Here is a 128,771-nt window from a genome sequence, read left to right on the forward strand (position 1 = left end):
GGGGCGACTCCATGATAATTCAAATTTTATATGTTAATTTTATGCAGCCCCGCCCCCCCCCCCCCCCCCTGCCCCCTGGTGTTACGTGCCTGCATTTTAAATGATTAAATATTGAATGTTAAAGTCAAGTTACAAGGTACGAGGTAAGAAATCATTGTAATGTAAACAAGGCTCGAGTCTTATGTTAAACATTTGATGTTTAATATAATTAAACAAAACATATAATGTAGAGAATTACCATTTCTTAAAGAAAATGACTTGTAAAAAACAATTTAAACTAATTCAATATCTTCATAAATACTATTATCAACAAAAGAAAGTTATATTTTATTGAAACTTACACCAATACAACACATTAATATGTAAACAATGAGAATACTTGAGCATTGTTTACAAAACAAACAATAATGAACTATGTTTCTTGCTTATAACTTGATATTTGACTTTCAAATTTTGACATAGCATTATTAACTTCTATATTTATCATTATAAACATTGAAAATGGAAAAATAAAATTTGAAAATTTAAAATCGAATAGTGTCTAAGTCCCTTTAATATACTACAGTATATATAGGCCCGACGCTTCAGTCTACTCAGTCTGTTGGAAACCTTTATTATAAGTATTAACTTTAAACAAATGCACATCTATATATACATTAACTTTTCATTTGGTAAATTCTTTAAATATTTTACTCACATTATAATGAGACAGAAGTGTCTACTCAATCTTGATTTTAAATTATACTGCAGTAACGTTAAATGGTAATAATAAACAATATACTAAGTACGACGATTTCCATTTTACTTTGGGGCTATGGGATACTTAATTCAACATTACTGATAGGAGCTAACAATTTTTCTCTTGTTCAAAAATTCATTGAATCAGCATTAAATGGGGCATGGTCACGATTTTAGTCAAATTCTATTTTTCTGTTTTTTTATTTACGATGCTTTAGGAATGCATTTCCAATGACCAAATGAAATTGGAGAGTCAGTAGTGAAGTTATAAGCAAGATACAGGGCTCGCAATTATTTGTCATGTAAACAAGGCCCGTGCCCTGTTTTTGTTTACATTAGTTCAATATACCGGTAAAAGTTCTTTTTCTAGCTGATTTTTCCGTCTTCTTGTTCATTTTAAGCATAAATAAACAGATTTTTACGTTTACCACATTCATTTTCGGTCTAAAACTTGAGTTTTCACTTCAACGTTCAAAATGTAAACAAAAGCTTTGTTTACATAGCAACGGTAACTCGCTTATAACTCAACATATGACACTTAAATTTTGGTTCCTTAATAAAAATGCCTTAAAAACATTAAAATCGGGAAAATAATTTTTGACCAAAATCGTGACCATGCCCCTTTAAATGATTCCTATAGGTATTAATAGCTGTGTTTTATCAGTGTGTAAAAAGTATATACATGTATTTTTTTAAAATACATAACAACCACAGTGGCGTCATATTCCAAATAGGCTAAAAGGCTATGCACAGCCTACAAGTCATTTTATCAAGGTGTATAATATATATAAGTATATATCAGTATTCATGCTGTAATTCATCTTGATTACTGGACAAAATATGCTGGTTATAATGATACTGCTAAAGCTATACATGTAATTTGCCACTTGGTACGGCGATATTAATTTCTGAATAATGGGAACATAAATTGATATGTAAACATTAAATTTATCACAGCCACTGGGCAAGTAACAAGATGGCTCTCTTTAAAGCAAAATATTCAAATAAGAATTTTCCTAAAGGACGATTTCCCCCCTTTTTTGTTGTACTACAAGAATATATATATATTTAAACAATAAAATATGTAATTTTTTCCTGCAATGATCGCTACATTCATAACCCGCATGAATCATCAAAGAAAGCATTTTATTGTTTATATTAACATCTCTCTTTAAACTAATTAATAAATTGAATATGAAAAATAAGTAAAAATCACTAAATTACTGTTAACGTACATGTGTATAAGTACGTTAGCTAGAAGAAACAGCCAAATCGTCTCCTGTGAGACTTTGAGTCTGACATCATCATGATTACTTCGTGCAGTCCGTGATATTTTGTAGGTCGCTGAGGGTTTAGACCAATCGATAAACAGGGCGTGTCAACTTCAGACATGTCAAAATCTTCTCAGTTTCAGCCGTTGTAGATTTCGACCAATCGATAAACGGGGCATGTATATTTCAGTCTGGCTGTTTCTAGAGAGTTATGAATGAACTATAAGTTTTCGTAAGAAATAGAGGGAATAATACTCGGTAGATGTAAATATACTTATATAATTTCAGGGTTCAATTTTTTAACGGGGGGGGGGGGGGGGGGCTTCCGTACCAACCTCATCTCCCTTCGCCGCTTTCGCCTTAGGTGAATCGCCGATTTGCATCAGCCTACACAGGAACAGAAGACGTCAGCAATGATTTGTCATGAAATAATTACAAAATATGTTTCCAGTCCTACATTGATATACTGTTCAACAATGAGTTAAAGACATTAGTCATCAAAATAAAAATTTTAAAAAAAAGTTAATAAATTGATAAAATTTAATTAACAATTCACTTAACAGATTTAAAAAATGTTTTTTATTTAATGAATTGAAAGTGTTTGAAATAAATAAATAATAGTGCAAATAATTGAAGTAATCCCTCGTTATATCATTCTTTTATTAAAGGAAACTGTGGTCATTTAAAAACAGAATATAGTTCTCCTATAATTAATTTCTTTTGGTCTCTCCCTCCACTTTAATGTGCACCGCCAGCATTCGGGGGGGGGGGGGGGGGGGCTTTTCAATGTAATAGACAGTAATTAAGACTGTCTGAAATTTACATAAAGAAAATTGAATTTTGAAGGAGTTAAAATTCTAAATTAGGGAAAAATAGATTTAAGTACTATGCACTACCCTCTCTCGGATAAGTATGCCCCCTTTCAAAGCTACGTGTCTGCAATTAATTTAATGTTGTATAAAATATCATAATAATGAAATATATAGGAGATATATTTTTTATTATGAGAAGTTGGAAATATAACGTCAGGTGCCTGTGATTGTGTCTAATAATTTTATAAATGAGTCCTCAGAAAATAGTATGTGTATTGCTTTCTGCAATTTTTCCTAAATAATTTTCATTGAGAATTAAGCTTGCTTTATATTTCAAAACATTTCTTCAGCATTTTAAACAAATTGAACAGATCTATATAACATTACATTTTCAATATTTCATGTATGCCATGTCTGAATTTGATCATGGACATTTTTTTCTGCCCTTCACTGAAGGGCAAAAAGAGTTTCATTATCATGCATACATGTATGCATTTTCTTCTTGCAATGATGGCTTCGGTCTCTCAATTTTTGTCTCCACACTTTTTTTTAATTTATATTTTTTTTATTACTTATTTAATTTTTTTACTGAAATAATTAAATTTTTACATTACAAGTTACATTTACAAGTTATATATATTTTTTACCTACAACAGCTAAGAAAAAAAACCCCACCCCATCCCATTTGTTGCCTAAAGTTATAAATGACCCGAAGAAATGCGATATGTATAAACTTGAAAATTCTCCACTAACTTGCTTTTATGATAATTCACAAAAATTCATAAAATTAATTTTCTAACAAAGATTTTTTGGGGGTAAAATCTGAGACACCCAACCTGTGCCACTGGTTGTTGACTGTTTGTCGATCCCAGTACGGCATACTTGTGCAGGGATTTGGGGTTGGAGTTTGGGTAGTGAAGCTGGTGGTTAGTGGTGAGGTTACTGACTAATTCATTTTGGTTTCATATGCAGCCTAGTACAGTTTGCAATTTTTGAAATACTTTGCATCCTTCCCCAATCAAGAGAAAGTTGTACACATGTCAAGAAGAAACTAAACTGGCAATTGTTCAATGCTCAATATTGACGCGTTGCATTCTTGCTTCTATGAAAATTGGAATGGGATCCAAATCAAAATCTTTTCTGAATTATTTTCTTTTTTTTCTTCTTAAAAAAATGCAACCAATACAATATAATAATCTGCCTTGTATAATACACTAACACGTTAGTTTAAGTTTGGTCACAAGGACTTGGAGTGCTATTCAGGTGTACATACATTTTTCATTAGATTAACCGTTATGACCCCACAGAGTCATGAGCTCATAGTTCACCAGTACTCTTAATACTTATGAAGTCTAAAACACCCCCTCAAACAACCCTGTCTGATGAATTGATCGGAAGAACTAATAGCCATGATAAAAGAGGTTAATCACGTGACGAGACAATTAACCAAAACAGATAGACGGACAAACAAAAAACCGTGCTTGTTGGTACTCTTATTGAGTCTGTGTGAAACAGGTCCTAATTCATCGCGTACAATATCTAGAATATATCTAGTCTAAAACAAATTCTTATTATAATACATCGTTTTTGTGAATGAGTTCACTCTGGTCTAGCCACTGTCTAGACAAGATGTATTAATCGTCGTTGCGTACAAATTCCGTTCAAATCGATGTTTACGCTCATTATCACAGCACCAACTTTCTAAGAGACGTGTACTATCTTTATCACATCAATATTGAGGTTTGAGTTATTTGGATTTTGTTGTTATTACACAGAATATTTTGGCATTTTGTCTGAATAGTATTTTTTTTTCGACAAATATATGGTTGGGGAAAAAACCGCGTTAACGTTACAAAAGACAAAGCGGGGACTCTGCTCTCGATGTCCTGCAAATTACATTACATATAGACACATACAATGTACTTTTTTTTTAATTAAACTACATTTGTTCTCAGTACACGGAAAAGAGGAGGGGATGTTTACTTCTGTAACAGTGAAAACTTATCCTGAACAAGCATATGGATTCGACATTAATTCATTTCCTGTCATAAAGTACATATTTATATTTTTCTGTATCGCTACACATACTGTATTCATTTATATCGAGGACTGTCCTTTACATCTAATGGGGACAATATGTATAATGACTGTCCCTTACATCTAATGGGGACAATATGTACGAGGACTGTCCCTTACATCTGGTGGGGACAATATGTACGAGGACTGTCCCTTACATCTAATGGGGACAATATGTACGAGGACTGTCCCTTACATCTAATGGGGACAATATGTACGAGGACTGCCCTTTACATCTGGTGGGGACAATATGTACGAGGACTGTCCTTTACATCTGGTGGGGACAATATGCACAGTCCGATTAATTGAAAACAAGGCATGTTTAAGATTGGTACAAGTTTAAATCTTAAATATATGGTTCAAAGCATGTTATGATAAACTGAATTTAATTTGTACACACAGTTAAGATTTTGTATAATATAAGTACTCAAAGTCATATAATAAAACTCATACCGTATATACTGGCCTTAAAAGATAACCCAGACTCCAACCATTGGATCAAGGTAACCAAATTCTGAGTCTGGCGCATATTTTTCCGTCAGTTACCTTGTCTAGTGTATGGAAATATACAGCATTGTAGATAAACAAAAACTTGTCAAAAGCGATCAAGTATGTGTCAACGGAAAGTGACTTAAAAAACGGACGACAGTATTAAAAAAAAGTAAAGGATGCATTTATACTGTCCATATCAACAGAACCACAGGTGACAACATGACGTAATAACGAGATTCCACATGTATCTAAAAAATTCATACTATCTATTAATGTTAAAACCCTCCTTTAACCGATCAATTAAGGCAACATTGGAGAGCTTGTTTGTTTCCATATCACGTTGTCATTTATTGAAAATGGCGCAAAATATTGAACATTATTAACTATATACATCAAAAGTGGCTGGAATAACTGAAGAAAAAATGAAGAACTATAAAACAAAAGAGGTCTTCCAACCACAAAAATGCTATAACTAAAATTAACATATAATACAAAAACGAATTGCAATGGAAACAAAATTGGTGCATGAAAAGTCCTTATCTTTTTAATCCTTTTGATTTTGAAGAAAACAATATGACAATGCATCGGTTAAACCAAATAACAAGCATTAGAGTGCGTTTTATATAAAATGCAACATTTCCCACTGGACATATTAACAAGTTATTAGAAACCCAGTAAATATGTGTAGTATGCATGGAATGCAATCCTTTGGAACATTTTAGCCATACAGTCCAAAATCTCGCTCATGTAGTGTTACACAAATGATTTTTCAGTTCAAAGAAAATTAAAAATAATATCTTTTCAATCTATTTCACGGAAATGCATTTTTGCAGTCAATCTTCTAGATATGCCAAACAAGGACTCTTAAAAGTGCTTTTTTCGCATATAATTTCATTAACGCTTACCAAACCCACGCGATTTAACCTATTTATGTTCTAATGTGTTGCACTCAAACGAACATAAATTATTGACAATAATAACAAGCACGTGTTTTAGTGAAAGAAGTGCTAATCTGCCTACATTTATTAAAACGTACATCTACATAGTCCCTTACTTTACTTCTCTCTGCAATAAAGAAAAATACACATTAATTATTCAGACAGAAGTAAAACATCGATTTTTATATATAGTCCTTTTGCAATCTGTTTTGTATACTTGCCACAAAACTTAGGTGGGGTGGGCGCGGAAAGCGTTTCAAATGCGGCAAAGAATGGCCGAGCGAAACTTGTTATGGATACCTAAACTACAGGTTGTTTATTTAAATTGTAACCAATTGCTATGACTTTAGATATATCAGCAAAATATAGACACGTGTTCGTATAGCTAATTATTTCATAAACACGGGTTTCTATAGAAGGTAATGTGATACTGGGGCCATATAACTTCCCCCCCCCCCTTAAAATAAGTCCTTATAGAGAAACACTTTTGCAAAACCTGTTCATTTGAAAGCATGGTAAAGTTGGCCAAAGCTAGTACGCATGACGTGCATGCATGTGTAGCACGGGTTACTATGGTGAACAAGTCATAGTCATTGGTTCGCAAGGCATCGAGGATCTATTTCTTTTTAAGGTAACATGGCCAATTTTATGGAAAGAGCTCAACTTCATAATTCAGCAATGAAATAGACAAACGGATAGACAAAAGGTGTGCTTAATTAAAATCGAGTGTCAATTATAAATCTGAAAACTGCAAAATTGACGTATGTGCAAGTGTCCGCTAAACTAAATTGAGGTTAGAGTTATAATGGAAGCAAGAAAGAACGAAAAAAAAAATCACTACTGAAATTGAACTAAGCATCCCGTTACTTTCGAGAAGACGTGGCCAACTTCCCTATTACCTCGGAACAAGACATTTATAAAAATGTTCATAGGTTCGCTTAAATCAAAATTAATAATCCCCACAGTCCGCAACAAGTCTACAAGCTGGTTTATTTTTTTCCCCGTTGACTGCCGGATTTCTGCAGACTGATTAGAGGAATCGTCGTGGGGCCAAACTCATCCATCGCTTGCCGACAGACAGAGGGTCTGCGTGCACAAAAGAATTTATAATAAATTCGTAACTTTTTTTCAATTTCATTAAATGACCCTTCTTGCACAAAATTTACACTGGAACATTTATCATAAATGATATAAACCTCTGTTGGTATATTTTGATAATACATGTATATAAGTGATTTTTTTGTACATGTAGCTGATAAATAATTAGAATTTATGAATTTGGCCGTAAGTCGTAAGTTCATTTGTAAATGAAACGCGGCATTTGGATAATATATGTACAGCCAATAAAGGGCTTAACGACGAATGACTTTCGACGCAGCCTTCTTGATTCCAATTCAAAATATTGCAACGTAAAAACAAACAAGGATTAAGACATTTTTTTCTCTCCAGCAATGATTTACATTTACCTGTTTTCTTGTATTCAGGATATCTATTTAATTATAGTTTAATTACCTCGACTACTATAGTCTGTCCTAAGTTATTGCTTCCATCACTTTTTGATGATTTTTAATAAAAATACACATACCCGTGAACGAAATACAGTTGAAATCGATAAAAGGGAATATGTCCAAGATATCTTCATTGAACAATTGTCATTTTTCACTTGTGTGAACGAAAACAAATTTCTTACGGAAATTTATAATGGGAAATGATTACATCCGGAAGTACTTTGGATACCTCGCGCAATTTTTCAACGTTATTATCCGGGCTTATTAATGGCTGATGCAATGCAAACCCCCCGTAGACTTTCTATCTTTGGATGTGTATTGAAACCTGAAGCAATAGAGGGGGCGTTTCTAAACAGATAATCTTGACATTTTTCATATTAGTGGATGAACGTAGTTCTAGCAAAAATGTATTTATTATTATCGAAATATCAAGCAAAAATTGGTGGAAGCAAAAACTGGGGACAGAGTATTGTAATCAAAATTTGAAATAATACAAAGACACAAATTTATTTACTAGAGACAATGACTGAGTATTCATTCAATAACCTATGTCCAGCCGTGTTGGGTTGACATATGGAACTAATTAAATTGACGAAGATCAAAGCCTCTGAAAGATACATATACGGGAAGTCGTCCATTGCTAAACGCAGCCGAGATCAGAACTTCCCTAGAATATAGCCGCGATATTTCCGAGTCTTAGTGAGTTCACCCCTACGCACCGTCTAGCCGATATCCCGACAATTACATCATTCCTACACTAAACATCATCAAGGGCATTCAAGTTCTGTACATGCATATGCGTATGTGGATATAAAAAATTAATACAATATATGTATAGTGTTTGTGATTTGTACGTCTCAAAAATCTATAAAACCGTATGTACAGGTATCTGTAGATACAAGTAAGGATCCTTCAGCACAAGTACCAAAAAGGGACGTTTTTAATTGGACGTTGTATTATGATATTTTGATAACCTGGTATTTTGATCCTTCATTGTAAATCCTTCGATGTCATCACTTTAAAATTACGAGTAAATAATTGAGAGAAACGACTGGCATAATTACGGACTTACCCCGCCCAATCCTGTTCCAAGATTATTGAGTATTTTGGTAAACCCACTACCGGCATTTTACATGAAGCTTGCAGTTGGTGTAAGAGTCGAGGAAGTTTTCACTTTCCTATATATAATTGTCTTAAAAAGGCGATTCAATTGATTACACCTGGCGTGCGTAAGCTTGAAGAGGGGATTGAATGAAATGTCCACCAATCTTATCTTTTCCATGCTATATGTACACCTACCAACCCGGAACACCCGCCCAAATCATCGAATCATATGAAAACTGAAATCAGTAAACAACAAACGGGAAAAAATACATACATGCGGATATATAAATCCACTCCAATAGATAATTTTTTTTTTATTCAAACTTTCATGTACAAGTTATTCACATCTTCTTATATATTTAGTTTACAGTGCATACACATCACATATTCACTTCATTTGAGATTTAGAATATAAGTCTAATATAGACACAGTCACATACCGAAGATAAAAAAGCACATGTACAGACAAGTGTATACACCGACAGACAGACATATATATGCACAAACAATCTCGAAAATTTGCTTTTATCACCCATGAAAGTTTGAGTATTTTTAGTTATGAGGTGGGGGGGGGGGGGTGTGAAAGAGGGTGGAGAAAGAGAGGGGAACACTATCAAAAACTCATACATATGCAAGAGGATACATAAAAGTAGACTTAAAAAGTATCAAAAACTCATACATATGCAAGGGGATACATAAAAGTAGACTTATATTTTTTGCCATTATTTGCTTACAATTTCCTTGCAGCTATTATAAACACATTTTATAACAAATCGCAAATAGTTTGCCAATACTTTTCATATTCAGCAAATTTACAATTCTTCAACAACAGTAGTTTCTCAATATGTATTCTATCAGTGATAGTTCGTTTTAACATGAGCGTCGAGAGGTTTGGGACATTCTTATTTTTACTGGCAGAAATAAATTGTTTTACTGTAAGAATCAATATGTTTTGAAGTCTATACATATTTCTGTTTTTGAATTTACCAAAAAGTATAGTTTTTTTTTATCAAATGTCATTAAAAAATTAAACTTGCTTCTTAACCATTCTTCAAAGTAGAGCCATATTTCTTTGACATGAAAACAGTCCACAAATAAATGTTCTATAGTTTCTATATCTTGATTACAGAAAGAGCAGGCTGGCGAATCAATAATATTGAGTTTGAAAAGGTACTCATTTGTTGGAAAATGTAAAATCTGGAATTGCAACCATTGAAATTTGGATTCTTTCGAGGTTTTAAATGGGAGTTCAAAAATATTATTCAATTCTATTTCTGTATAAGCAAATCCACTTTCTGTCGACTTGTTTACTGAACGAATTGATTCTTTTTTGTTATCGATGAGTACATAACACATATCCTTACACCCTTTGCTTTGTTTGTAAAAAATGCTGAGAGAATTTGGAATAAATGGTCCATATTCTACCTTATTATTATTTAAGGCTTTTAATCTTTCAAAAACTGCTCCTTTCAAACTTCTATATTCTAGAAAATTGGTCTTAACATTTGAGTTTTCAAGAGTTTCAAGGCTTACAAAATTGCTTTCTTCTGTCATCAAATCTTTAATAAATTTATAAACACAGTTGAAATAATTCTTAATAAAAATTGATGAGTTATTAATTTTAATATTAGGATTAAACCATATATGTTCATTAAGTACTTTTATGTCATTTTGGCTACAGGACATAACAATTTTAACCCAATCTAATAAAACTTCTTTCCAAAACTTGTTACTTATCTTATTGCTAATATTGATAATAAAGTCTGAACCTTTTTCCCATAGGGTTTCTATTTTTAATCCTAATTCTGATTCAAAAAGTTTTACCCACTTTGTATTAGAGTGGATAAGTCTTCTTATCCATGTAGATTTCAATGCACAAACAAATTCCATATAGTCTATCATTTTTAATCCCCCATATCTGTAATCTTGAATTATAATGTTTTTCTTTACCTTATGGACCTTGCCTCCCCATAAAAAAATGTAAATTTCTCTCTCAAACTGTTGAAGGTATTCTACACTAGGTTTTGGTATAGTTAGGATTAAGTGGTTAAGTTTTGGTATTATCAGAGTTTTAATCACAATCAATCTTCCAACTGTTGTAAGATTTCTTAATTTCCATTGCTTTATCAAACGGGTTACTTCCAAAATTTTTTATGGGTAATTTAGTTCTACCATTTCATTCAAATTAACAGAAAATTTAACACCGAGTAGATCAAAAGTGGGATTGTTCCAATCAAGCTTCCATCGCGAGTGGTGAAAAACTTCTTTTGAATCTATCCAATAGATAATTTGATTTGAAGCATGATTTAACGGCTTTTTTAAAAAAAAAAAAAGGACGTTCAATGCACGATAAAATTTAAAATAAAGAGAAAAAGTATACATGCTGCCAAATAAGACAAATATTTCTAACGAGACTGACTTTATCTGGGAATAATGCAAGTCAAGAGTTAGAAGAACAGCAATCGTTGTTCTTTACTCTGGCCCAAATATTGTTCCACACAGTCCCCATTTTCTTGGTGCATGAAGTATAAACAAAATAGAGCAATTTTGTGTAAATTACTCCCACCGAGTAAAGACACAATGAAATTGACATTTACGTAACTGAAGCGCAGCTGTGGTACATCGGCAAGTGAACACTTTATATATTTTGCAACGAAGAACGGTTTTCCTGTTTTACAGAGATATCATATTTTAATATATTAAAAATGAAATAATTTGACCCAATCCTCAGCCTTTTTCTGACCTAGACCGGCAATGGAATGAATTAACTTAGAAAAAAATATGGCTCTATTACAATTTCATGCTATTCGGAAGAATAATTTCAAAGTTGTTTTCTATTTGATATCTTTGAATTACGTTTAGAAAACAAAACTTAAATTTACCGCTTATCTAGAACACATAAAAGTTAATAAATTATTGGCATTTTGATTCTTGAGAAGATTTTTCAAACATCCAAAGCTATTTTCAGTTTCTATTACTCAGTAATCATCTCCCCATCATTTACCTTCTTCTAAAAATGCCCAGTGCTGGTTTTATTGTAATTGGTCCAGTGATTCTGTAGAAGAAAGTTAAAACGTGAAAAGTTTAAAACAACGTTGACAGACAACGGACAAGAAGCGCTCTTGATTATTTGGCTCTGGCCTTTGGGCTAAAAAACTTAGACGAACTCGCTTTTGCGCTCAGTCTTATTTTTACACTATATCTTCCTTTTATAAAGGTGAAACTTAGAGATCAAAAGTGAGCTTGTTATCGTTTTATTGCCACACAGGGACAGGTGTGCTTAAATGAGGCGAGTGATCACAATAAGCACCACACATGGTTAATCAATGATGCGATGCAAAAAATATTATACGGGTCATTATTTAATTTTCTAGCTTTTTTAATTTTAGCTGAAAATGTTTATTTTTTCGGTTACCATAAACAAAACGTAAACTATTTGTTTAATATCCTTTTTAAATGATGAAACTGAAGGTATTGATATTATGATAATATCAAATGGATAGTTGTTCCCCTGTTTTACAGTTGAAGGTAAAATTAACCTATTCATATGGACAGCTGGTTTAATTTCATGTATAGATTATCTCGTCTAATTGATATGAGGTGTGTGTCAATTAAAAAAACTCCTGTAAATTCTATTTAAAATAAACAAACAACAACAAGGGTTAATAAAACTTTCCTTCAACTGCATACTAGTATATGAACTTAAGACCTAATTCATAATATACGACAGAATATTCTAAACAAGTTATTTAAAGTTGTATTCTAGAGTGCGTTGGAAAATACGCCATTGTTATGTGTATTTCAATTTGCAGTAGGATTACAACGTAAAACTAGGTCCCTCACCTTTGATTTTAAAGGACAAATTTTGACTATGTTCAAGTATTAAGCATTGTTTTTGATATTATTTTACATGTTATATGTAAGTTGTATATATGATAAAGTTTTTCGTCATTTTTTAGTAAATGGCCAAGTTTTAATTCATTATTTTAAAATAAAATAAAGCAGAAACATTCAGAGAGAAGAGTTAACAAAAAAGGAGTTCTTTAGTAAATGTTCAGATCTGTAGTGTTTCATTGCTAATGCACTCATAAAATTTTCTCTTGCCACACACGAAACATCACGATTTCATAGATGTCGTTCAAGGCCACTATCTAATTTCTTCATAGATATTTCAACAAAATTGTTGTTTTGTCTAACTTTTTTTTCTATTGCAAATGTATGTTAATACAAAATATACGAAAGCTCTTATACGACTTGTAAAAAGACATTGTCCATCATATTTCTCTTTTTTCTCATCTATCCCTCAACCCTTATATAAGTCGCAGACCTCTGATCGAAGTAATCTCACCTGCGTCGACGTATACCTCACATCGCCTTGTTACACGGTCGCGATGAAATAATCAAATTTTACGCATTTATTCAAAACAAGGAGAAATGTAACAGCAGATATACAGGTAAATTCATTCCATTCAAACAGAAGATGCACATAAAACAAGGAATAAAACGCAAGGTTTACAACAATGTAAGATATACTATACCTCTACTACATTTTAAGTTTCATGTGTGAATCGGTCGCAACGAAATCAAAAGAGTTTATATACATGAACTCAATTTATGAGTCATGTTCAGGTTTAAATATAATTTGAATATTATTGGTTACAAATGTCAATTCCAATTACTAAACAAAATATAAAAAAAAAAACCCATATCGATTAGACTTATGGTTAAACCAAATTCGTTAAGTAAATCTTTTTTTAAAAACATATATCATTAACTTTTAAGCAGCAGCAACATTTTGCTAATCATGTTGTTTGTCAGACGATCACGTCCCCAAAGTAAGACTTTTATTAATAAATATCATCTAAACTAAACCATTTTATCCAATATTTCGCGCATTTTAATAAATCCTGCATATAAAGAAAAAAGGCGAGGTTTTCCATGTTTTACTCACGTATATAGTTAGTCGAGTCTACAGGCGAGAACAGTTTTTACTTTCAAATGGTAAAGCATTCGACTTGTAAATACCATCTAAGATACCCGATTAAAAGTTTTCAAGTCTGCATTTTGGAACTTTGTCCTTCTGACATTTTAATTTGTGCAATGAAAATATGCATAAAGTATTAAAAATTGATTTTTTTATTGCTAAAATTAAAATATGCCAGAAGAACAATTATATGATTACAAATGTAGACTCATTTAGAGTTCTTAATTTCATTTCCATTTTCTTAAAAATAAAGATACAATATCGGGTCACAGCGTTTAAAAGTATGAAAGGTAAGCATTGTCTTTTTAAAAACTGTGCTTATTTAAGTTATTGCCATCTTTTTTATAGAGCTACCCAAGCAGTTTGGATAATGATTGCAAGATTCCATGGATATTCAGGTACTGTACTTGCAACAGTCAACTGTACTTTTTGTTACATTTCATTTTTTGCCAAAGTACAACCACCCCATACACAGACACGCATTATTATACATGAATTTGTCATATAGAAGTTGAAACCATTTTAGATAATTTGTTTCTGCACAAATTGAATCAAGTTGTTTGAATACTAGTAAGCCTAGTTTTTATATGCATTGTTTACTATTCTCACCAGTAAACACCGACTTAATATTGTCTTGGAAAATTGCCATTAAACATGTTCACAAAACAATAATCTTTGATGATTTTTTTCTTTACTCCTAAACCATCGGAAAATAATTCTAGATATTAAATACATGTGCGATTAAATAAAAGAGCATAATTGTGCAATATAATCTATAACACTGTAGATGTGTCACAAAATATACAACATACACATACACAACATACAACAAATATACAACAACATACACAATGCTGAATTTTTATCCATATACGCTTAAGGATACTAATAAGTTTCTATAAGTAAAAACAGCCCTTAGAATGACATAGTACGCGACCAGTTTTGTATTTGTAAAACATTATTATGAAAATGGTTATACCGGTAATAGATATATTTAAACACAGTTCTTTCCATATTTTTGCTTACACATCAGAAAAATGACATTGGTTTATAATTACTTTAAATTGACAAGTCATTTCTCTTATTAACAGAGGTAAACATCAGCAGTTTTCCAGCTATCAGGAAGTTTGTTTTCAGAAAGAGACTTGAATAAAACCAGACAAAATGTTTTGCAAACACAAAACCTCGATATTGACATTTTGTGACAGCTATATTAAGTTGAAGAATAGACAAATTGACAATTATTTCCTGTTCCTCGATAATAATTTTTTCCAATTTAGTGTTTTCACATAAAGAATTCATTGAAATGAAAATATGTAAAAAGCAATGTATCGTATGCTGGATCCTGTGGTTAGTGGGCTGTACCTCTTGATAATGTCCGAACAGTACACACACGGGTATAGCATATGTAAAAACTACAGTTATTTTCAAGTGATTTTAAAGCCTTTTACACACAAAGTCATATTACATATCAACTGCTACTGGTGCAATATCCTTCATTTAATTGTTAGAAATTCTTCACTCTCTTATGACGAAAGATCATTGTATCTGAAACGTCATTCGAGTAGGCATCTACCTAACGATTGTGCCATTTTCTTAATATAAAGCTTTTAAGGAGGCATATTTGGTTGTTGTTTTAGTTTGTTTGTATTTTTGGGGGGGGGGGGTTGTCTGGGTTTTTTAAAATAAAACTACAATATCAAAACTCTTTATTTACAAACCAGATGTAATATGCGAAGTTTTAAGAAAATCTACCATTTGGTTCTTTTTAGGGACATCTCAAAATACAGGAACATTTTCTATGGGAATATATACGAAATTATTTTTTGCACTATTAAGAAGCAGATTTAAAACATAATACAATAGCGATTTTCCTCAAATGGTTATATGTGCTTAGTGATATCGTTTCTACCTTGTATGTAAAAGATACTAAATTTTACCATCTGGTTTTAAATAGAGTCATCTCAAAATATCAAAATACACCAAATTTTGCTATATATTTGTAGTATTACAAATGTATATTGGTACAATAGAGTTACCAGTACAAGAAAAATAACCCTGCGAATAGCATAATTCGGTGTGTAGAGTTTCGAATGCGTACATTTTGCTTTGTTTTTTTCTTATCAAAATTATTCCACGTTGTATGTCGTCGTTGTTGTCGTAAACTTTTCACAATTTCATCATATTCTCCAAAATCACAGGGTCAATTTTAGCCAAACTTGTAACAAAGCATCATTTGGTGAAGAGGAGTCAAGTTTGTTCAAATTAAGGACCAAGTCCTCTTTAAAAGAGAAATAATTTAGAATATTTGAAACTTTGTCGGTATTTTTCATAAATCTTCTCGAAAAGCTATGGCCACAAAAGTAGTGTAGGAGCATCGACTGATATTGTAGATTCAAGTTTGTTTACAACATGATCCCCTAGGGCATGATGTGGCCACGAAGGAAGAGGTCAAAATGTTACATTGGAATGTATAAAAAAAACTGCTCACTTATTAACAACTTCTTCTTAAAAACCAGAATAGCTAAAACTTATATGGAAGCATCCTGAAGTATTGTACATTCAAATTTGTTCAAATCAGGATCTCCGGGGATTACATGGGGACAAAATGGGGGTGCAAGTGGTCCATTTTTTTAATAAAGGAATTTTATAGAGAAACAGTTTTAAAATTCTTCCTCTCAAAAATCAATTGGTCAGAAAAGCAGAAACTTGTATCAAAGCATTTTCAAGTATTGTAGATGTTCGAATCATGATTCCCAATGGGTAGGGTTGAGCTACAATGGGTTTGGAAAGGTTAGGGGGGAGGGGGTAAATGGGGAATTTTTATATTAGAATAAACGTAGAACAAAAGAAAAGCTGTCAATGTGACAGCAAACCGGGTTTTCTTTTGTATGAACAGTATTCAAAATCCATTTGTCAACCCTGAAATGATAAACACAACCCATCCAGAGAAATGGGGTACCCTATATGCAATAATCTGCTTGAAAAGACTAAATTCAACAGCTGGTATAGTGGTATTTTTTTTTCAAAAATTATCAAAAAATCAAAATCCAAGTAATATGCACAGCCCTTCACCGGCAAAACAACATTTTCCTGTCTTGAAAACGGTAGGAGGAGTTAACCGTACAATAAGGGTACTCTTTTGGCAGCCGCCAGCCCACCTACCCGTCCGTCATTTTCATCATTCCAATAACCGGATTTTTCCTTCGAAAACCCCGGTTAAAAACTTTTAAGTTGTCTAGATATTTGTATTTAATACTCCAAAGACTGCCCAAAAGCTTTGGCAAAGCTCACGAACCTAACAATTTAACGGAAAAATCTTTTTAAAATTGAGTTTTTCTTTAAAATTTTAAACATTTTTTAATCTATATCTTGTTTATTGTGTTCAATTGCATAAATAGTATCGAAACAATTTTGTAAATGAATAAATACGATGTATTTTACCAGATTGCACAAAAACATGCGCATTGAAAACTCAGTCAGCCACCTAAATGTAAAATCTATTTTATATCTAAATAGGGGCCAGGTCACGCATAGTCAATTATTTTCTTTTTATTTCCATACATGAATACATCTATTAAAAAACATTAGCGGCTTATGTTAATTTTTTTTCTATAAAAATCGCAGCCTACAAAGCCCGCATGAATCACTGAAGAAAGCATTATATTGTTTATATTGACATCTTTCAGCAAATTAATGAATCGATCGTAAAAAGTAAGTAAAAGTATATTGTTTATGCTTATCAGTACGTTAGATGAAAGAAATATAGCCAAGTCGTCTTATATGGTAATTTGAGTCGGATATCATCATGTTCTTTTTCGTGCAGTCTGCAACTATCTTAGGTTGCTGAAGGTTTCGAACGATCGATAAACTGGTAAGAAATGGATCGTGTAGATTTTAGTCCTGTCATTTTTTAGAGCTATAAATCACAATCGGTGTTCTTAAAAATAGAGGAGAAAATACTCCTTGGATGTTGACATATGTTTATAGATGAATAGGATCCATTCACGAATACCTTATAATATTAACATTTTCCTTATTTTTCAGCTTTTTACCAGGAAACAGTTCTCGATCTTATTTTTAAATTTTCTATTGCAAAGCCAAATAAATAGGGGTTTTAAAAATTCTATGGTAAGCATTTTGATTTTTGATTTTGATTTAGATAAAGAAATCGACGATTAAAATTTCTGTTTAGTAACCAACAATAAACAATATGAAAATAATCATTTCTCAAAAGTTTAAAAACGACAAAAGGAAAACCTGAATTATTTACATATCTCACAAAACGCCCTCAAATAAGCTTTAAAATGCATTTTTTTCTATTATCATGGCAACTGGACCACATAGCCACGATCTAATTGTGTTAAGCTATCTTAATAATTAAATAACTAGTACATTATGATCGGTAAATTATGAATTGCAATTCTAGCAAAGAAATAAATTGAAACCACCCTCTTTTTACATGTGTAATATCCCAACGTTTATCTTACATTTGTTTTTCTTTTCTACTATTTTGGCAGAAATTTGCTGAATCCTATATTTGAAAAAAAAGAGAATATTTGAAATGCATCGCATCATGAAATAAATGCTTTCCATCTCAGGTTCCCGGAAACATGATGTACTCACTCCACTGTATCCAAGTCTGTCCTCTCACACAGTCGCTACAAACTTTGTGCTGGCTGATCTGGCATTCTACATAGAATAGTATCGTCCATATACAGTAAAAGGCTACATACATACCATTGTCACAATTTCATTAGAAAAGAATGTACCTTGGTTAAAACGCAAACAAGAGACTGATATAAAATGTTTTCTATATATATGTAGTGTGATTCAAAACAATAAAGTATATACATGTAACGTTTATTTAAATAAGTTAAAAAGATATTTACAGAACTAATACGAAATTACCATTGTTGTTTCTTGATTTTTTTTATATGGTGATTAAATAATAAATGGAACTTTGTGTTATGTCAAACGTTGGGTCTGAAATGCCTATACATCTAGTACAACATTTAACAGGATCCTATCACAGTTGTCAATGTTGAAATGTTGGATGAACAATTTCTTTTACCGTCAAAATTGCAATTATACTTTCACGTTACGCTTGCAGTAAGGCCATTCTTCACACACATTCGTCTTGTCTTTCGGTATCAGAAGTTGGTGTGTCTTTAAGACCTTTACAAACATATCTTTATTATTTATAATTAGAAGATAGTTAAGGGCGTACATTTGGGCTACACAGGAAGCAAATGCGATCTGTGGATAGATGTGAGGTACTATCAGTGTGCCATAAGAAGGGTATGCTGCAATATGCTTTTGTTGTCACAACCCATGGTGTTAATTTCATTACTACGGTAATGTTATATATTTTATATACAAATAATTCAAAAGAAAAAATGTCGAAACGGATAAAATTTCACTTGTTCAAAGGTAGCGCACATGAAGAGCATTAAGGGTAAAACTACATCCATTTGATGAATAAGCTTCCAGAACAAGATTGAAATATATATAATTGACTGAAAATTTGACAAAGAAGATGGGTGAATAAGGCATGTAAACTGCCCATATGTGGATAGAGATAATATACAATAAAATTAAAATATGAACAAATCTCATAGTTTCTTTCTAAGTTATTGAAAACAATGTATATTTACCAAAATATCGATTTATAACCTTTAAATGTGTTAAATATTTAGAATAGGTTGATTTAAACTGGCGTATGCGTGTCAAAACCTCCAAATAGTGTCATTTTTAGAACTTCAATGCCTTTTCTTTTATAGAGTGAGTCTGGGCTCCATAATTTTGTCATAGTCTATATAAGGTTTAAAGGAAATCAAACCGATATCAATCAACAAAAACTAGGAGAGATGACCCACTATACTTGTCATTTTGTATCCCAACATTCAACTTTTTAGAGAAATACAACAAGTTCGTAAATTCGTGGTTGAAGTTGCATTTAGCATTTCACAAAGAAGTATGTTGTGACTGAAATGGCTCAGTGGTTAGAGCACCAAACATTAGGTTACATTATAGGCTAGGGTTTTCAGGTTGTGGGTTCGATACCACCAAAAATTTTTAATTTTTTTTTTCTTATCGTTTGTTAAAATATTCAAAACTGAATATAGTTAGAAATATTGCTTTTGTAAACTTAAAATATAACATCATCTAGTATATTTGGTCGGAAAAAATTAATTTGAAATTGTACTTTATGATAAAACTAAATAGGCATTTGCGCTATCTTGTTCCCCCATCTTCTTTTATTAAGGACTTTTTCGTCAAATGTTATTATTTCCAAAAGGATTCATAAATAAGCTAATTGCTTAAATACATTGTTAACTCTTACATCACACCTTTGATTTAATTGACTTACTAGTACTCAAATTGAAGTTTTACCCTATGATATGTCTCTTGTATTTTAGTGCTAATTTTTATTGTTTTCAATTCTTAATTGTAATGTATTATACATCATTGTCATGAGTCAGGAATTAGGTTTCGGAATGTTCCGATGTAATTTTTGGATTTCCAAAATTCACCCCACAGACCTAAAGTTCAAGCAAGGGATGTTTGTGAAACACTTATGCCCCTCCCTTGGAGACCTCTTCGAAGAAAATGAACGGAAATGCAAGTAATTGGAATTTTTCTAAGTCAAAAGGGCATAACTTTGTAAAAAATTGCTCGATCGTACCCAAAATCAAAGTTGATCTAGATATTCTTATAATATATCATAATACCCCAAATTTCATTTCAGTATGTGCAACCTCTGCTAAGAAATTGAACGGAAACTGTTGGTGGACCGACTGGACGACAGACGGACAGTAGAAAAGCAATATGCCCTCCCCTCTTCAAAAAGGGGGGGGGGGCATAATAAAGTGCCTTTTTCGATCTAGAGCAATATACTCTTATTGTCGTTGGACATACAGAAACACCCTATTTTCCCCAATGGTTTATACCAAATATATATTTAGTGCATATGCCAGCGTGGAACTTTTCGGGCTACTTGAGATCTTTGCTTCCGTGACGGGTCTTGATCGTGCAAACTCCTTATTCAGACACTGGACCTAAATGTCATTCAGAAAATACAGAATGGACAAATCTGGTAACCATGACAAACACTTACACGTAAACAGTCATATTATTTATATTCATAAAATTGTTAAACAGCGTCTCCAGAACTTACTCAGTAACCTTTGTAGGTCATTTTGGAGAAAAAAAACCCGGATGAAATGCTTATTATAACATTAATCAATACAAGTTTGCAAAATAACAAATTGTAACTCTTGTGAAAAATGTTTTAAAGAGATTTCTCTATACAGTTATGTAACTTGAGCAATTTTAATTTTACACTTAATTCAAATCATATTAATTGCAAAGGAGAATCACAAATTGTTTTCTCCCAATATATTCGCACATGCAAATATTTAAATTTGCACAAACCTAGTACACTGTTCCACAATTGTTATTGTTATTTACATGTTTAAATTAAGCATCTTCAATAATATACAAGGGCCATTTTGGCAGACAAGTATGTTACAAATTGTAATATTGAAGTTCTTGATAATGAAGTTTTGTATAAAATATTACTATCTAAAGTTTTATTTCCATTGATTACGAATTGTACTTGATAGAATGTACTCCTATATTGAATACTGAATTTGCATTCCTTTTAGCGCTTTATTACTGATCAGAGCGTCGCAATTTGATAACTTTAACAAGGGTTTTCCATAAAAGTAAAGATACATTGTTCCATTGCTCTACAAAAAAGATTTTTCTCATAACATTTTCCTTATTTGTATTTTGATTCCCTCCATAAGGAGTAATAGTTTGAACAATTTATTTACACTTTACAAATTTTATCATTTTACAATGCATAGGTTTTCCTGCGAACTCGCTAGAAACCCAAAACATTTATAAAAAAAGTTATCATCAGGTTAAAAATGATGTGGCTCATTTAAATAAAATTGATTTCACTTTACCTAACAATTATTTTTCGCCAAGTTTGGCTGGAATTATCCCGTGGTCTATAGAGAAGAAAGTCAAAATGTGGATAGTTTACGTGATCAGAAAAAACATACCAGAATAATTGGTTCAGTGAGCTTAAAATTAAAGCTAAATTGTCTTCTCGAGCTGTATGTTACGTTAAATTCGAACCTCTCTACAACTGCGTCCCTTTCAGATCCCAAAGGTTTATAGTACAAATCTGATATTAAGCTTGTTTCAACAAAAATCATACAAACTGTCTCATCATTTCATTTATAAGAAAAGGACACTGGCGTACATGGCGTTATTAATCCCCAACTTGGAGCAATAAAAAAGAAGTATTTTCAAATGTTGCTAATATATTGTTTTTGGGTACATTGTTTATAGTCAATAACGTACTTTCATTCTGTTAAAACAAGAGGTTTATGTTACCAAATTAAGCCACACGACGTTTTATGTCTCAATATTGACCATTTATTGTGCTGCTAAATTGCAAAATTTTGGTATGAAAGTACTCATACTTTTATTAAAAGGATACCTTTCATTCTTTTTCATTATCGACTGTGGAGTCTAGACCCATTATGGGTCAAAATTCGTAGTTTTCACAAAAACTTGTAACTTTATCTAAAATTGTCAAGTCATAAAAGTTATATACCGGTATTCACACAATTTTTCAACGTAGCTCAGTTTTATAGGCGGAGGGTTGTAGAAATTACCTTTCAGCTGAGAGGGTGTTCGAATCATGGTTGGCGTTTTCTTTTTAATTTTTGTGCTCTCACTTCCTTTTAGGTAAATAAACCACATTTCAAATTTTTCATACAGTATAATTTTTACGAAGTACTTCGTGCTTAAAACTCTTCGGATAACGACCAAATTACATGCTAATGTTCTTGCCCAGTCCAAACAATAGCGCTAGTAGTCAGATATTGTTTGAGATCAAGTAATGTTAAAAAATAAACATAGAAATGAAGGTATGTAGAAAGTAAAAATATAAATGTATTTTTGTTGATGATCAAATATTATACATGTACTGATACATAACTTCTAATGTATAATTCATCAATTAGAGATGTACATAAGTCGTTTGAATATCCTAGGTGCAAGGGATTTGGCAGGCATTGTATGAACTTTTTAAAAGTATTTTCTCTTTTTGTGATGAACTTTGAGCCTCAATCACAGTCTTTTTGACCGCATCTTATGGTTTAAACAACCTTGAACCTATCAGGTATAGGTTATCTAAAATTGATTTAATTGGCCATTTGGTTCTTGAGAAAAAAATTTATGAATAACCATTCCTTTTTTTGTGAGAATATTTTTTAATAGCAAACCGTAATTTTATCTATTAATTTCATTTTATCTAATAATTTCATTTGATTTTGCCTGACTGTCCTTTAGCTCTTTACTCAAGGCTGCTTTGTCCCAAGTTTAGTGAAATTGCCTTGGATGTTTAAGAGAAATAGGCTAGCACGTGTAAAAACCAAATAAAAGCAGAATTTTTTTCACATCACTAATAAGGTGTTGAAAGATAAATATGTTGGACACAGAATGATAGAAACACAAAATAATAAGACCATAATCCACTTAGGTTTTCATCCAACACTCATCAGTTACCGGAATTTTTATGTTAGACAAAGACAAACAAACGAAACAAGACTCAATCATCTATGTAAATTATTTTCTTACAGTCATCTACTATTTTAAAAGTGTTTTACTTTTGGTCAATTGCATTTGCTACAGGAATCAGCACTAGGAAGACTTTGAGACATATATTCGGTAACGTCATATGTACAAAAGCAGTGATAAAACGTAAGAATAGCGGTCTCGGATTTATCAAGAATTCTTTTGAAAATACGATTTAGTGCTCAAGTTGGCAAGAAAAGCGTCAAGAACACCCCAGAGAATGGTAGTGTGACGATATGCAGACTTTCCATTTATACCTCTATTTTGACTTGTCCTAACCTTGTAAAAGAGAAAATCTCGTCCTAGAATTTTTCTGCAACGTGGATTTTATACAACATCGATTATCGTACAGGTGTCATTTTGACAATAACAAAGTGTTATTGCTTCGCAGAAAATACGTTTCCTATCTTGGAGACATCTCTCCAGGTGCTGGATCTGTCACCACCTAAATATGCCAAACGAGATTTTCTGGTAATCTTGTACGTCTGTGCAGCAAAAGGACAACAGGCTAGACTATCTGTTTCTATTGAATGAGCAATAATGTAGGAAAGATTACTCAAAATCATCAAAAGTGAGTAACCACCAATATAAAACAACAGAAGTTGTAAAGAGCTGTATAATTTTCTGAATTTTTAATTAATGTATGGAAAAAATAACTAAGAAAACTCTGCAGAGGCCAAAATCATATATTGTTACTATTATGTGGTGCTTTCTAGATAAACAAATTAAGACCCCCCCCCCCCCAAAAAAAAATAAATAAAAATTTGGTAATGCTATAAGCTTTTACTAATTAAAATTATTTTCTACTAAAATTACAAAAAATATCATGGTTTTTAAATTTCTGTTTGCCATATTTTTATAGGAAAAGCCGTTGAGAAGCCATAATTGGAGCAAAATTAATTGAATTATTGTCGTCCTGTACAAAAATTGATCTGCTATATATTCCTTAGAAGAGAAATCTTTCTTCTGCCAAAAGAATGTTTTTTCGAGTCTTATTTATCATAAAAGTTTAAACTATACGCAGACTTATCATACCAGCAGGTTTTTGCAGCAAAATAAAATTCTAAATAATACAGCTCATATTGCTTTAAACGATAAGGAAATTCAATTATTGATAAGTACTAATTCAATCATTGATAAGTACTAAATAAGTTTGACTCATATTGTGTCGTTGATCAGCTTTTTCCCCTGGACAGTAACACAGACTGCTAAGTAAGAGTACAAAACCTTCTATTTGATGTGGGATGCCTCCTGCAGATGCTGGGTCTATAAGTCACGACAATGTAGGTGGACTGTCTGACACGTGGTCGTGAAGTGTCTCTCTACACAAAAGACGGACCGATCCTCTCAACGTTCACTGCAACGTTTCAGTATACAGATCTAAGTATCAATCTAGATCAAGGCATCGGTCATAGCTTTGAAATGTTACCAGTTCTAAATCAATGTTGTAACACTACAGAGGGACGGATCTAGGATTTGAATTTAGAGGGGCTCCAGTTGTGGGCAGCGAGTCTGGGGCCGTATTGAGGCCCCAAGTGGGTCCAGGGCAAAGATCTGGTGGAGGCCCAAAGGCCGAAGCCCCCGAAAGCTCCTGGATATTAGACATTATGTAGAGTAAAAATGAAGTTTTTGAAGACTTTTGTGATATGTTTTCTCGTGATTATAATAAAATTACAAATTTTTAAAGGTTTGTAGATTCAAGGCCTTTAGTACGTAATCCAGATGGAAGCATTTGCTTTGCAGAAATATGAGAAAGATTTCCTATTATTTTGTTTTTAAGGTGGCTCACTACACCTTGAAATATTTTCTCAAATCAGCAGAAAATCACTTAATTAAGATTGATATCATAATGGATGAGAAGTATTTTAGTCCAATATGCAAAAAAATGTGCAATTTTGAATGAAAAATTACATTTTCAAAAATTAAATTCAGTAAACATGAACAAAAGCTCCATGTGGATTCGAACTCATGATCTGCGGTTCAGAAGCCCAATACTTTAACCACTGAGCTACAACGTTATACAACCCAATCGAACGATAAAAACAGTTTGACAAAACGTTTAAATCGCCATCTTGTGACGTAGTGTCTTAAAAAGTATAAGTCTAGGTGTAGTGAGGTACCTTAAAAAAATAAGTTTCATGGGATGATGTAAATGAAGTTTAAAAAAAAAAGATTATAGTGTCAGCTTGTATTATAAAAAACATGTAAGAGTCGTTAAAACACTAGCTAGTATAGCTAATTACTCGAAGCTGGTTGATTGGTCACATTTGAACTCACGGGGAGCGTGCCTAAAATTGGGTTTTCTATACGTTACACCAATAACCCACGGGTTTTCTTCGTTGAAATCAGTCTAGTGTAGAGAAATCACAAGAGTTTCCAAAAAAGTTAATAATCAAGGCTCACAAATAGCTTTTTTTCTTTGCCAGAAGGAGTATTACTGAGTATTTATTTTGACAATTTTAAGGGAGAGGGTGCCGGGTGCGCGCCCTTCCCCACTTAAATCCACCACTGTAAGTTCAAGTTCATTTATTTTCACTCATAACATATAATGTTACATGAGGTGCAGAAGAATTTTATACAAAAGTATAAGAAAAGCAGGATTTACAAAAAGAAACAGAATAAAGTAAACAATGAATTTGTTATAGTTGTTACGTAGGATGACCGACTAAATCAAATATTTTTCTAATTAAAGTACACATTTTCATAAGTATTACATGATTTGAAGATGACATAAGTGTTCTAAATTTTAAGATGTTTGGGTTTTTAAGATAATAATTACTAAACAATTTTTTTTCTTACATGTGACAGTGCACTACATTCTAAAACATAATGAAATTCATCGCCAATTTGATTGGCTTCACATAAGCCGCATATATGTAAAGGTATAAAAAAACCCACGTGTACACAGAAGTTTCGTAGATTTTAAGTACATAATTTATTAATTGCAACCATTTGAAATTACCTTTTTTCACAATATAACATAACTAATAATTAGCCAAAACTCATGCAGTACAGTTCTAAACCATGTCCAATGATAATGAATTATGTCTAGTTTGTGTCCAGATCAACAGTCTAATGAATAAGACACTTTGTCCAATGATGAGGAATCCTTCGAACAAATCAAAGGAATATGTAGCTTCATCAAGCCTTTGGCAGAAAAGTTTCGTGGTGAATTCCGGTCAAAACGTCATAAACATTCGATGTTTTCAGTTTGACACCCAAACTGATTATCTGCAGTACACAAACGTTTCCAATAAAAAGACCGTTTAACTTTATATTCATGGAGCTTTTATAAATACATGTTTGGCAGAGCCAAGACACCAACATCATCACCAGCCCTAAAGGTTTGAGAAAAATGGTGAACACTAAACGAATAATTATGTTGCTGCATGTTCTAGATGCTGAAACCACACACATTTAGGTCAATGCAGGCATAATGAATATTACTACTAAGGCTTCCAGGGTATCAAATGTGTCATAAGTAGATTTATCTGCTACGATTATGATTTGGAACTCTTTTGTTTGTAAAATTGCAGTACAAAAAGATCGTATGACTTTTAAAAGGCGGAGAAATCATTATTCTTACTGACGGAAGAAAAAAAAATGAAATTTGGGTGATATAACATGTTTTCTGAAATTAAAAAAGTCATTTTTTTTTAATATATATTTGACTCAAAAGGTTTTTTTTAATCAAAAAGGGTTATTTTAAAAACAACAATCCACTCTTATATTTAATTTTAACATTCTGTTTTCCCTTAAAACACAACGATGTAAACAATGGCGCAAAATTTATTTCTCCATCATTTCAGTAAAATAAAAAAAAAAAATTAAAATACGTCAAATAGAAGCATTACAAAATGCCCCATCCCCTCACTTAAATAAACAATACTTTAAATCAAAATGTAACAATCACAAAAGTTTGACTATAAGCACCAAAATTAAAAGTAAAATAGTTTCATTCTATACAATGAGAAATCAAAGTACTGAAGTACTAATGGGGGTTGATTTTATCGATTTTGACATATTTTAAAATCAACGATATGTAATTTTGCATGGCAAGTAGTCTCTTACCTGTATTTGATTTACGTTCAACCAGACGCTTGGCTGTCTACGTAAATCTCCGACCTGTAGAGAGACTTTCTGCTTGTCGGAGATTTACGGAGACAGAAACAAGACTATATTGAACTCCGGTGTGGGAAAACATACTACTAAAAGATATTCAAATTGTTCCACCATTTAAAATCTGACTATTTTAAGGTATTTACAAAATAAGTTTAATTCAAAAACAATGCTTCTGATTACATTACATCGAATTTAACGATTATTTTCAAGTGCTAAGTCTTGTCAGCGGTGACGATTTGTACTAAGGTCCCGGTTTTCCAGAGTAACTGCATAGAAGAGTTGATTAAAATCAACTCCCAAAAATGGCTACAAAAATGTAATATGCTGAAAAAATTGCTATATAAAGATCACTGCTATCTCAAAAAAAATTAATATATGATTTTTAGTGTTATTCAGTTAAACTGAAATATCCTAACCACACAAACTTTTGACTTAGTGGTAAGTATTTTTGATCCAACATTTTAGGCTCAAAACACTGTATTGCAAGAATTACTGAAGGAAACGAATAATTAAATGAACAAAAATATTGTGTACCACATATGTTGAATATCACTAACAAGCTCTGATTTATATACGGATGGGAACGTACTGGGGGTCGTTGGCAACAATTGAGATCTGATAAAGCGACAGTTTAAGAGAGTTTATTTTTGTGTCACGTAAAAGTGTTCATCTTCTGGAAGGAATTTTTACTGGTCTCAATCATTCAAATAACCAAAGTCAGACAGTATTTTCAGGTGATTGTTTCAATATAAATCGATCTCCATCTCACAATCTGGAAAATTGTTAAGTTTGTTATGACTAAAACTTTTAATGTGGCAATTCTTAAAACCTTTTGTAGAAATTCTGACATTTTGAAACATATAAAATACAAAATGCTGCTAATATAATGGTACGTTTGAAACTCCTCTTTAGATCATTATAGTCTTAAACAAAAACTTTTCAAACAGTCAAGGAATTTCATTTTGCATGAATAAATGACAAGACTGGAAAGCCTGTAAAAGCGATTTCTGGATCCTACCAACACTCCATAGGCGGGCACCTGTTGGTGTGACGTCGTCGATGGCAACACCCACTCTAGTCCAGAAACCAGAACCTGTGAAAATATTCACAAGTTATGGTCTCAGGGAGAGAGGAAGTGAAAGATCCAAGTCACACATCTCTTGCAGCCATACTTTCATGTAAAAATCACTATATATATATATATGCGAGTTTATTAAGGAAAAGGCAGATGATAGAATGAGGAAATCAACAGTCACAGACAATGGAAAATAAGGACAAAACAGGAAAGCTTAGTGAGACTAAACAAGCCCCTGATAACTTCTAGCTGAATAGAGAATTGATATCCTTCAGAACCTGAATCATAACCCTATTTTATGGCAGTTGATACGTAGTTAAACATTAGTTAGGCATGAATTTCTGTAAGGAATCTATGCATTCAAACCAAGATATAAACTGTGCAAAGAAACAGCATAAACTGGTGGTGAATGATTCTGTCTGAAAAAGAAGAGTATACTTCTATTGAGCTATTTCTTTGGAAACGATAAAAACCTGAGTCCTAATGCTGCTCCGCATAAGCAATCTTTTGACAGACAGACAGATAAATGTAAGAGAACAGATGGACTGATTGATTACCTCTAGGTTCTATTACTTGAAGCTTTACTTGGAGAAAATCATACGTCTCATGAACTGACGTAATATACTGTATTTTGCAATTCATCCATTTCTCAGGAGCTCTCCCCCACATTTATATATATAAAAAACAAAACAAAACAAAACAAAGAAACAAACAAAAACCAGATAAAGATATTGATATATCTGTATTTATCAAAATGCTCCAGTCTTGGTTTCTTTAAATGTGATCCACATTGTTGTAAAAACTGTCAATTTCAGGAGGTAGGTGGTAGGGTAATGGTACGTGTGTCACCTTTATATCTCAGAAACTAAAATAAAGCATGTACAAATTATGAGCTAGACCCTCACAATGACAAAGACTGGCAGGTAGATATATGGTAAACTAACATGAGAGACTAAATCCTCTGACAACACATTAACTGCAAAGCTCAGTTGCAAAGCTTTCATTTTCAGCTACTCATGTGGAAGTTTTGCTAAGGTACATGTACTGTGGAATCATTAGATTTCGCGGTGGCTCAATTTTCGTGGAATTCGTGGGTACCTCTCATCCACGAATTAACATCCTCCACGAATTAATAAATTAGGGCAATAAAGTCATATTTTCTCTGTAGGTTTAAAAGAATACACGAAATTACGTCCCCACGATCCTGTAAAATTTAAGCAATCCACGAAAATTGGCCCCCACGAAATTTAATGATTCCACAGTATGTGGTGGAATGGAATCCTCCAGAGAAAGAGAGAGAGAGAGAGGGGGGGGGGTTCACAGAGCAATAAAAACTTATGGGGTTTGTAGAATTTTTGCGCACAATAACGAAGTACTATCATTAAACAAATGCAATTTAATATTTATTAGGTCAATGAAATAATTGGGCCCACCTGCTTATTTATTTCTAACAATTACGAAACAGATTACATTGCTGCTTTCCAATGCATAGTGCATTTATTTGATGACCTTTATTATAACAGCATTACCTTCATCCAGCCAGGTGACAATATGAAGTACTACACTAGACCTTGCACTCCTGCAGACTAAGGTTTCAACACTCTCTTTCATCACAACAATTGTCACAGCATCACCAGAGTTACCTCTAATTGTATCCTAAGCTATTGTCTTTGTGGAACAATATACATCTGATGTGAAACAGCATTACATGACAAAAGTCAGTCCATAAGTACTGCTGAGTATAGGTTATGCAAGTACATGTAAATAAATGTTAACTAAAGATGTTACAACATATTATTGCAGATAACTGGGGAAAATATGTTTTCCTCAGTATGAAATAGCAATCAGCTTAGTGTTTAATACATTGATGCCTGTCCCTCCTAGAATCCTTTACATATCCTGTTATAGACCTGGCGATAACACCCACTCAACGTAAACACATGTTGTCTATCTGAAAAAATAAGTACAATACATACTCATAGCAAGCTAGGTTCAATATGTTGGTGATATCAGCCTTCAGTATTTTATAGCTGTAAAACAAGTGGTTCTACTGGAATTCCAATGTTGATTTAAGACCATGACACAAATGGAGACCTTTATGTCATTTTTGTTCAAAATGTGTACCACCTAACACTAATGAAGAGCACTGGTTGGTTAAGATAAAAAGTTATCATAAGTATATGTACTGATGGTCAAAAAAAATAAAATAAACAGACACATTTTAATGGTCATACACATGGGGAAAAGCATAACATTTTCAAAGTACAAAATAATGGATTGTTTGTGAATTACAGATTAGGTCTGTTATTCTAAACCAGACTATATAGTTTTTTTTAAATTGTCTTAATTTTTCATTGGGGAAAAATCTATCAGGTAAGTCTAACAGTTTCAGGAAATCCCTCATTAGCTGAACCTCAAGGTGCCTCAATCAATTCTTGCTGAGCTAAGTCTAGACAAAGTGATAATATCTAGGTCATCAAACTCTAACCACAACTTCAGGCATGCAATATTACAAAGTGGTAACACGTGTGCCTTTTGAAATAGTTTCTCTTTGTTAATATATTGCCAATCAATATACCTGGATACACAAAACTTTAAATATCAACCATTTTTACGATTTGCACTACCAGTTTATTGCACAAACGTCCATATAATTAGTCATCGCTGTATATACATTCTTCCTAAATATCATTCCAGAACTTCATTGCCGATTACAAAGAGATTGCACACTGATACTACAAAGAATGCTACATGCTTGAACTGGTAGAGATCAAAGATCAAGGTCAACTACAACCCTTTAAAAAAAAAAAATAACTTTAATAGAACAAAATCTTTCTTGGATAAAAATTATGAAACAATTTTTTTTTTTTAAACGAAACAGGAAATGGAAAAAAAAACTAACAGAAGATATCCACATATTAAAGTTGTGCAAAAAAATTCTGTCATGCCATTTTAAACAACAAAGCTAGGTCTTGCTTTTCATATATCTCTCTCTATCGATCACTAGTCAATAATATTTACCTCTCTGTACTCAAGAGAAGTCTCATACTTCACTTCAATTAGTGCCATATCAACAAGTGAGATTTTTGTAGATGAGAAAAGAAGCAGCGGAAATTTTCAATTCCACACAGCAGACATTGTTTAGCCACTATTATCCTCACTTGACATTTTTTGAGTCTAGACTGTAAAGGAGATAAGTAGGAAATAGACAGCCATTCTGAACGCCCTTGTCCCAAGAGACCGCCCAATGACCTGATACAGCTAGCTTCTGTATTCAGCTTTACTCCCTACATCTGGATACTGTGTGATGCTCACCAGTGCTCACTATTAAAATTGACCACGTACCACTCCACAGTAATTTTTTCTGTCACTAAACCTTTTTTGTTCATGAGCAAATATTTTTATATGATATAGACTGCTGATAAATGCAGAAACATGGGATGCTGTCTGATTTGCCGGTTTCAATGTACAGATACCCTACAAATTCGTATTTATTCTCAGGATTCTACCAACAGCTAATGACACACATTTACAATATGACTGCAACCATCACCCCCTTAGGTAAAACTCTCACAAGTAACACAATATCTATAGAAAACCATGCATCCATCAGCTGATCACAAACCCTTGAATTTACAAAAATGGAATAATCTTGGAACCTAATTAACAAATGAGTATGACTCTTTTACGTTCAGAATTTGCGTCCACTTGCTAACCAAGACCATGCAATCTGCTGATTGAATGGATCAACAGAAAAGTCTTCTCAAGTATATGAATTATTGGCTCAGAGATCGAGTTTCATGCTGATGCTTTGCAAGACGTGAATGGCTGGTATACTGGACCCTAACAATAACATTTTGTTTCCTCCATTTACTTCCTCATTTTTTGGGGGGTGTTTTGTGTTCATTATTTGTGGGTTTTGTTCAAAAATATGAACATTTCTGTAACATCATTACCTTATTGTGTGAATTTATATATACTTACTTGATCATTTAAAGTGTTTCAGTCTACATGGAGTGCAGACAGCATATTTTGTTCGGTATCTGGATAATTAATACATAACTTGGACAGGATCATACCATCAAGTGTTCAAATACACCTCATATACCAAGCTCACCAATACACCAAAATGACAGAAATCTAAACTATTGCCAAATGCAATATCATCCAATCTCTAAATCTGAACCAGACATAAATACTCTGTCTACCTTTTACCAAGTTATATTCCTGATTCTGCATTTATTTTCTTCATTAAGCCGCTTTTCCTAAATAAGGTCAATAAAAGGAAATATTTGTGTTGTATTATAACCCAAGAATCACTGTACATACCATATGAAAGTATACAAGTACATGTACACCAAAATCATAAACAATTTTTAATTCAGCACACCAAGTGCAAAAAAAAATCCTCTAACTAGAGACGCAGTTTCCACAACAGGCAGTAATCAAGTCTACATTTATTCCCTGGATACAAAGCTGACCCAATTTGTCTTTTATTTAATTTGCCTCACAAAAATGTAACATACAGATACCATTTCAAATTGATAACTTGCCTTTACATACCTGGTTTGAAAAAAATTCCTGTCCTTTTATACAGTAACAGCTCCACCACACTCCTAATCTCTCGCTCTACTGACATATATTTCTAATAATAGCAACTCCCAATAAACCACAGTCTGGGCATACCTAGTATATTCTCAATTACAGGGTTATTAACTCCTCAGATGCGAGTTCACCTCAGGTGAAACTAACAACGGAAAAAGTCAGCTAGCCCAACTAAACAGAATTTCTTCCTGCAAGATGTCTTTTCCTCAAGTGAATTTTAACTTCAGTTTAAATTTTTGCTATTATTAATGAGGGAGGAGAAAGATAAAATTAAAGGAAGGAAATAAGATAGGGAGAACCAGATTTTTTTCTTCCTAAAATATATAGATGCTAAATTGACACTTAAAAAAGCAAATCACTTTCTACTTATATAATAAAAAAAAAAGATGAAAATTGAAAAATTGATAGTTTTTCTTATAAGCACAATATCTCAAAACCACTTGGTGTCTACAATTCCGGTGCTGAATGTCCCATTATTTATCAATTCTATATTGACAAAATTTAGAGGAAAACAACTTATCTTGCATCATATAAAAGATTAAAAAAATGTCATACATTAAAAACTTTATGACTATTTCAAGATAGAAATAAGTGTAACTGAAAGAAATCATTATCAAAAAAATATTACAAAATGAAATGGTTAAATGAAGCCCCCCACCCCCCAATAAAAATAATTTAAAAAATATAATCTTAAATTGTAGACAAATAACTTACCCTAAGGGAGAAGCTGAAAATCCACAATTTCATCCTTATCAGTAAGCAGACAATATGCACAGTGCATTCTGCATCTAGTGCAGCAGAACTGCTGCAGATTCTCTGTCGTCTGCTAGGGAGTGTTTATTATTTTTGGCACCTTCAACAAATCTCTCCCATCAGTGTTCTTCTTGGGATAAAAAATTGATTTTTCATGTAATTGACTTAGAGTCTAGACAGTATAGTTACTGCACCATCAGTCAGGATTCAAGCGCCTGACAAACACAGACAAATTGAAGGAATTTTTAGAGGCAAAATTATTTATTGTCCAAATTAAACTTCTGGTTACAATTTCTTGGAATTTTAACTTCATTATTTCAGCCATTATTTCTAGATCACTTGTAAAAACTCTCTCATAATCTAATATCAAGTGAGGTGTACTAGATGGTGAAGAACAAAGTCTGGTTGGTAATTTCATCATATGACGAGGAACCCTGATGGAAATCAAAATAAAAAACTGAGAAATATTCCAAGGTAAGCCTCATTTCATTTGTACTTTCTTCTGTAAGAGAGTGTAAGTAAATTTACTCACCTATTAGTCTTCTAAACAAGAGAATACATATCACTTATTACACAAGACAATTCCTCTATTTCATCATGGTAGCAAGCCACTAAGCTCAAAGCCGACTGACTGCTTCCCCAGACAATAACATTTTTACCGACAGTGTGCAAGTACAACATGTGCATTCCTTCAGTATTTGCCCAAGACATTCCTAGCCTGTAGGAACTAGTTGCCAACAATTACATAAAGGATGCATGCACAACACTGTAGCTTACAGAGAAAATATTTGCAGTCTGTCAATGCCACTTTTTATTCCTTAAAAAATCTTCAGATATTTAACAACCCAAGCAGCCAGTCTGGCATTTGCTATCTTGAAAGTTGGTGCAATAGAAAACACTTTTCACAAACTATGCCCATGATTCTTCCAAGAAATTCATCCATTAGGATTGAGAAGTTATATATTTACCACACTTTTAATCTTTTTTGGATACAAAATGCAACCTTAACCTTAAAGTGCCTAGACCATTTCACTTTGAATATTAACCAACATTTGTCTTTTATTTTGTGGCTTTGATTGCAAAGTTTTACAATTTAACAGCAGAACGTTGAGAATCCAACTTATCTGCCTTAGTAATATACTTAAGGAATAACATTCCATGCAATAATTGGTTAGTTAGGAAGACGGTCATGCAATTAATTCAATCACAGTATTTATGATATCAAATAGGCTATATTTCTAAATGTTTAAAGAAATTGTTCAATTATGTTTTATCATAACATCTAAATGTGTCATCCTCCGTATCCATTTATTCAATGAAGTTATTAATTAGGAAATAATATAAAATATTACTTTGATGTTTTTTTTTATTTTGACTAATATGTTAGTATGCAAATGGATATATAAAAGAATTGGACATCAGGCAGTGCCTATATAACTTTCCTCCCAATGGATATTATCTTTGTTCTAGTTGCAAACGTGCAATGTGTATTCCAATATACAAAGAAGGATAACTCTGTCATCTTAATTTCTGTTTGTTGTAGTGCTAGAGTTCATTTATCATTTACAGTCTTTAATATGTATCAATAATGTGTCATTTTATCAACCGATTTTGGAGTCTTTTTATTAATAAGTACCTATACTTTACATGAAGACTGCACATCTTAAAATGCTAGTCTTAGACATGATATAGTGATAGGAAGACTGATCGATATAATCTTAATATATGTCTTTTGAGTGATTTTTTATTTCTACATGTATTCTGAACTTTCTTCTTTTGAGATTGTTCAATATTAAATTTAAAAAGATCTACATCTTCTGTTATTCTAATGCAGCTTGATCTATCTTAATTATTTATACCTGAATCTGAAATATTTTGTGCCAGACTTGGTTCAATGGCCAATAAAGCTAATTAAGACTGGTAAGTTCAAAGTAAATCAAAGAAAATAAAAAAGAACACAATCTTATAAGTAAAGGACATCACTAAGCACATCACCCATTCAGTGACGAATGAGGTCAAGGCAACCCTTCATTAACTACACCACACTTAGATAGAGCATCTTATATTTCATGACTTGAAAGATGAATACATGATCATTAAATGTATTTGACTGATGACAACTCTGTGTTACTATACTCACCTTCACGAGTCTGCATTAGATGCCTGCAATTTGTTGTCACACATGCCACAAGGAAAGCTAGCAAGTTGTATAGTTCTCCATAAAATGTGTTGTAATTCTCAACTATACAACCTACTACCTCAACTCGAGACCATGTACATATAGCTTGCAGAAGTACAGTACTGCAGCATTCCTGTAAACGAAGCCCTCTCAATCAAATTCTCACGTAGATCAATGGATAATGCAGACATGAGTATTGGGGGTTGGAAGTGAGGATGTTAATTGGCAAATTATTGCTCATTAGGTAGTCTTCAACATTTTAATTGCTTTTTACTTTCATTCAAGAGAAAGTGTCATGAAGAGAGAAGAACAAAACCCACACTCTGTATTAACAGAAGTCACATTATCATTTGTAAAAAAGTGGTCAGAATTGCACAAGGTGATTCCATCAGATGACACAAATCTACTTAGCATCATATGAACTACTTGAATAAATGCCTATCAGATATTGTCACTGCCTGTTGTGGATCAGGTGAGCTAAATATGACTACTCACTGTGATAAAACACTGATTTGTTGTCTGATTTTTAGGAGATCAGGTAAAATTGGATATCACTGATTGTCTATGATAAGGTGAACTAGATATCACTGGTTGCTGCTTGCTTGTCATTGATCAGGTGAACTAGATATCACTATTTGGCTGTGTGATCAGGTGAGCTATATAGCACTGCTTAACTGCATGCTTGGTAGACACCTGTAGATCTGGGTTTTTGTCTGGCTTGTTGACTACTGCAGAGACGACACAGACCCCTAGATCTGAGCTTGAGAATTGCCCACACAAGTTCGGATCTACGGGTTCCTGTTGCCCTGCCTGATGACTGGCACACTTGAAGACCATTAATAAAACAGTCATTATAATTATCACAACTATCTTACCTGAATTCTGTGTATTCTTCCCATTGACCAATAATTTCACATCCTCTTCAGGCTAAAAACAAACAGAAAAATTTAAGGTAACATTTCAATTCCTTATATTTAGTAAAATGTTACTATTGCTCCAACTTTTCATCTTAAATTTGCCATTTCAACTAGATTGCTCTTTGATGTCATGCTTTTGTGAAATGTATATCAATAAATTAATAATATATTTGATGCACTGGTATATTGATCCATTAAAAAAAATCAATAATTAATCAATGACTGCGAAATTATAAGAGAAGACAATCAAGCTAATTGTGGTGAGATTTATGCAATGTCAAACAGTCCCATATTCAGTGAACTTCACCAAAACAAATTAAAAAAAACCCCATTTAGTTACATTCTGGCTGGGCAGGAACATATAACACCAATTCCAAATATAATCGATGGAATGCCCACAAAGATTAAAAACATAATCATTATACTTATTGAAGGTCAATCACTACTTTCTATGAATGGACTTGTGTAGGTCAAGGAGGAATGTAAGAACTAGTAAATCCATATAGAGACCCAGGGTGACCTCCATGATTAATACCCACAAATGTAAGGTCTCTATAATGGATTTCATTTTACTATGTGTTCACTATGGAAGCCTTTGAAAATTATCAGACACTTTGCTGATTTATAGAAAAAATGGTGTTAATCCTTCTAAGTGAAGAGTTGATGGTATTGCACCTTTAGAGATTCTGTCTGGCATTACACCAGAGAACCCCACGGACATGATGTGTCAACAGCTGCAGTTTTATGACAATGCTGTCTGATTACAATGAATAAAAATAAGTAACACTCAGTCTGGCATTCTACAAATAACATCTTGGATCTCCTTCAATCTGACCCCATAAAAGTGGCCTGTGATCATAAAAAAAAATGAAACTGATTTCAAAGAAACTCTGCATTATCAATAACTGTGATGTCTGGGTAAGATATTTCTGAATCAACACTGCACTCATTCTTAAGATAACATTCTGCCAGAAGATACTGTCATCTCTCTTAAAATGCTACTGCTGCTCCATTGCTCACCACGAAACCAATCAAAGTTTTACAAAACATAATGGCTTTCCCTGAGTGGTACTTTATGTAATTATAATAAAGTTTACAGAGGAAGTAAAAAAACAACAACATGCTATGGTGACAGTCCTTTCATTCACAACTGGTATTTGTCGGAGTGTGAGTGATAGACTTCCAATGAAATGTTCTCTGTAGAGTCCAATGACCCAAAAAAAGGTGTTAAGTTTGCACAGAATTCAGTTTATCAAGCAGTTTTCCTGCAATTCATTTGTAAAATCAATAAATTTAAATACCCAGTCTAGACAGAGATTGCAAGATTAAACATGATTACTAGAGGTTTGAACTGAGATACCCAACAGGCCTACTTCTACAAACTCTTCAGAGAGGAAACAATGTACTAATTCCTGACGAGACTTCTCTGTGGATATCTTAGAAAGTTTAAAATCTTAAATTCCAAATCACTGACCACAATCCACACTTATTTATAGCAGAATTATGGGTAACATCCTTTATTGGAGGAAAACATATAAAATGAAACTTTTCATGAAGCTCCGGCCCCAACTGTTCAACATGTAGTCAATATAGCTGCCTGGTATAGTAGGGACCGAAAGCCTGCTTGTAAGGAGTGCTCTGCATAGGCAATGACCGTCTTCTCGTTCCTTCCCATAAAACATACACAGTTCAGTGGCCAAGTTGATCCACTGATACTTATTCTGTCTCAGAGGGTCATAAGTAATGGCTGCTATCATCTAAAATAATCAAGTGCAAGCCAAGGAGATGTCTAGACCATTGCAACAGATGGTCAATTTACCCTGTGATAATTTCATTTTTGCAATTAAATGACATTTCATCATGATTGAAAGGTTCCAATATAACCATAATTAACATAACGCGGTTGAACCTATTGGCTATTGAATAGTTTATTGTTAATTCATCCACCAAAATGAAATTCATAAACCAAATATATTAATATTTCAATAACAAAATCAACCACCAAAAACTATAAAGGCCCTCTGATTTGTCACTGTACAGAAACTATCAATTTAATAATAAAAATGACTGCTTCCTGTCTGAAAGGCCAAAAAAATTAAGCAGTTGGTTTTGATATATATTTGCAGCCTTATTAGATAAAATAATCAATGTGACATTTCCATTGCTATGAAAACTCCAATAAAAATGACTTTTTAAAATTAATATCTTTTGAAAGAATGTTCACTTTGCAAGCAAACGAAACTTTTTCAAATGAATTCCAGTTTGTTTCAGACTGATCCTAATACACATTTAACTTGATTATAATTTACCACCTATTTCAAACAGAGAAAACCCAGAAGTGATCAGGTGAGCTAAAAGATATCAACTTTGTGAATAACATTAATGCTGTCTAGACAATAAAATTGATCGCAACATGACACATAGAAAAAAATGAGGATAGTAACACTAAAAAGGTAGCAACAGGATGAATACTCTGATGACAGCGTGACCTAATCAATACACCAAAACTCGTCTGACCATTATGGGTCTTCCGCGTGTGATCAAGATACTTATTGATATTACTGGTACTGTATTCTCTGAAATCTTGCAATGACTCCAAGCTCTCTGTCAGCAGAATTAATTCTGGTGAATTCCATTAGTCTCGGTTTCCAAATTACAAAACTGATCTTACCATTTATACCATCTGTGAAGTTTTGGAATTCGAAAGTCAGACAAAAAGCAATTCATTTGATCTGTCCAAGAAAGACAACCCTGTCTATGCTTATAGAATGCAATGCATTATCTACAGAAAGGATGCAACTCTGTAACAAAAAATATGTTCCCCGAGTTCCAAATCGAGTGTTATTTATAAAAATTACTCAGTATTCTCTGGTAATGAATATTGCTTAGTAGTTAAAATATTAAACAACTTTTGAATATGATGTGGATTATTACAGGTTTTTGTGGACTCGCTCGTGTGATATTTTAGGATTGGATTAAAAATTGTTTTAGCACAATTGTTTACACACTATATTTATTATATACCCATCAATTTTCCTTCTTTGATACTGTTAATTTTACAGAATGTGATATGATTTTCCACTGATCACCAGACTGTGATTTTCAGAATCCAAATCACCTCTCTCTGAAACTAATGATGTAGTACACAATAAATGATGTTAGCTTTTCATAGCCAGTTTAAATAGAGGGTTTTTTTTTTAAACAAGTAAACACATAATTTATTCAAAATAATTTATTTTTTACCTAAATTTTTAATGGGAGGGCATATACACTGTAATAAATTTAACATCATAACACTAACTTGATCCAAAGAGCCAGATCATGTCTCGTTGCCAGGCGTGGATTATCAGACCAAACTCAAGGCTTCGCTTCTCATTTGATCTGATGATCCGCACCTGGCAACAAGACGTAATCCGATCCTTACTGTTAATATGACTATATTAATTATACTTCCACTGAGAAACAAAAGGTCTACAACCTGCTCCAATCATTTTCTTTAAATAATCTCAGAAGACAGTATTCCATCTTAAATATCGTATAAATATCATATGATATCACATATATGTACACAGTAAGTTTGGGTAAAAGTCAATCTAGTTTGACTAGGTTTTATCATAATACATGTATACTTATACTAGGATGAGATATTGCACTTAATTATATTGTGTGGTTATCTGACTTAACTACAAAGCAATAAGTAGCTTCAAAAGCAGCTGCCTTGAAATTATCCATTTAATAACAATACAGACCATATAATTAGACGGCAAGACCAAATATCAATGTTCCACCTGTATTTTGAGACTAGAACTCCCACTTAACCCAAAAATACACGAGTCCATCTTTCTATGAATTTCATTTTCCAGTGTACACCACACTATTTACCATAGATTTAGCTCCAACAAGATCATTTTGCACTTCATCCCAGCTTGCACAAATTGATTTCAAAATTCAATCCCATCCATAACTATCATTAATTGGTTTCAAGTTCTTTACACTAAGATAGATGGAGAAAGAATATGTTCAACAGAATCATAGATAACATACAGTTAAACCTCCGATTCTCAAACTCTATGAAACCAAGAAACAACTTTGAGATATCAAAGTATTCCAGATATAGAGGTTAAATAGTGGAGATGGGTCATATAGACAATACATGGCTGCTTGCCTAATCCAATCATGTTTTATGCATGTACCAGGATGTGTAAATTACATAAAGCTTAAAATATTTTTGCATATCCTCTGTATCCAGGATATTGAGGTTTGAATGTATCATAGATAATTGCGACATAATACTTCTGTGATATTCTTTAAATGTATCCCCGATTTAGTATTGCGCAATATATGGCATGGCATGTTTTTTATTCTAATGTGCAAATTAATTTCAGATTCAAGAAATGCCATGGACACCCTATAAGGTATCATCAAGAGCAACTCAAGATACTTAATTAATTAGATCAATGATCATAAAATCATGATAAACACATGTCAAAAAGAAGAGCTTTTGAACAAAGAATTAACGCTTTGAATAATCATGATATGAAAACAATCATCAATATCATATCAAATTCTTTGTATGTTTATAACCAAATTTTATGGCAGTGTCCAAATTTAATTTAATTACTTAAGGTCTGAAGATGACTGTTTTAACTTAGGGTCAGTTGACCTTGTATGGCACATGTGCAAAGAATGCACAATAGCAAATTCGTACACTAGCTATCATCCCTTATTAAAAGAGGGAAGGGCTCTCTATTTTAGCCAGCTAACATCTTTACTCTCTAGTGTCACCAATGTTCTACAAGATTAAAAAGCCTTCAGTGTCCACCCGATTCCTTCCCCTCAAAACAATTGTTGTAATGTCTCTCACCTACAGTATAAAAAATCCTTCATCGAAATGGAGATTTTTTTCCTACGCATTTTGCTTTAAATTCTACTGACTACACTGGCTATTCAGACCTTATTTACAAGCTTCTTAGTGATAACGATATAGCCGACATATTGAATATTTCTTGAAGGCAGATTTGGAAACTCATTCACGATATCCAGGAGGTCTATAGACTCAAACGTTCTACTCACTATGATTAGCCATTCTTTGAGGCGATTACTAATGGCCTGATCACAAGAAGTTGTAGTCAAACCTAAACCTTTTCTAAATGCTCAAACATTTTAATGTTCAGTCAAGCATTTCAACTATTTGTCTGTGAAGGTGGTATGGGACACCTCCATCATGTAACGTACTTCCTATCGAAATAAACAATAAATTCAAGCTTAATTTTATAAATGTTTCCTTTTACGAATTTGCTACCTAACAGCATAGCGCAATAGGTTAAAGTGTTAACTAAGAATCTGTACATCATGAGTGTGAATTCCGCTGGGGCTTTCATAATTCTACACTTTCTAAAAATATTCAAAACATGTTTTTTGTCAAATATTGTGAAAATTGAAAATTATAATACAGTGAAAGTATTTTGATTGTAATGGATTTTTATCCACATCAATATTGACAATATTAGTCAATAAATTCCAGATTTTCATGAAGAAAGAATTGAATCACACTAATTAGATGTTATTTTCCCTTCCTTAAAATCATATATGTATCAATTCAAATTACAAGTTCCAATTTGACTTTCATGAAAAACAACAATAAAATCAAGAACAATATATGTTGAGATTATATATGGTTGTCATTAATATAATTTCTCTCTTATTCTATAAGAGAAAATATTGATCGACCCAATTAAGATCTACCCTTGACATGTAAAGCTTCTTCTAGCTTTGCCCAGCCTCATTCACAAAGAAGAATCTCAATAGAAAATAAATCTTACAGTCCTGAATGTGTAGCAGGTGTTACTTAGAAATTCTTAGCAAACAAAGAAGTTTTCTTGAGGACAATGAACTGTTACCAATATCGCAACCAAACAAGGCTTTCTTTGTTAAGGGTGTGTGCATGGTTGTTGTGTAATTTACGAGCCATGCAAGAGTCTGAGGAACATTTTGTCCGCAGCAAGGGTTAATCAAATGCAACATAATCGCTGCAACAAAGAAATCTCAGAAGTTCCATAAAAATCAATCTGAAGACAGCTCAGTACCTGTGCTTCTGTTCTTCCATCAAGTCTTATGACATATAAACAGTCAATTTTGCAAAAACTGCACGAGACCCAAACATACTTTTATGAAATGGAATATATATAACTATAACATGAATGCCATCATCAGATAGCTATAACTAAGTCCTTGTGCTCCCTAAAAGACATTCAGAGCTAATTCCTAAGGGAACTTAAATCTCCCCCCCCCCAAAAAAAAATCATTTCAATTTTTTCTCAGTCATGAGAATAGATTAAAGATAAATGTATGTTTTGAACATGGCAGTGATCATGCAATATTCTGAGAGTAAGTCACTGTGGTTTTTAGATTTAAATGACCTATAAAAATTAGTTTTTATCAAAATGATAATGCTCAGCAAGTCTGTATAATGAAATTGTGTCTGACAGTCACAAAACCATGTTAAAAAAAATCAGTAATTAAGCAAGAAAAAATGTGATGCCTTGCATTATAATTTATTGTACAGACCTATCCAGTATGGAGGTTTTTTTTGTCTTTAGGAGGTTTCACTTAAAAAAACCCACACCTGACACCCCAAACTCCAGGTTCTGATGAGACTAAAATCAAAGTATTGAAACTACTTACACAAAAGACTCACTGATTTTGTTCTAACATAATGATTATCTGTTTATAAAAGACTTCACAAAAATTGACTCGGTAATTCAAGAATATTCTTTTTTGATTTATAGTTCTATCAAATATTTAAAATTTAATTTTCTAAGCCTTTATCCATGATGATAAAGCCTTTGTTAAAAGTTGTTATAAACTCTATGTGTAGTATACAATACAATAATGATTTAAATTGGGTACGTTGATATTCGTTCCTCATACATTCACTTGACTTAGTGTCAAAGGGATGTCACTGACATTAAAAAAGATGTTTCAATGCATAGAATGTCAATTATAACATTACCAGTCTAGACAAAAATTAGTAAAACACATTAATATTGATAAGCAATATCCCAAATGGGTATTGAATGCCCCTTGAGCATTTATTGATAGAATCGATTTTAATCAACAAATTGCTGGGACTTTTAAGGTTGGTTTTTTTTTCACAGTTCATGTTATAGAGAGTCTAGACTTGCAAAATCAAATACCATAGGTGTTATTCACATTCACAATAGATAAGATAATTTTATAAAGTATTGAAATAATTTCTTTGATACACCAGGATCTTTGAAAATACATAATCACACTTAATTTTATCAAGTAATTAACTCAAGGAAACTGAGACATTAAACTTAAAAACATAAACAATATCAAAAACATATCAAGCACAGAAGTTTTTGGTCAATTTCATGTTCCATAATCAAATTACGATACAAAAAAGTTTAAAATAAGGTCAAAGTCCCAGAGATACTGGGTCAGTATGTAAATAGCTCCCTAGTGGTTACTCCTTCTATAGCTTGTCAATTCAAAATCATTTGGGAAATTAGATAAGAGTTCTGCAGTTCTTTCAGACACTTAATGGCTAAGATATATATGAAAGCTGGTACCCAAAATGTGTAAAACATTAGAAATTGAGTGGCAACTCATTTCAAATTGTTTTGAAATTTAATGGTCAATGTTGTTCTTACTAAGGATAAAGATATGTACATAAGTTATTTGATTGTTTATGAATCCTCTATACCAGGTATATAAATATCTATTACTGTAAAACTATATAAGTAGCTTACTGCTTGACACAGCATAGATCTACAAGTTGTCACAGATGGGCACTTTGTCAAAAAATATACCTTAATTCTCCATCAGTTAAACCCTTTGCTGACTATACTGAAACAGCTCTAATTTTTGGGCGAGCTCTGCAAGCATTATATTCTGCTTTACATGGACAGAGCATACATTTTGTACTTTTATTAATGCTTCTGTATTTTTAATTTCTTTCCTTAGTTTCTCTTCATTTATTTTGGGGGGAACAGAGTATGGAGTACATTTTTGTAATGTTTCTCTGGTATATTATAATATTGTACTATATAATTATGTAATGTTTTTCTTTGCTATATATTGGTCAAAATCAGTTTTTGAGTCCCACCTGAGCATGGTTACAAATATTATTTTTAATGCTAAAAAAAGCAATTGTGGACCCATGGTTTACAAGCTTTACTAAACCAAAATTTATCATTTTGCTACATATTTGGTTTTTTTTTCCTCCTTCTTCCCCTAGATTATGAAATGGTAAAATTACAACTTAACAAGACCCTCTTGAAATTCAGGACTTTGATTCAAGAAAGTAATAGAAACACATACCAAGTTAATTTACTTTTATCCAGTTATTCAAAGGAAGCCATTTAATCCAAATATCAAAAAAGTAAAATTAAGTTTTATGAACTTTGTATGAAACAAAACTTAAAAATGTATTCTACTGAATATGCATTACAAATGACCTAGTAATTTTCATACACTCCGGTTAAAATTGGGAAATGCAGGTAATGTTTGAACTGTGACAACTCTATCAAAACTCAGATTTGAAATAACAATCAATAGTACTGTGTATTTTGACAGCTTTCAAGATGTAAAAATATTGATGGGATCAATATGTAAGCCACTCTAGGTTGAAGTAAGTAGTTGCTATATATAATGACTGTCAGCACAATAAGCATTTTTTTTCAACCTTATCAAGATTGTGTAGCAGACGATAGGTATATAGAAAGCCCTGGTCTACCATGACCCAGACAGTATTCAAATGCTTCAGGAGGCACAACCAAAGGTGTTTAAATGCCTTGCCAACTCATATATCATTCAGTCCAATGCACACATACACACACATACACATATGAAAGTTAATTCTTTTTTAATATTTGTTCTTTCTTTTTTCGTGTGATGACAGCTGAAGATGCAACTTATCATATTCATTATTTTCTGATTTTAAATAAATATATATATGATTCAATGCATAAGTTACATTTAAAAAAAAAAAAATGTGTTCAGACTTTTTAAGTACCTCCACCAAAAAAAATCTACATATATCTGGTCATAATGATGTGTCCAATGATATCATCCCATCAAATGTTCTCTAAACACTGATTTTTTTCAATATATACCTTCTAAAACCCCATAATTTGCAGGCCGGGACATAAATTGATCTACATAATCTTTTTTTGGTATCTGCCTACAAAACAACATTTTATTGGGTTTTTTAACACAACTATTAAAAAAACGTTATATGCCACAAGTCAGTTTGACCCAAGAAGAACATTCACTCGATCCTCTTGTCACCTTCCAATGAGCACAATTTCCTGAACTAATCTATTCATAAAAAGTGACTACTTATGTTATTATTTCAAAGTTATACTCTTACAAATGATATGCTCCTATCAGAATCATGTTCCAAAATCCTGTGACATTTGGGGACTTTACCAGAAGTTTTGCTCTAGAAAAAGTATTTCCTTTTGGAAATAGATAAAGCTAACTCATGAAATCCATTACAAGGTTCCAAAAATAATTCAGGGTGACACTTCATACTCAGACACAAACAAGCAAATCTCTCAAGTGCACAATGCATTTCCCCATGATTTATTCACTGAAATCATTTCCATAAAATAAGCAAATTCTGATATAGTCTTGACATATTTATCAGAAAGTGGGTGAATTGTTTCAAGGTCTCTGTTTAATTGTATCCTTAGAAAACTTCATCAACACTTCAGAATGTAAAATTCCTGCATGACTATTTATATACATGCTTACTCTACAGAAAGCAGTATATGCTGTTCATTGTACAGAGCAGCCCTTTGTTTTTTATCAATCCCGGGCCTATCTAAAAGGATAAAATTCTGATTTCCCCATTTTTCATCAAATGAGTCTCTTTGCTGAGCAGAAACTGGGATGTATATAAGTTAACTGCATTTTTTGCTATAGGGATACTTTGTTAAATTCACTTTCCTCATTCATTTTTTAAATGAAAAAATTCTTCTCAACTTAATTATTCCAAGAATTTAGGGTTGATGAGTCCTCGGATTTTTGGTACAAGTCATGTTATTAACATTATGAAATTAGGAAAACTCTTTGATCTCCGTCGCACTCCGACTATAAAAACTAACACAGTGTATGAATTGAGCTCAGCTTAACGAAACTTTCTTAACCTTTCCAAATGCTACGAGTCTTTTACCTATCAGAATAGGTGTACCACATAAAACATGACCGCTATGGTTAAAAGGGCGCCAAAATGATGAGAACCCCACCTGAGGCCCCTGAGAGCAATCTATTACACTGTAATGTGTGGAAATCCATTGAGTAAAGCCTAGTGTACAATAAGTAGCCTAGCCATTATACAAACACCAGACTGGTCAGTCTGAGGTCAGGCCACCAAGTTTATACAGAATGTCTGAGGTGGCAGACAGGGGGGTCAAATTAGGTGAATTACGATCAAATTTCACCACAGGTCTTCATTGCTGAAGTCATTTAGAGATGTATATATATTCCTGCCATATGTGTGAGATGTGATATTTACTCTGTTCTAATATCTATCACACACTAAGCTAAGATTATAATACACACATCAAACTCCCTACACTCTAATACACACAGCTCCAAGCATGGCGTTACACTAAGTCCTTGTCCGGAAGACATTTTCCCCGTACATTCACGGAACATACTTAAAAATTATGTTTTTATGTAAACGATACGTCAAGTATTTTCTTCCATAAACTTACATCATTCCAAGACCAAAAATATACTCACTGTTACAATGGTTCGCGTGTGATATGTCAGCATTTTTAATGATGCCCCCAAAAACATTCCACATATAATTATCCGTGAATTCACAGTATGGGAGGGTAGGAATTCTTGGCGTACCAAACATCCACCCAAAATCCACGACATAAAACTCATCCACAGCCCCGGCTCTATTCTTAACTATCATGAAACAATCTGTCTCGATCACACATATCCTTCTTCTGTGTTTTCACAATTAACACATGCTCCGGTATCATTAATGAATGTTCTGACAATAAGACAGCAGCATCCATTCAATTCATCATTGTACAGTACACTCAGTCGGAATATGATTTGTTAAACATGTGAGAGCTAGCTTATTACTTCACCGGTTCATCAAGGTCAGGCAAACGCCAAGTTTAAATTCAGATTACATAGCATCCTGGGTAAAGCGGGGATTTGAAAAAAGGTAAACTACAGATGTAGTTGAAATTCAGACAGTTAACCCCTCTTTCACACAAATACACAGGGCACAATGCCAGACACCTGGCAAATCATTTCACAAATGGGTAGACGTATTAATCTTTAAAATGTTCAACTTTTTAAAAAAAAATTTAAAAATATTTTTAAAAAGGCTTAGATCAGTTTCTAACAATACATTTATTTAACAATTCTGACATACTTATCTAAGATATGCATATTCTACACACTCAGCAAAATATGCTGCACAGTTATTAGTTTCCCCATACAAAAGATTTTAGAGCTTATCAAAATCGATACAGCTGAAGATTTTAAAAGTTTAAACTTACCAGCTTAGTTTCAACAAAAAAGAAAAAAGAAAAGAAAAACTAAACCTCCCTGAACCTCATAGGAGAGGCTTAATCCTTCCACTGAGTCGGACACAGACAGTTTTTTTTATTGGGTCTCACACAAAAACAACCCAAGCACAGTTCAAAAGGTACCTCTCTCATGAGGTGAGCAATTACACCAATACACTTGTGTAAAAAATCAATTCTGTCTGCTAAAACAGTAAATAAAACAAACAAATATGAATAATCACTGGTCTGTCTACAGTGTGTCAAGCCACACCGTGACCTAAATACAAGTTAATTTTAACATCTTATTTGCATATCTATGCTGTTCTAGTCTTTTGTTGAAAAAAAAAATTAATTGTTATGTGTCACAGGACAAAACGCAGAGATGTCTACAATGTCCACGTACAGTGAGAAAGTTTTAAAAATAATATTGGAAAATTTTCAACACACCCATTTTATTTAAACCCCAACACAACATAAAGAAATAATAGACGCTCTGCATAGTTACGCACACAGACTGATTAAAATTTATTGCCTTTTGGCATGGGACGGGACCTGGTGTGACCTCACCTAATGACCTCGCCATGATAATGATGTCTGAAATGGTACTTATCAACAGGGGCACTAAATAGGGGGACAAGCAGGAACTCAATTCCTGGATGCTCGGGTACCAGCTATTGACCACTACTCTTAATTACTGCAAAAGGAAGAATTTCAGTATAGATTTAGCTCAATCAACCAGATGACTGACAACAGAGCCTTTTCATACCCTGAATGTGGAGTGATGACAATAATGACAATTCATCAACAAGAGAACAGACCATGACCACCATCCATTGATCAGTCAGTCAGCAGCAGAAGGGCCTAGCTTCTGTGTTTCTTTGGGATCAATGTCTAGGATACAGTTTTTTGTTTGTTTGTTTGTTTGTGATGGTCAGACTAGTTTGAAATTTTGGCACCAGATACCTCATTTAGTAGAGCACCTTACTAGAGATTCAGAGGGTCCAGGTTCAAATACGGTCTCGTCCGTCATTATTTCTTCTATCCTGTTAAATTTGGTGCTGTGACCAACATGTTGGAACTGGCTGGGGTGATCTTTGAAGTTTAAGATCATTTAAGGGGGAGAAATGTGATGGTCTGACCAGAGCAAATATCCGTGCCAGATAACTCAGTTGGTAGAGCACCTGAATAGAGATTCAGGGGGCCCGGGTTCAAATCCAGGTCTGGTCCGTCATTATTTCTCCCATCACGTTACATTTGTCATGAAGTTTATGCCACCTATGAACATACTAATGTTCCTTTTTTAAACAATGGAAAGAATCTTTATCAATTTCTTTTACCTGTTTTCCTTCTATATCATTTTGAATTACTTAATAAGTATGATATTTCTAAGTTCTATGTTTATGATCAAGTTCAACAAAATTTGAACAACTAAACATTACACAAGTATATCTTAAGGAATTTTGTTATAAATGTAATTCCCTTGTCACAATGAATTCAGCAGGTACTTCCAACATAAACTAAGTAAAAGTGAGCAGGCTGCAAGTATGCACATCTATTATTCTGTCTCTACATCAAGAGGCCCACAGGCCGTAACTGTCACCTGAATACCATAGCCCATACACAGAGTTGTCCAAGAATCTCATATATGCTTTAATTAAGCTTCACTCTGGAGTAAAAAAAATCTAAAACATGGTAATGACCCTCCCTCCTTCTCCTACACGAAAACTTGCAACAAGGACTATGAAATTTACAATTTTTGTGAAAAACTTTAAACTAATGAGAGAATGACCAGATATTGGAAAGGTGCAATACTCTAATGATATTAATGATGGCTATAATATACATGTTTACTTATAAACACTACCCACCATTTAAATTTTTAAAAAATGGTAGATTGCCTTATTTTAATTCTTACTTAATTTGCATTTAATCTTATGCAGAATGTCTTAAGAACAAAATTTAGCAATTTAGCTCTTCTCAGAATTTTTGACACCCCCCTCCCCCCCCCCCCCCCCAAAAAAAACAAAAAAACAAACCCCAAAACAAAACAGAAACTGAACTCGTGTATAAATACATGCACTGAGGAGAGTATAAAATTTTTGTTCATTTGAAATTTTCTTTTCAGTCTATGTTTTGTGATCAACTTCTGGCAATTCTATGACTTAAAAAGTCTAATTGCACAGTTTATACTTCAATTATGATAACAGAAAGCATTAACTTTGTGTCTTACAGAACTGAGAGCATATATCAAGATTTATATACTGTGACTAAATCTTAGTTGAAACTTAAGCTCCTTTATTTTCTAACCATACCACCAATAACTTGTGTTCTTCTTTGACTTACATGTAAGCACTGTTAAGGCCTCTCTTGACTTCATTTTATAAGTCATTGTATACAGCTAAGATTTTCTATGATTTTCACCAACAATCTAAGTACTTTCCTATTTTTCTGATCCACTGCAAGACTTTATCTATAGTCTGTCCTAAAATATTTATGTTTTTGACGATTTTTGACCAAAATACACATACCTGTGAAAGCAAGATTTCTGACGATTAGTCTAGCCCCCCCCCCCTTTCAATTTTCTTCCGACGCCACTGTGTTTTCTGATTTGTAAATTATATGCTTTGTTTTGCCTCTCCTCTAATTTGTAACTTAATAAATAAGCCACTGTATAACCTTTCCTGACTTATAAACAACACAATAGAATGTCTTGCAAAATAGTGAAAGCCATTGTAAGACATTCCCTGTCTTGCAACCAACTCTATGGTAACCCATGCAAGATCAATCCTTTCTTCCTGCAACTTATATAGCCAGAGATTGAAGCTAGTTACAAGAATTGCAGTGCTATATGTATAAAAGAGTTAGATATAAGAGGGCTGTTTTGAAATTATTGAGACATTTACTCTTACTCCCTTGGAAAAAAAGATAGACCATTGAAATTTCACCAGAAAATAAACCTGGATACTTTTTATTAGTGTGAAAATTTTGAAGTTAATGACATCATTTGTTCATTCCTGGTAAGCTTACAAAACTTACATGTTTCTTCTTACAAACAAACAGAAAACATGAACTATTCTTAATTTTTCATCTTTCCTTTTTATTTTAAAATGACAAAATGCAGTTATATATTCTCTCCATTCTTGATTTTTTGTGAAAATAATCAAGTTATTTCTTCTCAAAAGTGAAACTTCTCTTACATTCATTCTGTATAATTATATCTTGAAACTGTTGAAATCAGTGTGTAAAAAGTAGTTTTAATTCTAGCTGAGCAATCAGTAAATAAAACCCGATTAACTCAGAAGCTTTTCACCACTTCCAATCATAAAGTTTTTGTTTAAACAATTGCTTGGCCAAAAAAGGTCTTTTTCCGAGATAACCATCAATTTACTACCAATTTGATGTATATTCGCTGCGCCTCCTTGACATCAGATTTCAGCTTGGTAAATATTTTGTACTCTCTCCGTGTTTCAACTTGAACACTAGTAAAACTAGTGTAAAACTAGATATGGATTTAGTGTTTTGTAAGTGTATTACTGCATTTCTATTCTCTAGATTTAAGTTTTTAAAGTTGCATATCAAATTGGATATTAAATAAAATTGTAATATTACAAGAAAATTCTGTAATGATTTCATTTGAATTTAATTAGTTTAATTAAAACTAAAGGTACTGTGAGCAAGCTCACAAATGATAATTAACCCCCCCCCCCCCCATCCCTGCTAAGAAAATATAATATCTCAAGTATTTCTTTACTGGAATGAAATGGATGTACCAATTTATGTTCTTATAGTGACCTTGAACGTGCAAAAATGACCAAAACTCAAAGTCTTAACATATTTCTAGGTCATATGCAATCTGTGAAGTAGGAAACTTCTTATCAATATTACAAGATACAGCCTAAACAGGAATAGTGCATTTTTAGTGACAATGACCTTGAACTTTCAAACATGATCTATATGTTTAAAATCATGAAAATCCTCATGCCATAAGCAATCTTTGTGTGATGCAAGAACTTCCCATGTTTCTCCATAAGAAAGATATAGAACAGACATGAATTATGCGCTTTTCCTTCCAGTGACCTTGAACTTGTCCTAATGACCTTGGCTTAAGATCATAACACAGCCTCAGTTCATAATTTAGCAATCTTTGCAGGAATAGGAATTTCCAATTTTCTCCATAAGAAAGATATAGACCGGACACAAATTATGCACTTTTCCTTCCAGGGACCTTAAACTTGCACATATGACCTTGGGTCAAAATCATGACATAGCCTAAGGTCACATATGGAACGGACATGATTGCAGGCACAGACAGAAGGGGAGGCGGACAATATGATGCGGACAATGTGATTCCTATATTAATATCCTTTCTTTCCCATGCTCTTCTCAGAATATATACAACTGCAGAAATACTGGTTACTTGTCTTCATTTATTTTACCATCATAATTATTTAATAATTTTAATGAGTTAATGTCCATCAATTGATACAAAAGGAGATTAGAATAATCACTGTCAATTGATGACTTGTTATTTAACTGCTTAGATGACGCTTCATCCTGGGTAAATTATTTCATATCATTTAGTAAAATAGGATGTGTGTAATCACTTTGCTATATATGTGAATTGACAATAAATATAAATAATTGAAAGCTATGTTTAAAAGTTATTTAATATTGCTGTGTTAATATTCATAAATATTTATTTAATATAAAAATTGATATTGCTACGCGATATAAGTATCTGCAGTTTATAAATCAAATATACATGTAATTTTGTTTTCTGGTACCCATGCAGGTATGAATTTAAGTTCTCCTAAAGATATTGTACCTTAAAATTAGGCTATTAATGGGGACTACATCTTCTTCAGTGTACCACTTTTCCTCAGCATTACCAGGCAAAGTTTAATGGGCCAGTTGATAAAGGGAAATAAATTATTAAATATTCTAAAAACTTAAAATAAGAAATTTTTTCCTCCGGGTAGTAATTTTTTCCTGGATGATCAGGACAGGGGAAAAAATATATAATTTGCTTGAAGATGACCTTAGTTTAATTCAATAACTACATATTTGTCTATTAATATCTATTTCAAACTTGCATACATGCAGTGACCATGAACTCTCTCTGACTTTCCTTCTCTCTTCAGCAAGCAATAGTTGTTACAAACACCTGTAAGAGTTAATCCCCTTGACTTTTAGACTCTCCAGCCAAACAAAGAAAATGGCAGCCATTATGGACAATGTCCACTGCATGGGAAGCAAATTCAAGTCTATTCAGCAGTAGACCTTTGGTTGGAAAAAAAAATAGGAGAGTTGTTTTATCAAACCCTGAAGGTAATATCTACATTCTTCAATGAAAATGCTGTATGCAGCTTGCAAAGGATTTAATGTTAGCTTTTATTGTGATATGTCTTATTTTCCCCTTTGGCTAATATAAAGGTCACTTTATTGAATGAAGTTGTTTGACTGCATGAATAAATATTTTTTTTATGTTTTCAATTTTTTAATCATCACCCTAATACTCTGAAAGATAAATAAATATATATATATATATACTCAAATGTTTTTTTCTACAGCAGTGGTGGATGAAAATAACAGATTGATAAAAGTTTGAAAATTGAAATATTAAGCTAATATTTTCTCTCACATTTTTTAATGATAATTAAAAAATGTAGTCCATATTTTTAATTTATCATTGAAAAAATACCTTTTTTTCCTCAAAATTGCATTACGCTAAAATTATAAAGGATAGAAATAGCGACGTTTGAGAGTTAATATCATGTTTATAATGAACAGACGTGCCTTCATTTATGGCTTTACATGGACACAGAGATTCCGGATAAGCATATGGGATCTTCTTGAGCAATTTAACAAGGTATGGTTTTTAACTGTTAATTGTTGGAAAATCAATTATCTGAATGATAAAACAAAAATTGCCTATTTATTTGTGCTAAATGTTTACAATATGCTCTTGCACTGAGATACATTACGAAATTTTGTGTGCAAGTGCATCTATGAAAAGAGAAAATAACTGCATGTGCAAACGCACCCTGTCACAAGAAAACCTGATTCTGATCATATATTTGGTACGGTTTGAAATTTATTTTGACAATTTACATTATATATATGCTGCGCAGGCGCAATCTGACCAGCTCATATCTGCGCAATCGCGGCGCCTCCAGACACAGAATGAGATCCCCAAATTTTCAATCCGCCAAACCATTCCTAACTTTGTTAAATAATGTGAAAGTTTCGTAAGCCAAATTAATTTTTGAAGAAAAAATCAATTTAACTTACATTCATATCAAAATCAAAGTCTGCAGGTATCCATACTTGTCACAATTTTTCCGCAAGTAATTAAAAAGAGACTGTACCAATCAATCTCATTACTTACCATGGTTTTTTTCAGGTTATGATCAAGTTCCAATCAAAATGCACAAGCAGCCAATGGAATTTATGGTCAAGGAGCAAGTAATCACTGAACATGCAGTAATTTATTTTAGAGTTATTCCCCTTTATACAGTAATGGAAAATAGATTCAATACTTACATTTCTTCTCTCTGCAGAAAACAAGTGCTCTCTCTGCAAGATAATAGAAAAAGATATAATATTTTTCATTTCACTGGTCACGTAGCTGCGGTTTTCAAATTATGAAATAATTTTCCTTTTTCAGACCAAAGTGAGATAATTTTTCTGAGACACAGGAAAGGTCAAGAAAATTATTTCCAGACACGGAGGAAATTTTCCTTGATGTTATTCATCTTTCCCATCTTCAACCGAAAGAGCGAAATGCGAAGGTTAGTTCACTCTGAAGAAATGCGAACTTAGTATAGAATGCAAGGGTATTACAAGGAAAGAAAGGAGGAGGGTCAGACTAAACACATCTACATCCACGAAAACCATGCCGGCCCAGCCAACGTTGGCGCATGCGCTTGTCCCTTGCTAAATCTTGCAGACCCCAAATGAAAAAAGTTACGAGACATACATCATAAAATAATTCTGAAAAATACTGCATTGCATTTATTTTGGAGTTCTTGATAAAGGAATATGAAATACCAAATTACAGATGGTTTTCTCAACGTCGCCATCCTCTTCAAATTTTGATCAATCATATTAGAAAGAAAAAAGGAATGGTGAAAACCTAAAATAATCATTCAAGAAAGTATAATTTTCTTCATTACATACAAAAAAAAGATAACCTTATGGATAATCTAAAATCGTTTCACAGATATAGACCTATATTAACAATCATGGCGGTCGGTAATGCCGACCACTGCGCAAGCGCGTACATCGTGAATTTCTTTTGGTGTCCCCACATTCCATTTTAAAATTTAAAACAGTATATACTATGCAATATATCTGATATAAAACAAAAATCTTATAAATACCTCCCCCGCAAAAAATGATTAATATCACATTGTAAATGTAGGAAAGTGATTTGATTTCTAAAGCAAAATGAAAAAAATCTCCTTCCGTTAGTATAAATTCTTCTGACATTATCTTTTAAGATTCATTCACTGATATTTATAGTGAAACGTTATAGTAAAAATATATTTAGCTATAATCAATAATTAGAAATATTTATAACAACAAAATTTGCTGAGACTTAAAAAGTTTTGTAACAGAAGTGCGCACGCGCCACGTTCGTGTTCATGAAGTTGGTAGCCCCAGTCTGACCATGGTGCGGCGATATTAAAATCATGTTTAATGTATGGCAGAGTTTTAAAATATTTGATGGAATTATTTTTTTTTTTGGAAATTATGAAAACTAACCTTTGATATAGAAATACACTGTCCACTAATGATGTTTAATTATCATGCCTTTTTAAACAAATGAGGCACCCTAACATGTGAACTGCATGGCTTCAACTATGGCGCATGCGTCGGCTTAAATTTTCTGTGTCACATTCTCCTTAAAAAATCCTCTAGATGGATATAAGCACCTTTTACTTCTACATCTATGTTAATTTCTTTTTGAATGTCGAAAACAGTTTTGACTTATTTTGTACATGCGCAGTGCACCACCGACATAAGTTATGCACAATGCTGGTCAAAGAAAACTGTGCATAAGATATATCTCTATGACCTTCGACTTATATTTAGCTGAAGTCTCTGTTTGTTATTATTTAATGATTTAATAAACATATTTCATTTGTATGATTTGCAAAAGTAAAACAATCCCAATTGAAACTTTTTTACTTATCAAAAAGAACAAGTCAGGAGAAACATGAGGTACGCCATCCGCCATCTTGTTCATTAAAAGCCCAATACCTGACTAAATTTTCATTATATGGATTACGGATGAGAGACATTACAAAAAGTTACCTTGTTTACAGATAAATGTTTACTTAATCCTGTCTATCATCCATCAGCTGGTATTATCCTGAGAGACAACGCTACAACCAGAACCTGACTTTCACTGCATCCAACATGGCGACCCACATACTACACACAAGGTAGACCTTCAGGCGGGAAGAATAAATATGCGCCAAAATTATGAATACTATAACTGACCTTCTTCACTCCAAACACATCTCTCGTTGGTGCTTTATTGCAGATACTTTAAATGTATAACAATGAAACCAGGTGCCACTTGTGCTTAAAAGTGCACCTTTTGCACAATTTATGCACTGACGCCCTCCAGGGTCACATTGGATTCAATTTTAAAATTAAACTTTTATCTTAAGAAGTTGACATCGGCTGTTACTGCAAAGTATTCCTTGAAATGTATGTCCCAGTATATGGCTCATCAGTTTTCATTCATAGTTTAACACCTGTGCAAGTAGATCAATTTTTAATACTTTTTTTTCCATTCCAGATCATCAATGTCCATTCCAGACAGTCTATTTAGAGCTTGTCTTTAATCAACCTTGAACTCCAACAACTGACAAATGCTTGTCTGACCTACAAAAGTTAGTCTCAGTAGAAAATGTCCAACGATTACATACAAGTAGGTGGTTATATTACATCCAGACACAACAAATATGCTACACAGTGGGCTAAGCACTCCATGCTTCACATCCTTCTGAGTTCAAACAAGCTGCATGTTCACAGACTACACATCAAGCGCCAGTATGTATGGTCTTTAGGAATACAGAATGGTAAAAAAAAATGGCGGTCTAGCACGTCACGCCCTGCAATCACAACTCACTGTGAATGGTCTCGTACATAAGCGCTGGAAAAGCAAAGGTAGAACCCCACCTCAGATTCACAAAAATGGCGCTTTTCGGAAACGGATGTCTTCATTTATAGATGCCATGCAAACAATTCACGAAAATCTCCCTCGAATTCTTCGTGCGCATGCGTTGCATAGAAAATATCCCTGTACCACTCACATTTTTTCCTCTTATTTGTCTAAAATCAGATTTGAACATTTCAAAAGATTTCGTACCAAGCTTTCTTTTTTGAAATCTTAAGTTGAAAGTATATGTCACAAAGCCTTAAAGTTACGCCATTTTGAAATATTCAAATGGGGGAAGTACACGTTGCCATGCTTGATTTAAGAATTCACTACTTATTATGTCTACTATGCCTTTTTTATCACTAGCTAGAGCACAACTGATCTAGAGTCTAAAATAAGACGACACCCATACATAGACACAAAAGAGCCGACAACCACTCTAGTGGATAAGACGCCATACTATACAAAGCATAAGCACATTTTATCACCATCAGTCATGATCTACACAAAATTAGCTTATTTCTCTCATTTCAAATTAAACAAGATTACAACTTTGCTGAATTATTATCTCTACATAAACCACTTTACAAATTGTTAACAAATATTACCACCTGACTCCACAATCAACAGAAAATACACCATTTCTTCTAATAATTAATGCTACCGGTCTAATGGCGTTTCCAAAGGGAGCTTACTCATGCTGTCCTAGACAGAGAATTCAAATATTAGCTGGCTGTCTGAAAACAGTGGGCCACTTGGTGTATGCTATACTGCAGGGTCACAATGAATACTGATGTCACAGTTGTTTGTGAATTCTCTTGTCTGGGATGTATTCAAAATAGGAGGAGGGGCTTAACTGGAGAGTGCTTCTGCACAGGGCTCCTAAAAAACAATTACTGAATGCTTTTTAATGACACTGATGAACTACTGTTTAAATATTCAAATTCAAGAATATTCTACATTAAGTGCAGATGCATCTTAGATTTTTCTCTCTCTGAATATAGACAACAGTGGAGAATCTTTCAACAGATAGGTTGTACACAGAATAAATGCAATCATTCTTTTAAAAAATCTTTCTAGCTCAGCAAGATATTTAAAGAAGGGAACATGTAATACAAAGCCTTTTAAACTTCTCTCAATTTGATTGGATATTGCTTAATAGCTAAAAGCACACCCCCATATCAGTAGTTTAAACGAGGTCAGACTGCCTCAGTCTAATATAACATGTGTCTGCACTACAAGTTTTATACAAATTTATTCAATATGGCTGAACTTCCCTATTACGCCATGAGACCTGTCTAGAAGATTTGTGATATGAGTCATGAAAAACTACAAAAAGCTGATTACCTTGCAACAGAAATATTAATATCCAAAACAGTGATACAATTTTCCTCTCACCAAATGAGACACAAAAGGCAGCTTACCCCTTTGAAGTACAATGCTGTGTGTGTGCTACAAAAATATTCTTGCGAGCTAGGGAGTTCCGTTCAAGCTAAAGGAGATATATTTTGGCGCAAATCCACGTGGCGCGAAAGTTCAAATTTGAATTTTTAAAAGTTGTGATATTTTCGAGATTCTAGTCACAGGTGGACTTCATAATGTAGATATATATGTTTCTGGAGTTCTTCATTACAATTTAATTATGGAATTTATGTTTACAGGTCACCGGTAAGCCGGAAACCAGAAACCAGGTAAAATTCTCTCAGTATAATTCCAGTTAAGATGCCCCAGATGGGATTTAATTGAATAAGAATTTTAAAGAAGAAGAAAAAGAGAAAGAGATTTGATTAAATTTGTTGATGATTCAGCAATGTTTGTATTTGTTGTGGTTGAGTACATTTACAATTAAATAAACATGTAAATCAATCAAGATTTTTGTTAGATTTTTTGTTTGGTTTTATTTTCCTTCAACTTTTTCAAATGCTCATAACAGCTGGATTGATATCACAGCAAAAGCAAGATAAAGCTTTACAAAAACCCATAAGGAAAAAGTCTTCAACAAAGCTACATTTTTTTTTACTGAAAATCGTTTATAGAGGAACTTGCTGACAACAACCAATTTTATATCCTGTTCATTGTGTCAGGATGCACTTTGTGTAGAGATCAACATTTGGATAAAAACATTGATGACAGCAGGTCTTGTTCAAATGGCTCAGTGTTTAAGATATCAAGAAAAGTAGAGCATAACCAGTGGGATGGATTGAAGGCAAATACTTTCATACCTCATGGCTGAAATACTGTAAAGTTTCGAATTCTCAATTATGAAAACAAATCACAACCAGTTTAACAGCCTATAATAAAGTTATTTACTTTCAAAAGTACTTCAAACCTCAAAAATTTTACAAGGTACTTTAAACTAAACTACATTTCCAAATGATCTTTTAATCAAACTATACTTTTAAAAGTTCTTGTAAATAATCAAACTATACTTCTAGAGAAACTATTAAAGTGTTTATGAAAAAATACATCTGCTGCAATCGTCTTCTACAAGTGCACATAACCGCAAGCTCAGCACACTGCATCACACTCACAACTTTAAACTTTCAAATCCTCTTTGATCAATCTCCTGTAGTGATTCCAATTAATTATCAAGTCTAAATCACACATATGACTGATCCATGTACACACTCACACACACATACACACAAATCACAGCTCATCTGTGCCCTGCAAACATGTTTTCAGTCAATCCATCATATCCTGCCTAGCTTAACCACCAGAAAGTGATGTCTCCAGAACAGCCATACAATGCAGTCCTCACTGCTAGCACAGGCAGTGAGTACATCATCTCAAACATGTCATAGAACAAAGTCTTACTGATCCAAGTTAATCAAGTTTGAACAAAAAAAACCATCTTCCCCCAAACAAAAAAAGAAAAAAAAATTAACCAATTGGAGAAAAGGTCGGGAAATAATGTTATAACAAAGAAATTTTGATAAAACAATCTTTGTTGCATTTTGCAATGCTTTTTTATATAGGTATTGCCACAGCATTATAATTGAGTTCTAACATTAATTATATAGCAAACCTAAAGTAAGGTAACAATGGCTTCATTGTTTATTTATATATATATCTTGGGCTTTTGTTATGCATGATACCTGTGTGATAATACCAGTGACCTGAGTGGTATTTAAATTCCTTGTCAAACCTGCCAGAACTTTCAGTACACCTAATGACACATCCTATATATGTGAACAGGATCAGTAATGGCAATGAAGTGTTATGCAAATGTTTTGGCAACACAGGTTTTTATAATATAAAAATTAATCTTATTTTGCATCTTGAACACACACTTCATTTTTCTATTGTAAAAGAAAACATCTTTATCATCTGGAAATTCTAAAAAGTTGAGTTATTCCATACAAGATATATCCTATATTTACCTGTAATTTAATTATGTATTATGCATTTATTTAGTCAAAATCTAAATAATTAATGTGATGATACAAACTTAGCATATATTCATTCTTAACTAGACATGTTGAGATGGTGACCATCTAAAGGGGCCCCATTTAAATAATGGACATTAGGATAAATCATTTCAGAGAATTTTTCTTTGACCTTAACCTATGACTTTTAATTCAAGGTCATTGCGCACCCCCTTACCTACAGGCATTCTTTTGGTTTAATCTAAGATTAAGCCTCTGGGAGATAATTCAAAGTCTAAAACTCGATTTTAAAGAGATGTGCTATTATCTTCACATTTGACCTTGAAACTTGGTTCAAGGTCACCGCATACCCTTTACCCAATAGTCTGTTTATGTGAAGTATGAACCACATACATACTCCCTAAGGGGAGAGTATATACGCATGTGAACAAAAATTTTATGCATGGTTAGATATGATCTTGACCTAGAAACTTCATTCAAGGTCACTACACACTTTTTGACCAAAGACACTCTGCGGGTTAAGTATTAACCTTAGACCTAAAAACTTTGTTCAAGGTCACAGCACACCCTTTACCCAAAGGCACTCTGTAGGTGAAGTACTAGTCAGATTGGATGAAGGGAGAAAAGATATACTCTGGACAATTGATCCTGGACTGACAGATTGATCAAAATAGGTCGCCTGCAGAGCAAGTCCCTTATTATCTTTTTTCAATATATTTATCTGTACGCTAGCAAGTAATGACATTCTTACTATTTTGTTTTATTTCATGATGCTAATAGTTTGACCCCTTGAATCAAGGACATGACACAGTGTCAGATATCTAAGCATTAGAATAAATAAATTTACTTTTATTATCTTGACCTTTAATTAGCAAAAATTTTGATTGAAGATGATGACACATCCTTGAATTATATATGTAAATGACAAGTTTGCCTTTTTTGTGCCCTTCATTTACAATTTATAACTTCAACAAGAAATGCTTGTAAAACAAAAATATTATTATTACATGTATAAAAGTTCAATCATTTTTATTACTGCTTTAAAGATACTGGTAAAACAATCAAAGTACTGAAGTACTGATGGGAGTTGATTTTATCGATTATTATTTATTTTAAAATCACTTTATCTTGCATGGCAATTAGTTTCTAGTTTGTATTTGAATTACACACTTTTTTATAATATGAATTTTTAGACTTTACCGACAAGAATTTCGAGAAACCCCAAATGAATCATGTTGTATAATATTTATAAAGATAGATTTAAACTACTAGTATGTATTAGTTATCGAAACAAGTCTAAAAATTGTATGGATCCAAGCACTATTGATATCGAACTCTAGTCTCGTTTAACTAGACGCACGGCTGTCTCTGTTAATATCCAACAAGCAAGAGAGCCCTCTCTCTGCATGTCGCAGATTTACGGAGACAGTCGAGTGTCTGGTTGAACACGACTATATTAACTCTGGCGTAGGTATACATGAGACTACAAAAATATCTAAATTGTTCGTATTATATAAAATTTGACTACAGGTGAATCTCGATAACTCGAACTTCAGGGGACAGTTATTTAACTTCGAGAGATCAAGAGTACGAGAGATCGAAAGTTTAAAAAAAATTCCGGTCTTTTGGTTCTAAAATTATAGTAGCCGGAAATTTATAATTATAACGCACATGGAAGGATAGTCCGACATGATTTCAATCGTATTTTCTGCTACATTACTTCAATTTAAACAATACAGAACTTAGTTGTGTGGTTATTAAGTGTATTTTTTCACGTTTAAAACTTTTAAGCATATTATGTTTTCTTTATCATAACGTTAGAATATTTTAAATAAAGAGCAGTTTACCGTCACTTTCTCAAGTCGTTGAAATTAATAGATTAGTTACAAATTACCTATCTACCCTTTGAAGGAAGCAAGGGGTAGTGTCCCTTACGTAATCAACCAATTAACACTACCACGCTAGCCCCCCAGGAGTTCACTCAACCATCCAGGTAAGGTCCACGCGGAGCTATTTTTATACGCTTGATCAGCCGCGTGTGTACACAGCAACCAGTACGAGTTATCAAGAGTGAAAAACAATGAAATATGTATAACGGGACCCAGGTTTTACTTCTAGAGATCAAGAACTTCGAGAGATCAGAGTTTGAGAGATCAAGAGTAAATTTGCTTAAAGTTATATAGAGAAAAAAATCGGGACCGTGAGTTCACTTCGAGAGATCAAGAACTTCGAGAGATCGAAGTTCGAGCCATCGAGTGTCACCTGTATTTTCAAAGTGTTTATAGATAGTTCCCTTGAAAAACAATGCTTCAGCATACATTATATCGATTTTTTTTCTATTATTTTCAAGAACTTAGTCTTGTCAGCGGTGATGATTTGTGCTTACTTCCAAACACTGTTTCACTTTTGGTTTGCCAGAGTAACTGCATAGGAGAGTTGATTAAAATCAACTCCCAAAAATTGACAGTTATACATCAATTGACCCTGCTATGACCCAGAAATCAGTGGAGGCAATCCATCTTGACATGGTCATCCTCAGGTATGGTGTGATGTCTGTGCAATAAGGAGCTCTCAAGGTGTTGTTTATAAACAATAATTGAAATTGGCAAAGATAAGAATCTGCTTGGTGATTCCCCCCCCCCCCCTTATATATATTCCTCTAGAACAAAATGCCAAGATGCTCACTATAGAGTCTCGTACATCACTGTGACAACTCTGTGGCATCTTCACTGGATGTACATGTAGTTGGGTTGTCTTGAGGTTTGATCACAAACAATATGCTTTTCCTGGCTGTGCATTTTGAATACATATGGTAGAAAGGTAAAAGGGTCACTATGAAAGTGCAGTAAGGCCTCCAACATCGCCATAGAAACTCCATTGGCATGCCTAAGGGATGCACATGATTAAAGTATATAGAGACACAATGGTAGCTAGTAGACTGTATTTGAGAGTCTTAGAGAATATCACTGTTTTACCCAGTAAGGAGGGACATTGTGTGATACAGTCATACAAATTTTAGCATGTTGTAAGCACTCATCATGAGCTAAGTCAATTGCCAATTAGAACTGGTTGGGACAGCAGTAACATATTGCAGCAGCACATCATAAATGCCTTGATCATTGTCAGGATGCTGTGACATCTTCATCTTGTGAAAATTTTATATAAAATTGCAACACTATTCAGAATTTTTATGCAAGATCATAGTAATTCCAGATATTTAAACAACGCTGCATGTAATATCTCTTCTGGAACATAATCCTTTGTGACAGAGCATTTACACCCCTCATGTGGTACTAATACTGATCAATGTCTGAACATGCATACTTAAACGTAAACTCTAAATGGATGGTTGCATAAAAAATATCATTTCTTGATGTAAAGATATTTTAACATTTAAGTCCCAGCTAATAAGAGATTAATTATTGGTCCACCTGGGGTCAAATATTCGACCTGCAAAACTTTTCCTGGAAATATTAATTTTAATCAACTTCGAAGCCTTGTTAAATTCTATTCAGTTTAAAGGAGTTGTGCTGAAAAACAATTGGTATTTCAATTGTAATATTCAATGATAGCAAAACTTGTTAGTTCAACTTAGGAAAAATTCAACCAAAAAAATTGAATCTGAAATTCAGGAGTTCAACTGTTAGACAAAGAATAGAATTGAAATTTTCTTTAAATATGCAAATCTACACATTATATGTCTTTATTAACTTCGAAGTTTCTTGACAATCTAATCAGTGGTTTTAAATGAGTGACTTGACAAAAATGGGACTGATTGAAGGACTGATTGACTTGCCAAAAACATTATTATTCCCCTCTAATTCATTATAGCTGGTATAATGCATATTGCCAAAATTAATGAAAATGGAATGCTAGCATTAAAAGTTTACAATTCTTACATTTACATTTGGGGCATTCAGAATATGATAAAATTTAAGATACTAAACTAGAAAGCTTTTCACACATTATAATGCTTTGTACCAAGTTTGGTTTAAATTAATTCCTCAGGGTCTCTGGAGATGATGAGAATGTGAAGAGTTTATGACAACAAAAATGCACAAGACAAAAAAAAATGACAGACAATGGACTAATTTTGATAAGAAAGGCTGGTGCACGTCTATGACTCAGGTGAGCTAAAATAACAAGAGGCCCATGGGCCACATTGCTCACAATATGGATGATAAAATCAGCTTAATGGAGACATAATACAAACTATCTGGAAAATGTACAATAATACATTTAGATCCTGTATAAATAAAATCCATTTTTTTCCCCTGGATATTCCTATGTTTATAATCATTAGTCCCTTTTCTAACAGGATGATTTTATATTCATATCACATGTTAAGTATTGCAGTCCTCAAAAGATCCTTAACAATTGTTTATATATGGGATATAAACCTACATCAAAATCTGAACCTTCTTGTGAAACCGAAGAATTGTCCTGGGGCCAAAGTCTTAACAATTATAAAGAATCATCTGGCTGATTAGTTTCTGAGAAGAAGAATTTTAAATATTTACTCTATATATTCCTATGTTAAACTTTGACCCCCCATTGTGGCCCCACCCTACCCCCGTGGGCCATGATTTTCACAACTTTGAATCTACACTACCTGAGGATATTTCCACACAAGTTTCAGCTTTCCTGGCTGATTAGTTTCTGAGAAGATTTTTAAAGATTTACTCTATATATTCTTGTTTAACTTTAACATCTCTCCATTGTGGCCCCACCCTACCCCCCGTGGGTCATGAATTTCACAACTTTGAATCTATACTTCCCGAGGATGCTTCCACACAAGTTTCAGCTTTCCTGGCTGATAAGTTTCTGAGAAGATTTTTAAAGATTTACTCTATATATTCCTATGTAAAAATTCAACCCTCCATTGTGGCCCCACCCTACCCCCCGTGGGTCATGATTTTCACAACTTTGAATCTACACTACCTGAGGATATTTCCACACAAGTTTCAGCTTTCCTGGCTGATTAGATTCTGAGAAGAAGATTTTTTTTAAAGATTTACTCTATATATTCCTATGTTAAACTTTGACCCTCCATTGTGGCCCCACCCTACCCCCGTGGGTCATGATTTTCACAACTTTGAATCTATACTATCCGAGGATGCTTCCACACAAGTTTCAGCTTTCCTGGCTTAATGGTTCTTGAGAAGACGATTTTTGAAAATTTCTCAAAAATTTTCATTAATTTCTAATTATCTCCCTTTGAAAAAGGGTGTGACCCTTAATTTTCACAACTTTGAACCCCCTTTGCCTAAGGATGATTTGTGCTAAGTTTGGTTGAAATTGGTCCAGTAGTTCTTGAGATGTTGAAAAAGTGAAAAGTTTACGGACGGACAGACAGACGACAGACAAAATGTGATCAGAAAAGCTCACTTGAGCTTTCAGCTCAGGTGAGCTAAAAATGAGAAAAGTTCATGCATTCGCAAACTATGATGCTGATGTGATAGGAAGAATTAGGGTCAGAAAGGCTCACAATATTAATTTTCACTACACACGAACTCTTACAATAACCTTGTTATTGATTACCTTTGACCCAGGACCATGAAGTTCACAAAGTTTGAAGATAATTCTTTAATTTATATCCCTTGCCAACTGTTTATTAATTTGCCAAGGATTAATCTCAGAGCATATTCACCAAATGATCCATAAGGTTCTGTTTTTAGATTTCACTGAACCCTTTAATTGTCTTGCAGTTATTTCTTAAGTATAAAATGTAAATTAATTAAGTCCAAGCAAATTTCGAAGTCAAAACGTTATAATATTTGACACTTTAGCCTTTATATAGTGCTTACATTGTTAATTAATTTGTTGTCAAAATACTGTAAGGAATAAATAGTAAGTTATATATTTAACTATTTCTTTCCATAATTAAAACATCACAATATGGAGGTGTCCACTACTTCTTTAGTTATACAATTTGATTTTTTAAAAATCCTAATTGACCTATAAATACACAACAAATGTGGAGTCACCTTGCAAAAGTGTTATTTTGAAGCTCATTTTGATTTTGATAGATACAGGTTCTTTGCTTGGACCATAGACTGGGAAGAACAATACACAGCTAAAGGAAAAGTTTCTCTGTTACAATGAGCGAACACTGTAAAGTGGCAGACTGACAGTGAAAGTCAAGGCCAAGTGTTCGCTTCAGTGATGCATAAAATCTAATTCAGGGCAATGACCTGCCACTATAGCCTATATAGGTTAGATGTAGAGAAACTTGGGAGCTTAAAGTCTACTACAGACTAAATGTTCTCAATTTATGATACAGAAATAACACTCACATGAAAATCTTCTATCTTTATCCTACAGTAGTCTTCCAATGAAATCTACAATGAAAAAAGATATACCATAATGTATTTAGTATTTTATAGTAGGAAAAGAGGATGAATACACTTATGAAAACATGGATGAACAGGGAATCTAACCCCGGACCCCTGAAACTCTTGTCAGGAGCTCTACCACGTCTGAGCTATACCCAGACCGATATTGAGGATCCATATAGCCCCAACTACTACATTCATTTCTCCTTAAATGCATGCATGATCTTTGCCCTCAAAGAACACCCCAGGTTATTCCCTTGGTAGGATTTAACTGTCAGATCCAGGGGCAGGTCACGACATCAATTGAAGTAGAAAAGGAGGAATGAGCATATAAACACAATGCAAACATTATGGCTGGACCTGGAATCAAAACTGCGACCCTTGCAACTCTTGTCAGGAGCTCTACTACTGAGCTACCCAGGCCGATCAACTACTGCAATGTGTTGTGCTTTTCTGGTTCTTGGATAAAACAAATTCTGATATATTCCTTATCTGTCCTTACATATATAGTACTTGACAGTTTCTGTCTAACTTTTTGAATACCAAAATGTTAAATTTATTTGAAATTTGATCTATATTTTTCTATATACAGTAAAACTTTGGTACCACAAACACCAATCTAGCTATCAAACACCATTGATATCTCAAAATGATTTTATAAAAAACCAAAAAAAAGACCCAGTATATACATATCAAACACAGAAATCAGGAATATCCCACTAAAATTGAAGTGGATTCACAGTCTTAAACTTGCTAAAACACATGCTGCCTATCTCAAAGTCCAGTTGCTCCCTTAAAATCTTTGGTATAAGGCAAACTGTGTTATAGTAGTGAACATTCAGGGAAATCTGCTAGCATAATATTAACACCTGCAATGACTTGAAACTTCAAAAGAAGAGGCCTAGGGGTCATATTGCTCATCTGAGCATAAATAGCATGAACTTCAATCAAATCAGCCATTGCTGTCAAATACAAAATATCTGGACAATTTTGTAGAATGTATATATATGAGTGTTAAAGACATAAAGCACAGAGAATTTCACCTTACTGGGGCTCGCACCTCTGCCCTGGGTGGGGTTTGAACTCATGACCTTTGAAACCCACTTTCCAAGCAGTAAGCAGCTAGTGCGCTGACCACCTGGCCATCTTGGTAAGAGAAAAAGCTTAATTGCTTTTGATGACGAACAAAACCTAGCCCAGTTGCTCACTACAGAATCTTAAAGACTGAAGTGGAATGCAGTTAATCAGCAATTTCAGAGGATCAGACGATACACATTGCAAAAATACACATTTTCACCCTCTTGGAGCTCCACAAGTGTAATATATCAATATACATATTAAGCATATATAGATAAAGAACCATGTATGTACATACAAATGTCAATGTATTTCTCCTTTCAATCATACAACTCTTTCTCTTTTGTATATGTGTTTATTGTGCATACTGTTTATTAACATGGTTGTTCAATTACCCTGTTGTCCCTTAAGGGCCCCTAATTGGTCAATTAATGGATTTTGTTTTATTTATTTGATATGAGTAGATAAGAATTTCAAAATTTTCTCCATACATAAACATCAAGCCCCTTTTATTGTTTCTGCTTATAAGATTTTTCTCTTCTTATTCCCATGAAAAAAATTAACCAATCATTCCTCCTCATTGTGGCCCCACCCTACCCTCCAAGGATCATAGTTGAAACAAACTTAAATCTACACTACCTGAGGATGCAGCCGTAAAATTGTGTTGCTGGAGTAAAATTTAGTCAAAAATGTGAAAAGTTTACAGATGGGAACTGACCAAAAAGTTAAGGTGAGCTAAAAAAAAAAAAGGTTTTTTTTTTAATTTGGTTGCTTGTCATACAAAAGAAATAAGAATTGTACAGTCTACACAAGAAAATCAGACTCCCTTTAAACAACCCATTTTGATTTTGATCAAATTTCATTTAAAAAAAATGTTTATTGATACAGACTCTGTTAATCCTTTCAGTTTTTATTCAATATATAAGATAACCATAACTAATCATGTTCTCAACCATATTTTTACCATTTGAGATTGGTTTGATATAACCTAGCTTATTTAGTGCATAACTAAGATAAAACCTTTGTTATTAACTGAATTACAGATTTCAATAAATTCTTAAAGATAGCAAGATGCCCATGGGCCTGATCGCTCACCAGGACTGTTACAACATTTCTTGTATCATCCTCTTTCAAAATTTTTAAGTAAGAAACTCTTTGAAAAATTGTAAAACTCACAAAACTTCTCATATATTTCATAATTTGACAATAAACAATACATAAAAAGAAGGCTATTTGTTCAGACATCATATCCCAAGATCCAAGATGCATCAACCGACCAATCTTATTATTTTAGGCTTCAATGTATCAAAGAAAACAAAAATGTAAAAAAAACCCACCAAAAAACAATAAATAATAACAAAATGTGAAAGATCAATCTTGTTAAATAAGATCTTCAAAGAACTGCTGTGGAATCATTTAAATTCATGGGGGCCAATTTTCGTTGATTGTTGGTTTTTTACTTATTCGTGGGGATTTAATTTCTTTCAAAAACGTTTTCTTTCAAAAACTTCGAGCACAGGCTTAAACAAACAAAATATTTTTATCACAGATTTATCCATCCAATACTAATAACTGACAAAAAGATATTGCTTATTCAAAGCTGTGATTTATATTACCCATTCAAAGAAAGGGAAGAAAATGAATATATTTGACCAATTTTTATTGATTTAAATCACTACACTACCTGAAAATGCTTTTCTGATCAAAGGGTCTTTGAGCAGATTCCAAAGTAAATTTAAAAATTCAACAACTCTCCTCCTCTCAAGTTTGGTTGAAATTGGACCAGTGGTTCAAAGTCCATAATTTAAAAAGTTTACAGGCTGACACCAGCCAAAAAATGTTCAGAAAAGCTCAGGTAAGCTAAATAAAGAAATATTGGTTGGGGTACAAAAGAAATTTGGCTTAGGTTGCAATTTGAACTCATTACCCAATTAAACTCTTTTTTGTTTTCTGCTATGGTAATAAGACATTATACCTATGAAGACGTACAGAAGCAAATTTAATTATTGTCGTCAAAGAAGACAACTATTTCTTGATGCATAACAAGGGATATACATTTTTTCTTGTTGCTGTCTTGGAGGAGTGTACATTTGTAACTGGAGTCTCAGAGTGAGTCAATAAGTTGTTGGTAGAAGATAAAGTCATTCATTTATTTGGAATTCATTTTTAACAAAAGAAATTATTATTGCAAATCTGTTTTCAATTACTAATGATCCAATGTAGTGCATAAATCAATTCATTCCAAATGATTTTCATGCTTGTACTGTAGTCAATTAGCATCTAGTTGAAATACTAGCATAAGTTAACAACAAACTGCAGGGGATTAATTATAACTGCATCATTCAGGATGATCAGTCTGTTACAGAAACAAAACATATTTTCTTTCAACTTTCTATACTTTACAATGTTTTATAGTTTGAATGTTCAAAAATTACTCTTTGTGATTTATGATGAATAAAAAGATTTCAACTGAGACTCTTCTTCATCCGAGTGTACTTCATATAAGGTCAACTTATTGGCACATATAAAATTCTAGATGATCGACCCATACATGAATGATAATGAATCAAATCTTCACAGAGTTTGCCCACAGAAATCTATCACACCAAAGGTATGTGCATGAATAATTCTACTGTGTATCAGTGGCCTTATTAATCTACAAGCTGCATGCCCACATAATCTGCAGGAAGAGAGGCTGATGACAAGTACGTGGAAGCTACCACCACATCCAGAGACCTTGCCATTCTTATTGATCTATACTCTTAGCAGTATAAACCGTTTCATGCAAAGCGCAAAGAAGAGAGTAATATTCCCTCCTGCTACTTTGTTAGAATGACCTAATTAGAAGTAACATATCTTTTTCTCAAGCTGCAGCCCCATTCTGTGGTGTATTGATTCTTCAATAGTTGTAAGGAGATGTTGTGGATTTTTTACCCCTCTCCATTCAGACAACCTTACATGACTGATAACCCTGTCAAAGTGTTTGTTGTCCTGATTTACTTCAACATCAAACAAAGCCACTTTAATCCTTTCTCCATCCCTCTCTCTCTCTTTGATTCAGCTGAATTATTCCATCTTTAGTTTATAGTTCAGTGGTAACTACATGTGTATATTCGATCATTTCTAATTCCATTGCCTACAACCTTATCTCTCAAACAGTCTCACACCTTTACATAAATTTACACCTTCTAGTCCAATCTTATTTTCTCTCTTATCTTCTTTTCTTTTTTTTTTGGGGGGGGGGGGGGGTTAGGAGGGGGAGAAGATCAATAGAACAAGGCAGTACAATTTCAAAATCTGAGAATGGAATACATGTTTTTCCTATATACATAAACAAAATGCATATATAATTATCCAATAATTACATGTATTACTCATTGGATAATTCAGGATTTTGTTGATGCATTCATAAATGATTTTACAAACAAAAGATTTGATAAGAAAATTTTCTATGCATCAGAAATTCAATAACTGATTAGGTAAAAATAAAATAAAGACTTCAGCAATTTCTATATCAGAGGTGCCATTTGGTATTTTTTGTCATTTAGTATAAATTGCCTATGCATTTGAATACATGATATCCTGTGGTCTGAATAAGACTTAGCTAGTGCATGATATATAAGCTATATATGAATTGATGATATCACCTTTACAAGATTTAGTGATGTCTGTCTTCAATCGAAATTCAATAAAAAACATTTACTGCTCCTTCTTCTAACTGATTATGTCACTATTTCATATAGATGATACCAACCATCTAATTATAGAATATTTTAAAATTAATTTGAATGGGTAATATATATATCACCTATTGAAATAATATCACCAAAACAAAAGGTTAATAGGTGATATCACCTATTCAAATGTAATCACTTGATGGCAGTACAAAAATAGTCTTCATAAATATCAAAGGAGGTATACCCTACGCAGTGAGATTTGTTTTGACCTAAGAAATTTATAGACTTCAAGCTTCAATAAACTGATCAGTACAGTCCCTTTCATCCAAATAAAGTCTCAATGTGTTGATTCTGTTGTACAGGGATGTGACCTGTTCAGTACATGTTGAATGTATATCAGTCTGGAAGGATTGCCATATTCTATATGCTGTTGTATTATTATCAACAAATTTGATTACAGTCATGATTTGGTTGCCTAACTTGGTCTTGTTTTCAGTACCACAAGGGAAAAATTCATTAGTTCTATTCACTTACATCACAAAACAAAGCTAAAGGGTACAAGGTTCTTAACAATTTGTACTGATTGGGCTGTATTGACTGTGGCCTGCATAGCTCAGTGGTAGAACTCCTGACTAGAAACAAAGTAGTCCCGTAACTATCCCTAGTCTGATTGTTAGCTCCTGACAAAAACACTGGTGATGGGTCTTCAGGGGTTAAGACTATTTAAGGAAAAGGGTTAAGAAATGAAATAGGAATGTTTATATGGGCCTGGACAGGTCATTGGTAAAGCCCCTTGACAAGGTGTTGTGCCTAACCATTGGCTTTACTGTAACATTTGGTGTCATGAACAGCACCTAAATGAAAGTCCTGCTTGGGTATAGAACCTGGGTTGTGCTGTCTTGGAGAATGAAAGAGGGAAGAGAAGAGAGTAGTAGTTTGAATACCCAATGTATATATATCAGCCAAGGTTACTTACAGGAAGTACTAGAAATAATAAGGTCACAGATTGGATTTCCAGTCCTGTCAAACATTTTCATAATATATCTGCTTGTTTCTCCTTTTCTTGAGTTTAGACACCAGCCAAAAGTTGACCATCGTCGGATACCCACGGGTGATCGCGTCTTTTACTTATCACCCGTGGGCAAACCAGCCGAAATATCGCTGTAAAATATGCAAATTCGTTCATATTGAACAACCAATCAGAAACTCTGATAGTAAAATTGGAACTCTTCAGTTTTGAAAATACGTTTTGTTGTTAACTAAACATGCAACAATGGCGGCGCCCATGAAGACGTGTGGCTTTTGTAAGAAAAATATCCGGGATAAGTCTTACAGGTCCTTAGCATCAAATATTAGCCAAGATCACTATGGAAATATTTTCAAAATACTGGGAATAGCTATGACTGGCGTTCTTTGCAATCAGTGTGTGAATAAACTGAACAGAATAAGGAAATTAAATGGGGACATTGAGACGAAAGTTGTGTCGTTAACAGAAGAACGCGACAAACTTTTAGCGACACTCAAAGCAATGCCAGGCATTGTTCAACAGTGTGTAAGTACGCCTAGAAGAGGGGAAAAAAGACCGTTAGTTAAACAAACGCCGACACCAAGGTCAAGGCTCAAGAAAAGTTTATTTTGCACACCTACCCGTAAATGTAGTCCTGCACCTAAAGTCACACCACAGAAAAGGGTTGTAACTCAAGTCACAAGGTCAACGCAGACAAAACAACCACGAGAAGATTTTGATGTTAAGGTAAATATAGCGCACGGCACTTGGTTTACATTTTGCATATATATATATTAATATAATGCTATTGCAAAAATCAAATATTTTAAATATTATACAATATTGAGTAAAAAAATGGTAGGAACTATGAAACAATTATTCTTCGTCTCCATGAAATTTTACTAAGAGTCATTTTGTACCATAATCATTCCGTAAAACTACTGACGTGCGACCAGGTCTCGCTGTGTACCATTTCTTGCCAGTACATTGTGACGTCATTTAATCAACACACTGTCACATAAAATTATATACAAAAAATGACGTCACAAAGTACTGGCGAGAAACGGTACTTGGTGAGAACTGGTCGCACACCAGTACACAGATACAACATTTTATTTCATAGATTTTAAATTATGTACTGGCAAGAAGATTAGATTTTAGATTTTAAAAAATGTACTAGCAGAAGCGGTACTTGGTGAGAACTGGTCGCACACCAGTACACATATTCAATGTTTTATTTCATAGACTTTAAATTATAGCATAAAAAGCAGGAGATTTGATATCTATGACTATCAAACAAATTCAAATTGGTGAACTTTTTATCATTGTTATCTTGAGAAAATCAGATTATTAAAATTGACAAATTTTACTGTATTCAACATGTTCAATATCATGTTTTATATACCTGGTACATACATAATAGAATATCAAAAAAAAAAAAAATCAAATATAAAATGTGCAATGATCATTGTGGCATCATATTATGACCTCTTGATCCATGGCAAAGTTCACTTAGATATGAACATATACCTGCATATGTACAGTACGTCTTGTAAAGATCAACAATTCATTTATTTATTTTTTGATAGATCACAGTCAAGTACCCACATGGTGAACGCTCCAAGTATGTTAACACTGAACCTGAAAAATCAGCCTTGAAAGCTATGATGAACAGCAAGAAACCTGAAGCAATTATGAAACATTACAGGAAAAATGATAAATACAAGGATGCTATTGTGAATGTTGTGAAAAAAGAGATTCAGAAAGAAATTAATGTTCTTGTTAGTAGAAATGGAAATGTCTTCCAAAATCAAAGTTCAGAAAACCTCCTTAAATTTGATTGGACAGCTGTTTCTCATGAATTTCAAGCCAAAGCTCCTTACTTGCATAATATTCTATGTGGTGCGGCTAACCTGGATTTGAGAACCAAGAAAAAGTTGCCTGGTGTGATAACCTCTGCAGCTATATTACTTTACACAAGATCCCAAGGACTTAATCAGCTGCAGTATATCTTAGGACTTATTGCAGACAAATGTGGAATGACCAAAGAGGTGATAGATTTTTAATGTTTGACATTATATTCATGAATGTAAAAATGGGACTGAAACTCAATACTTAAAATACAAGTCATTTGAATTATTACAAATTGAGTTAAACTTCCAAACAATATACATTATTTTGCTGAAACAGATACAAAACAAAATAGTACATGCACAGTACTGTAATTAAAAAGTTAAAATTTCAAGTTCAACTCTCATGGATTGATTAAATTGTTTATCTTTTCAGGGTTTGAAAATACTTCATGATCTTGGTGTAGTTGTGTCGCCTACAAGCATAATGAAAAAGAAAAAACAACTTGTGAAACAGCAAGAAAAACAGATTATGGAAACAGTTTCAACATATGTAAATCACAAACAAGAGTTCACAAGGAATGCTTCAGGACCGTCTCCTACTGCAGGGCTTGAAAGTGATACAGAAGTAACTTCGCTTGCTGCTTGTGGAGACAGTGAGACACAAGGCTTACCGTGCCATGCTGCTGTTGTTGAAAGTGAAGCAGACAAAACACAGTACCATACTGTTAGAACTGAAAGTAGTGCAGAAAACAATTTGCTTTTTTCTGCTGCATGTGAAATTGATGATAAATCTGATACAGGAGATCATTCAGTTCAGAACATTATTTCAAAACCAAAACCAATAGAAATTCTTGGGGATAATTTGGACGTCACGATCAGTCCAGCAAAGATGACCATGGAGAAACAGCGCAAGAGCTTACACTGGTTCCTAGTCATGGCCAAGCAAAAACGAATTACAGCAGAGGACTTGAATTTACCGTCCGATATGTTGAGAGAAAGAAATGATGTTTTACAGGTACCAACAAATAGTTGGATACCATCTATGGTACAGACTGACAGCCTTTGTAAAAACATTGTTTTCCATGTATCTCACATCCTGCTGAAGTATATTGAATTTTTGAAACCTGCAAGTGCAAGCTTTCCAACTTATATTTCACATCCATACATGGAGAAGACAAAGGAGAAGTCTATTTTTCTCAATTGTGACCTAATTGAAGCCAGTGAGAATTCTTCTCAAGGTATAATTAAATGAGAAAAAATTAAATGTAATGGAATTTTTTCTATGTGCAATTACATGTTTTAATATGACAGTGAGAGAACATTTCTTAAAATTAGATCTCCACACTCTCTAAGGAAATATTTTTCATTATCTTTTATTATTTAGGCATGATTACTATACTTCAAAGAATCCATCACCTAGCAGTTCCACATGTAGACAATGAAACGCCAGAAAGAATTGTGTTCGGTGGAGACGTTCTGACGAATGAGAGAGCTTTTTCTGCGCAGGAGGCCATGCAGAATGTCCCATCTGAATTTGAGAGCCTTAGTGGATTAATTCACAGACCAGAGGGATTGCACAGGGAAATGAACTTTCTTTTGGTATACTGAGCGTGGATGTTTCAAAAGTTGACAGTTCAAAAAGTTTGAAGTTTATTTTTCACCTTGTTCACATGTAAGTTTTTCTTTTGTTTTCATTTGTGTTTGTGTTTTACTAACTGATTATTATTGTTGTGTGTTGATCTAGACTGGAAATCGTGTCTATACCTCCCCCTCCCTCTAGGAAAATTCTTACAAATTAAGAAATTAAGTTCACATAGTAATGTTGATGAAAAATAGGTTTTAATGGCTTCTCCGTCCTTATAGACAACAACCCCCCCCCCCCCTCCCCAGAAAAATGGAATTATTTTTAGAGAAATCACTGGTCCATTGAGGACAGTTTTTATGTGTAAAAATTAGAAAATTTATTGATAAATTGTTATAACATAAACCAAGCCTTTATAACACATGTATTAATTCAAATTGATTTAAAATGTTATTTTTAAAAAAAATGCAGTTTGTTTTAAAGACATTGCCATATTAGATATTGCTTTACTTTTCAAATGCATGATAATTTTATTTTGGTTTAACATCATCTCTCAATTTTATGGTATTGCTTTTGTGATAATATGTAGACAGACTTCAATGAATTTATTATTGGGTGGAGGGGTTGATTTTAAACCTACCGGGTATTTAACAGATGCCCATGAAATTGAGAGGGTTACTTTTTTGCTGTTTTTTTTATGTTTACAATAAATTTTAATGTTTGTAATTCTAGATGAAGAGGAATAAGGTAAACATTACAATAATTTGTCATTAACTTTTATTTCTACAGAGCATTTACCAACTCTTCTACAAAGAAAAAAGCTCATCAGATGTTGGGACATTATACCAACTTCGCAATCTCATAAACAGAAGAGATGTTTCAGGACCTGATGAAGTAATCAATAAATTCAGGTACTGTAATTGTTGCAAACTATTGCAAACAATTAATATATGTAAAAAAAAAACCAACCCCATTTTTGCATTAATACTGTTTACATTGCCAGATATCCACAGATGATCATATCTTTTACTCATCACCCATGGTCGATGAGGATGGTGTGATCACCTGTGGGTATCCGACGTTAACAGTAGGGAAATTATTAATGGTATAGAAATTGTTGTTAGTTTGTTTAATCTATTGTTCAGTGCATTTTGGTTTCTTTATTGTGTGTATATATGAAGACAAAGCTCTATACCCTGTGTATAAATGTACATTATGTTATATGCATATCAGTTTTAACGTTTTCAAAAATTTTAGGCCACATCACCAGTTCATTGATGACGTCACGGATGGGTACATTGTAGGAGCTTTCCTGGATACCATGGACATGGACGACATCAGTTCAACACCTGTAGATGCACCTGTGTTTTCTATGATGAATGACCAAGAAAAAGCTGACTGGGTTCTCCATGCCGCAAATAAAGTGGTCAAATCTTTAGGTTTTTGTGATTTTGGAACAATACACCATTTGCGAGAAAACTTACAGGCTTTAGATCAGAATGATTCCCAGATGGAAGCTATGAAAAATGAAGACTTGTACGAGTGTCCTCTTTGTGCTAAAACATACTACAAATCTGGTTGGTTCAAGAAACATTTAGAAAAAAAACATTGCTGGAAGTTTTGTAGTGTTGAAAATATGGATGCAGATTCAAATCCTGTTCATTGCTTTCTTTTAATGTCTTTATTGTTAAGAGATACATGCAATGCTTATCAAATGGGTGATGGTGAAAGAATTGTACGCAATGCTTATATGGAATGGCTGTATGCTTCTGCAGTAAAACACTCAAAATATAAAATTTGGCTTTGGCGAATGATTACATACATAATTGCCATACTAGATACCAAAGAAAGCTTTGAGTATAAATGGAACATGACCGTTAACTTGAAAGGTGGAATTAAAAACAATATTCCGAATGATAATTGTGTAGAGATACAGGTACACAATATTAAATCTCAGTTAAACACACAAGGTGCAAACAAATCCTTTCAATCTGCAAGGCTAATTTGTATGACAACACAAGTAGTAGATGGAATAAAAGATCAGTTAATGAAAAGTACTAAAACTGTAAAATCAAGGAGTACGAGACCAACAGTTGACAAAACAGGTGATATTGTTACAATTGTGAAAGTATTGCGACAAAAAGGACAGGTGAAAGATTTAAAATGGGAAAGTTTTTCAAATTTTAAGGAGCCATTGTATTCTATTAATAGTGAAGACTTGCACAACTGGATTAAAGCTCAAAAGAATGTTGCAAGTTTTCTTATGTAATTACAATATATAGATACATCTATGAGCATAATAAATTATGCTTTACCTCATATTATAGCCTTTTAGGTCTCATTTTTAATGTATTGACCAAGTATTTACACTTATCATATGCATATTAGAGTGTCGGTAGCCAAATAGTATGACTGCTAGCTTCCTTAATATATCCTAAATTAACCCTTGTTTTGACATGCATACTTTGGATCTACCTCAGATTGTGTATATTATATGATTAAAATTTGTACAACCTAAGGATATTTTTTCTCATTTTACTGCAATATTAATAACAGGACATATAGTGAAGAAATGCTGTCTAATGCAACAAAATTTGAAATTTTTCCAAAGTGAAGATTCTTATTTTTGTTCTAAATATTTTCAATTTACTTGACGAATAATGTTTTTTTTTCTTCAATTTTGCTGCAGTAGAAAAATAAGCATTCTTCACTTTATGTCACCATACCTTTAAATGAAATAGAAAACAAAACCAGGAATATAATGAAATGATTTGTTTTAATCTGAATCGTCGTCAAACATGTCGTCAGCACTATTATCAGAATCTGAAGAACACACAGGCAATTCGTATTTATAAAATGGATGTTTAAAATTTGAACAGTCAGTACTATTACAATCACATTGGACATCACAAATATCACAGCACATGTGCCTTAATCTTTTGGGGTCAGATTTTGATTTGTATGCTGAAAGTATGATGTCCCTACGACAAGTTTCTTTATTTTGAGTATAGGTTTTCATGTCTTCATCCAATTTTCTACACTGTTTACCATTAAAAAGTAACAAGGCCATGGCCACTCCTCCATCACGACCTGCTCTACCGAACTGTTGGACAAATCCATCCATATCTTTAGGAGGTCCATAATTTATAACATATTTAACCGATCTGAAATTCACTCCCATCCCTGCTGCACTTGTTGCAACTAAAACTCTGATGTTACCACTCTCTACACTCATGTCTTCTTTAATCTTTTCTTTAACTGTGTCTGGTGATAGTGAATGAAACATGTCAACATGCTTAATGATATGCCCAAGTTTCATCCTTAAGGCAGAAAATAATTCACTGCATGTTTTAATTGAAGGACAGAATATCAAAAATCTTTCACACAGTTCTTTGTCCTTTTTTAACAAGTGAATAAGAAAGTAGAAAATGTCTCCATGTGAAACTGTGCTCTTAAATTTATGAACAAACAGCTTGATATTTTCTCTATCAGGATTTTGAATAATTTCATGACAATCTATCATGCAAAACTTCTTCTGCATTTCCATTCGAGCTGATCTGTTAGCTGTTGCAGTTATCAACAGGACAGGACACTGTATTAGGGATCTGATTTCGCCTAGCTTGCTGTACCAGATACGGAAAGGCTCCATCTCGATTTCACTTTCACCCCTAAAAATATACACATTGAAATCTTGTTCAATAAATAGTAAAACATCTTGTAAGGGATATTTATTACGTGTGTTATATACCATTGGAATAAAATTTTCTTACCAATGCAATACAGTGTGGGCCTCATCGACGACGAACAGTTTGAAATGTTTGCTAGCAACGAGCATGTCCCTCCACTTATTTACAGACAAAATGGATTCCGGTGAAGCAAACAGGAATTGAAAATTACCATTGATAATGTCTATGTCTTCGCTACTATCTCTGCCAATATACGTTGAGGTAAAATCACAAGATTTCAAGTATTCACATTGTTCTTTCATTATCGAAAGCAATGGCGAAACTATCAAAACACTGCATTCGCATCCGTTCAATTCCGTCCACATCAGCTGGAAACCTTGATAGCAAATACTTTTGCCACCGCCTGTTTTAACGGAAAGAAATGAATCCCTGCCTTTCAACAGCTGTGTAATTGTTTCCTCCTGGAAAGGTTTTAACGCATCTAAACTGAACCTTTTACACACATTTTGAAACTTGCCCGCCATGTTTACGATAGCCGAACACTGATACGTTATAAGAATTCTGATTGGTTGAAATGCCATCGAGGTTTTGCGATGGAATCATATGATGACCAATCAAATGATCCATGAATATCAATTAACTTACAACGATATTTCGGCTGGTTTGCCCACGGGTGATAAGTAAAAGACGCGATCACCCGTGGGTATCCGACGATGAAAGTTGACTAGGTACAAGAAACCCATTGTATCGAACATCACTCACTTGAAGCATCAATGCCCAGCTAAACCAACAAAAAATCAACTTGCTGTATTATATTTTGTGAAACTATTCATTGAAATTGACCTGTAAAATTAAGTATCTAATTTGGCTATTACCAGTAAGTTACCTTTCAACTTTACCTTTCAACTTTCAGTAGCCCAAAATGACTTTTACTTACACATAAGTTATAGTGAAGTCCTAGGGACCACTGGGTTTACTTCCATATATTGATAGTTCGTTATAACCATATAATGAATTTCATAATAATAAGGATGGCAAATTTGTTTGCATCTACTTAGACATTAAATAAAAATTTATTTTGAGAAAAATTTTAAAAATCGGAATGTAAATTGAAAAAAATATTTGAAAATAATTCATTTGTAAGCTCAAAATTAGTTCCATATATCCGTATGTTCGTTATAACTGAGTTCATTATAACAGTAAAATTTTACAAAGGTTTATTAACAATTTTACTAGGAACCCCACAAAGCTTCACTACATCAGAGGTTTCACTATATATCAGTGTTTGTACGAAACAAGTTTTACTGTACTTGTAAAAGAAAGAATTTCTTTTCCTTCTCTTGTGCATGTACAAGAAATTCTGTTCAACTTCAGGAGCCTAAGACAATCTTTTTGTTTTCAGACATTGTAATACATACTACATTTTACATGCACATTTTTCATTCACATTATGGTCCAAATTTATAAAAAAAACAACAACAAAAAAACACATAAATAATTGAAATTAGAAAAAAAATTGAATTTGAGTCTTCCTTAATGTACTTAATGTAATTTTTTTTGGATAGATAAAAAAAAATGTTATATGTCTACAAAAAAACAATTTACAATGTGAAAAAAGTATATTGAGCCATATAGTTTCTGTAATAATCTTATCTATGTACATATTCAGGTCAAAATGGCAATGAATGTTGTTCTCTGACTGCACTTTAATTCACTTTTTTCTTATACCAATGGGTGAGAATAAAAGCAATCACTTGGATCATTGTTATTATGAAGACAGCAAAATTCTCGTCTCTTATCGAACAAATTTTAAGCTGTTACAAAAGTTTTTAGTTCCCCCAATGGACTAGAGGGAATGAGTTTCAATTTTAATCTCTGTGCACCCAAAATGCTGAGAAATCAGAAAGATTTTGGGGGTTAACGTTATTTTCATTCATTTTAAGGTTAGATAAGAAGTTATCTCATAGATCCATTTTTAAAAACAATAAATATATAATAACTTAACTATTTTTGGAGGACGTGAATTTAAAATACCCAGGAAATAATAAAAAATTGATTGACAACAAAAATCAATGTCTTGATGTACAGAATCCAGATATCCCTTCAATTCTATTTCAACTGATTTAAAAAGTACTTGGCAATATCCTAATTCTTGTACAGTTGAACATTAAGTTCAGGTGAGCTAAAATACAGAGATTCCTGTGATAAAAATAGTGCAATAAATTTTATCTAATTATTTAAATCATCCCAAACATCAAGGTTGAAAAGCTTACTGTGTCTCCAAAAGGTGATTGCTTATGCATACTGTACTTTAACTTATATGCATACTTTACTTTAATTTTACATTCTGTGCTTAAACTTATACATACTTTACTTTAACTTTACATACTGTACTAAATCTTATACATACCTTACTGTAACTTATATGCACTGTTCTTTAACTTATATGTATTGTACCTTAACTTGTACATACTTTACTTTAACTTTACATACTGTACTTTAACTTGTACATACTTTACTTTAACTTATACATACTGTACTTTAACTTATACAATCATTCTGTACTTTAAACTTACCCTCAAACATGAAATAACTATTAACATGTTGACAATTGAACTTTGAAACAATTAAGCTATGCTACAGTACTATACATTAAATCAGGTATTCAGTCTGGTTTCTGAAATATGTAAAATAAACACACTGTGACACAGCTAATTATATAAATAGATTGCATAGTTTCACATTAAAATACCAATTAAATAAGTAATATAACATGTACTGGGCTTGTTGTATCAACTAACAAAAAAAATTTAAGTTCAAATTTTGCCACGCTTGAAACTGTCGAAATATGTTTATCTCTACTTTAGATAATTATGCAACACCCCCACCCCTCCTTTAATCTTTAGAAATAGACCTCGTGTACCTGCTACATGCATTGGATTCCATTAAACTTTTTTTTTTTTAAATGGTTGCATGTTCGTCGTATGAATCTACCGACATTGTAATTTCCGTCACCTTACATCAGCACATTTCCGCGCAATAAATAGTTCTCATCCAGCTCGGCATTATAGACGGCGGTAGAATGGGCGGGAAAGTGTCAAAAACCTTACACACGCTTACGGCTCCGCATGAATTAACAATCATTTCTGCTATAATATCAATAAAGAAAAGATTACCCTTATTCGCATGTTAATTACGTAACTCCATACTGATTTATACCAAGTTATTTATAGCTATTCTATGTTTGTGCAACTGCGATTTTGAATGATAAGTAGAGCATGTTTCTGCAGGTTTAAGCGTTCGCTGGTGCAGGAATACACACTGCGCCGGTGCATATAGGCAACTTACACAACTCCACTATTACGCAATTTGTTTATAAATCGAGTTTGATGCACACTGCAGATTTTCATGCACGGAAATGGACTAAGTGAACGACATCCATTTATGAAATCACTAGTCGGGAAGTTTATTTTGTCGACAATTATATAGACGCTGGATGTTCGCTTTTGTTCCGATTTGGGGATGTTTTCTGAGAATTTAAAGGCTTGTTATCATCTGCTATAGTGTTAGAATATTTGTGATATTCATGGAGTAACTATTGATCGTACAAAGGCGTTCAAATCATTCTAACAAATTCAAATGGAGATATTTCGGTTCTCTACGAATAAAAAGGGAATGCTCACCTCAAATGATCCCATGACCTGGTCACCGCGAACATCAGTCGGTGTTAACTCGATATAGCACGTCGACCTGAAATGCCCTCTTGGCGAGGGCGGTATGGCCTGCCAGGCATACCACAGGATTCTCGGCAATACGGCCAGGTTTTTGAAGGTTTGACAGTTTTTCACCAGATGGTTCCATAAAATAAATGGCACTATATCCATTCAATTTAAGGATTTGAAAAAAATCACGAAACATAACTCCCGTGATTATTCAAAACGCCAAGAACCAAAGATTGACCTTCCTTCGGAGGGGCAGACGAATTCTTTATTCTCCCTACTGTACTGCTGACGACATAAAGAGAGGGCACGGTTTACTGAAGTAAGCGATAAGATGATTGGTTAAAACTAGCGCACTGAATAGGCGTAATCCACGAAAAATATTTCATTGGATTTTTCTAAAGCACTAGCAGATGAAAGTCTTACTTTTTTCAAAAAAATATATTGAATGTAGAAAATTTAAGACATCCAAGAAACATTTTTATCAGTGAACAACAGATAAAAATTGAAATTAAGATTGACAGGTGCGACTGATATAATATAAGCTTGCCAGCAGGCATCATCGCTCACAATATTTCATTTAGTACTCAAAGGAAAACTAAAATCTAACATGGAATTCAAGCACCTCAAATTTAGATTTTTTTAGTTTCATCAAATTTTTCACACCCTTTTCATTGTAAACACATTAAAGCTTCTAAAATTCTAATCCGATATTTTAATTCAATTTTTTGAGTTACATATGTAACATAATTGGTGGTTTGATTTAGTTTCTTTGTTGGAAGTGTTAATGTTTCTCAAAATAAGGTTAGGTACTGCAGGTGATTATACCAATATGAAGCTGTACGGGATTTTGTGATATATAAAATCGGGGAATATTAGTTAAAATCTAAACCTGAAAGAATTTGTCTAGTTCGCATTTAATGCCAAACAATGATCAGAATATGACATTACTTCCTACTCTCTATAAAAGAATAGCTGAACAAAATAGTAGAATTCTATTCCCTTGACTAATCTATGAAATCAAATATGTGTTGTATATTTTTGCTCCTATCGTGGAATTATTAAGTATACAACTTTATGAAAAAAAAATCAATAAACAGCTAATTACAAGGATAACATGAAATACTAGCGATAGAAAAAAACACCTTTCCCCTCCTCCCCCCCCTTTTTTGAGGATGAAGGGAGGTCTTGAATAAATTATATTTTTAGGGTTATTATCTTTTGTTGAAAGAAACATGCATGCGTATCCTAACCCCATTGGCATAGATTTCGTAACTATTAGCAACCGACTAAACATATGCCATCTATATTTGTTGGAAACCTTTACTGTTGGGACCCGCCCTGTCTGAGATTTCAATTAAAGCCAAAAAGATAAGCGAAGAGCGCCAAAAGTTACCCTGTTTATTGTGATTTTTTTTGAAATGGGAGACTTTATATTTCATGAACAATTTTTCTAATAAGTAAATAAATAATTGGCCCCATGATCATGTGTCTATAACTTTCTATCCAATCTAACCAGTTTTGTTGATTTAAATATAGAAACATGCTAAAGTTTCTTTTATGTGCGTTTATATTTGATTTCAATTTTTTTTTTTTAAATTTTGAATTATTCAATGTCAGATATCTATATATGATAGGTTGAACTATTTATTTGAAGATTTACAACGCAATGCAATTAGGATATCTTGACTCTATTAAAAAGCCCACATTTTTCACAATTATTATAACAAATTTTAATACAGGTTTCCAATTATCAATATGTTTAATATTTAAGGATTAAGAAAAACAATAATAAACTATTTTTAAAAAAGCCAAAAAAAAAATAGTTAAGACAAAGATATGATTTTAAAAGGATAAAGAAGTAGTCAGACATTTAAGAGTCGGTTAATTTTTTTTGTACAAATGGTGTCTGAATTCGATATCTTATCCGTGGGGTTAATTTAGGTAAAAGTATGAAATTTTTATCCTCAAAATATAAAACTTATATGATCCTGCAGTTTTAATTCAAACCAATTTCTTCAGTTTTTTTGTTCTTGATGTAGACGATTTTTTTTACCATACAATGTCAAACAAGAATTTAAGAATACGAAATGGACCTAAAAATATTTTGAGACCAAATGAAAATACAAACATAAAAGAAGTAAAATTAAATGATAAAAATACAAATATTTAATCTACATCAAATGCCCAGTTATTTCTAAATGTTTGACTATTGAATTAAACTTCACTAAACGTATATACAATATACCCTAGTTTACTTATAATTAAGAATATTAAGTTTAAGATCTATAAACCTTTGTTCATCTTGAAATTTGCGTATCTACCATGATATAGTAAATTCAAATAAATGGAAACCAAATTATGTTACATTTTACACTCATCTGTGTATTAAATATTTCTTCGTCAAATTATCAAGATGAAATAATACATAAAATATTTCAAATTTTTTTTTAAGATTTAAATTGATGAAAATATTCATTTAGAATGATATTTAGATTTTTGTTAAGTATGGGTAATAAAGCTTTTTCCACCGGTGGGTCATTTATCGAAAATTTGAACCCTGAATCAAATTTTTTTTTTTGACAAATGTTGAAAAATCTTTCTATATAATCTAGGCCATGATTTATCAATTTGAAACAAATGTGGAATTCTTCCTTGGAAGCATTTCTGCCTTTCTTGAATTTGAAATAATTTTGTATATCTAAAAAAAAACTGTGCATCTTTCCGGGACCAATTCTTGGAAAAATAAACGGACGTGGCTAAGTAAGCATATAAAAAAAATTGAATAAATCTTATTGATTTATTTGGATCCAAATACATAAATCTAAAACTCTAAATAGATTCATTTAATTATTTATACACATTTTTATAAAAACACATTTGAATTTTTTACGAAAGGGTTATGAGGAATTTCTATTTTGATTGTTGCCATTTTTACAAAATTTATTCGATAAGGTGTAAATAAGCGAATGATGATACCAAACCTTTTTCATGTAAACTCCCAAACCAATTCAGTAAGTTATTCATTTATTATTTTTAGAATAAACAGACATCGGATTTTAGTATTAAAAAAATCACCCCAAAATATATTAGGTTTGCCATCACATGATAGAATTTTACAAACGTACATGTGTATCAAAATAACAAAACTGTGTCTTTTTTAAATCTCATTTCAAGCTGAATCAGAAGTAAAATGACTTTCAAATGTTTCACTATTTAAGTTTCTAAAATAAATGGATTCATTCATAAGTATATATAGGGAAAAAATGAGAATGTTACCTTTAATTTGAAATATTGTCTAAATATTTTGGGGGGAAATGAAATCAATATTTTTGTTTCAAGTTTAGTACATGCATATGGATTTTTTAGTTTTTATTTGAAATCAGTTCAACCTCCAAGGTAGGAAAAAGAAAGAAAATGAAAAAAATGTATTGAAACGCTTTATGAATAAGCGTGAAACAAGATAAATATAGTAATTCCTCTTGACAATAACTTCCTCAGTAAAGTATTTATTCCTACTGTATGTCCTTTGATAAAAAGACATAAATTTAAGATATGAAATTGAATATAAGTCAATATTTAATCAAATTTCTCTCAGAACTAAAAGCAAAGAGGACAAATCAATATTACATTATTTTTGGTAGGTATTTTATTTTCTTAGGATTATAACTGAGAAAAATGGAGTTGATAGGTTTTTGTTTTGAGTATAGACCATGATCACCGACAAATTATCGACCTCATTTTGAATTATATTTATTAATAATTATTTTCCCTTGTTTACTCAGTTATATAAAATCTCTATCACATGCATATGATTTTTATCATACATGCAGGTTTAAAAAAAGGGGCCATTGTTTCAGAATTTCTTAAAATATCATTTCCAAAAAAAGCCTCTCTCTCTCTCTCTCTCTCTCTCTCTCTCTCTCTCTCTCTCTCTGGGATGCCATCAAGCTCAGTAGAGTTATACCTCTTTCATTTGTTTTAATCGTTTGACGATTTTTCTTTCTATTTCCACGTCATCAAAAACGGAATTCCGTAAATTACTGTAATATCCCTAACCGCAAATCCCATTACATGTACATGTTACTGTACAACCCTAGTCGCTAACATGTTCATGTCGTCTTTCGACGACGAAAGAATTCGATTAGAATTAGAAAAATCACCGCCAAATCGTGTTCTTTGTATTCGGCAAAAGGGGGAGGGGGTACAAGGAAAGAAAATAATACAATGAGAAACCATCCAGTCTTTTGTGTTCATGTTGTATGCCTTGTCTGGTTTCTGTAAATTAAAATGAAATATATAAATATAGAAACGCGCAGGGGCAATGACCCCATTCAGATACGTCTGGTAGATATAGAAGGTAAGTTAACTGCACTCTCTAGACCGACGCGCCAAAGATTTAATGCCCTAGATCCATGTTTATATATAAACACATTATTCTTCTGTGCATATTACACTGTGTGCTCTATGAAAAGCGCGCCATCATGTGACGAAGGTTTCCCTCCAAAATTATCCAGGGACACTCAGGGTTTCCCCTGTTGTAATAACGTATATATGGTTTATAAAATTCAAATATAAAAAGAAGATAGAGATGAATAAGTTACATACATATATTTACAATGTACATTGTTACAATAGTTACATTGTGCATAGTTTTTTTTACTCGAGTCTTTTCTTCTCTTCGGAGTGAAATCTGAATTAACTTAACTCTGAGTTCTGTAGAAGGTCTTCATTAGTCTTATCTCCCCAATGCAGCTTTACCTAACAAAAGTTCTTCAGATGCGGTCAACCTCAAATTCTTTAATAGATTTGATCCTACCCACAAACTTAGCATCTAATAAAAAGCAGTCGGATGCATCGGGAATTTCACACATATTAACGACTTTTTCAGTGGCATATCTTGAAGATAAGCAAACGAGTCAATTAGAATCAAACCACAAATCCTTCTCCAATTGGATTCACAACAAAATTTGAAAGCCCTCATCTTCTACCCTAAATTGACTTATTTTAAAGAGAATATAATGCAAAAATTCATGCCCCAAAATAAATTTTTGATTCAGTAGTAATGTTTGAATGTTTATATTTTGCAAAAAAACAAACAAACAAAAAAACAAACAAACAAAACAAACAAACATATTTTTGGTTTGAAATATCGTTAGATGATATCAGTTTTTAGAAATATATATATATTTTAAAAAATGAATTTAATTCATCATAACTAAACCAATATTTAGGTGTCTTGATGGGAAATAATTTGAATGCGGTTTATATTGCATTTGATATCTAAATAAAAAGTGAAAATAGTTCATGTAGAAAATTTGATTTTGAAAGTTTGCAGAAACCTACTTGCAAACGAGCATACATACTACTGAAGTTCCTGGGACGAGTGTCCCCTGAATTGTGGCTAGGTTTTAGTTTTCTCATACAGAAAAGAAAAATAGTGATTTCTTTTTATTTGAGATTATCCAAACAATTGACACACTTGTAAATAAGATCTAGATGGTTCCGTTTATGATTATGATGTTTATTTTATCTAAAAGTTGTATGTTCAAATTGTCCCGTGCCTTGGAAATGACACCTTTAATAAAAATGCCAGTGTTAATAATATATTTAGAAGAAAAAAAAACCAAACAGACAAAACATAGAAAAATATATTAATTCAACACACATCATGTAATTTTTTCGTTCATTTTATTTTTATATGCATATCGTCTTTATATACTAATTTGTATCCTGGGTGTTCTTTTCGTATTTTATTTTTCGTTTTGTCTAGTGATAAATATTTTTATATATTTGAAATTCTCTATAATCTATCCCACTCGATGGATATGATTATAAAGAAAGAAGATTTTTTTTTTCTTTTTGTAAGGGAATCAACAAAGAGTTTTCTTTTTTGAAGCGTCATCTTTTTTTACCCAGGAAAACTAACAAAAATGAAACAGATTTTTTTAAAAACAGAGATTTGTGAGAGAAAAAAAATGTTTTACTTATCTTTATTGTAAAATATTTCCAAATGTTAGATCAATGTTTCTGATTTTCTATTCACTCAATTTTCTGTTGTACATGCATATTTTCAAACGAAGTGTGAGTTTACTCAAGTTTGCGCGGCATTAGTTTTATAGATATTTACCCTGGATATTTTTTTATATAAATGATAAATGAAAAATCCTTTTCAAAAGCATTATTATTTATTGATTATGTATCTGAATAGTTTTCCTTGAAAAAAAAAGACTGAAATAAAAAACAAATAGTACAACAGAACATTCGTGTCTGTAGAATTTTAATAAACAAAGTACCGATATTTTTCTGTCTGTAAAAAACCCAAATTAGATTCGGTCTATTTTTCTGTCTCATCTCTGTTATAGGAAAAATATAGAACGTTCTAAATATTATTCTTCTATATTGCAAGCAATACAGAAAAGCAATTTTCAATGAAATGTCGTATTTCATTTTAGAGATGTTATATATTTTTACATATTTATCACAAAATTCACTTGATATACTAATTTTGAATTTTCATTAAAAGTTAATGACTACGGTAATAAGCCACACGGTAAAAAAGATATTTACCTATATTATATTTTTAACAACGTTCTGTCTATAACATATGTACACAAATTCCCCAATCGGTAAAACCCACAGAATGTACTGAAGTAGATAATTTGGTTTCTTTTTTCCAAAAAATAATCATTCACATATATAAAAGAAAGTTTAAATAAATAATTCAACTCATGAAACCTTGACACTCTTTTAAGCAAAAAATCAAACAATTTCGATTTGAAATCATAAAAAGACTTTTCTGTGACTATTGCAAGAACAGTCGATGCCTGTTTTATAAAAACGATCACAAGGAACTAATTTTCTAGGTCTTATTTCACGATTTTGAAAACAAAAAGAGCTTTAGATTTTTTTTCCTTTGGCAGTTAAAATGGTTTCTGAAAAGTTGCACATACTTGGCCACTCCTCGCCACAATCCATACCCATTCTCATCGATACTTAAGGATGTGTGCGAATCTTAAGCCGTGTTTTATTTTCAAACATGAACAGTTGACTAATACTAAATGAACCATATAAATGCCTATCACTCGACCAGAAAGAGTGGCGGCTCCCGTAATATTACTGCACAGGCACCAGTGCCTGCTCTTATCTGGAACTAAGATTTTCAATTAATTGTGTAAAATATAAGATTCATTGTTTTTAGTTCAATAAGAGGATAATCAGATTTAATTTCCAGAACAATGAGAGAGAGAGAGAGAGAGAGAGAGAGAGAGAGAGAGAGAGAGTTAAGAGCGTTCGGATTATGCCTCTTTGAATGTTCCATACAATAATCGATAGCTAGGATAGCGATGTGGGTTTTTTTTGTTTTTTTTTTTTTAGCAGAGAACTATATATTCTAGTTATTTACATCCTATACCTTAAAAGATCGATAAAACTATATTCAAACTCGCATTTGTTGTATGGAAAATCTAAAAGGGGTCTTGTAAAACAGACTCAATAATGAATGGAAGCAAACTCAGAGAAACAATCTCATTCAAAAATCAACGAAAAATATAAAACAATCTTAGTGATCTAATCTCTGTTACCCCAAATGTATCTTTTTATTTATTGTTACAACTTTTCCTGGACTTTTCAATAAAGATCGTAAGAAATATATATTTGTGTAAAATAAACTACTTGATTATAATAAATGTAGGGCCTTTTTTCATTTAAAAAAAAATTGTTTTGTATATTTATACATACATATCCATAAACTTATCTTCTTTTTGAATCACTGATTTCAGTTTATACAGATTACAAGAACGTTTTGTTGGAAAGATTGAACAAATGTACATTTTGTTTTAGATGAAATAAAAAATAAATAGAAGTATACAGTATATGTATGTATTTTTGCAAGACAGAAAAACATAATATCGAAACCTTAAATAAGTCTGCTGAGAAATATTTTAGACTTTTATTTTACCTTAGATTGGTAATTTATGATGAAAAAAGAAGAAGATTTTCACATTTTTTTACTTTTTTCATTTATCAAATGGGAAATTGTAAATATAATTACAACATAGGGGAACAGATATGAACACAAAAACCAAAGAGACCACCTGCTATATCGAAGAGAAAACTACCAGATATAGATATCATCATTATTATTACATTGAAAAATAGTCAGGTTGTAAAATTGCAAAATTGTCAATTTAATTAAAATTCGTTTTTGCAATATTGCATAATTACATTATTTATTTCTTTCAAAGTTTTAAGTCATCTTTTCCTGACAGAATTTTCATTTTTCTTTCATTAAAACAACAAAAAGCTATTTTATATATTTATCTTAACACCCTTCAAGTATAATTTGGTAAAAAAATTCAACTAAAAAGCTAAATATAGCTGTGTAAAAAAAAAATCATATGCTTAAATGTATTGAGTTTTTCAAGAAATACCGAAATGCATTCGTATATTACAAGAAAAAAAGGAAGAACGGTATTAAACAAACACACACACACAAATATATACAAAAGAAAATACACACACATGAATGAAAAAAACCCGGAATAAATTAAAACATAGCGTTTATTTTAAATTATTAACATTTGAAATTTAAAATATTTTTATTTTTTTAAGCTCCCGTAGTACAATCATTTGGACCTCGTAAAATGTTTAAAATTTATCTCTACACGTGAACTATTCTTCCCTCGTCCTACAGAGAAAATGTTTTCAATTATAACGGGTACCGTCTATGTATCTTGAGTATTTATCGGTCTGTTAAACTGTTCAAAAAACTTTGAAGGACAGGGTTCATTCCCACGTTCTTAATACCCCAAGTAGAGTCTGTATACATGTCAAGGGTTGTGAGATTTATACACTATTTTTCACTTTATCAGAGATTCACAGTTTATTTCCAAACATTCAATATTTGCTTCTACAAACGTTATTAATAATGTGAATAATTAAATGTATAAATTAAGCGTTGGCATGCATAATAATTCAGAATAAGGCTTTTAGTTTTTAGCTTTCGTTTATGTTCAAATTCAATCAGTAAATTGAAATTTTACATACCTTTAAATCAGCCATAATGAATTAGCCCCCCCCCCCCCAAAGAAAAACCAACAACACCATTTTAAACCCATTTCGGCACTTTGCATCCCTTCATTGTAATAAATCACAATTTACTTAGTTCACGAACACTCATCTTTCCCCAAATAACAATTTGATTGTCGTTTATTTTTCATTCCATTATGATATCTAAAACAGTTGAAATAATTTTGAAATTTCTGTGTGGTGCTTTTGAGTGTTTTCCTGTCTAGTGTAATTTTTCTTTGTTATGTTATTTCAATTTATATCATATACTGTAAACAGGTATGATATGAAATAAGAATAAAATATACATACAAGATTATTACAAAATTAATTCAAATGACAGCCAAAAAAAAAATTTGATACATTTTTGAATGCGAAATAGTAGCAGAGAAAAAAAAACATATACTAAAGTAGATGTACCTAGAATCAAAAATAAAATGACGAATGTATGCAATAAAGAAAGGATAGGTAATCTATTTGCGTACACACTCACAGAAAATGCTTGTCTTGCTGTTTTTTTCCAGACTAAATAAAGTTAAATGGTAGAGGTTATCACAAAAGATAGATCTATCGCCAAGGACAGGCACCGTACCACACATAAACCGGTCTCCGCGAAACAAGCCTCACAAATGTCACGTACTAGCGATACATCGATGTGGCTAGTTTGGTCAAAATATGTAAAACAACACATAGTACTTATAATTATATTGGCGAGAGAGAGAGAGAGAGAGAGAGAGAGAGAGAGAGAGAGAGTAAGTAAAACTTGTACCGTCAATGAAAGTGATTAGTAAACGTCAATAAAAGTGATCAGACATTTATTATCTTATTCAGTGAAATTGACGAAGTATTTAAAAATCCTAAATTCCAGCTAACTTCGTCATATTTACATCCGCTATGTGCAGTGCATTGTGTAGTGCTGTCTTCTTTCTACATTAGACGTCAGTAGATATCATTCTAAAGTATATCGTTTGTTTTTCACTTATTCAGCTGATTTTCTCATGTACGTTTTTCTATAATTTTCTTAATGCGATCATAAGTTACTTCTCACTTTGCGCCAAACATTCCCTTAACCTTTAAAAATCTTATCGCATGTACTGAAGAGCGTACTGTAAGGCACATATCAAGAATGCTCTCAAAGACAAACTTATCTATAATTTCTCAAATCATTGAAGCAGCAAGTATGACTTAGACATTTCCTAGAAAATAAATAATTTAACGGGTACAATTTACAAATTTCTAAGTAAACATTGAAATGAATATGCATGAAACCTTGACTCGATGAATATGCCTTTATTTGGCTATTTCAGAACGAGACCACCATGCGACCGTCTACTAGAATTACGTAACTTTCGAGATTTAGGTAAAATTATGATAAATGGACGAACATCCTTGATGTGTGATGGATTTTATATATAGAAATGTTTAACAACAAACCTGAGACTGCTTCATGTAGCAGGAAATAATTCTAATTATCCCCTTAAAAGAGCGTAGCCACCGCCATTCTCCATTATTACCAGCACCGCCATTTCGTTACATGTATAAGGTGATTTTGTTAGCCTTGGGAAAAAAATACATGTACTTTACACAACGGAAACAAGGTTACAAGCTTATAACAACATTTGATATCTCTAAAGTATACAGATAGAAGAATTGAGTAGAGGTAAAAGGTGAACTCCATTTTGAGCAAAAATATTTTTCTTTTTTTTGGGGGGGGGGTGTAGTGGGTCATCTAAGTTTTGCTGCGTCAGGTTGCAGCCAGACATGTAAATAAAGAAAGTGAGTCCATATCTAGTTCTACGATAGGTCCGTATGTAGTAAATGACCACTCACCTGATGTGACGTAAGGAGGGGAAGGGAGGGGGGGGGGGTTATTTTAGTCAAATCGCTGTAAACTAAAGGTTTGATATGAAATGTATCATGCTTAATCGCAATCAAAATATTTTATGGTTTCAATGAATGAAATGGATACTAGTATTATGCAACTATCAACAATATCAAATGCCTGGGAAATGCTGTTCAAGCTGCTTAGACGTGAACTCAGCTTTAGATATGCATAAATCAAAATATACATGAATATGGAAATTATGGATACAAATATTATCAACCCATAAGTTTACCTGACCCTTTGTAATAACAATTGCAGGTTTATTTTGAATGGACACACCCCTTACGAAATAGCTTACGCTATATCACCCTCTCCCCTGGTTGCAGATAGAAATTCCACAAAACAGTAGATAAACTAAAATGTAAAATAATACGACGCATTTATATAGAAAGTATCGTTGAATCTGACACTATCATTCATACCTGGCAAACACTTTTGCACATGTTACAGGCCTATGAGCGAACATGACTTATTGAACTTGTAGCTCTATCAAATAGTACATACACATCGTATATCTAAAACATTAAGACATACTAAGGAAGGGGTTAAGATTATTTTAATTTCCTTTTCTAAAAGACCTTGAGTTGGAAAATTCAAATTTTCAAATTCTAGTTTTGTCGTACCGACGTAGAACAGTCCTATACATATTTATGATAGAGACCATGATGCAATTTTGTACAGAATTTTCTTGCACTATATATATATAATTACATGTATAAATATGATTTTTTTTTACTATCTCATACTAGTATAGAAATGTGTTGCATTGAATGGAAAAGATTTCAAATATTCACCAATTTTGTTGAAGTTAAAAAACCATGGCCAAAAACCCTTATTCTTGATTTATTACTATTTTGCTCGATTCTGAGAAATTTCGCCATGAAAAATGAACATTAACCACCAACAATATGAGAGATTAGAACTCGGATGTGTTTCAAATAGCGATTAGGAACCACATAACCTTAGGTACACCGACTCTTTGCATGGGCCTAAAGCGTTTGTGGTAAGCGGTTATGTTTAAAAATAGAACCCATAATCATTTTTTGAACTGTTTAACATATAAATGCTTAATACATATTTAACCGCAAAATATGCTTTTACACACCTTCCACCCCCAAGCACAAGCCCCATTTTTTCTGTGACCAAATATCTTTGCTAGTTATATCTTGTGTAACATGTTTTTTCACCTGCATTTCCTTCAACTCGTACCTTACCCCATCCCTTTAGAACAAAACTCAAATATTTAAAAAAAAACACCTGAACTGGAAGAAGTGAAATAGCTATGAAAAGTGAATATGAAGGGATGCCGCAGTGACAATAACTTCACTGAAATGTATGCACCTAAAAATGTCGTTCTTGTGATAGAAATAAAAAAAATTGTTTTATTCTTTACAAGAAATAAGTGTACGCTTGGTTTTTTTTTACATATATTTTTTTCTTTTTGAACAAAAATTGGGCAACCACATTTTGTAACGTACTTTTTCAGGAAACAATAAGTTTACGTTCTATCGAAAAGAACAAAACCAACCCAAACCTTTGGTTTTTTTAATTCTTCAAAATACATGTTATTTCCGTATCTTAGTTCTTTTTAAAGCTTTGGTTAATGATCTGTATAAGATGATTTTTACTTTACCCTTTGTAAGAAATTTTGAAAAGGGTGGTTTGTTTAAATATTGCAAATTTTGAATTTTTGAAAAGGTTAAATTCTATACACGCTGCAATTTTTCAGTTTGCTTTAAGCGTTTAAGTTTCAATGTCGAACGTGATGAAATATAGATAATAAGAGCCTCTACAATATAAGAAATTTATAATCTCTTCTATCTGGCACAAATAGCAAAGAATAGTACAATGTACTGCAGTTCTTAAGAAACTTATAAGACTATTATCGTCGTTGACATTTAGAATTCGAAATAAAACTGTATATACATATACCATGAATGCTGACAACTATCAAACGATAGTCAAAACCTGTGTTAATGGTATGACGTATCTTTTAATGACCTGCTAAGGTCACGTCATCCTCATCCATATATCTACGCTACTTCCGTGATTGCCCCTGTACTGATCTGAACTACATATAACGAGTGTGCCTGCTTACTGCATCTAATAACAAACCAACTGTCACGAATTCCAATTCTATCCTCAGTTGTAAGTACCTCGGAAGATTACTAGTATAGAGTAATGACGGTATTAGACCTTTCTCAGGGTTATGTTGTTGTTTATTTTCGACAAGAAGTTATATTTATTTTTCATTCTTCCTTACAATTATCGACAGACAAATTTCACGTAAAACGGAGTCTACTTTTTGTTTTCAAATAAGTCATTAAATATTTGATTGATTTTGGTATGCTAATCAAATTTAACTCCCTAATTACGACATATATTTTTTTTTTGAAACTGCATATTGCAGCAACGACAGCAAAGATGTAGTGTTGACCCTTGTCACATATCGATTCCAGGATACAAATACATGTACAATTTCCGAAATACATTTCTAGGAACTATCAAAGTGAGCATAATTTGGAACAGGAAAAGTTAAAATAACTTAATAAAATTACGATAAAAAGTTTATTTCTGGGGAGGAGGAATGCAAATTTATTTTTTGTTTTTTCCATTGTATTTTTAAGCATCATGATGTAATTTTATGTAATACTGAATTTAAATCGCATTTAATAAACGAGAATTAACGATTTAGAATTTCTAGTTCGGACTTCGGTGATATGGTACAAAATGTATAGGTGGTTTAAGAAAATTCAAACAGATTCTGGAGAATTTACTTATTAATAAAATAAGATTAATATTAACATATATGGGATATATTTCGTATATCGACTGGTTTAAATAAAAAAAAGGGCTGCTTTTATCATTAGAGTTACTGAATTTCACTCCATCAACATCATCTAGTCAGAGGCGTGATAGGATGGTGCACTTAAACTATAACTTCTAATGATACAGTATATTCTATAGATTGAGTTAACCATCCATGTAGCCGCTAGGGATTAGAAAACATTAATAATACGTCATTTACTCGTAGTATGACAATTCCAAGCGGAAATGTGCATGTAAATTTATTTACAAAGGAATAGAAATAGACATCAAACTCTGTATATAACGGGGTGACATGACGTTTTAACAAATGGCCATTTTGGACGGAGATTCCCTTGTTTTACGTTTACAGTTACGCTACGTACAGTTTACGTATATAGCAATAGCTAAAATCGGTAAAGGCAACCAAAAAATTCTTCTCTTGTATGAAATCTTGGAGCGCATTCAATCTCTGAATTCAATATCAAATGACTTAACAGTAACGATGCACAGTATTTGTATAACCATTATTAAACAAATGCCGCTCTTTCACTATAACTTGACTTTTTTTTAGTCCCTTTCTGTTAGACCTCTATATTAATCACAAGAAATAAATGAAAATGATACAAATGAATTAATTTGTTTGAGGGATTTGGACATAAATCGTTTCTCCTTTTTGTTATAACAAATTGCTCGTTAGATTTTACAAGAGTTTTCACTCGAATGCTTGGCTCATAGCGTGATTCTTAAGAACTAGATTCCAAATAAAGTCTATATAAACAGGCAAAGAGCTGTTAAATCACAAGTATTGATTAGCACATGCAGTGCTTAAAGTTTTTATTTACAGAAATAATATTAAGATAATTTTTAATCCAAATCAGTAGTATGTTATAATTAAGATATTTTATATGTACTAACAATAATATGTCCAGTAAAATAAAGTTGCTTGGATTAATGAAGAGACCCGAAAGACAGAAATTTTATCCGATCAATCGAACTTTGGAATATCTGATCGAAATTTCATAACCGACAATAGCTATGGGCATTAAACTTTATAATACATAACAATTTATTTAAATAGAAGCAACATAAAATCCAACAATTTAAAAAGAACCCAGTTTTCAATCGTAAACTGATGTGAAAATATTCAGTGGATAAGGGGCTTAAGGGGGCACTTTCCTTCTTAAATATCAGAATGATGATTTAAGAAATTATTAAAAGTCGTTCTGTCTACTGAAATACTATATAAATATAACTATTGATAAATCTATTGGTTTTTTTTTAAAATTGTACTTTTGTAAGATATGGACATAGAGAATTGTCCATTTCAGTGAAAAAGAGAGGCTTGAAAACCGAACGAGATTCGAAAATTTGCTCTGAAGAATTATTATTTTTATATTGGTTATAGTATTACTTATGATGTTATGTGGCGCATTCGTTTTAATGAAAACAAAGAATGAAAATTAAATACAAGAGAAAAAAATAAAGCGTTATATATTACGAAACAATTACGAAAAAACTGAAGTTTTTCTTGAATATCCATACAGGAATATTTTAATATTCATATTTTAAATACATGTATACGACTATAAAAAAAAGTATCCCAATTATAGAGTTTATAGTAATCGAACACGGTTATACGATTTGTTAATAGATGATGATGTCTTCCATCTAAAACAAAGTGTTGGTGGTTTCAATGATATTTAATGTAGATATCATTTTGTTGTTTTCATATCTTTTCCCTCGTTATGCCCTGTTATAACGATAGCAGCTAACTTTACAGACTAAAATCTTCTTAAAATTTGTTCATTTCACACTTATCACGAAAGAAGGAGGGTTGTGCTTGAAGATGTAGGCAATTTAAATTAAATATATATTCAAAAAATACATTGAATCATGTTTTGCAGACCAAACTGTTGACCAAAACGGTAGGCAGCTGAATGAAATCATTTCATGTTGATTTACGTAATACCTTTAAAACATTTTGGACTTAAATAAAAACTCTAAATATACACATTTCTGTTTCTTTTTTAAATTATAAATGCAACAGAATCTTTAAAAGTGAATAAATATTTATATCAAAATATTTTAAAGTTTCTTCAAATAAATAAATTCAAGACTGTGAAAAGTAATGATTGACACACAGAATGTAGGGAGGATTTTCAAAGAGACCAATAGACAAAGTCAATGCAGCACTATGAGGGTGTACCACGGACACACGGACACCACTTTTTAGTTTTTGTAATACCACTCCACTCAGCGCAACACTAGGATGGTTATGATGGCCATCAGTAATAAATATTCATAAGTTCCTCATTTTTTTTATTACTCCGATATAGCAACGTGCTTTTAAATAAATACTAAATGATTACAAAATATGAGAATATGGTGGAATATTTAAACGCTGCAACCGTGGTTTGAATTGGGAGTGGGTCTTATATCGTCCAGCAATGACTTTAAAAGCACGTTTCCTGGTCAGATATTACCGTATTAAAGATACTGATGATAAAACGTACTCTTCGGGGACAACTGGGTGATAGTTGTACGTTTATTAAGCCTAGCTTGTAAGAGCTGTATAATAATGTTAATTTTCAATAAGTGGACTTAATTTACTTGTAAAAAATAATAATGGCAAAAACTTATCATGATGCTTCTTTTTGAGAAATTCTAAGACACTTTCTAATTGGTAATTAGCACAGTATTTCTAAATGTGCATGTAAAGAATTTTAAAATCAATTACTAGTAATAACCTCTGAAGGAAATGAAGTATGAAATGTATAAACTTTGAATCTATTTAAAGTATTGTAAACAATGAAATTATCAATACAGTATTTCTATGATTTTTACAATGTCTTGTAGAGAATTTAAAATATTATCATAAACTCTTAATGGAGGAAAAACAGCATGAATGAATAAAATTTGAATATATTACGAAAAGATTGTTCCTATATATTACTAAAACTTTAACAGACCTTTTATGCATTTTCTACAAACTTTCATGGAAAATTTTTCAACGTCTTAAATAGACGTCACAAAGAACTAATGTCCTTCCTTAATGTCCTGAAACAACATAAGTAGTATTATGGTGGATGAAGCGGCCAGTTGTACATGTATGTATAACAAATAGACTGTTGTTGCAGCTGATTCTGTTAACAGCGACACTTACATACAGCTAGACAGACCATGGTACATTTATATACACTAGAAAAGGTTCATTGTAAAGAAAAATCAGAATATATTTCTGTCTATGATTGCAAAGTAGTAACATGTGAAGGGTTATTTACATCTATTATAATGCATCCTATATCTACTGTGTTACGTGACACCAGTGAAATTAGTTTGCAAAACATATTTTCAAACACAAAAAGTAATGAAACACAAGTATATCTTTTTATAATATATGTTATTTCGAATCATTTTTCCTTTCACTAATATTACCTTTCATCAACTCATAGAAGAAACAAAATTGGGGTAATACATGAACATTTCGAAATATACATTTGAATGCATGGTGTTTATTTAATCTTTGTGCAATTTATCCCTCTAACATTTAAGAATGAAAGAAACGTCAATTTTTATGGTCATATTAAAAGGTCAAAGTAATTTACGGTTAATATCAATTTTCGCCTCTCTCAAATTTTTTAATCTTACTTAATTTATAAACCATTGTTTATTTTCGTTATTTTGATAGATCGTAAAAACGTTGTCTTGGCATACTGTGAAATTTTATTTTAATTTGAATGATACAATTTCTTTTAAAAGACCTTCAAGTATTGCAATTTTTTGTCTTTAAAAGTCACATCAAGTACTAATTTTACATTATGATAAATTTAAGTTACCGGTTAGAATATAGTCGTATTAAATATAGTTTATATATTTTTTAATTAACAAATAATTTTCCTTTGATAATACCAACACAAACAATTCTAATATCTTAAAACGTAGCTTTTGACAATGCAAATTCTAACAATGGCCATTACATTTTATGCTCTCCACTGAAAGAGGGTTGAAATGGTGTAGGTTTGAGTTTCGTTCAATTGAACAAAATATGAAAACTTTTAAAAAAAAAAATGAAATATTAGAAAAATTTGGCTTTCTGTTACTTAGTTTCGGATTGATGCCTTCAAACCACAGTAAGAACTTTCAAGATAACGTCTGAAATCAGTACGAACTGGTATAATCCTTAATGATACGGTATTGATACGGTATCCTTACACGAGCACGGTATTTTAAAGAATGAACTGCAATTCTTATGAACAAAATTACAAAAGTTAATTTTAATTTGATACGAAGATAGACTAATAAATTTGTCTAAATAGATAATTTCACAAGACTTTCATATATCCATATATATGTTGTGACCTACGGTCACACAGAGTATAAGGCAGGGGGAGAGAAGGGCCCTCAGTAGTACATGTAGTCAACGCCAAATATACTAATGTACTTAAACGAACTAAATTTCATAAAAATGTTATCCTTGTTTATTGATCATATAAAAAATTTTTTTTTTAATTTTAATCTTGAAAAGATGTATAGAGTTTTACAATTGTAATAAGCTATGTGTCAAAACCTACCAAAACAAGCATTTTTTGTTCTATACCTTTTAATTCCACACCATTCTCTGTTACCAAATTCCTCTCATTTTGGTATATGTTACATTAAATGTTTAAAATCAAAGATTTCTTAAATTATCTATAATAATCTAATTTAATCTTTTAATGTATATATGCATACATGTATTAATATAATTTAAAGCCTCCTGTTTAAAAAATCCTAACTAGACCTATCTCTTTGTTCACATTGAAATCAAACTATTTAAGTTAATTTTTTAATATATACGTTATTTAGATTTTTGGTCAACCTAAAACAGTATAAAAGACCTTTTCAGTTAGGAAATAAAATGGGTAGTAAATGGGTTCCGTCAAATGAATTCTAAAAACGATATAAAGAATTTTCCAATCTTATCCAATAATATTGAATTATAAGTCTTGACAAAGACATGCTAGTATCAAGGCTTTGAACCATTTTAATAAGACCTTGGACTTTCGGTATGATGCAAATGCATGTATCTCTTTCTTGCATTAAAAGAAGTTAAAGATCACGCTTGTTTCAATTGAAATTTACACAGATTTTGTAGACTTTGCTCAAAAGCCAGACAAATCTTGTTGATTTCAAAGAGCCAAAGCTGAGTGGCCGGCAATGAAATAGACAGAGCACGTTCAACTACCCAAAGTCCAAGCTCCTGTTATCTAGTGAATATAAGATTATTTCACCAAATGACGTGTGTATTCCAGATTATAAAATCGCCTCTTAAATTCACGTATTGCACACAATTGCACTATATGCAATAGAAATAGAAATATATAAATAATTTCATAATAGATGAGCGACACAAAATTGGCGTATTTTATAGCAAAACTGAACACGTTATTGGCTGCGCCGCGTAGTAATACATCCTGTACAAACTAGTGGTTTTAAAATGTTGATTTGATTTGAACATATTTTATTGCATTAAATATTGCAATGGGATTGGGCACAAGTTATAAAATCTTAATTCGCCCTCTCCCTACATGTTAAACAACAAATACGTCTCAGTTTTTACTTATATAATAATATTTTACATCAGTACGTAGATATTTGATAAATGTAGTAAGAAAGTTAATGTTATTTACTATTAATGTTACATGTATGCAAGGATGAACGAGATAGATAAATAAAAATAAGTAAAAATGTTATCAACACAAATGCTCAGATTTGTGATTATTCAAATCTGACAGTACCTTGAATATAAAAAATATTGAACAATTGAAAAAAAATAATATTTATTTTCATTATTTTAAAATGTTGCTTCAAAGGGTAGAAATTAGAAATAATATAGATATAAGTAATTAGGAATCATTCTTTGAATATTATGAGGTGATAATTTCGGTTGGATTTGACCACGCCCGGACCGAAATTATCTCCTCATAATACTCAAAGAATAATTCCTTACTGTTATATAGCGTTGATTACAAGGTGGGTTTATTATTAAAGTTGGTCTATGTTGATCACTCGATAACCGGTATTTACTGTTTTGGGACTGTTATTCACCCATTCGTTACCAGGAAGATGTAATGACGATTAACTCTAAAAATCAAAATTGCCCATATTCGACTGTGAATTCATATTTTCAAGTCTTATGTACGAAATGCAGTTTTTCCTTCAAAAGGGCAGTTAACGCTTGCAGCTGCACCAAAATTAATGCGATTAAACATTTTCAGAACTGTTTTGTTTTGTTTGTTCTATACAATACTAGTATTTAGTATTTTGTTTGTTCTGTCCCGAGTACTTGTTTTGAATGTTTCTTTGTTCTGCACAACACTAGATTTTCGTTTGTTCTGTACGTCACTATAGTATTCGTTGGTTCGTACGTTCTGTACCGTTCTAGTATTCAGTATTACGTTTGTGTTTTACACCACGATACTCTGTCCAAAGATATCCTCGATTCACATTTGGTTTGATTACTAATATCTCGGTGTTCAAACGGTGTTCATTCAAAAGTATGATAAATTTCCAAAATTTCGTCTGTGAAACGCCCCCTTTAGTTTATCAGGTTTCAGTACACGGCTAAAAAATGTAATGTGATGTCTACGGTGATTTTGTATTGCAATAAATCAGGATGATAAAGTTGAAACATTTTGTGAGGTATTCCGAGTGACTTCCGAATGGAGATGTCAACATTTCCCATTACAAATCTCCGTAAGAAATCTCAGAGTAAAATGATGAAGTGTGAATGAAGTTATCTTGGATATTTGCCCTTTTATCTTTTTAAACTGCACTTCTTTCACGGGTATGTGTATTTTATTAAAAATCGTTCAAGCGTATCTTGGGACAGACTACAGTATAGTATTCAGTATTTTGTATATCTATACCATTCCAGTGAACAGTGTTTCATTTAGTCTTTACAGCACAAGTACTCAGTATTTCGTTTGTAGTATTCAGTGTTTCGTGTATGTTTTATACTACTAGTTTTTAGTGTTTCGTTTCTCTATACAGTTCTAAGTATTCAGCATTTCCTTTGTGTTTAACATTATCGTATGTTATGTACCGTTCTAATATTCAGTGTTTTGTTTGTTCTGTACCGTTCTAGTATCATTATTTTGTTTGTTCCCTACAGCACTAGTATTCAGTATTTCGTTTGTTCTGCACATCACTAGTATTCAGTATTTCGTTTGTTCTGTATATCACTAGTATTCAGTATTTCGTTTGTTCTGTATATCACTAGTATTCAGTATTTCGTTTGTTCTGTACCGTTTTAGTATTCATTATTTTTTTCCCGTACAGCACTAGTGTTCAGTATTTTGTTTGTTCTGTACAGTTATAGTATCAGTGTTTTGTTTGTTCTGTACTGTTATAGTACCAGTGTTTTGTTTGTTCTGTACCGTTATAGTATCAGTGTTTTGTTTGTTCTGTACCGTTATAGTACCAGTGGTTTGTTTGTTCTGTACATCACTAGTATCAGTGTTTTGTTTGTTCTGAAACATTCTAGTATTTAATGTTTCTTTTTTTTCCTGTACCATTCTAGTTTTCATTTTTTAATGTTCTGTACAGTTCTAGTATTCAGTGTTATCTTTGTTCTGTACATCACTAGTATTCATTGTTTCGTTCGTTCTGTACATTACTAGTATTCAGTATTTCGTTTGTTCTGTAGGACTAGTATTCAGTATTTCGTTTGTTCTGTTCCGTTCTATTATTTAATATTTTGTTTGTTCTGTAGAGTACTATGTATATAATGTACTAATACTAATTTGTCAAACAGACACGTTTGTCATCCATGGAAGAATACACCAGTGGTGCTCATTTGTCGAAACTGTAAATAGCCTCAGTTTTGCATCTGTGTATTCCTGGTGAAAGATTAACATCCGACACGGTTAATAATTTGACACGATTTCATTGCTTTATTCCAATGAATGTAAAATTTGTCACATAGTACGTCAATCTCATGCGACTTATATCAGAATTTTACTAAAACACCTTTTCACCTTGATGTTTCATGTAAGCATACAGGTATCGCTTCGTGCATATCTATGGAAAATAATATTTATTCTAGATGCACATATGTCTCCTCAAACTAATTTTAAACTATTTACGTTTAATATGAAAATCTGAAACGACATGTAATATTCAGGGTATTTTATCATTTGGTATTCATTACAAGTAGGATATAGACAAAACGGCGAATCTGATTGGCCGAAGAAAAATGCTTTAATTTAATTCATGAGCAATTATAGTTTTTCCTGTTTTAATTTTTGTAAAAAATTAAATTAAACAATAAGAAATGAATAATAGGTTTAGTGAATGTAGTCAGAAAACTGCGCAGTAGTTTTCCTTCGTTTTACCTTCCCGTCAGCATCCACATAAATAATGTAGGATTTGTTGCTCGATTTGTAAAAAAAAATACGTATGAATAGAAAAATTCAAACTCATACTAACTTTCTATTGATTTGTAATTACAACTTCATCAAACACATTTTTAGAATTAAAGTAACAATTATTTTACCAAAATATGTTGATGTTGACCTTAAGCAAGGAATGCAAGGAATGCAACTCTTATAGAACTAAAAATTTTAAAGTCAGAATTCAACGAAAAATAAACTATGCATTATCTCTTAACACTATTGAAACATGAATTTTTGCTCTCAAGCCCAAAGAAACTTTAATAACACTAAGAACTCTCCCTGATCTATTGAATAGCAGAAATTGGTGTCAAGAAAAAGTTTTCCTAATTATAAAATGCTTTTTTGGCAAAATCATATAGGCTGAAGTCAGTTCTAATGGAAAATATTTTAGTGTGAATTGGTTATTTTTCGAACTGTTAAGGTGATTACAGGCACTTCCTCCTGTACGAGAATTCAATGCCAAATCTGAAGAGGACTGATTAAGACATCCAAACCCGAGGCCCCGCGTTACGGTATGGGTGCTGGCACGATAAATAACAACACTCTATTCTTAATGGGCCTAAGCACCATGCTTTTTTTTCATTCGCCGTTTACTGGCATTTAACGAAGTAAGTGAAATAATCTTGATGAGGCGTAAAACAGCATACAATCAATACAATCATCTCGTAATATGAAGAAACGATATCACAAACAAATAAATATTATAATTATGCAAATGTCGATGCACATTATATTCCAGCTCTTTAAGATAACTTTGAATACTGACAGTTTGTAAATTTTGAATTTACTGGATGGTTGTAAATAAAACATAGTTGTTATGTTGTAAATTTTGCATTTACACCCACCCGGTAAATTCGAAATTTACAACATGACAAGTCTTTCTTGGTCTTTCTTTAAAGGCAAATGATGGACCTTGATTTGATTTTTCTCTTTCAAAACAATTTTTCTTAAAATAGAATATAACATATAAGTTCTTTTTAAAAAAGGAGTGAAATGCTACCAAAATTTGAAACGAAATTCTACGTTTATAGGTAATTCTTTGGAATATTAAAATTCATTATAATATCATACAACAATATACCCCATCATTTAGTGAGAAAATTGAACCAGATACAATACACAAAAAAACCCCAAATTTTATGGAAAGTGTTTTGCTTTAGCAAGTGTTATTAGCTATTTGTCTTACCCAACGTTGACAAATTTATCTATTTAATTTATTAATCAATCTGTTAATACTGTATAACTAGTTTATGTATAAAATTGTGCAAATTTATGCGTTCTGGTCTCGATTTTTGAATTGATAACAGACTATAAAACATGTGTTATCATATTTGCGGTTGAGGTCTAGCCGCAAATTAAAAAAAAATAGCTCTCTTTAGAAAATCTCAGTTATACGGTATTACCTCCGCAGACTCTATAGGTAAAATTATGTCTCTTTCGACTTTTTTACTCACTTGTGAAAAATTCTATAACCTTTCAAATAACAAAATCAAACTTACTGGCGGTATGATAAAAGTTACAGAAAGGTTGCAACTTCGAACGACGAACAGGATACCCAACATTCTATATATAAAAAGTTCGAGTTCGACCCCCTACCCCACAAACCATATTGTCTATAAGGTGACAAGCCTGAAGGTACATTGTTATATGTATTAATAAACCAAATGAATTAGATGATTTGTGTGCTGTTAAGGAAGGAGTCTTCTCGGTATCAAACATACTTCTTATTATAAGAAATTCATGAAATTTTGACACAGTCAAACGGATCATATTACCAAATGATTCTACCAGTTTAATCAAATTTGACCTTTTTGTTTTCGCATAAAGGTCAGGTCAAGGTCACAACCTTTTTCCTGAACGTAAAGGATGATAAAAATAAGTGTAGCTCTTTGTAGTTCTAGACATTTTTTAAGATTTGAAGATTTTATTCTTCAGTGAAATGATAGAATATCAGAATGTCTATCACCTCATACTACTAAATGGAATAGATATTTATACTAAAATTGATATTGCTTAGCCCGCATTTCCTCTAATTTTTTTAAATTTTGATTATTTTTTATGCTTCCAATAATAAAATATTTCTGATTTTTATGTATTATGAAGACTTTATATAAAAATATAATTTGACAGAAAAGCTAATATATTGACCACTCAATAAGAGAGAAAAACTGATTTTCGTGATTTTTTCATAAAAAAAATTGTATAGAATGGACGCTTTATAAAGCTTATAAAAATGTAATTTGATTGGCTATTCATATTCTAAAAACATATTTTGAAACCCAGGTATCATATCATTGGTTCACATTAGTAAAAAAAAATCCAACAAAAATGTTATTGTTTTTAAAATGCTAAAACAGACTCATTAATCTGCAGCAATTCTGAATTGCAAAACATATGATATTTCCCTACGCCAATATTACGCCAAATATATAGTCCTTGTTAGATTCTAAATACTGATTACTCTCTATGCCAAGTTGTATGATAGTAAAAAAGGAAGAAAAATATACAATCTTAATTTTCTTTCATCTTGATTTAATGAACAATTAATCAAATTTAAGTTGGACAAGTCGAAAACCAGAAATGAATCCTTTCTTAAAATATATAGCATTAGTTTTAAAGCAATATGAGCTGCAATTTTCCTGTTGAATTTTTTTTTTTGCAAAAATGTTATTTTCTTATAAAATTTCAAAAAAAAAATATCATCATGTGGTTTTTAAATTTCTGTTAGCCACATTTATGGGGAAAATCGTTAGATATAAGAAGACCAAATTTGAGCAAAATTGAATTAATGTCGTACTGTACAAGATATGATCTGCTATAAATTCCTTAGAAGAATTCTTCTGACAAAAATTAAAGGGTTTTTTTTAAATCTTATAATTATGAAAGTTTAAGTACAAGCCGACTTATCATACTAACATTTTTTTTTAAGCAAAATGAAATTCTAATAATAAAAAATCTTATATTGCTTTAAGAATTCTCACGTCAAAATTGTTTTACCAAAACTGCTTGGGTTTGTTGTTGCACACAGTAAACGTGCAGGTGACAAAATTAAATAGATGTATGTAGACATTACACCAAACTTTAAAGGACTATGTTCGGAATGGTCAAATATCTGCCCCCGATTTCAACCAGTTTTTAAATAGTATCGTATAAAAATCAAATCTTCACAAATCATTGTAAAGAGGATGCCTATAACTTTAATCTTGATTTTAGTCATCTCTGCTCATTCGCTGTTTATCTATGACGTCACCTAAATGACCTAATTCCCGCAAATTTGCAAACAAATGAAAATATTCTCACTTTTGCTCTATATTTTGCATTCGGAAGTAAAGAGCACAGGTCTGCTCAAGTGCGATTTTAACATATGTTTTTCTTCAGATAGTTATACACATTATACTAAAATATTGTACTTTAGCAAGCCTGCGCTCAATGTTTCCTAGTCGAAAAACCATCGGAAAACACCCATATTTTGCTACAAAACATCAATTTTTCAAAATAATGCAATCTTTATGACGTCATTTCTACATTATGACGTCACTTTGGTGATAACCTTTTACACCTTTATTTCCTATATGATTTTATCTATCTGTGACCTTATTTTTAAAGCTCTTTCTAAAACTTTGATTTTGGGGGCAAAAAATGCATAAAACCGTATATAGTCCTTTAGATAGAGATTAATTGGAAGACATTATCTGGGGAAGGTTAAAAAGACTTTGGTAATTGTGAGAGATGCCAAAGGTGAAAGGCTCCAAATCTCATATTAAACCAGAATGTAAAAAATTACATATTAATTTTATCAAGATCCACAGAAAAATCAAAACGTATGATTGCCAGCTAGTTGTTCACGAGACGCATTAATTAGTGCTTATACTACAGTCACTGCAACAAATTCATAATGACCCACACCAACGTACGGTACCATGAACAGGGGCTTGAACCAAAACAAACTGAATTGCGCTACTCTAAGTGATGAGGTTGTAAGTGATTTGATATATAAAAGTTGGAATTAGTAACACAGCTGTCATATAACCCCAATCTCATAGCCTGAGGTCATCATCTCCATTAATATTTCTAACCATATTGGACAATTTCATTTGCAGAGGGAGTATTTTATTTCATATACAATTACGATTGAGGTAAAAGAAATGATTTTTTTATAATCTTAATGCTTGATTTTCATATCTTATATTCTAAAATAACTAAACGTTAATGTTTTGCATTAACTGGTTTCTTATTATGTAAAAGGACACCGCAGTATGTACATGTATTTCACTGAATTTGGATATTCTTGTTCGTCTTATGTCATATATATTTATTCAGTGTAAACGGCCATGTCAGACGATTTAACCAATTTTTGTTTCAATAACTTTATTTCAAAAAGCTAAGTTACTTCCCCCCAAACAAGAAGGGTTGGTACCTAGATAAGCGTTTGCATGATTTTTTGTACACAACCTTTAGTCAACCGTTTCTAATTGTGCGTTACTTAACGGCTAGGCCCGGGCGTAAATCGTTGCTAGTACGAGACGTTACCGGTTATCATACGGTAGATATTCGTTTAAAAGTCTTCAATACATTGACATCGAGAACCTCCACCAACGGCGGGGTCAGCAATCAACGGACATCCAACGAATTCAATTTTTCAATTGTTAGGCGTCCGTAAGGAATATCTTGTAAGGTGTTATCGGGGCACGAAGTTTAAAACTCAAAATTAATCTTATCTAATCCAATATACCAGGAGCATCCTCTCTCAGTGTCGCTATACTAACTATATGTCTCGAATTTGTTAATCCGTGGCAATAGATTTAGTTCTTCACGTTATCGAATTCATATGATAAAACCCAATGGTATCACTAGCATCAATACCTCACGGTAAAGCAAACATCCTAATTATAATATTTTGTAACAATGCAGGATTATATGCACTACACTTTTATTGTAAATAAGTATGTTTTAAAAAATTAACAATGACTTGTTTTAATCATTGACATTTGTATCAAATTTTCAAATTAAATCAATCACGTTTTCTCGTTTTAGATATTCATGCATATATGAAATGATATGTTCACTAAAAAATGATATTCAGCAAGTTTTTCTTTCGCCGGCTTGCGTCCATACTTTACTTCCGCTTAAGATACAATCATGTTACTTTACTTCCGCTTAAGATACAATCATGTAACTTTACTTCTGCTTAAAATGCAATCATATAACTTTGCTTCTGCTTAATATACAATCAAATTCTAAAGTAGCATTGATTCGGTTCAGATCTAGAACAAGAACAATAAGCTTAATATATCTATTGAAATGATGACAAATTCTGTAGATATTGCATTGATTGATTGGGGTATTGTTGATTAGTGTCACTTCGGAAATGGTATCGAGACGTCATACTGCAGTTCCATTGAGAGTCAGAGATCTGTCTCGTGCCAACACCTGCATGTGCCTCGCTAAAAGGCTCACACAATTTACCATTTATGCCAAACCCCTATTTAGAGTAAGAAATTGAGGTCTTCTACAATTTTCGGACTTTCACGTTGGTTTGTGTTAGGCGGAGTTCGTGTCTCAACGTGTATACATTTATATAAACTTCAACAATTGTCAAATAAATACGATTGAAAAATAAGTTTCAAAAGAAGTCTCAGGAGTTCCGCTTTAATGCACACTTCCCTAACTTATCGTCGAGACTCTTTGCCAAGACTATAATAATAGAAGTTAAAGAAGTTGTACCGCAAACGATGTGAAAAACGTAATGGTCTAACACAACAAGCTTTATTTCTCCATCTTCACCTCTTCAACTTTTGAAGTGTCGACATCACCAGATCAAAGCGTGCCAATCATGTCAGCCTTAACTTTCAGTGACGGGAAATATGACACATTGCATGCTATATCCACAAAATATTGTATATGTAATGAAAAGTAACAAATATTATAAAAAAAAATACATATCCACAAAATTAAACGTAATATAGTTAGAGGTTTGTGCTTGTTCAGTAATTTGAATAGTTATTCTGACCTATTTTATAATTCATAATTTTAATATTACAGACCACTGACTCTATCCAGCAGGCCCAGATGATGGCATTTGATACACAGATTAAATTTGCTGGCAGGTAAGCATGTACTTATTATGATGTTTTATAATGCAAAAATATAACACCGACGCCGCTTCATTTTGCTTAGATACAACTTTGATCTGCAACTATGTTTCTGATATCTTATTATAGTTTTGCCCCCATCCCCAAATAATGGTATTTCCATCCCAAAATAACGGTATTTACTTATTCTGAACACAAAATGATTTACTATTACTTTTATTCAAGAATCGTAATTAAAGGGCGTGTGCTGATTTGATTCTTTTCCACTCTTTACAACTAAAGGAAGTTAAACATCTTGGAATTACTCAGTGTAGCTATTTCTTTTCTCTTTCCAACCATACGTATATTCCATTACCTAAAAAGGGGAATTCCTAAGAGTAAAAACCGGGTGTGCAGATAATATTTCAAAGTTTAGGAAAATTGTATATATAAGAATTTTAAAGTGGGGTAAATCTAAAGACTCGTAAAATTTGCAGTTTTATACTTCATATAACGACAAATATGACGCAAATTTATTGAAATAAAATTATTTCAATTTATCAACCTCTCCAAGAATCTGCATAAACATCTCACGCGGCTTCTTATAACCTCGCCCTGCGCTTTAGCCCGTGACTCCGGATGTTGCCTACCCCTATTGCGTATTCTTTTTCTTTTCCTTTTTACAATTTTTTAAGTTTAAACATATATATCTCCAACTTTTGAAAGTTATACGTTTAAGAATTATATAATGTCAAAATGAAATCCGTATATCAGGCATTAAAGATACATTGAGGAGAAGTATTAATAACGTGAACATGCATAATTTGAACTAATCGATGGATCTTACCATAAGTCCTACATATACACAGTTAAAAAGAGAATAAGTCTTAATATTAGATATATCAAATATTATATGTGCTATTATCTTTGCTACGCCCTTTTTTTTATTAAGATTTGCACGATAAGACAAATATATTTCGATGTCATTTTTCCAATATTGGTTTTTTTTTTCATTTGTAAAAAACCTTCAAGAATAAAAGATGATGATATTTTAGCCTTATATTTTTAATAAAAAAAAATTTTAAATTAAAAAAAAAGATTTGGGGGGGGGGGGGTGACGTTTTACGGGATGAAAAAATGAATAGCCTTTTGTTTGCATGCATTTATTTAGGTCACTGATGAAATTATTCATTTGAAATATATTCTTAAACGCACGAAATATTGGATTAATATCGTATAAACGTTTATTTCGGTCTTAAGAAAAAGATATAAATAATATCCATCCGATACCCTAGGCAGAAAAAATCCAAGGTACAGGATATTTTGATGATTTTAAATCTTTATTTGAATGGTGTTCATGCGAGTTTTATGCCATTTAACCTTTCATCAATTAAAAAAGTGTAACTTTTGTTCCTTTAATTTCATAGAAATGACCTGAAAATTAATTTCAACCATCACCAATGTTTAAACTTTAAGGTTTCAAGGTCTAATAAAAGGTCAGAGGTCAAATATGATGAAGTCATCTAGGATTTTTTAATCAATTTTTATCTCCATGAAATATTGGATTAATATCGTGTAAACGTTTACTATATTTTGAAGAAAAAATATAAATACTATCCATCCGATACTCAAGGCAGGAAAAGTCCAAGGTACAGGATATTTTGATGGTTTTGAAATCTTTATTTGAATGGTGTTCTTAAACCTTAATGAATCTAAAACCAACGGTAAAATTTTCATTATTTTGTCATTTTGTTACGGGGTCATGATAATCATACTGTTAAATTTTATTAATTTTCGTTTTAAAAGAGAATTTACAAGCGCTAGTTGTACATCATATTGCATCAAAGTTTATCTTAAGTTACCATGTATGATTTATTTTAGTGTCTTTCAGTAACAAAAAGGTTTCCTGCATAAATAGCAGCACAAACATTTGAAATATTTTGAAAAGTAACATATTGGCATAGCAAATTATAACAATGATTTCTTCATTTTACACTCTACTAAAAGGAGATTGAAATGATAGGTTTGAGGCGATGTGGGCAAAAACTGTCAGGTCGGATTTTCCCCCCAAATTTTACATAATTGTAAATTTCATTCAAAACAGTAATATAAAAAAAAAATTAACTTATTTGTTTAGTACTACCTTAAGAAAGCCAAGATAAAGACGCAGTCACGGGACGTTTCGCACCAAACATTGATACCAAGAAATGTAAACGGTGGGGGTCTTTTTATCTTTAACTAAAACAAATGAAATGTACAACAGTTTTCCTTCATTCTGACCAAAGGCTCATCTATAGACGATTGTGGATTATTAACAACAGTCAGTTGGTTAGTTAATTCTCTTTTTTTGGATTTCCTATTCGTCAGATATATAACAACCTCTTTTAAAAAAGAAAAATGACAAAAAAAGTTTATTCCTTACCACAGAGATACATTTTAGAATGGTAGAAAATGATCAGCTAATACAAACTACACATATTAAAGCCAGTCTTATAAGAGCAACCGACAATTGCACCTTTCTGGGTATGAAGCACAGCTGGGAACAAAACCACAGTAGGTATTTATTTTAGGGGGAAGGGGCTGTGGTTGCTTAGTTATGTTAGCACTTTTAATCACTATTAACTTAATTATTAAAATAAATGTGCATTTTGATGCTTATCATATTTCTGAAGAAAATACCACAAGGCCAACAAATTGTTGGAAACATGTCACAGACTGTGCACGAAACAAATCCTCTCAGCTAGGACTAATATGATTGCAGGTGAACTGCATATGTGTTTTTTTAATTTTGTGAATAAAATAAATTTTAAGTTATGAATTGGGGTGTAACATATTAGATGAGTTTCCCTACAGTTTAAATACATACCGAATGACACCCACGTGGATACCAGTATGTTGCTGAAAATGACATACAATTAACATATACCCAGGGCGCATCAATTTACTAAAAAAAAAAAATGCATGCAAACTTATTACAGAATAAAACTTTTTTATAATACTATCGTTTCTTATTCTTTTATATTAAGTACACAAATAAATTTTAAGTATCTTAAAGACTACCCACCCATCTTAAAGTTATGACATCATCTTTTTATATCTTTTAGTTAAAAAAGTTTTCAAATTTTGAATTTGAACGTGTTATATACATTCCTGTCTAGACTGGAATTCGTTTTAAATAGAAAAAGAAAACCTTAACAAACACCAATTAAGCTCATTACATGCGTTTTTAAGGTCTATATTTGCGTGTGTTGGGTTGTGTAAGTGGTACATTGTTGTTCTTTTATCTTTATAACTGATTTTAAAAAATATAAAATATTGCCTTAGTAATTTGATTGCATCAAATATTCGTATGCATATCATACATTATTAGATTTTAACAGTATTTGTTACATTGCGCCTGAATTAATTAGCTTGTTTTACGAAATAACAATTCATTAAAGAATTATAGTCACCACATATTTGTTTTCTTTTGATAACTGAAAATTACAAAAAAAACCACCTGATTATTGATGTATATAAAACGCGTAACAATTTATATTAATTTCCTTCTTTTAGTCGATGAATTTAGCCATCTTCTATAGCTATAATATATTATTTTCATTTGTTTGTACATGCGTTATATAGAAATAGAAAATTCTTAACACGAAAACCTTTTTATTATCCTCTTTTCAATTGTAAAAGTAAATGTGGTCGGTGAAAATATGATTTGAAATCAATTATCCCTAATTAGTTCGAAAAAAAAAGTAAATACAAAATATCAGTCAGTATTATAAATTGTATGTAGCGTTCGTAAACGTGCAGTGTAACTTTTTTTAAAATAAAGAAAAAAGGAAATTTTAAACTTAATTCTCTCTCTTTTTTTAACGGCTGTATAAACTTTTACATCAGAAAAGACACTCAATAATAAAATAGAATTCCAAGGATAAAATTTATCGAAATTGAGCATGATTTATAAATCATCTTAAATATGAATTTGTTATTGGTTCCTTCTCATTAAATAATTTTGCAGGTAGTGTAGGGTTATAGGAAAACTAAAGAAAAAAAGTTTGTATTTACTGTTAAACAAACTGTTTCAAAAAGGAAAGTGAATGTCTAATTTTTAAATCATAAATGAAATATTTTGCTTTAAATCGTTAATTTTGGTAAATAAAATTAGAATAAAATGCAAAACAATGTTCGAATTTAATTTATCTTTTAAAAAAGTGGAGACGTTTTGATATTTTGTTGTATGTGAAACTGATGATCATATACTTTAGAATATGTTCTATCAGTTTTCTCCCAAAATTACAGTGATAAATAATCTTCGTTTATTATTTAATTTTATTTATTTTGAAATGTATGAAAGTAATGGTCAAAACATTAATCTAATATCTTAATTTTCAAATGTTGATTATTTCTGTTAATATAATTCCATGATTATTTAAGTAATTAGTTTTCACAAATGTTAGACTCGTAAAGATAAAGAAAATTATATAAAAGCAACAAACCCATTGTTTAGATCACCTTCTTCTTTATCCCCTTTGCTGACGTCGTACTTTTTTCGCAGTCAATACCATCAACAATCTTCTTGAAAAAAAGGTAAATAAAAGGTTACAATAAATATGTCACATGGTTATCGATTTACAAATAATTGATTAAATTTTTGTGCCTAATCTTTTTGAATATACAATTTATTCAAAGTAGATTTATAAGCTTTAAAGATTTTGAAATTTTTTCATACGAGATTAAAAAAAGCTTATAATTTTGTATAGTTTTTATATATTTGAAATTCAAACCCAATTCACTTTAAGATTAGTTTGATATATATCATAATGTAAAATTGGTATTGATGACACATTTTCTTATTTGATAAAATCTATTTATCTCTCTCTCTTTTCTGTCTCTCCCCTCTTTCTCTCTTACTTTTTCTCTCTTTCTTACCCATGTCTTTGATTGCTTAAGAATATTCGAGTCATCTCCCCATGATAATGTGGATTACACGTAGCCAATCGCATCAAACCCACATGTCAAAATCGAGACGTCTGCGCATAACATGTCTGGCTTGCCATTTTTTCATTGGTCAAAACACAGACACTAATTAACATTTTCCAAAAAGCACCTCATAGCTATCTACAAACTGAATGGCGTGTTTTTCAGACGATGCCAGTGATATAATATACAAAGCGACAAGGTTCCCGCCAAGCGGTGACCCCACAGATGTTATTCATAGGTTAAAGAATTAGGATTTTCCTATTTTTAGAAGCAAAAAGCCTCGACTATTTCATAAAAATAAGGAAAGACAAAGAAAACGTTTCTTTAATCATAACATTTTTAAAAATATATCATACTTATTTAGAGCGATAGAGATGGATATACAATGCAAATACTGTATCCAGAGACGAAATGTACGGCGACAACATGTACAAGCTCCAAGGGCGGGTCACATTCCGGATAATTACTGAAATACCGAACCCCGAACAAATAAGTCTACTCGCAGGTTGTTGACCCAGGCAATAAGCAAAATAAAATGAACTGTACATGTAAGTTATCTTTAACAAAGATGGCTGAGTAATCTCGCTTTAATGAGAGAGAGAGAGAGAAAGAGAGAGAGAGAGAGAGAGAGAGAGAGAGAGAGAGAGAGAGAGAGAGAGAGAGAGAAACATGGAGGTAAAGAATCAAAGCAACTTTAGCATCGTCGAAAACTGTTTTATATAGCGGACACGAAAAGAATACAAATGTTGGGGTGTCGATTTGTATAGATTTTATCTTTAATCCCAAATTCAATTAAAAATCAAGACCCAAAAATTATATTATACTGTGATTTTTTGTATATTTCATATTAAAATTCGGTAAGATCGATACCTACGCCAAATTATAAATTCAGAATTGACTGGATAATAAAAGTACAATAACTTGTGTAATTTTTTCATTAACGCCCACCATATAACTCTTGAAATCAAATATTAGAATTATTTTCATACAAAGGTTTGCCTACATACTTTGTCATGGATAATTTAGCAATAAAAGACCAATCTAAGATCAAAAGAGACACATATTAAATTAGAGGGGCACAATAAAAATATCAAATACAGTTAGATATGCTTTCCCTCAAACCGAAATGAAACCATTACCAATAATTTTACTTTTTCTTACAGGTTTAGAATTCTTGTCCAAGGGACGTACATGTACCAGTCATTTTCCCGGTAAAGAAATATATTAAACAGATTCAAAACATCGACCACTTTGATCAAGTGACTGTTTCTTCTAAGTTTGGATGTTCATTGAATAATCTAATTAACATAATTTATCCCTATTTTATTTATAAGTTATTGTTTAAATAATAGAAATTTAACATTTTTACGATAGATATAAAACAAATGCTGAATGGCATGGATTTTGTATGTATCAAACAGACAAAAGGAAGTTACTCTTTGTTACACTGCTAGAATTCCAGACTTATTTTACTCTAATTTTGCATTTCAATTCAACTTGCATGTATTGTTTTTTTTGGTTTGAATCGTGTGAAAATGTGATAGAATATATGTAGATTTATGTAAGAGAGAAGAGAAGGCTAACAAATTAAATAGAACTAGATAAATATGTTCTATTTATCAGTTTTATTCATACAGAAAAAAGATATATCTTCTAATGTATGCATTGTGTATTTTGGATTGCATCAATTAAATCACTTCTACGTATCAAATTTGTAGAATATGAAATAAACAATACATTATTTTCGATAAGTCTTCAAGTTTACCACTTTAATTAATTCAAGATAATACACAAATTAACAAAAATATCATTTCGTTAAATAATTCAGCCGCTCGAAAAACAACTCGATTAATTTCTTATCCGAAAATTTTTGACATGTTTCACACCATGAAACTTTTATTGATTGTGTTGGTGAATCTATCTGCTTAACATAACATTCGAAATTTTGTTCTGTTGATACTGATGGCCATGGATCTCATTTAAGCTTTGGGATCAAAACGATAAATATTTTGGAAAATTGCTTTAGAGTCGCTAAAATATCGTGAAAATGCTTCAAACAAGAGAAATAATCCAATGTAAATCAAACTGAATACAATAAGACTGTAGTAGACTTTACAGCTTTCCCGAACTAATACTTTATTCTTGTCCAGATATCATCTGCTTTTCCGGTATATTCTCTACGGAAGAGTTTTTTTGTGTTTTTTGAACAGGATTGTAGATGATGCCTTTGGTTTTGCTTGAAGCAGAATAAGGAGAGAAAAAAAGAATATGTCTTCTTTTCAGGATACTAAAAACTGTCAGAAAGATGTAAAAAAAGAAGTTTAATTGCAGTATACAAGGCGCTTAAAGCAGTACGACTCTTCTCAGTAACTGCTATTTTGTATTCTTTTCGTTGTAATATTGTTACAATGTATATGAACATATTGAAACAAGTTTGTCATGATTACACACTGAACTGAACAAATAATTCCATATAAATATCTTTCAGTTCATTTGTTTTGTTTGATCAGCTTGAAGAATACAATGGCCAGCACCTCATCTACTCATCCACTCATCCACTCACACAAATATTACATTTAGAAACGTTCATTGTCTACGCAGATAATATAAAAGAATAAGCACATCAATCTTAACCAAAAGAATAATTCTAGCTGAATAACATTATAAAACCGGTTACTAACTAAAACTGTGAAATTGATTTTATAAACTTTTAATTTCGTTGGCATTATTGACACCAATTCTGATTACCATTATCATTATATGACGATAAATACTGGATAGACAGTGAATAAAATTATCTCGATTCAAAGTTGGTCGTTTTAGATGATGCAAGATTAGTTAATTTTAATATTTCTTCTCAAAATAAAAATACGAATGCAATAATCTTTATTTATTTTGTTCTGTTTCGGTTACTTTGTGAAGTGTGCCCAGTTCCTTGTTGGACGTTCCTCTATTTTTGGAATCTCTGGCTTATTGCAGCAAACCCTGTGTATTGATTTTCAGTGGTTTGTCACCTGCAGAACACAATGTGCCACTCCGATTTTGCTGACATATCGTCTAGACGATTGTAAGCTGTATACATATTACAGCTGATTGCTGACGTCAGACAAAATTTGGGTGAGGCTCACCAGAGGATACTTACTTTCTGCACACTTGCATGTATGTGACTGTGACGCTGTATTCAGCAGATAACGAGAGTTGTTATCATAAATTAACATTTTATAGAGACATTCAAAAGCCAGCAATCAAGTCATTAAACACCGCAAAGTTTGTTATTACACAATATCTAATACAGAATAAAAAGGGGAAATTTTTCCTTTCTGTGAATTTCATAAAAGATGAAAGATATCTAAAATGATCTGAAAATTAAAAAAAGTAATGAATAATTAACATGCTAGAAAAATCTTTCAGCCATGTCAGATGATTTAAAAGTAAAAAAACTTAAAATATACTCAAAAGAAGGCTGATCAATAAATTTAAACTACTAGAATATACTTAATTTGAGCCTAGACGATTAAAACATGAAGACATTAATATCCTACAACATTTCACTTATTACAAAAATACATGCATTCATAGTGTTATATTTTTTAGTTGTCATGAAAATCGTAGTTAAGTACAAAGTATCTTGAATACTACCATGTGTATATTTTATTCTTGAAGTCCATAAATGTTTAAAGCCTTTACAAAAAGAAGCACCTAATGAAAGTTAGACGTCGATGTTAGTGCAATCAGATACTATTTTTTTTTAATTCATGATTTTAGAATTAATATTAAATATGTTTGCATATAAAAGGGTATTTTTTGAAAAGAATATGGTTTGCATTCATGAAGTTTTTTTTCAATTAAGGAGACTGGGAAGGTCAACAAATTAAATAAACCATCAGATCTATGTGAAATTTTAGAATGTGATGTGTGAAACTAAAGAAAATATCCGTAATTTAAACTTTTAAATTTGGGTTTCTTCCTTTATTTTTATATAGAGCTCTTCTTCTGAAGGAGATCAATACATCCTCGAGCCCTGTTAATAGCCAGTTTGCAAGTAAATTAACTTGCAACATCACGATTCATAGTTTTAGACACGGACGAAGCAATTTTAAATTCATGTGAGAACTAAATTGTGTTAATATGACAGAATTTAGTCTCATCTCAACGAAATCAAAAACAGGGATTGTTTTTATACCCAATACTTGTCTGAGGTTGTCTTAAGGATTTTCAACAACAATTATTGTAAAAGACCAAAACAAAGTTAGTTACGATTTTTTTTCCAACTCTTTTCTCTGACTTATTCTGCTCTGTATGATTTTAAAATGATTAAGATAAAGCACATATCATACTTAAAAATGGTTATCTAGAAGCAAAATGAATTTACACGATATATATACAACAGGTAAAAATGTATAAATAAGTATAAATGCACTAGATACTTAAACATATATAGTTCAATTAAATTGTGTTCATGAAAGTCAAAGAATTACGGCCAATTATGTCATACATAAACGAAAAGATGTACGTAAATGAAAATACACATAAATTTAATGTGAAACATTCCAACTTATTTCACTAACATTACTTTATGCAATAATGTTATAACTTTATATGTCAATGCATCATAAAATAATATGTATTTTGATTTTCACTTTTTTTTTTACCTATTTTGTAAAATCTGAATGAAAGTGTGAGCTTTGTAACAACACACTTTTTAAAAAATTAAGCACTTTGAATTTTTTCCAAAGTACGTTAAATTTGGGACCAAGTTAACGCTCTTCAAAATAAATTATGTTTTGATTAAACCTGAACATCTTTTTTCAAAGTGAGTTAATATCGGTGATATCAATTTTCAAAGTATGTCCAAGTGCTCTGTTATAAAGCTTGTTCTCTTTTTGCAAGATTTGAAATGGAAATGTTTAAGTTAAGTTCATGCCAGACATAGTGATTTATATAAAAATAGTATCATTCCACGATAAAGCTTATTCACATTAATCTTTTAATCTGTTTTAATATATCTTTTTTTTTCACTGAACAAAAGTTTTGTTTTTGTTTTGGTTTTAATTATAGAATTCCATTTTTAAAAAAATCTCTTTTATATATTAAAGTGGATTTCATGATACAATTTACATAACTCAGATGAAAAATTCCATCATTTTGATAAGAAATAAAGATTAGATAAACTGCGTTATGTATTCTATTTCCCATTACACTGTAGTCTAACTTTTTTTTTCATTTCGAAATGTTGGTTTCTTTAGATTGAGTAATTTATGAAATACATTTATATCAAATTTAAATCAAAACTAGTCCTCAAAATTAATCATTTATCAAGTCTTGTTTATTTGTTTATCAACTAAACAAATGCATTTTAGTTATCAATGAAACTCAAAGTTATCTGAATTTCAATACTACTTTTGTTGTATTTAATGGATGAAGACCACTTAAATTATATTGTATAATACTCTGCAATAGGGACTGATTTCAAACATCTGTGAAATGTGCTGCTGCAATAATTATTATATATTGTAGTGTGATGAGTCTTTACAAAAATTTTCAATTGGCCAATCATCTGAAATCTTGGAAGTACATACGAACATAAATAGTTTTACAGCATAACGAAATACCAAATACTTTGATGATTTTGTATAATGTATTTTATGTTTGATTCAAAAATAACAAAGAGTGTATTATTATACAAAAAATAGCCCTTATCTTAAATACTGGTCTTAATTTTTTGCTAGTGTCAATGTATAATACATGTATGTGTAATATAACATTAAACTTTTACAATTTATCTAGATTATAACACAGTAAGGAGGTGTGTATGTTTTCCCCATCTGGCTTCAAAATTGATATTTATTTTTGTCTATTGTTATCTTTGATATACTTCTCAAAAAATAAGGTACAACAAAGAAAAATTATTTAATATGTCCAATCTAATCTTTATTTACTATTTTCAAAGCCAAAACATTTAAAATCATTGATCATTCACAGGCTTATATATAAATTAAAAAACTATTTTAATGAAACAGAATAAGAAAATAAGTTATAAATATTTCGTATATACATTTTTCATATATGTACATTTTATTTCAAATAAAATCAAGTGAATTAAAACTCTTAATTTGATAACTAGAAAATTTCGATAACGTTTTACATCCACACACTTCAAAAGCTGATGATAACAAATATATGTATCGTTTTTATATATTCTGGAGAAGCATACTATTTTGGTGGAAAATTACATTTAATTTATTATATATAGGGATAAAAGTTGTATATATGAATATTAATTTAGAATGTTCGCTATATTTTGCATGATTACTTAGCACATACATGTAACATGAAATTAAAAAAAATATTTTTTTCCTTTTGAGTTTCATGAAAATACTACCGAATATATGAATAAATAAATATATATTTAACCTTTATTAGAATGAACAAGACTACTAGTTTATGTCTTCTTCATTTTGAGTTTTAAAATAGTATTGGTATTGAAAAAAAAAAAATTAAATATTAAAACAATTAGTCAAGATGACCGGCCAGATATCTTCAGGCTCCAGTACATCCTCTATGAGCTTCACCCTCCTTCTTCCTTTCATTTTATTTGAATCCATTTCGGAAAACGTTTACCAGTTCATATCTTACCTTGTGGTGGTAAATAGTATATCTTTGAAACTTCCAATGGGCAATTTGAAATTTTTAAAATTTTATCTTCAGTGAATGCTGTATTATTTTTGTAGAGCTTTTTCCTGTACTTAATTGCATGCTGGAAACGAAATCTACTCAAATATAACAATATGAATTAGTATGTTCTTTCCGTACCACATGTACATTTTATGAATATTATTGGTAAAGGTAGATCAAATGTAAAATCATTAATTTCAAGTATTCCTAATGAAATATGATCATGATTATGATATATTTGTTGCAAACACTTTTAGAATAAGAATTCATGATGGCTAAATGTGTCAAAACAATCGTCGACAGTATGAAAGAAAAAAATGAATATCAATATCCATAGATGTATAATAATCTTAAGAAAGACAACCCAAAATAGAATTAAACTGGATAACACTTAGTAAAAATTCCTTCGGATTGTGCAAAATATTTTTAGTGCTCATTTAATCCGAAGACTTTTATGATAAAAGCAACTGACTACATGCATATTTTTCATCGTATACAAAATGATGAGCCCGAGAAATGTTTAAATGCAGTTGATCATGGTTATCCAGATAGTATTTAAATCAGACAAATTATATTTTCTAACGAAAAAGTATCGAAAACAATGAAATTAAAACTGTATAATTCTATAAGATATACAAAAAGTTGATTTAAAAAACGACCCATTAGAATTTCTTCCTCTTCAAATACTTAGAAGAATCTGCTTATATTTTGAATGCGATATATTTCATTTTTGATATTGAGCATTAACTTGAGGACCGCAACAACAACCCATTAAATAGTACTACTTGGTTGGTAATAACAAATGGTAATGGTCCATTGCTTTTTTATTGAAATATATGATAAGAATAATCTTGGCCTTCTTCCAAAAAATGATAATGATTTACAGCTAAAACAAAAAATTACATTCTTTGGTTGGTTATATAGACTGACACAATATCCTTGGACAGAAGCCTCGGGTTGGAGGAACACACGAGATCAACCTTCAGTCTGTCGTGCCATAATGCTTTGTTCTGTAATTAACAAAGCTTTAGCGTCGTCTAGTTTTTGTTTATGTCAGTGATTTTGTCGCAAGAACCGCGAAATTCACATTCTTTAATTCAAAGACAATGCAACGATCATCACGAGAAGCTCTGATTGGATGAAACCAATATTCTGTTACAAAATAAAGGCGTATGAGTTCCAAACTTGACTGAAGATTTAATATTCTCGATAGGATACTAAACTTAAAAAACGTTCAATCTTTAATGGAAGGAAGCACTAGAGACAGTGTAAAGTACTTAGCAAAAGCAAAATGCCCCTTTTTCAACAACGCACATTTCCTTTTTTATTAGTTGATGTATGACTGCCAGTCAAATAATTTGGTGTTGTATATTTATTTATGGTCAGAATCTGTTGGAAATCTTTTTATATTGTGTACCATCGTGTCGATGGTCAATGCAATACAAATGGATGCAGACATTTTTCAAAATTGATCCAATGAGTTGAAACAAACTATAATAGTGTGATAATAATATAAATGAAAATGAAATGCTATTTGAACATATGGTAATACTTACACAATACAAATTACGATTGGATTAATGAATTATTGAGAAAGGGACAGGTTTTTGACAATTGGATACTTATTAAAGCATGTGATCATCATAAAGGCTTGTGGCAAAATGTACTCGTATTCATTTTTGCAATTTTGATATCTTATGTGACTGAAATTATCACAGATTGCTGTCAATATTTATAAAGTAAAGTCCTTTCTTTGTTAGTCAATATAGCTATGAAAGAAACAAGCATTGCCGAAAAAAACATATAACACTCGTCAGAGAATTATATTCTAGATAACTTTTGCTTTTTGTACCCAAAAGATGAACAACCACAAAAAGCACATTACTACAACGTATTTGGGAGTCTGACATTAGTTGGTACAGATGGTCTCTTAATATTATAATTTAAGTTGATCTCAAAATATTCCATGCATGTTCTACCTTAAAGGTATAAATTAAGACACAATTACACAGTGTAAACATTTTTCAGTTTGTAGAGTCTTACCACAAATGTTAATTAAAAAATAAAATTTGGTGTTATGACTATTGTACAATATCGTAACTCCAAATTTTATTTTTAAATAAACATTTGTGGGAAGACAGTAGGTATTTGAATAAATGCTGTCACTTATTAATTTAACACTGAACATTGATGCATGATTCTCTTGAAGGTGGTTTTATAAAAATTCACGAAAAATTAATTTTATTTTTTTTTACACAAACTCATGTATTTGGTAGAATCCAACACAATGAGCTTCTTAAGAAAGGGAGGGAAAATTTCGGTGAACGGAAATATGTGTTAATATACTATGTGTGTGGCCATTAACTCAAATACTATTCTATATACATAGTTCATATCATTTAAAATTAAAGACAATCGAAATCTTAGGATATGAAAATAATATGTTCTGCTCTTAATGTTCAATGCGTCGTTTAGCCTAAATGTTGTCGGAAATAAGAATCGGAGGAAATTCTTTATGAATAATTTATCTTGACTTTAGTCCAAAACTTTTATAACGTTTCTCGTTTTCCTTTACAATTAAATAGATGACTGGACTAATATTTTATATCAAATTAAGTCATGAAGTTTGTTTGATTATTTATGCTTAAAAAAACAATAGAAGGAATTCCAAAGCTTCAAAAGTTCGACTTAGGTATATTCTGGCTTTAGTCTTAGTATTATTATACCTATTAAATAAAAATAAATTAAAAAGGTCAATAACAAAATGAAGAATTTCATGCTTTATAATAAGCTAAGGATTCATTCATATGCATGTTCTTAAGGTTGTAGTTAATAAAGGTTTTAATTTCATTTAAAAAGAATTAAGACTCAAAAGCTTGAATAAATTTTACCAGAACAAAGTATAATTAGAATATATAATAATAATATTTTGGCATATATTAAGCTTATATTTCATAGACGTTAAGAAAAAATTAACTCAAATTTTGGCCTAAATTAGCTTATTTCATGCTACATCTCAATTTTTTGAGATGTGACTCCTACTTGTTTTACTTTTAAATTAGACAGTAAATGTATATCTATTTGTATGCAAAGTTTTGGAAAGATGACATTATTATAATTTGTTAATTTGCGTTATGATTTGATTACTCAAAAATTTTGTAACATCTGTTGTTGTGTTCATTATGTACTGGCTTTTGAAGCCACCAGTAAAGCAAGAATTTTTAAACCTTGACTTAGATTTTACTTTTATAGTTACTAGATATGTTTAACTTCAAACTGTATTAAAATCATAACTAAATAATAGTTCAAACTATAAACATTTGTTTGATTTATTCAAATTATCAATTTCCATGTCAAATTTAAGCAAATATTTCAGGAAAATTGTCATTTCTGTTTGGGGCCCTATATTTCCAATAAATGGCATGTGTCCTGGGTTACAAATAAAATAAATGAACATTTTAGGCCCCAATCTTTATATCCATGAGCTTTTCGGATGATTGACATTACTTTTACTTCAGGTGCCAACATCCTTAAACAATTTAAAAGTTGTAAAGCAACTTTTTACACCATTCACAAAACAACTAGTCTTTTCTATTATTTTTATCAGAATCCACGATGACCAGAAGGTTGCATGCGCACAATACTTATTGTAATTTATTCACCATTTACAATATTTAAGCACGATGTGGGAGAGTCCAGTAGAAGGATGGATATAGGCTGAAAAAAAATGCCAACATCTCCAATATTTCTCTTTGATACTCATTTTCCTTTTCAGTTATTCTAGTCTGTTATAGTTTAAAGAAAAGTATTTATAACACAAAATAACATTTTTACAATTTGCTTCTTCTTAATCAATTTCATCACTTGTATAAAAGTAATGTTTTGACAAATACTCAAGAAAAATAAGTTAAAGCGATTTTTAAAACGCATGCATTATATCAAATGCATATCATCGTAATGAAAACAATTTTTTTATCAAATTAATTAATCGTACGCGTCTCATTCTTATTCAATTTTAAATCATACAAAATAACATTTTTACAATTTGCTTCTTCTTAATCAATTTCATCACTTGTATAAAAGTAATGTTTTGACAAATACTCAAGAAAAATAAGTTAAAGCGATTTTTAAAACGCATGTATTATATCAAATGCATATCATCGTAATGAAAACAATTTCTTTATCAAATAAGTTAATCGTCTGATTCTTATTCAATTTTAAATCATACTCTGGTAATACATTCTGTTGAAAATATTAATAAATTAGTTTAGTTTTTGATATGTACATGTATCATTTTAATGGATATCTTAAGAACATAGATATGTAGCAGATAATCCTCTACGACGATCGTTTTCCACCTCACAGCTAACAAACAAAGCTGTTGTAGTCAAGGGTAGGCAACTCATTTATAAATAACCATATTAACCAATCCCCAGGGCACACCAATAAACACTAGTAATCTTAGTACATGTATGTGAAATGATAAACACAAATGAACACTAGTTATCTAAGTAAATGTATTTGAAACAATAAACAAGATTCCAATCATCCTAATGG

General features: G+C 31.9%; 3 protein-coding genes and 2 long non-coding RNA genes across 12 annotated transcripts; 3 read left to right on the plus strand and 2 right to left on the minus strand.

Annotated features, from left to right (window-relative positions):
- Positions 1–26,177: 26,177 nt before the first annotated feature.
- Positions 26,178–84,465, minus strand: LOC105335230 (uncharacterized). Of its 3 annotated transcripts, XM_066076314.1 has the most exons (6): positions 84,265–84,465; positions 67,662–67,706; positions 55,345–55,377; positions 37,193–37,244; positions 34,100–34,572; positions 26,178–28,798 (listed from the first exon to the last, which is right to left on the minus strand). In XM_066076314.1, exons 1-5 carry the CDS (start codon positions 84,463–84,465, stop codon positions 34,556–34,558), a joined length of 348 nt encoding a protein of 115 aa, XP_065932386.1. In that variant the 3' UTR covers positions 26,178–28,798; positions 34,100–34,555. The 3 variants fall into 3 exon arrangements, with proteins under 3 accessions (XP_065932386.1, XP_065932385.1, XP_065932387.1); XM_066076313.1 differs by lacking the exon at positions 34,100–34,572; XM_066076315.1 differs by lacking the exons at positions 26,178–28,798; positions 34,100–34,572 and adding an exon at positions 28,970–29,645.
- LOC117681419 (uncharacterized) lies at positions 53,984–59,857 on the plus strand. Of its 6 annotated transcripts, none has more exons than XR_004596081.2 (7): positions 53,984–54,129; positions 54,592–54,670; positions 55,205–55,284; positions 55,469–55,592; positions 57,132–57,251; positions 57,614–57,745; positions 59,638–59,854. It is a non-coding gene; the product is annotated as an uncharacterized lncRNA (long non-coding RNA). The 6 variants fall into 6 exon arrangements; XR_004596085.2 differs by having other exon boundaries at positions 57,614–57,707; XR_010711042.1 differs by adding an exon at positions 54,372–54,403 and having other exon boundaries at positions 53,990–54,129; positions 57,614–59,857.
- LOC117688213 (uncharacterized) lies at positions 73,547–79,415 on the plus strand. Its single transcript, XM_066076312.1, has 6 exons — positions 73,547–74,207; positions 75,050–75,511; positions 75,747–76,551; positions 76,698–76,985; positions 77,685–77,806; positions 78,153–79,415. The coding sequence occupies exons 1-4, from the start codon at positions 73,728–73,730 to the stop codon at positions 76,919–76,921; spliced, it is 1,971 nt and encodes a 656-aa protein (XP_065932384.1). The 5' UTR covers positions 73,547–73,727; the 3' UTR covers positions 76,922–76,985; positions 77,685–77,806; positions 78,153–79,415.
- LOC117688214 (uncharacterized) lies at positions 79,653–81,296 on the minus strand. The gene is made up of 2 exons (XM_034466038.2): positions 80,666–81,296; positions 79,653–80,563 (listed from the first exon to the last, which is right to left on the minus strand). The coding sequence occupies exons 1-2, from the start codon at positions 81,160–81,162 to the stop codon at positions 79,672–79,674; spliced, it is 1,389 nt and encodes a 462-aa protein (XP_034321929.2). The 5' UTR covers positions 81,163–81,296; the 3' UTR covers positions 79,653–79,671.
- A 15-nt stretch (positions 84,466–84,480) lies between the features above and the next one.
- Positions 84,481–119,741, plus strand: LOC105335228 (uncharacterized). The gene is made up of 3 exons (XR_004596087.2): positions 84,481–84,622; positions 112,540–112,604; positions 118,703–119,741. It is a non-coding gene; the product is annotated as an uncharacterized lncRNA (long non-coding RNA).
- Positions 119,742–128,771: the final 9,030 nt, after the last annotated feature.

This window comes from Magallana gigas, chromosome 2 (genome assembly GCF_963853765.1).
Source record: "Magallana gigas chromosome 2, xbMagGiga1.1, whole genome shotgun sequence".
Classification (NCBI taxonomy): Eukaryota; Metazoa; Mollusca; class Bivalvia; order Ostreida; family Ostreidae; genus Magallana; species Magallana gigas.

Excerpts from the sequence above, each read along its gene's own strand:
- LOC105335230 (XM_066076313.1), bottom strand. The coding sequence starts at position 84,465 with ATGGATATAGTGCCATTTATTTTATGGAACCATCTGGTGAAAAACTGT. Across the intron at positions 67,707-84,264 it reads AGGTCATGGGATCATTTGAG|ATTTCATTGGAAGACTACTG; the intron begins GTGAGCATTCCC and ends TTTTCATTGTAG. Across the intron at positions 55,378-67,661 it reads TAAAGATAGAAGATTTTCAT|AGAGAGCACTTGTTTTCTGC; the intron begins GTGAGTGTTATT and ends ATTATCTTGCAG.
- LOC117688214 (XM_034466038.2), bottom strand. The coding sequence starts at position 81,162 with ATGGCATTTCAACCAATCAGAATTCTTATAACGTATCAGTGTTCGGCT. Across the intron at positions 80,564-80,665 it reads GCCCACACTGTATTGCATTG|GGGTGAAAGTGAAATCGAGA; the intron begins GTAAGAAAATTT and ends GTATATTTTTAG.
- LOC117688213 (XM_066076312.1), top strand. The coding sequence starts at position 73,728 with ATGGCGGCGCCCATGAAGACGTGTGGCTTTTGTAAGAAAAATATCCGG. Across the intron at positions 75,512-75,746 it reads AATGTGGAATGACCAAAGAG|GGTTTGAAAATACTTCATGA; the intron begins GTGATAGATTTT and ends TTATCTTTTCAG. Across the intron at positions 76,552-76,697 it reads CAGTGAGAATTCTTCTCAAG|GCATGATTACTATACTTCAA; the intron begins GTATAATTAAAT and ends TTTATTATTTAG.